The 144,179-nt window shown below is 40.8% G+C and overlaps 1 protein-coding gene across 3 annotated transcripts; it reads right to left on the reverse strand.

Moving 5' to 3' along the window:
- Nucleotides 1-15,460: 15,460 nt before the first annotated feature.
- LRRK1 (leucine rich repeat kinase 1) lies at nt 15,461-111,846 on the reverse strand. Of its 3 annotated transcripts, XM_063448820.1 has the most exons (34): nt 111,748-111,846; nt 89,076-89,211; nt 75,292-75,455; nt 73,942-74,113; nt 73,367-73,546; nt 68,629-68,777; nt 62,970-63,196; nt 59,487-59,611; nt 59,053-59,216; nt 57,475-57,612; nt 55,958-56,070; nt 55,207-55,283; nt 54,244-54,373; nt 51,972-52,084; nt 50,778-50,992; nt 41,533-41,697; nt 41,030-41,202; nt 39,515-39,635; nt 38,292-38,451; nt 36,399-36,675; nt 34,715-34,886; nt 31,062-31,225; nt 29,307-29,446; nt 28,403-28,649; nt 27,540-27,706; nt 26,629-26,826; nt 24,685-24,965; nt 22,848-23,042; nt 22,051-22,202; nt 21,560-21,677; nt 20,364-20,477; nt 18,725-19,569; nt 18,167-18,268; nt 15,461-16,373 (listed from the first exon to the last, which is right to left on the reverse strand). In XM_063448820.1, the coding sequence occupies exons 2-34, from the start codon at nt 89,140-89,142 to the stop codon at nt 16,196-16,198; spliced, it is 6,003 nt and encodes a 2,000-aa protein (XP_063304890.1). In that variant the 5' UTR covers nt 89,143-89,211; nt 111,748-111,846; the 3' UTR covers nt 15,461-16,195. The 3 variants fall into 3 exon arrangements, with proteins under 3 accessions (XP_063304890.1, XP_063304891.1, XP_063304892.1); XM_063448821.1 differs by lacking the exons at nt 89,076-89,211; nt 111,748-111,846 and adding an exon at nt 78,436-78,543; XM_063448822.1 differs by lacking the exons at nt 89,076-89,211; nt 111,748-111,846 and having other exon boundaries at nt 75,360-75,414.
- Nucleotides 111,847-144,179: the final 32,333 nt, after the last annotated feature.

Genomic DNA, 144,179 nt, shown 5'->3' on the forward strand with positions numbered 1-144,179 from the left:
GAGGTCAGGAACACAGAATGAAACACAGTTGCAAGGAGTAACCAAAAGTCAGTGATTCCCGAAATCAGGGAAGTCAGAATGAAGCCAAAGTCAAATACCAAAGAAACACGATCAGGAACACACTCTCGGATAACTAGCAAGGGAAAACCACGACAGGGCAATGATTAGAAGACATGAGTAAGTTTAAATATCCCTCTTGTGAATCCGATTGGATAGATCCGGTCTTTAACCCCAAAACGCACGTGCACGTGCAGAAAACAATATTTTGAACTCAGTGTAGTGCCTTGGTTACTTGGTACCCGGGGCAGAATTGTACTTTGCCACCCTCCCGAGGTGTAAATTGATTTGTATGTATCTCTGCAGCCCCAGCCATCTTTTATGTATCTCATGATCCCTTTGTGTGTGTTTTCTTTCCTAATCCTCCCTTACCACTATTGACCGCCTTATATTTCAAAAGGACAGATTACTTTTTCTTGGTTTAATTCTTTATTTTGGTAGTGCATGGGGTGTAGAAAATAAAGAGGAGATATTTGTACAGCAGTTAGCGAGGTATACATAGGTCATACATATCTTGCATTGTGCACTTTTTTAAAAACTAAATGTAAAGGGCAAACGTAATGGAGCAAACAAGCGTGTAGGCATCAGTCGATAGGAAGCCCTAAAATTAGTGGTGTCCGTATGTCAACAAGGGTTTCGATGGGGTTATTTTAGTGGGCTTAGTCATCATTGACACATGTTGGTGTGTGGGATCATGTTAGTGTGTGATGGGGGTGAGGGATAGGTATAGGCAGGCAGGCTAGATAGCCTAGTCAAATTGCCGGTAGGCAGACTACCCCAAAGTGGGAGAGTGTGGTGAGAAAAGATGCATGTAAATGCAGTGCCCCTAACCTAGGGGCAGCGGGGGGGTGGATTTCATGGATGTTACGCTCAGTATGTATTATAGATACAAAGCATATCATGCTATTGCCAGGTAATTAGTATAAGTGAGATACAGCTTAATGAAATGATAAAACATAATAAAATAAAACAATTAGAACGAGTGCGGTCAGTCGTGGAGTGTCATTGTTTTACAATGTCTCAGTTGAGTCACTGGATATTGGAGCCACCGTTGGCCATGGATGCGTTGGTGGGCAGGCTGTCTTCTGTCACCATCATGGAACTGGCGCTGGTGCAACTCTGGTGCGTGGAACAAAGGGGGTGACATTTGCTGGATCCCAGGAGGTTTTGGGTTGTCTCAGGGTTGCTGTTAGAGTGGGAAGTCCCAGTTTCTTCAAAAAAAGGTGTTGCATCGGTCATGGTGTAGAGAATGAGTGGTTCAGGCCTGTGTGACCTCTAGAGAGTTATCAGTCCCCCATCTGTATGGTAGTCCTGCAGATCTTAATTGGGTGGTAACTGGTCCGTAGGACTTTCTCCATATCAGTGTTGCTCTGGTTAAATCTTGAAAGAAGGTCAAGTTGGAGTCCTTAAAGACGAGAGGCATTTTACCTTTTAGGGCTTGCATTATTTGGATTTTGTCCTGGACTGTGAGGCAGTGTAGGATGACCCAACCTATTCAGGTTGGGTTTAGTATGGGCTGTATTGGGAATGCGGTATATTCCATCTATAGTCAGTTTGCCTGCCACTGTGGGAGGCAGGATTGTCGCTAGGAGGCGCCGTATGTAGTGAGGTAATTCCTTCGTGGACAATGCAGCAGGGACACCCCTAATTTTGAAATGGGTGCGGCGTTGTCGGTTTTATATGGCCATGATCTTGGCAGTCAGGAGTCTCTGGGTTAGTTGTAGTTGGTGTACTGAGTCCTGCACCACTGTCATGGTGGTTTGAGTGTCCACTATGTCTTCCTAGGTGACTCTTACCCTTTCGGTAACTGCTTGCAATTTCGTTTTGAGCATGGCTAAGTCCGCCGCCTGTAGCTTGCGGATGTCGACCAGGATGACCTTCAGGTCCCGTTTGGTGGTCAGAGCTGAGTCATCTGAGGAGTCCAAAGGTATGGAGAGTGTTGTCTGGGAATGAAGTGGTACCTCCAGCTCTTGGGTGTCTAGTTCAGGGTTTGTCTCCCACCGGCCTCCCACTGGAGTTTGTCTGGGCTGTACAGGCCTTTGCAGCATTGCCCCAATATCTCTGATTTTCAGCCCAGGTGGGTTTCTGTAATCTGCAACCCATGGCCAGCAGATAGGGTGGTGTAGGTGGTGAAGCGGCTCTCGGGTGGTCCACAAAGTCGGGAGTGCCTCAAAGTCGGTAGGCCCCAACTCTGCGTTGCCATTTTGCCTGCCTTTGGAGTTGGAAAAAATGCATCAATCAATGCAGCTCGGGCAGCAGATTTCGATTCTGCAGTTTATTTGGCTGGATTGGCCCCGAGATTGCTGATATCAAGCTGATTTTAAATTTGCCTGGAGAAGCTTACGAAAATGGCATCTGGTTAGGTCTGCATGCAGGCTCCGCCCCCCCCCTCAGATTACTTTTTTTTAATTAATAACTTACCCCTCCAAGATAAAAAACATTACCTTTGCTATGCTAAATTTAATAGAAATGCCAAGGAATGCTATAGATTTTTTAAAAACATATACATATAATCATATACGCACACATACTCACTTTTTTTTATTTTATTTATTTAATTTAAGGTTCACCCATCCTCCTTTCCTACCTTTGCCAGGGAGAGCCAGAGTGGAGCGTCATTCCTGATGGTTAGTGTGGAGCTCCTGGCAATACCAAGGGGTGCATGAGCTAGATGTGCAACTAGTTGTCACTCACACACACACCACTTGCTCACAGTTGCCACTCACACACACCACCTAACGATAAATACAACTCTGGCACTAGTGGTGTGTGACAGGCTCCCGTACTTCTGCCAAGTCAGCTGCCTAGCTGCCACAGGGGACTCTGGATCGCTTCAGCCCCAGTCGCCGAAGCTTGACTGAGGTCGCTGACAACTTCTCCCAGACTGGACAAGGCTGCTGCTCTCTCCTTCCAGACAGGTATTGTCCCCTCTGCATCTTTAGGTCCTTTCCCAGGCAGGCCTTTATAAAGTGCCTTTATAAAGGCACTTGTGGCTCTCAGGCCTAGCTCTTTTTAACTTGTCCCAGAATGCAACAACCAAGCAGCCAGCTAACAGGTAATACAATTCTGTTACTGGAATCCCCTAATAAACAAACCAGGACACACAATTCCAAATAGAACTAACACACTCAGCTTTATTTTTACTCAAGACTAGCCCAATCTAATACTAATAACCAAATCAAATGGGGAAACATACAGAAACTCATAATAACACATTAACATATTTATAAATGTTACCAGAACAAGAGGGGCAAAGGTTTAAAAAAAATATCAGGAAGTATTACTTTACTGAGAGGGTAGTGGATGCATAGAATAGTCTTCCAGCTGAAGTGGTAGAGGTTAACACAGTGAGGGAGTTTAAGCATGCGTGGGATAGGCATAATGCTATCCTAACTATAAGATAAGGCCATGGACTAATGAAAGTATTTAGAAAATTGGGCAGACTAGATGGGTTGAATGATTTTTATCTGCCGTCACATTCTATGTTTCTATAAAGGGGTAAGTAAGACAATAACTAACACAAAATATCTCCCCTGCCTGCAGAAATCATAATATTCAAATCTAACCTGAATATGCAAATTAGCGAGCCTTGCTATTCAGTCAGTGCATATTGCTATTTCAAGATCATCACAGCCAAAAGATGATACTGTACAGGCTCCACAGCCAAGTCCACCTTCAGGTGATACTCAAAAAATTAGAATATCGTGCAAAAGTTCATTTATTTCAGTAATGCAATGTAAAAGGGGAAACTAATATATGAGAAAGACGCATTACATGCAAAGCAAGATAGTTCAAGCCGTGATTTTTTCATAAGTGCGATGATTATGGCTTATAGCTCATGAAAACCCCAAATCCACAATCTCAGTAAATTAGAATATTACATGCAATCAATAAAACAAGGAGTGTACATAGAACAATATCGGACCTCTGAAAAGTATAAGCATGCATATGGACCCAGTACTTGGTTTGGGCCCCTTTTGCAGCAGTTACTGCCTCAATGGCATGGAAGCTATCAGCCGGTGGCAAAGCTGAGCTGTTATGGAAGACCAGGATGCTTCAATAGCTGCCTTCAGCTCTTCTGCATTGTTCGGTCTCATGTCTCTCATCTTTCTCTTGGCAGTGCCCCACAGATTCTCTATGGGGTTCAGGTCAGGCGAGTTTGTTGACCAATCAAGCACAGTAATCCCATGGTCATTGAACCAGGCTTCGGTGCTTTTGGCAGTGTGTCCTGCTGGAAAGTGAAGTCAGCATCCCCATAACGCTTGTCTGCGGAAGGAAGCATGAAGTGCTCCAAAATCTCCTGGTAGACGGCTGCGTTGACCCTGGACTTAATGAAGCACAGTGGACCAACACCAGCAGATTGCAATGCTCCCCAAATCAACACAGACTGTGGAAACTTCACACTGGACTTCAAGCATCTTGCAGTGTGTGCCTCTCCATTCTTCCTCCAGACTCTGGGTCCTTGGTTTCCAAATGAGATGCAAAAGTTGCTCTCATCAGAAAAGAGGACTTTGGACCACTGAGCAACAGACCAGGTCTGTTTTTCTTTAGCCCAGGTAAGACGCTTCTGACGTTGTTTGTTGTTCAGGAGCGACTTGACAAGAGGAATACGACATCTGAAGTCCATGTCCAGGATCCGTCTGTGTGTGGTGGCTCTTGATGCGCTGACTCCAGCCTCAGTCCACTCCTTGTGAAAGTCCCCAACACATTTGAGTGGCCTTTTCCTGACAATCCTCTCCCGGCTGCGGTCATCCCTGCTGCTTGTGCACCTTTTTCTTCCACACTTTTCCCTTCCACATAACTTTCTATTAATGTGCTTTGATACAGCACTTTGGGAACATCCAACTTCCTTCGCAATTACCTTTTGAGGCTTTCCCTCCTTATGGAGGGTGTCAGTGATGGTTTTCTGCACAACTGTCAGGTCAGCAGTCTTCCCCATGATTGTGATTCCTACTGAACCAGACTGAGAGACCCTTTAAAGGCTCAGGAACCCTTTGCAGGTGTTATGGCTTACTTAGCTGATAAGAGTGGGACACTGTGAGCCTAGAATATTGCACCTTTTCACAATATTCTAATTTACTAAGATTGTAGATTTGGGGTTTTCATGAACTGTAAGCCATAATCATCGCACTTATGACAAATCACGGCTTGAACTATCTTGCTTTGCATGTAATGCGTCTATCTCATATATTAGTTTCCCCTTTTACGTTGCATTACTGAAATAAATTAACGTTTGCACGATATTCTAATTTTTCGAGTACTTAGTAGAGAGCATCAGCAGGACAGGAGAGCCCACAAGACATTTAACAATAAATAATGGTTACCTGCAGACACTAGGAATATCGGATATGATGCATATAAAAGTTACAATAAATAATGGTTACCTGCAAAGAGCAGGAATATCGGATATGATGCATATAAAAGTTACCTGCAGACAGCAAGAATATTGAATACGATGTATGGAATGGTTACCTGCAGACAGCAGGAATATTGGATTTGATAAATTTAATGGTTATGTCAATGGGCTCATGCATTTGTCTAATATTAGTGTTATTGAGCCCAAATTGAGCAGGAATAAATTCTAAAGTACTTTGTATAATGGAAGCAGCATTCCCAAACTAGCATGAGAAATCAAAACTAGAACTACACGGAGAACGTAAGAAAAGGATGGCACAGAAATCATCGCTTGTGTTACACGGCAGAGCAAAAAGGTTTCACTAGACAAATGAAGTTGTTCTGAGTCTGAAAAGGCATTGAACTGTGCAAGTATGCTGAAAACCTGCAGTCGATAAATGGTGCAATGAAACAATTAACAATAAAATGTCCTTTGATAATAACTATTACAATTAACAGAATAATATAAAGTAAACTGGATCTATAGCTGTCACATTATATACATTTTACATATATTTTATATTCAAGAAACACTTTTTCCCAAACTTAGATACAAAACCATGACTTGAACATTGATGAGTCAGGAACCTTTTAAAGCAACAAGCGCTACCTGTCTCTGTACACCTTTAGCAACATTTAGAGGCCAGGAGCGCCCTGCTATACTGCTTACTGAAGAGCCGTTTACATGTCACTTTACAAAGAGGAAACATCCAAAACCAATATTACTCTCAATCACATTGTTTATTTAGATAAATATCAAACCTCTACACCCAGCCACACCTGCCTTCCCTACGCATTTCATCATCTTGCCTCTTACTTCCTCAGGGGAGAAAAAACATTATTTTATCCTTGGGGCGAGGCAATGTTTTTGTGACTTGAGATTGCATCATTGACGAGGCTAATGGCTGGTACAGTTGGTCCATGCCAGTATGGTCCATGTCAGTTAACGTAATTGGCTGGGACTTATACGGGTTGATGTTTGGTACCAAGTAAGGTAAAGTACAGAAGAAAGGTGCTAAAAGTGCTATTCATTTTTAACCATTTTATGTATTAATATCATTTGGCAACAGAAGAATGTGTTTTCTTTCCAAACTCTTAATTCCATAAACCTGGTTGCTGGGCTTCTGCCACTCTGGTGTAGAATTAAAGGAGCACTCCAGGTACTAAACCAAATACAGTTTTAAAAGTTTTACTTCTTACATGATGTGTGTGTGTCGGGCACCACTCACTGCCTCCATTACTGACTCAGGAGAGCCGGTAGTTCCTAAGCTGTAACATATCTCATTGGCTGAGAGTGTTTAAAGCACATGGAGAAAGTGTCCCTCACCAATCCTTCCAGAAGTGGTGAAGCTCATTCACTTGAGGGGAGTATGCTCCATCATAGCTTTGCACAGAAACCATTACTTACTGAACAAGTTGTGAGGCAATGAGTGGCTTCACGTTGGAAATAATATTATATAGGAAGCTAGGAAGATATAATATGTGAGGAAACATATCATACAAGAAGTCTAAGTCAACAGCTGTATTGAATGATTCTATAAATTCACTAGCGGCCCCCTTTCCATCCCCATTTAGTTTTTTTTTTTTTTTTTTTTTTTTATATAATCTACTTTCCCTTGTTTGCTTATTTGTTTTATTCCGTTTTTTGTTTGGTTTTCCTAATTACTGTATGTTGAGAAGTCCCAAATGTGGTTTTACTACCTGATCGCTCATACCGTATTCCTTGCTCATTTGTATTTTTGTGTGTTGTTTGTAATACGGATAATTATAAAAAATAAATGTAAAAATACACGTTATTGAAACTATTGAAAGCAATACATTGTCAATCACAATTGGTCTGTTCCTCCTGCCCCCAACTGCTTCTTACGTTACTTATTGTGGCCAAATAAAAGTTACTTTTACTTGACATTCTGACATAATTTCCCAGTGGCAGTAAATGGGATTATCAAACTAAACACCCTTTCAGCAGTCACCCTCCTTTTCCTAATTCAGGATGGATGCATCAACTAAGCTCCCCTGGGAAGACTTCCTGTTTGTTAAGATTGCACACGTGGCTTGCTTTTGTTCATATTAAACAGACTGTTGGTTTTACTTCTTATAACAATTCTACAAAAAGATCCGATGCACGCAAGCACATTAAATGTACCAAAAGTGTGTACGTTACAGTCACAGTAAGTGGCATGGAGCTCTTTCACACTGAACTATTAAGGGCTTCAAATGAGAGATATAGCAGCTGTTCTCATATGCACTGGATGAGAATACTTGGATGAATGGAATGAGGAGGGGGACAGTTGAAAAATGATTTTTATGGAGAACAATTTTACATGTTTCTATGCACAATTCTATCGATTTATTGGTTATTCATATTCCAATAGGGTGAATATATTCTAAAGGCTGCAGACAGCTATTTTTACATAAACACCAATGAAATAAAATGCAGCAGTAAATGCGAGTTTTGATTAAGGGTATAATTACTAAATTTTTGTCAAAAAATTAAACATTTTGTTCAAGTGCTCCTTTTATGCTTGCTACTAAATAGAAAATGGCTGAATATCAAAGCAGTGCTATGATTGGACCCAGGTACACAATAAACCATCATGGTCCTGGGTTGACGGTAACCAAAGGCTCTTTGCTCCATGACCCTTACAATGAGTTGTTTTGGTGATGGTGCTTAGAATGTCCCTGTAAAAACACGACTTATTAAAGTTGTTAGAGACACCAGGTTTTAATGGACACATCTCTGATATTGATGCTTAGTTCATGAAAAGTACTGTCCTGTTGCATGTTAAGTCACATGCTGCAGGTGGGAAATCAGTTCATTAAAGGGACAGTTTAGGTGCCAAAACAACTTCCTCTAAATTAAGTTGTTATGGTGGCAGGAGACCCCCGGGAGCACTTATCTTCACGGGTTAAGCCATTCTCAAATGAGTTAACCCCATTGTCAGGCTTGAAAAAGGTACTTTTCATTTCAGTGAATGGGAAAGCACTGATGGGTGTAGAGCAATCGCCGGTTCCTGGAACTGAAATTTCAGAAGCCGCTGCCATCCGGGGAGTTGAGATCAGCATCGGAGGCTCACATTGGGGTTAAACTGTTCGAGAATGGATAACTTCTTGAGGTAAGAGCATGCCCGGGGGCCACCTGGCACAAAACCCAACTTTATTTAGATGAAGTTGTTATGGTGCCTGGAGTGTTCCTTTGAGCAAAGAATTCTTGACTAGTTAACAGAATTCCCGCCTTCAGCATGTCAGCTTTGTAAAATACTGCGCAACCTCTATTCATGTCTATCAGTACATAGAAAACCATGTGACCAGGAAAGCATGGTGGATTTGGCAACACTATAGATTATTGGAGGAACACATTTAAACCTCACTGGGCCCAGACCAGAGGGAGACCAATATATTTACAATGAATACAGCATTAAGGATTTAATAGGAATACCCATACAAGACGACTGCTCTAGGGCTAACTGGACATGCTAGTCTGTCACTGTCCTCAGTGCAAAATTGAACAAGCAATAAAAAGCCTCAGACAGCTTTTCACAACTGGTAGCAAAGTTAGTGCCTGTGGCGAGAAAATGACACATAACTTTCTGTTTGCTTTGGAATGGAACACACTCTTAGAAAGACAGATAACCTATTGACTATGGAAATATTAGGCTGTAAGCGCCACCTACTGGCAATTTTATGACATAATGGCTGAATGATGAATCGTTTTTGACAGACTAGTAGTCAAATAGACTGCAGTAATAGTAGAAGTTTTGCCAATGAATGACATAAAACTTTCTAAAAAGACAATAACTGCTGAGCAAGTTTCACGCTTTGCTTTTTTTTTTTTTTTAAAGATGTTTTTTTTGTGTGAATCAACAAGTTGCTTTTTGGGCCTCCTGACTACGAACCAGAATCCACTTGAGGATAACATCATTTCCGGATGTGAAATAGTCTGCTATGTCCAGACACAGAAGCCTCCCTAAAAATCCAGCCCTGTAATCTCTCAGAAATGGTGGTTACATTCTTATCATAAAACAGAGACCTCCTCACCACTTGTTTCTGTTTATTTTCATTTGTCATCTGTCATTATATATATATATATTGTGTTATATAAATGATAATTATATTAAAGGGGCAATGTAAGCAAAATAAGCTCTAATTTACAGTGTAGCCATTGTGTTGCCAACTGTTTGGGGGGCTGTCCCTCAGAGTAGATTGACATAATCCAGGGCTTTCCATAGCATCTGCAGACTGCCAAACTACTAATGTACTAATTTTCCCTTCATCAGCATAATCAGTGTCAGTTTTGTACAGTGTGGATGGTCCCATTCCCAGTACTCTCAGCCAATCGCTGTTATCCAGGTAAAAAACACTGATAGTCCTGTACAGTTTGACTAAAATCTGGTGGGGGACCTCCTAGAGACAAGCAACAACATTGTCAACATTGCTCTGAACAGACATGTTCTGCCTGAGCTACATATGCAAGCGCGGTTTTCTCCAATTTATTTGTTTTTACCTACATTGTTGCCACACTATTACCTTGGGGAAACAAGCTAAAAACAATAAACCCACACTCAGTGGCCTCTCTCAAGCGGCACTCAAAATAGCGGCTCAGCTTAATGAGTACTCCTCTTCCGCAGAGGGGTAATCTTTCAACACGTTGTAGGTTATCCCCTGCAGGTGGGCCTGGCTTCCTCCATCATCTGATCCCATTGTACAGCGCTACGGAATCTGATGGCACTTTTTAAATAATACATTTATAATAATTTAATAATAATAATAATGAAAACACAAATATGTCTGCAATGAAGAGCGATATTACCTCTCTGTTGCGCAACATCCGTGCACTGTTTCAGGTGGATCTCTCTATTCTAGGAGCTACGCACCCGCTCTGAGAATTAGGGCCACAAAGGAAGACACGCTGGACCTCATGACGCAATAGGCTTCAGTAGGCTTCTAAGCAAGACCGTCTATCGCAAACACAAGTGGCATGCCAAAATATACTGCACAGAACAACCAGAGCTGCTGTAAAAACATCCAAATATGGGGCAAAATACTGGTTTATTACTGTTGCGAGCATTGCCTTATCTTTTTCTTTCTCCCTTCAATTGTCAGGCCTTGCCACTATCAGTTTTTCTGTTGCTTGTGCAATGTTTTTTCCCTAAACAGTTATGTCCATTTTCAGTGATATTATTTCCCCCTATTGTTTTTATTTTCATACCAAATATTATATTGTGCTATACTGGTACCTCTGTGTTCAAGCTGGTTCTTTCTCGAACCTAGATATTTTGTTCTCTTGAAATCTCATGTTTGTCTTGCTCCATGTAAAAATAAAGAATTCAAAAACTAAATAAATCTATTTGCATTGCTGCTGAATAAGCTTCAATGTGTAGGTGTGTTTTGACTATTGTTCTGTAGAGACTGAGCCTTACATTAAAGTTACACTACATTGCCCATGAATACAACCATTACGCAGAGGGTGAACCATTAATTTCAGGGACAAGCCTTCTATTATTATTACTCGTTTGTGAGCAACACTGCAAAAGTGGTCCAAAAGCATACCATGACGTACACATCTCTCTCACACTCTATTGTTACCTGAAGCACATCCAAATAACACATAGGAAGTGCACACACCTCCAACCAATTGGAAGACACCACCCACTCCTCTCAAATAAAAAACATTGAATCAATGCCAACGATGTGCCACTCACATTTCTTTGCTTCTTAGGGTTAAACTAATGAAATAATGTTTTTTTTTTGTACATTTTGACAGCTATTTTAATATTTCATGAGTCCAATATATTAAAAGGTAGAGAGAGGAGGTGGGATTAAATGCTGTAGTAGGAGTCTGGCACCCTACTATCTTAAAATGTAATTTTCATGCTACAGCCCAAAGAAAAAAAGAAAAACACTATATGTAAAATATATTACAATGAAAACATACATACATTTATTTTTTCTTTTCATTGTGAGTATATCTAAAAACAGCTTGCAAAAACTGCAGATCTTCTGTCTCTGCAAACCTTTCCTCCTAACCCCGATCAGATGTCAGTAGAAATGTGCACTTTATAAATTAACTTTGTTACACCTCTCCAGGCTGTCAATCAGACAACCAGTCCTGTTACTTCCTGGTAGTTGAGTTCAGTGGAGCTAAACTCAAGAGGCAGCAAATCCCCAGAGCAAAAAATGTCCCTTGTTATATTTAGTCACAGTATTTAGCTGCCCTTTAATTGAATATTGGATAATTAGTTAACATTGCTTGTACACGTCATCCAGTCAGGGGAGGTGACTGTGGTGTTCGTTCTGACCACACATTTGCATGCCTCCAAACATTGGAATGAGAACGGGTGGGTAGACCTTTTCGGTGGGCATCTTTAATAATGCAACTTGCACCACTGGTAACATCTATAATGGATGGGCCTGCCTGGAAAGCGGACAGGTCCACCCACTGAAGGTGGTGTATCAGGCACACCAGGATAATAGTTTCCTGGCCAACTCACAAGCTACAGGACTATGCGTAGAGAACTGCTTAAGGTGCCCATGATCCTAGTGCCCACCGCACAGCACAGGCGCACCAAAAGTGGGGCAGTTGGAAAGTTTGCCTTGTGGTATAGCTACACTGCTTTTATTCCTGGGGAAACTATATTAAGGGCATTAGTAAAAGAGTGTAGTTCAGTAATATTATATCTAGTTTATATTTCTATTTACTTAATAATAATTAAAAAATAGATACATTTGTTTGACATCAATGAAAGACTCATTATTAATATTTTAAAAGAAAGAAAATGGTTATTTTACACAAAGATGTTAAAAAAAAAAAGCTCTGCGTGTTTATTTTACTTCTATATCTGAGGCACCAGCCCAAACCGATGTCACTTGGAAATGATATATTCTCCCTTATTGGTGAATTCAATTCCATAAGCTGCTGGCTTTCCCATTCATGTTTTGGAACCAGAATATGTTTTCATTTTGAAGAATAAAATATTTCTGCAAAACATTATTTGGTGATTAATAAGCGGGAAAAAAAAATCCTAATTTGTACAAATATACCTTTATCCCAAAGATCGCAAGCTAACTGCTGCTTCTCCACTGGTCACAATATGTTCTATACGCAGGGTTAAATTCCCCCCAAGAGCTCACACTCTGTCACTATTGTCCAAACTAGGATGGAATAAAAACATCATCAAAACTTTTGACTTGAGAAACTTGTCTTAAGATGCTAAAATCTACACCTCAGCACCACAATACACATTATATACAAGTACTAGTTTACATAAATATATAGGGTAGACTGGATTATCTGTATTAGTCCAGTAGACAAGATGCCAAAATACTAGAGTACTGCATACGGCAATACTCTGGTATTTTGGCACCATAAATATATTTTTATAAATATATATATATATATATTATTCTTTACAAATAAAAATCAAAATGTTATAGTTTAAAACTTTCAATGCCTTTATTTTTTTAATGAAATGAATACTTTTTAGGGTGAAAGTATGACATTCAGGTTATACAGAAGTAATATTTTCATGGCACAGAATCCCCTAGGAGTTCTCCGGACTATTATCTTGGAAAGACCTTTCCTCGTTCCAGGAAACGATTATAAAGAAACACTTTTTCTAGGAAATGATTCATCGGCCTCAGTCCAGCTGGACAGTGGGAGGGGTATGCAGGGACTTGCAATTAGTGAATCAATGGACCTTTGATGCTGGTGAATCAGGGTCCATAAGCAAACAAACCACACAAGGTTTTATTGAGCAAACTGTGTCAAGACAGGAGAATTGGTTACAGATTTTCTTCTAATCGGGATTTTTTTTTTTTTTTCACGAGATCAAAGCCTTGAACATGATTGAGAACAGAGAAGATGTGGAACTTCTAATAATTTTTTGCAACACATGAAAGTGACATTTACTGCAAGAGGAAAGCATAAAACGGATATCCATAGAGATATTTTTGCGGGTCAGAAAGGGGGAACTTTGAACTGTGATCTCCTACTCTGAATGCCTAGTGTCACATTATACTTCTTTGTTGGCATTTTACTATTTTGCTGCATTTAATGGCAAAATTGAGTTTACAGGCTAAACCATGTCACATTCCCCCCCACACACCCCCTCCCCACACACATGGCATTCGCTTCAGATAATCCTAAAATGAGCCCAGTGACACATTCTTATGTTTCAATACAAGTTAATATAAATGCTGAAAACTCTTACTAGCCTCTAGACTGGAAGCCTGGTTTGGCAGGGTCCTCATCAACCTATTGTTCCTGTCATATTTTGTAATTGTCTCATTTATTGTTAAATTTACCCCTCTAAAATATTGTAAAGCGCTGTGGAGAAAGTTGGTGCAATAGAAATGCAAATAATAAAAACATTATCAATAATTAGAGTGTGTGTGGACAGCGTGGCTCTGCAAACACCAGGCCTGTATAGTAAACCTTTACCGTAGGCAGTTGTCCATGTAATAATGGATAGGATGGGTCCTTTACAACTAATGACAGCCAACTGACAATAACATGGAGATCCAGTTCTAGATTATGAACTATATACGCTGAGTATTAAGAATTAGGAAAGTCAGTAGATTTTCTTTTTCTGGTTTTTTAATGAAATTTTTTTTTTTTTTTTTAGTAACTGTGGCAAAATGTACTCGTTCCATCCTACAGCCTTCTCTCCCTCCTTCCATCTCATGTTTCCGCACTGAGGACAAAGTGGCTCAGATTCATTCTATTACTAAAGGAGGTGGGGGTGGAACATTGCCAGCAAACTGTGGGAATTCACAGGGGACAATGCATTAATGATGATGAATAATAGCACAAATTTCATTGCAAGAATTGTGGGTTTCTTCTGAAAGCTGTAATTTGAGTGTCTGATTACATTTAACATTCTCTTGTTTAAAGTAATCGTAAGTTGTATGTCAACAGAATCAGTCTGTGATGTAAAATTGTGATTACAAAGAAATTGCTCAATAAGAAGATGACAATGTAGTATTATATAGTATAGAATATTTATTTTAGTTTTTCCTCTTACGTCCATACATTTTGTAATATTGACTGTTCTGTATTACCTCTTTGCTTGGCTGCTGGGCTTTTTACATCATACATTTTCATAAAACATATTAAGTGCTTAATTTGTGATGTTAAGAAGTTTACATTTCTTATTTATGATATACTTTTATCAGCTGCATCCAAACCTTTTCTCTAACCCTATCCTGCACTGCAGATTAAGACTAAATGTATCCATGTTCATAATCACTAATAGCGTTGATTAATTAGCATTGTATTTACACAATTAAATAATTGGTAGTAGCATCAAATCACTTCTATGTGTATAAATATAAATATATACTCAGTATTCGCAAGATGTAAACCACAATTTACTTAAGCTTCTTCTTTAAACAGAGACCTTGCCTTAAAAAATAACCTTTAAAAAACCCACTAAGATAAATACGGAGTAGGTATAGAGAAGATTTATTTAATTTATTTGTCAGTCTTCGCAGATATATTGGAGAAATATAACCTAGTGATGACTTTACAGTACAGTTGCAAGAAAAAGTATGTGAACCCTTTGGAATGATATGGATTTCTGCACAAATTGGTCATAAAATGTGATCTGATCATCATCTAAGTCACAACAATAGACAATGACAGTCTGCTTAAACTAATAACACACAAAGAATGAAATGTTGCCATGTTTTTATTGAACACACCATGTAAACATTCACAGTGCAGGTGGAAAAAGTATGTGAACCCCTAGACTAATGACATCTCCAAGAGCTAATTGGAGTGAGATGTCAGCCAACTGGAGTCCAATCAATGAGATGAGATTGGAGGCGTTGGTTACAGCTGCCCTGTCCTATAAAAAACACACTAGTTCTGGGTTTGCTTTTTCTTCCAGTCTAAACGCATGGCCTCGTGTCCTATGTAAAGTCCGGTTTGTGAATAGATTTCCACACAATGGTTTGTATTGGCCCTGTACGCTTCGAAATAAACAGAACAGTCATTATTATACATTTATTTACATTTCCAATTGTACAAAGTGTATTTATACATTTACAAAATACCCTGTCCAATTAATTTACTAAGAAAAAAAACATTGCATCTTTGGTGTGTTTCAGGTGATTGTCACTGCTCCAACTCTTAGAAATTTACTTCCTATAGTGCCTGCAATACTGCTTGCGACCTTCCCGAGACAGACAAAGCTTTTCAACTTAGTTATCTCATAACATTGCACAGGACCAGTATGGAGAAGGGAATGGGTTAACTTCTCAGATATCAGATACAAACTTCATAATTAAAGGTATACAACCTGATGCCACTGACTAAACCGACTGTGGTTTGTCTTAGTAGTGTTCAATTTTACAATATTCACATTAGTGTCAATGCACATATGCAACTGTCCGGCCCTCAATGTGTCCAATATCACGGCTATATTTCCACGGAAGACAGTTTTTCCCATCCCTGTGTTCCATCTTGCAGGTTCGACAAATGTGATTTATCTGCAGTCTGTGTGGGACAGGTAAACACTGCCAGCAAGCTGTGGGGCCTGAATCAATTCGGAAATCAGTAGAGTTCTATAAAAAAACGACATTCTTTGTAGTATTATCTTTTCAACAGCTCCATTCAAGACTTGCTCAACGGCTGCAGAAAATCCCGGCTGCATCTCAATGATGAATGAAAGGCACAGCTGCGGACAAACTAAGCCTTAGTGTGATAGGAAGCTACATCAAACACAGGGATTGTGTCTGTGTGCTACCTCCGTTTTCTCATGCAGGTCTCCAGTCTTCTCAGTTCATCACATGAGTGATAGAAAATGTCAAACTCTGCAGCCCCCCAACTTCTCCAAACAGTCACGCACCACCCCATAGCCTCACTCTGCAAGCAGCACACGACCGAGTCCTTGGCAACTGCAGCAGCTTCAAGGCAAACCCTGAGAAATCAGACATGGAGACAGAGGGCACAGTCTGTGAGTTTAACACACAATGGTTACACTGGCAGAAGACAAAATACAATGTGCTCATGGGAGACTCACTATGCAGTTTAATTAAGGGCACCATATGGACACCGATATCCTGAAATTAAAAAAAAAACTCCAGATACGGATGTCAAATGTACAATTTTGTTTCCTTTTGTTGCTGTTAAACATTTTTTAAAGAAACTCTAAATATGCCTATTTACTTGCAAGTATCTTAAATATATTTCATATAATCGGCTACATCTTTGCACAAAAAATGTGTAGGGTAAACATTTTACTTTTTTTTCTAGGTTTTACAGACTTTAAAGCCAAAGTGCAAAAGGCATTGATGGACTTTATATACACAGTTGTAAATTCTGCATATCTCTTATAAAGTTGTCCTCTAGTCTAACAGTGCACACAATACCATTGCATTCAACTGAAAAATATTGAAGCCCTGATTTTTCCAAGATACTTTGGAACAGCAAATCTGTTGAGTGTTTTATTTTATAAAAAATTGTCAGGGTCAAAAATTAGCCCACAGGGTTTATGTAATAAGGAGTTTATTTCCCACTGGCAGTGTCAATCATCACATAGCAAAATTTTAATTATTACCAGATAGCAGTTTTGGGTTTAGCGAGCTGGGCTGTGTTTTATTATTGGCAGAGCCATGAATTGTGCATGCGCAGTGTGTGACTCTGTTCTGCTGTCTCCAGCATGGGAAGTGACAGCGTTTTTCATTGTATATGTGCACACAGCATGCACAATATGAACATATTTGTATATGAAACCTCCTAATACAACCTGGAATTAAGTGTTTAGGCCGCCTGATTTTCATCCCTGGAGGATGAAAAAACACTGCCACTATAAGACACTCTTAGAAGTGAGCGTCGACACAGGGAATTCTAAGCACTGTGCACTTCAAAGTAATGCAAAGTGGTTAAGGTGCCTAAACTGACTCTGAGCTAACTAGTAATTATAACTTTTCTAAAAAGATAAGTCAGGTATAGTCTATAGTCTTAAAGGGATACTATAATCACATAAACAATGTTAAGTTTATGAAGCAGAGTATGCCCCTGCAGTCTCACTGCTCAATTCTCTGCCATTTAGGAGTTTATAAACAAAGTGAATTAAGTCCTAGTCTCACCTTCCTGCATGTGACTTGGACAGCCTTCCTAAACACATGGACCTAGATTTTCTAGGTTCCTGTATTACACAGTGTATTTAATCTAGAATTTCTTATCTCCTGCTCTGTTACCAGCCTTCGAGAGCCTACATGAGCCTCCTGTGTGTGATTAAAGTTCAATTTACAGAGCAGGAGATAAAAACTTCTAATGCAACTTCACATCTTACCAATAATGAAACCAGTGATTTAACTCAGAAATGGCGAGTACTGAACAGAGAGACTGCAGGGGTATGATCTATACACCAGAACTGCTTAATTAAGCTAACAGTTTTGATGCCTATAGTATCCCTTTAAGGCTGACAAAACATCAAAGGAGTTGCAGTTCTACTGTTGAACATTTACTTTTTGCGCACTTTTTGTCCATAGTTTTACAATTATAAAATCATTAAAAATAAACAATACTTGGGTTTAAATTTTTCCTTAAAATACAAAGAAAAATAATTTTTAAAAAAGTCTTAAAAGCATATCAGTTGTTCAGTAAATGTCACATGGTACATGTATAGAGATTCGTTTACTATTTACCATGTATTAAATATAGAGAGATTACTTTACTATTTTCTATGTCATAAAGCTAAAATCATACCCATCAATCTCCAACCCCCCAGCCTGTAGCACTGCAAGGACACGACCTCTCTGGCCGCCCGACTCCTTTTCCAAACCTATGATGACAATGTCACCTCCACGCCTACAGAAAAAGAAAAAACAAACAAAAGAAAAATCCGGCTTTTCAATACAATAACTGACAAGGTTGAGCTACAAAATATGTTAAGTATCATAACAGAATAAGAATAGACATTCACAATGGAAAAAGGGAGTGTGACTGGACTATGTAGCAGAAGGGGTTTTAGAAGCAGTAATTATTTAAAGGAAAAATAAAATCCATGCCACGATCAGTTATAAGTAAACAAGCAAACATCATCAAGGAGTATTAAAGTGTCTTTGTTTTAAAAATCTAAAATGTTAACTACTTTATGAACACATTTTTAGTGCTTTTAGTTGTTGTATGTCAAGAAAACTATTTTGAATAATGGATTATTTTTGAAACCACTCTATTTTAGAAATTATTCATGGAGTGATGAACACACAGGACAATATTGGTTAATTGGTAAAGTTAGCATTTAACTGAAAAAGGTCTGCTCACCTTGGAACCCAAATTAAATCTTTGACAGCTAGTACGCAGACTGCCTGCACGCGGAACTTCTCCTCTTCCGATGGTGGTGCTTTGCTACCCCAACTCTCACTGGGAATTCTGGGTCTCAGCTCTTGGGACAGGTCAAGATCCTCACTGTCTGTGGTTCCAGGGAAACTGGTGCAGCTGACTGGTGTGCTTGGCAGGCTAGAGGATGACCTGGCCCCTTGGTGAATAGAGGAGCAGGATATGGAAGATACTGAACAATAGTCTGTAAGAGAATCTTGGTGGCTTATAAATTGTGTCCCTGTTTCTTCACTGTATATAATACTCATGTTAGCTGGGCACTGGTTATTACAGTTTGCCACTGGTAAGTTAACTGTTGCTAATTCAGAATAAGTCTTCACTGTGAACATGTCCCTCAAAGGACTGCAGTCTCCACAAAAATATCGGGCACACAGCTGGTAGCTTGCAGCATGAAACATAACCAAAGTGTTTGTCTTATCATCCAAACACCAAACAGTCTCTTCTTTGTTGCAGTCCAAGCTGGTGGTTATTGAAACAATGGAAGATGGGGCACTGTAGGGATCCAGTCTCTTTGATACCTCCAGAGATGTGCAGTCTACAACTAGAACACCTGGACCATTGCTGTACCAGACCTTGGAGCCACCATTTGACATTTCCATTGCCAATACTGGATAAGGGTTCTGCCTTGGATCTTCATCTGCTATCTTGAACATGGAGCGGTTGCTTGTTCGTGAACAGATATATGAGCAATCAAAACTAGGTATACCATCAGTCACTGTGAATACAGCAACCAGACTATCGGCCATACCAGCAAACACCAAGCAGAAGTCCTGTGTTGGGAAGAAGTAAAAGTATAATTAATTAAAAAATACACAGACCCATCTCATATTACCAAAATCCATAGTGTATATGTGCTCTAACTTTGCTGTGCAGTTTGTAGGGCAACATTTCATTGAACCCATGCATAAAATGGAAAGTATGGATTAAAAATAAATATAAAAAGATTATCTAAAAATAACCCATTACCCAAAGCACTCTCCATGACATCTTTCTTCAAGTCTATCTATACAGCATGATCCTTTTTTGCCATGTCTATTTTTTACCACACCAACTCTTGCCTATTACAGCAACATGATTCTCCATCACTGCCTACCCATCACTTCCCCCTCCCTCCCCCCCAGCAGTATGGCGTGTCTGAGAGTGGCCGTACCTCTCAAAATGTCAAGTGGCAAAATAGGCACACTTGTTTAATCAGTCATAGGGCTATACCAAGAAATATTATATGACGTCTTTATTGAATGAGGATATTTGTGTAACAGGATCATTATGACTAGATACTAATCTATGTGCACATTTACTGTAATTTTAAAACATACATTGCTGCGAGTACATAGTGAGTCTGTGAATGCTATGTGATAAAACATTCTAAAACTGTTGGACCTCGTGGAAGGAAGGAGGGACCCTTTGAATATACATATCTCTGTGGCATATTGATTTATCACTTTGTGGGAGGATGTGTAGGGACCTCTTCAATATATTCTTTGATATTCCAGAGCCAGGGGTATGACATACTGTGGCACATCAGGGGTATTTACATGTTTAATATACCAATTTATGCCCTCACCTTTGCCATGTTCACAGTCAGGAAGCAGGTCACAATGGCTGGTGTGTCGACAACCTTCTGTGGGGCACTGAGGGGGCACATGCCCTGCAGACTGTAAATAGATATTTTTTGGTCCTGCCAAGTAGAAAATAGATTTTAGATCTGTAAAGCAGTAGGCAAAGTAACATCTGAAGAAACCTAAGCTTCCTACAAAGTCAAATAAAAGCGCTCACAGCTAGGACGCAAACTACAAACGGCAGCTAAAACTGCCCTGTTTCTTTCACATACTAAATTACACTAACGACAGATCGTCCAAGTGAGAGCAAAAAGAAAAGTACAGCATCCTGCTACATGCAGTTCGTCAGGGAGCACTTAATCCTAGGCAGGTGTCTTAAATGATTTCAGGTGACTTATATGTCCTGGAATATTGCCAGACTAAAGACTGAAATGGCATGAATTATTCGAATTAGAGTCTCTAATACTGGCAATAACTTGTATTCCATGTACAAATTGTTTTACTCTGGGCTACCAGACAGTGCGGTTCATACGTTTTCTGTACAGTTTTACAGCTTCCTGAAGAATCATTTAGAAGCTATTATTTTCTGCGACCTTAAATGGCACCTGTCCTATATAGAACATTTTCATTTTATGATCTATCATATTTATCAGCTAAAAAGACACATATTTTTTAATTCAGGTTTTATAATTAATGTCTTGCGTGTATGCATGTATATCAAAGCTAAAATAAAATAGCACTATAATATATGTCTCAAAATAAGGGAACAAAAATAAATTAATTCATATACATTCAAATAAAAATTGCATAATAAGTCCAGATTAAGTTCATATGTACAGTGCCATATTTGAGAAAATTTAATTTTTTTTTATGTATTTTAAGTAAGTTATATAAGTCCAATAGTCCACAAAGTGAACAAGTGAAAAAAAAAAAGGAAAAAAATGCTTCTTAAAAATCCATAAGTCTTTAATGAAAATTCAGTGAAATAATTTCATTAAAGACTTTTAAGAAGCATTTTTTCCCTTTTCTTTTACCTATATGTGTGCATGCATTGACAGGTGTGCTGTTTGTATATGTACCATGCCAAATTAAATTTAGGTCAGCATGGGAACATGGCTCAGGAAGAAAGTGGCACATGTAGTCACTGGAAAATGTTCTTATATGAAGTGTCTAGACACCCACAAACATAATTTGTTCCCACCTCTGTCGAGATCCAGAGCGTATTCTGTATTTTAACCTGGCAGCACATTTTCATTCCTGGGCAGCTTAAGCCTCGAACTTCCACCGATCCTTTCTCAACATCCACCACCGAGTAATTTCTGCAATACCAGTGGAATAACAGAATTATTTACCATAGATTTGGTACTACAGGAATTGTTTAGTAAATCACTAGGAACAATGGTCACCTCAAAAATAGCTTTTCATCCAATAATCCTTTCATCGAGTATTAAAAGGAAATCATTTTTTTCTAAATGAAGTATATGTAATAAAGTGTAATAAAGTTTCCCTGCGGTAGGATCCTCAAGATATTTTGGGTCAGACATTGTTTTAAAACCAACTTTTATAAAAATGTATAGATTAAAAATATTTTTGAGGTGATGGCTGTCCTTTAAGAAAAAGCTTGAGGAGACTTTACAGGACAGCCATTATATTGCTGGTGTAAAAAGTGTAGAGATCCATAGAGAGTGGTACCTTGCCAAACCTGTTCCCATCCAGAACACAAGTGTGTTCTCTGGCTCTTTGGGTGAGCAGAACTTCTCCTGCATTCCTAAGAGGAGCTGGTACTTGAATACACTGAAACTGGGTTCATTCATGCGCCGTACAACTGATGCGGCCAGAGGACGCTGCAAGAGAGGCAGGTAGCATAGTTCACACCCTGCGCACAGTAACATTTGGAAAGAGCTAGTTTAACACAGTCAATTATGCAACACAAATGGGTTAGGACACTATCACTACACATATATACACATTTAGGGAAGAGAAGCTTATTCTCTAAATCTATGTATTATATCTGAATACAGTTAAGGTAACTGGAGGAATTATATGCATAGTTGAATGTTTTAGATACTGTGCTTTAACTGCTTTGCACTGAGTACCGAAGTAAAATATTATAAGTGAATATATGTATTGCACGTCTTTTTTATGTATCAATGACATTTTTAAAAAATAAAATATATATTAAAAAAAAGGAATTAAGCTATATAAAGTTAAAAAAAAAAAAAAAGGAACAGAAGCCCATTATTTTTCGATGTTAAAACATGGAGTACTGTATACCAGGAAGTATGTGTTGGAGAATTAGAATGCATATCTCCGCACCCTCCAGTTCTATCCCAACTAGTGCTGCTAGTAAACCCTGTAAACAGCAGTATATTGATTTACAAATAAAATATCTCAATGCTAAATGTTTTGCCATCACTGCGTGTGCCTTGAAGCATAACTTTGGCAATGTCTCTAAAGCCAATTAGTAAACAAGAATATGTCTTTCAAACCTTTTCTGGCTTTGTGTCCCAACATTCAATCATTAGCTCTTGCAGTCTGGTAAACTGAACCTCCTCTGGACGTCCAAGCACTGGCCGGATTCCCTTAGACAGCTTTTTGGAAATCTGAAGCTGGTGCTGTCCCAAGGATGGGCGCTGACCTGATAGAAGCTCATAGAGAACCATACCGTACGAGAACATGTCCACCTAGAGACAGATGTTCCATGGGGAAGTAATGATTAGTCAAACGAGTAACAGTGGGAACCAAGTCATTTAGACTATATTTCTCTATGTAGAAATGTTGCAGATAAGACATAAAAAATATTTTTTTCAGAGAAAGCAATAATACTGATAAGATAAGCGACTTCCTATTACTTGTTTGTATTCATGTTTTGTTAGGTAATCATCACATTAATTAACTGAAGTTTCTTGCAGAGTGGAATTGTGCAGAAGGAAATGTCTTAAGGACTTCTCAAATATACTAAATAAAATTATACTAGCAAGTATGAGCTAGTACAGGGGTAAGCAACCTTTTAGTAGTACTGTGCCAAAATAACCTTGGCGTGCCGGTCCTATTTTTTTTCTTTAAATGAGGTGTGTATATTGCCATATTGTGCTTGTGTTCTTCATGGATGCTGCAGTTGCTTTGTGATGCTGTATTGGTGCAAATGTAGGCAGTTATATTGTATATATTCATGAGTAGTTTTTGGTATTGTGCATGATACCTATGAATATGGGCTGTGTATGAGGGCTGTTTGCCAGAATTGTGTGTCTGGAAGATGTGTTGTATTGTGTGTCTGGAAGATATGTCGTATTGTGTGTCTGGTTGTGTGTGTATGTGTGGGGCTGCTTATAGAATTACATGTGAGAGGCTGCTTGTGGCATTGTGTGTGTGCATGTGGTTGCAAGTGGTGTTGTGGGGAGTGTGTGTGCGTTTGTGTGTGGGCTGTTTGTATTATTCGTATGAGGGTGATGCTGCTTCTGCGCTCTGTGTACATCTAACAGTCTGGTGGCTTCCCTGGAGTCTAGATGGGACGAGGTTGGTCAGGTACAGGTCAAGAGCTTGAGCTGCGATAGCTGCTGTGCTCTGCTCTACTCCAGTGCGGATTTGCTTTCACAAGTGCGGGGAGCAGTTCTGCAATGGATAAATTGAGGATTGCACCTCAACACATGTAATCACCAATCAGGTTGCACTAGCTGATATCTGAAGTCCCACTAGGACTCCTGATAGCTGCTTGAGTGCCATGCAAACGCACTTAGAGTGCCATGCATAGCACACGTGCCATACGTTGCTGACCCCTGAGCTAGTATATCGTGCTTTCCAGGAATACGTTGTAAAATGCTGGAAGTTAAAAAAAAAAACAAAAAAAAACAAACTTATTACTATATTAAAGCTAATTTAAAACACACACATATAAAATCTTTGGTAAATAGTTCAGTAAAACTATGTGAGTCAAATGTTTGACCTTTTAACTTGCAGCGCAATGCTATAATTACAACCATACAATATTTGAAAGTGAAATTTGATAAATCTCTCCGACAGACATTCATTTTATTAGAAAGAGATGACGAGGATGTGTCTGCAAATGAAATTGTACTGTGAGGAGATTTGTTATTTTTCAGACCATTCTTGAAAAACATCATCATGACCTTTTATGCAAATGAGAGTAAATCACACATTATATCAAGTTGATAATATCACAAAAGGAGCTTAGTCCCCACATTTAGACTTAAGTTATGCTAGAAATGTATAGTCCACAAAGAAAATATTCGAATATACTTTGCGATCAGTAATCATGTCCTATCCACAGGTTAATTTCAATGTGCATGCAAAGCATGTGTTTTTCACCTTCTCATCATAGACTACTCTTGGTCGAATTTCAGGAGCTTGGTACCCAGGAGTGCCCTCCACTCCCAGGGCACCCTCGTGGAAAGACAGTCGGGAGATTCCATAGTCCGACAACTTGATGTTCACAACTGCTCGGACATCCAAGGACCAAACTAAGATGTTATCAGACTTCAGATCACAGAAGATTATGTTTTTCTTGTGAAGGTAAGAGAGGCCAGAAGCAATTTGATAGCATACACGTTGTGTGAGCATGTGTCCCAGAGGCATGAATGTAGGAGGAACTGCAAGAGGAAAATGGCAAGAATCAGTTTACTGAATTGAAGTCAATACTCAAAATAGATAAAACACTTACAAAAAAAGTAAATGGTAAGAAATAACGCAATGACATAAGATCAATAAAAAGACATATACTATAAGGTTTTTTTTTTACTAAATGTACCGTATTTTATTACCATTTTTGTACTGGGGTCTCTTTTTTTTATCAGGACATTAACTTGCATTTTAATATACTGGATCTGTATTTTAAAAGCACACACACACACACACACACACACACAAAAAAAAACCCCATCAACAATCACTGCTCTCTAAAATATTTAGCTTTCCAAGCTGTGTCTGCTGTGTGTGATCATGGTTACATTTAGTGTCCAAAACTCACAGTCAAAAGCCAAAAGGAAGCTCATTAAATGGAAAACAGCAGGCTTGTGTATGAGAACAATGAAGTACACAATTGATTTCCTTTTTATACTAGATAAAGTTCAAATATTTCCAGCAGTTACAATGCTATAAATTTATTTTTTATTACAGTTTAGATGGATTGTAAATTTGTAATTTTAAATCAAAGTAAAAGAGCCGCTTTGACGCTTGTCCTACTAAATACAACAGGAGACTTCTCAAAAGGAGGACATTTAGCCTACAGTTTTACCTAGCCAGCCCTGTATCAAGCATTACGTTAGCAATGTAACCATAACTTAGAACAATAACAATTTGGAGTCAATTGTTTTTTTTTTTTTTATTTCCTAATAAACGCTCAGAAATGGATGCCAACCACAAGTTATCTCACAGACCCAACTTGATTCCAGATTGGCCTTGCTGTAATTCCTTAACTAACTGTGCATAGGATGGGAAATATAAATATAATATTATATAACGAGTCTTCATGGATGTCGAAGAATATGATATCATTGGGTTTCTTGTGTAAACTCTGACTGCCAGATGGCTGGGAATTCACTTACATAGCTATATACTGACAGTTCTTGTGACTGTAGTCCCTGTTTAATAGGCATGAAGTATTGGGCTGCCTGGAGTCCACATAATTGACATGTATCTAATTGCCCCACTACTGACACCTAACAGCTTAAAGCAAAACTACACTTGCAACAAATCTCTCCAAGTTAATTAATCTAATCAAACAAGAGCACTTCTCTTGTGCAAAACTAAAATTCAGTCTGTCCGAATGTTCACCTCGATTCAGAAAAAAAATTTTTTGTTATTAGACTAGTTTGTCCAAATTTCACTTAATACATTTGTTTAGAAATGAAATTAGAATAAACTTATTAATTATTAAAAATAGTAAAGGTTGCCACTGCCTCAATTCTAATTCCTTAGATAGTGATACCATAATCCATGCCCAATTCCATTGGGCTGTGATATTGTGGGGGATCGGGAACTTAATTATTACAATGTGGGGGGACCTGGAACAACCATAAACAACAGGAATTATATTTACCCAAATATTTAATGCTGCAGAGGGAGCAGCCTGAGTCACCAGTTGTATAAATGTGCAGATCACTGTAAACCATTTTATATTTTATAAAAAAACAAAACAAAAAAAAACACACATTGAATGAATAAACCAATGTGTACTGACATTAAGCACTTTTAAATTACCATGCAAAATTGCCATCCTTTCAAAGATGGTCATGTAATATGCCTAACAATCACCTTGTCTGTTTTCTGCTAGTACCGTATTGAGACTCCCTAGTGGCGCCAGTTCAAGGGCGAAGCACAGAGGGTGTATGCTAATTCCAATCAGTGAGACGATACAGGGGTGCTGCAGGGAGTGAAGCATGCTGGCCTCCTGGCGGAACTCCGAGAAGTTTCTCATGACATCCATAGCCTGTAAGTGCTTGAACATGGAATCTGGAGGAGGAACTGCAGGTCAGACACTGTGCACGTTCTTCATTATTGGCTGTACAGAAAGTTTACTAAATAAAAAGCCATCTTTTCTGAAACACAAGCTCAGATTTGATACAGGGAAAAAAAAATATGGTTTCATGTTTTCATAGAGGAGCATTGCTAGGCAGGAGACAAAGGCAGAATTCGCCATGATGCACTTCAAATGTTTCTCACAGAGATGCAATGAATCCCATCCCCAGCAGTGCCTTTATCTTTGTGGTAAAGCACATGGTCCAGCATGATGGTGTGTATGTGTACATCTGGTACACCCCTCACAATTGTATTATAAAACAGAATATCTATATCACATTTACATTCCAATACACTTTTTTTCCCCCAATTATTTAATTTAATAAAATAATGGAAGCTCCCATGCAAAGGAGGTGGAGGTGGGGAGCGGCGCCTGTCAGATACCAGTTATGAAATCAAACCATTCTAAAATGGTTTGACTACGAACAGTGGGGTGGAGGGGCACAAAGGCACTCCTGATACCATAACCACTACAGTGTGCTGTAGAACATATTTTAAAATGATTTGACTTCTAAGATTGGGTCTGCCGGGTGCTGCTCTCAATGTCTCTGCATCTACCATCTCTCTCCGGCTGATGAAAGCAATCCCTTTGTGTGTTGCAACTAAGAAGGTATAAGAGGAGCAGAATACGGAGCATATACGAGTACCTTTGGAACTCTCCACACTTGTCCTATACTTTTTAGTCTGAAACATCTTCACAGCCACAGGCTTCTGCTTGTACAAAGCACGGTAAATTATTGTACCGCTTCCACCTTGCCCCAGTATATTGGAACGCTCCTCTGAGTAATCCAAGTCGTCAATGTCAAGGAATAATCTGCAATCGAGAAAATAGAAGGGGAGGGAGAATATAATTCGGAATCATTAGTTATAATGTAAAACACAGCCTGATGTAATTTCTAAATATTCAATTATTGTCCAGTCTGCAATGTTTACTAAACTCATTAAGTCTGATTGCACCGTGCAAACTAAAAGCCGGTTTGTAATCAGAAACATCTTCAGAGACGTGCTGCACGGTATATTTGATATACCTCGTGACCGTGGGAGATCTACAGAAAAGGTCTGCAGAAGCAAAATACCATAATATGTAATGGTGGAAGGTAAAACATGCTGTATTATTCTGAAATTAATTCACAAAGATGCTGCTTGGCAAGGCATTGTTGTCCAGCTTCCATGTAAACCAGCATATAATAATTCAATATTTATTACCAGCTATCAATAAAGTATACTGAACTAATAAAAAGGTCAAAATTACTTTGCAGTTGTTATCCAGCCTCCAAATATTGCAAATATTCCTACTTGTAAGAGTATCTATCACCCAGCATTATGATGGCTATCCTTGGCTCTGTGAAAGTCTGTGAACTAAATTTCCCATGATGCTCAGCCAGCCTAAAATGGTGAGACATTGTCAGTGCAGTGATAAGCGATTATTGATTTAGAATGTATGTACAAACAGCGTGGAGGATCACCAAGAGGTGTCTAAACACTTTGCAGTGCCCTCTTTGCAAATTACCTCAATGGAAAATCAGTCATAAAAATCTCTGGAACGAGTTCCTGCAAGGGCACAGAAACATCTGGGTGATTAGGACACTCAAAATATTCTTTGTCAACTGCAGCCAGAACACAGTCCTCCATGTTGAAGTAATGAGGGTCTGTCTCGTGCTTCTCTCCCTCCAAGTCTTCTGTCAGCATTGAGCAGGAGTTGCAAGGAACATACTGTTCCATCAGTAGCGTACCATCACTCTCGGTGGCAGTCAGGGCTGCAGACATCAAAAAACACAAAGGTTTATTAAGTGAGGATACATATTGTGACTGATACCACATAAGTGTTTAAAGAAAGTTTCCTCAAGACATTGACAATATGGCACTGTAGATAGTTTCCAGCAACATTGTCAGACATTATCTTATATTCAAAAACAATTTAAAGGGACACTCCAGACTCCTAAATCCCTTTAGCTTGCTGAATTGCTTTTTGTGCGAAGAATGTGTCCTCTTTTTCATTTTTACTAAATGTGCAGATTTTAATATAAATTGGCACTTTTATAAATGAACCTTGTTACACACTCCTGGCAGTCAATCAAACCACTGGTCCTGTTACTTCCAGATTGTTTAGCTCAATCAAGCTAAATTTAAGAGGTAGACAACTACACAGAGCATGTGCCTTTCAAATAATTCATATTGAGCTGCTTTGGGAAGTCTGTAATAGGATATCAATGTTAAGGGGAGTCTTGCAAACGCTGCAGAGAAGAGATCTACAGCTTTTGCAAGCTGTTTTTAGATATAACTTTAAATGAAAATATTTTTTTAAAAAGCATTATTAAATGCATGCATTTTTGTATTGGGGTCTAGCTAGTAAACATTGATGTTTAGGCAGCGGAGTGTCCCTTTTATAGTCTTTGGATTGCAGTCTAATTTACCTGGGAACCACTGATCAATCAAGGAGTTTACATGGTCCGTGATGAAAGCCATTGCAGAAAAATCTCTGGTTTCTGATTGGCAAATTATTTTTATCCCACCACTTTTTTTCTTCTTCCAATTTACATCTGAAGACTCAACACTAACAAAGACAACATTGAGATTATTACAATTTCATTTAAAAAAAATAAATAAATCATTTAGCATCTGAAATAGGTGTTAATGAATCTTAAGTCTACCACAGACTTATTGTACATGCTGCAAATTGAGGGATATATCTTGGTTTACTCAAAAGTCATAGCACTTTCACCATAGTCAGTGAATCAAGAATGTTGTTTTCTTGTAATGCCATAATGTGCTCTTGTATAAAATGTTTGCAGGAGACCCAAACAGTTACATAGAATACGTGGTTTCCCTAATTTCCGGTTCTTGCAAGAGGTAGTCAGTGACAAACAGTGCATAAAATATATCAACAAAAACAGAGAATATGAGAACTCAGAGAATGAACAAAAGCTTAGAGAAATGTAATCGCTTGCCCTTCCATTAGATGGTGCTCAGGTCTCAAAATAGTTTTTACTAACTTGGGGAATTACAGAGTGAACCTACACCATTGCACATCAGATGATCCCACCCATGAGGGCACTTTAGAACCGAAAAAGTTATTTCTGCACAACAGATAAAGCAACCCCAAACAATTTTTTGGCTTGGTCAGTAAGGTGTAGCTGATACCCCTCTAGGCACAGTGAACATGAGGTCCCCCTCTAGATTCCAACTTTAACTTGGGGACAGCCAAGTCAATACACTGCAACAAAAACACACTTGCTAGTTTGTGACCGTGGAAGCATGCTAGTATGCTTCTATGGATCTTTGTTAGTGTATTCCATGTTTAATCACAACCCCCCCCCCCCCCTTTTTTTTTTGAAGAAAACAAACACAAAAAAAACCTTCCTTAAAGGGACACTATAGTCACCTGAACAACTTTAGCTTAATGAAGCAGTTTTGGTGTATAGAACATGCCCCTGCAGCCTCACTGCTCAATCCTCTGCCATTTAGGAGTTAAATCCCTTCGTTTATGAACCCTCGTCACACCTCCTTGCATGTGACTTGCACAGCCTTCCATAAACACTTCCTGTAAAGAGAGCCCTATTTAGGCTTTCTTTATTGCAAGTTCTGTCTAATTAAGATTTTCTTATCCTCTGCTATGTTAATAGCTTGCTAGACCCTGCAAGAGCCTCCTGTATGGGATTAAAGTTCAATTTAGAGATTGAGATACAATTATTTAAGGTAAATTACATCTGTTTGAAAGTGAAACCAGTTTTTTTTTTTTCATGCAGGCTCTGTCAATCATAGCCAGGGGAGGTGTGGCTAGGGCTGCATAAACAGAAACAAAGTGATTTAACTCCTACATGGCAGTGAATTAAGCAGTGAAATTGCAGGGGAATGATCTATACACTAAAATTGCTTTATTTAGCTAAAGTTATTTAGGTGACTATAGTGTTCCTTTAATATTCATGTATACATCCTTCAGATGTTTCACCTTGATAGTGAGTTGTGGTCTGTTGGCTTAGATTGCATATAATAAATAGGACAACAGTTATGGAAGAAGCAGAAGATGTTAAGTCACTTAAACTCAAACAGTATGGTATTAATAAAATAAATGTTGTCCGACACTACAAGAATGTAAATGTGTTTTATTCTTCAGGTTACATTGTGTTTAAGGGCACATGTGTCAGCGTGCTGTAATAATATGCATTCACCTGAGGTATCCTCCCTCAAAGGTAACCAGAAGGCCCTCTTGCCAGTAGATGGTTTGGTTCCTCTTCACACGGAAGGTGCTGCATCGATTTCTCTGACATCCGGTGAAGCTGTAAACTACAGACTTTCTGTTTCGGGGTTTTGTGTTTTTCTTGTTCTCAAACAACTAGTAAAAGGAAGGGAGATTAAAGTTAAAAAAAATAGTTGTACAAATGTTTACTGTGATAGAATATTATGCTCCAAGATCCTCACACGATCCGTAAGGGTTCAGTGGACATGCTGACAGCAGAGGGACAAGAGATGTGCACCTGCTTGGCCATTTAATGAGTCCACTTGGTAGGGATAAAAACAAGTAGATCTATATCCTCTCTAAATCTTTTCTAAGCAGGTGTCCATGCAAGATTTAGAGCTCTGGTGGACATTTTAGTGTATGTGTTCCCTCTGAGGCAGAACAAAAATTTTACATAAAGGTGACATGGAATTAATTAATATTTAAAGCAAGACAGTAGGTCAGATTTGAAGACAAATTCTATTCACCCTCCTTTTATAATAAGGGAAATCACTGTAGAACATCTGCAAACATTTATTCAGAAAATACAGCTATATGCAGACAATGCAATTACCAGATTGCCAGATGTTGTCTCTAAAAAAAATGAAAACTAACTTGATAAAAAACAGCACCTATCCCTTATGTAGAACAGACTTATCTGGACTTCCAGATAAAGCAAAATGAGGAAGTGATACAGGGGATGTGATTGAACAGGGAAAGGGCTAGCATACCTGTATTTAGTGGATAAGCATGCTGACCCAGAGGGCTTTTATTAATTATTCCAAGAGAACATTGTTCTTGGGATAATGGGGAATAGGTTATCATGTAGCAAATAGCAACCAATGAGCCTAGCATATGAATATAATGTTTTGTTGACACTGAAATCTAACTCCCAATTCAAACCCGTGTTATTTATTATAGGAACGAGTACAGATGATAATTAATCTGATTGTTTATTCATATTGAATGATAATAACCTTTCTGCCTGCAATACAGGCTCACAGCAAAGCCTATGTAGAAAGACACCATATGTTATTGTTAAAGATATAAAAAGATTAAAGGAACACTATAGTCACCTAAATTACTTATGCAATCTAAGCCAACAGACCACAACTCACTATCAAGGTGAAACATCTGAAGGATGTATAAATGAATATTAAAGGAACACTATAGTCACCTAAATCACTTTAGCTAAATAAAGCAGTTTTAGTGTATAGATCATTCCCCTGCAATTTCACTGCTCAATTCACTGTCATTTAGGAGTTAAATCGTTTTGTTTCTGTTTATGCAGCCCTAGCCACACCTCTCCTGGCTATGATTGACAGAGCCTGCATGAAAAAAAAAAACTGGTTTCACTTTCAAACAAATGTAATTTACCTTAAATAATTGTATCTCAATCTCTAAATTGAACTTTAATCACATACAGGAGGCTCTTGCAGGGTCTAGCAAGCTATTAACATAGCAGGGGATAAGAAAATCTTCATTAAACAGAACTTGCAATAAAGAAAGCCTAAATAGGGCTCTCTTTACAGGAAGTGTTTATGGAAGGCTGTGCAAGTCACATGCAGGGAGGTGTGACTAAGATTCATAAACGAGGGGATTTAACTCCTAAATGGCAGAGGATTGAGCAGTGAGGCTGCAGGGGCATTTTCTATACACCAAAACTGCTTCATTAAGCTAAAGTTGCTCAGGTGACTATAGTGTCCCGTTAACAGGTTCACAGGCTACTTGGGGAATTGTGTTCTCAAAACTTTAATTGGTTTAAATCATAGTCAAGTGATGAAACAAACTGTAAAACTATTAGAAACCTGAAATGATCTTCAATCATAAGGCAAAGAGAGGGGGTAACCCTAAATAGAGGATATTTAATAAAGAGATGTTTGCCTTACAAAATGTGATTATTTAAAACATAACATTTATTGTATTTATTAAAATGGTATATGTTAGTAATCCCAACTAGCATACAAGAATAGATAAAATAATAATGGTAAATCCAAAAAATATATATAAAAAAAAACGAAAACTACACCAGATTGTAACAATAAATATATATAGAGAAAGTAGACGTGTTTATGGAGAAAAATAGCAGGCTAGAGAGTCTTGATATTTCTAACGACCTATACAAGATCAATTAGTAATTATTACTTAGTGTATTGCTGGAGGGATATACTTAGCATACACAAATAGTGTTTCCACGGTAATGTCAGTGAAACAAAAACCGGCAATATAGGAGGCACTGTGTAGCGAGTGAAGTTTGTATAACAAAAATATATACAAATAGAGCAGTGAATACAATTGTTGATGTCCTTGAAGGACATCCTAAAATGGAACAGAAATCAGCCCGGTATGACTAACTCAAGCCAAAAAGCAAAATTGCTGAGTAAAAGCAAACAATCTATTCCCTAATTGGTGCTGTGGATAAAGAGAATACCATATATCTAAGCTGTGCCTTTGAGGGCACCTTTTCTATGTCGGGATACGGTCTCCTGATCTAAGTATAGCACCATATAGAGAACGACAATAATACAAAAGTGCCCTGCAAGTGTAATTCTAGGGAATCTTGTGTCCAAAGTATTGATTTCATCAAGAGTATCTTATGGATCACTTGACTAGAAGTAAATGAAGAGCAGAGCCCGGACGCGCGTTTCGCTGGTCAGGTGGCTCTTCGAGGGGAATGTATTAGAATGCATAATGCAATCTTCCAACTGGAAAGCTGCCACAATGTGATTTGTAAAAAATGAGCTTTCACTCAGAATAAAACTGCAGTAATTGCTTAAAATGGACCAGTTACTCATCAAGTGCGGTGTAAACAGTTACAGGATGCAAAAACAAGGTAGGAACAGGAACACAAAAATGTTTTCCTGACCCTATAGTGTAAAAAACACCATCTAGCCCCCTGTCCTCCCTTATAAAGTAAAATCTTATTTTTATTCCAGTCTGCTGCTGGCTCTGCCCCTGTTCGCCTTGGCTGACATCATCAGAAGTTTTGATCAAAGCCAATCACAAGGCTTTCCTATATGAAAGCATCAGATTGGCTGTGACTGTCAAAGAGGCAGATCGAGGCAGAGCCAGCACAAGCCAAACACAGCCCATGCCAAAAAAACATCCCCTCATAGAGATGTATTGAATCATTGCATTTCTAAGAAGAACGTTCAGTGTCTCTATGCAGAGGGTGGAGACATTGAATGGTCGTGCTGCATACTGTGCAGCACTGCCCCAGGAAGCACCTCTAGCAGCCATCTGAGTAGTGGCCAGTGGAGATATCCCTAGGCTGTAATGTAAACACTGCATTCTAAAAACACAGTGTTTACTGCAAAAAGCCTGAAGAAAATGATTACACTCACCAGAAGAAATAAAATAAGCTGTGGTTGCTCTGGTGACTATAGGATCCTTGTAAATGTGTTGGCCATATCACCAGCAGATTAAAGTACATAAGTATGAATTTTACTTTCTGATATGAACTGTAGGCTCTGTGAGCTCCTGCAAACTGCAACAGTGCCAGTTGTGGAGTCCTACGGTTTATGGCATGAAAATGCCTGGATCACGTAGATATAGGCTAAAAAGATATTGTAAAATAAATAAACAATAAAACGAGAAACACTTCACCTGAAGATCCATTTCTGCCAGACTGATTAACATCCGTGCTATAAACCTCTGCCAAAATCCCACAGGGACAAAGCTCATCTTAAATACCCGCTGCACCGTGTTGCCTGTAAATTGCTTCAGGCTATGGATATCTAGTCCTGGTTTGGATGGCAAGAGGTGGGGTAAGAGGTAGCTACGGTGGGGAAATGGAACAAGACACACATCATCAGACAGTATGGCAGATACGAAATACTAAATACTAATATATCGAATAGACAGAACATGAAACAACTGAAATCGGAAACAGGGAGATACAGGAGATTAACTATCACAGAACAGGTTGTGCAACATGAAGGATACTGGCATGATCCCACCCTCAAAGGTTCAACCTCCCATCACATACCTGAAAAATGAAAAACATGATTGGTCTAGCCCCCAGGTTTTTGCTATTACGATTGGAAGTGTTGGATAACAGTAAATTAAATAATGAATTTGCCATGTGAAAGGTGATACATGAATCATGCTAGACATAGTCAATGTTCCTTACTACATTATGGAACAAGGACAAAGCCATGTTCTGGTGTTACTGCTTACCCTAGCTGGACACACTAAGTATCTTGAAGACAGCTACATTAATACAAGAACCTAAACAAAAATAAGATGTAAAATACTAACCTTTTAAGTGGGGCTACTGACCTCTGTTATTGTAAACCTAATGCTAAAACGTGTTCAGAAAATGTAGAAGTACAACATATTCAATGGCTTATAATCAGTGCCACCATAGGTGGCATTAGCAGAAATTGGTGAGGCATAAGTAATTCTAGTAGTAACCTAGTATCTAATCATTATCACTCAACTCCTGCAGCGTGTTACAAAAATGGAGTTCCAGGCATTCAGTTTTACTTTAGTTATGTGCCTTTTCTAATAGGGAATAGGTTATCATGTAGCAAATAGCAACCAATGAGTCTACTAGTTGAATATAATGTTGTTTTGTTGTCACTAGAATCTCTAACTCTCAATTCAAACCCATCTTGTTTATTATAGGAACGAGGACAGATGAGAATGAATCTGAATGTTTATTTATACTGAATGATAATAATCTTTCTGCCTGCAATACAATCTTATCAGTGTGGGATATGGCGCTGCTTTTGAAAATATCACAGCACAGCTTATGTAGAAAGACACCATATGTTAGCCCTAAATATTTGTTCTAAATTACAGCAAGACATGTTTCTAAACAGAATACATTTCAGGATCTGCTTTGGCAAACATTTCCAAAAACAAACTTGTGTTCTATTATAAAATAGAACTTAATTGGTTGTGTATAAGAAAGTGGTAGAAATCTGTATCATTATCCACCTAAACAGGGTTTTTGAAATAAATTTTCAAGAACCACATAATGAACCAGATTGTATCACTGTCTTGAATTATGGACCATTGGTAGTCTGGGAGATCTGAGTTTAAAAGTATTTTTTTGTACTTATATAAAAATTATATAGAATTAATTTGTACCATCGGAAAGACTGAACCAGCTGCTGTACACAACTTTACAATCTGATTTCCGAGATACACCTAAATCTACAGTCTTATGGGAGCATAGCCACCATAGAAAGGTTGACGGTATACCCACCTAGTCAAAGCCTTAATGTTCTTGCTGCCAGAGTATCAACAAGCACTTAGGTGTATCCCCATATTATATTCTAACCTGTTATTGGCAACTGGAAGAGCAATCTCGAATTTCGCCAAGAACTGGAAGTACTGCTCTTCAGTCTGTTTGGTGAACCCAGTACCAACCAACAGCATCCGTAGGTCCTCCGCCTTTATCACTCCATTCCGGGCTACGGATTTGGAACTCTTTATGTTTATGATCCTCTCCAGGCACTCAGCGAGCCAGACTGGGTCCAGAAAGTACAGGTTGCGCAGGCCATGACTGGTGTCTGGGAAGTGTAGCAATGTGCCAGTCTCTATCAAGAAACCAATTGCTGTGGGAAAACACATAAAGCAAGCAAAATCAGTTAATCAGATGACTGACTTGTCACCTAGTTTTTAAGGTGCTGCATGAAAATTGGGATAAAGCGGCAATCAGTTAAAAAATGATAAACAATTTAAGAAAATATAAATATAGCACTTCCCCTCCATCCCTCAGCAAATAATCAAAAAGCGTGAGAAATTGTGTTAAAATAAATGTAAACAACTTAAATACACATAAAGGTAATACACAGCATACCATTAAATACTGGCACAATCATTTATACAGTCTTACCATGTACATATATTTCATTTCCACCCCTTGTGAAATGCAGACTTTTGTATTTTATTATATCAGCTAGTGCTAATGGTTACATTTTAACCATGGAGTTTTTGGTTCATTAATCAAACATTTAAATTCTACAAATTATTTTTTGAGGAAAATTTCAACTTGCTGTTGACAGTGTATAACCTCCCAGAGAGAAGTTCTAATACCCGGTATCCTGAACTCTTCCCAGGTATTTTGTGGCTTTTTTTGATTGGTACCAAAAACAAGAGTACCACTTTACACGCAGACCCTAAGCTTTCATTCTTCTGTGACATTGAAGGAAACATTAGACACCTCCATTTAGGCATATCCAGAAAACCCACTGTTTGTGAAAAGCATAGACAATACTTCTAATCTCCCATTTCTGCTACAGTCATTTACCATTTGCAGTACTTGAAAGGTAAATTAGTGCAGTCAGACTAATAATTTTTCAAAAATAATGCATTACTTTCTGTTAAATTTGTAACATCATGTGGTTTGATCATGCCCAGGTGTTTCTTCAATTAAAGTTAAGAAACTTACTTTAAGGAAACTTACCATCTCAAAAATATATACACAACAATGTTTAATTATTGACATAACCAAATCATTAAGGAACACACTATGTCCATAACCCAGAATCTCCACGGGAGGCCAGAAAAAGCAATCCTTAGGGTCATATTACTATCCGCATAGAAGTAACTAACACAGTGAACAGGTTGAAGAATGCTTGTGACAGACACTCGTCCAGAATAAAGCCTGTGCTTTTAGATAGGAAATAGTAAGTGAGCTGGCTTTTACCTGCCGTTAAATTAGATGTTTCAAATTTCCAAGAAGCGTTTTAAGGGTGCCTCATTTTATGAGTGAATTCCATTAATTTTTGGCATTCTATCTGCTACACATCTCCAGTTAATAATCATCTGTTCCCCTCTGTATTTGGGAAGGGAATGCTACACTCAGTAGACTCCCGATCTGTACCCGGGTTCTGTGTTAACAACACAATATATGCTACTTTTTTCAAAGAGAATACTGTGATTACAGTGTTGCTGACATGGAAACATCTCATTCCCTCAATTTCTCTACAATCATTTCAGCATCCAACTAGTATTCATTTACCAAGAGCAACTGCTCTTTATTTAACCCTTTGTGAGTGGGGGGAGGGGGTGGGGGAGTGGGGGGGGGGAAGCACTTAAGTATGGGAGTGGGATGCATGCATGGCTAAAGTTCAACTTCTGAATAAGATTTTAGCATCAGAACCATCGCTACTAACTGAACTACTGCATTGAGAAAAATCTAGTTAGTACTTCCAGCTGGCTTCCATACCTGCCTGCATGTCCTCATAATCTCGGATATCATTTTCTGGGTTCTGTGCAATATTCTGCTCTATCTGTTCGTCAGTCAGATACTGCACTTGGTCCTCCTGAGCTCGCCTCGTCTGCTCTCCCAGCACCGCTTCCTGCAGGTTAAGGTAGCTTCTCGGAACCTGTGTGTAGAAGGACATAATACAACATACTGTGGTCATTTTGGAAGAGTATAGACTGTGCGTACCAGTTTTTTTCCCCTGACACATGCAAGCATCTTTAAGTGGTTCCTAGAAGTTTGAGAAAGTTCTTTGCGATTTACGTTAGAAGCAGCGTTCCAGTTTACTGGAAACTCACATGTGGCAAACATCAATGAATCAGCTGTGGGCCAGGCTGGAGTGAAAGACACCATGTATTTCTCGCAATACTAATGGGTTCTTTAACTAAAATAATGCATTTTTATTAGTTTTAAAAAACAAAACCGGTACTTTAAAGAATTAGTTGTTTTTTAAGGAAAGTGTCAAGTTTGACCAGGTTTATATTACCCCAGGTAGCACTGCAGCTGCTTTGGAACGGTATTTGGAAACAGCTGATATGACACATGTCACGAACACACCCTACTTCAAGAGTGTGGGTGACGTAGCTGTGGTGGTGAAAGGGTTAAAGTTCACTATTTGTCTACACTAGATCGGAAATAATGATACAATCCCACTCAACACCACCCACACTTAAAATAGTAATAGTTATATTATTATGCTTAACGCTGCCACCACCAAGACAGTTTACAAGATGTATTCCTAACACTAAAGTATTCCTTTAAATCACTTGTGTTTCTGTTTATGCAGCCCTAGCCCCACCTCCCTTGGCTGTGACTCACACAGCCTGCATGAAAGAAACGGTATCATTTTCAATCAGATATGACAGCACAGTAATTTCTTCAGAAGTGGTTATCTCCTGCTCTAATTGAACTTCAATCACACGCACGTTGCTTCTGTAGGATCTAGCAGGCTATTAACAGAGCAGGAGATGAGAGATCTAGTTTTTAAACTTCCTTTATTGCACAGACTCTTAATTTAATTTCAGCTACTGTGGCCTTATGTTTGTCATTCTCCTTGAATTCACACTGAATTCTCACTTTAGTGAATAACCCTGATAGTGTCACTTTAAAAGTGCATAATCTTGCATGTTGCACGTAATGAAGAAGTAAAAGAAAATACTAAGATAATGATAGAAACAGTAACTTACCAGTCTTCCCACCAGTTTTTGGGACCCAATAGTGCTTCCTACATCTTTCATATTGCATGCAGCTTGGAAAATCAGCTGGCGCAGACCATCCAGTCCCTCAAGGGTCTTGCAAGAGAGTTCACTGAAAAAAGAAAAGAAACATAAGATCAACAACAAATGTCGGGAATGAGCAACAACACTCTTGGTTCTGAAGGGAGGCACTCTGAAAATAACTTTTAACCATTAACAGCTCTCCTTGAAGAGGGCAGGGTTTGACTGTCAGGCGATTTACTGGCAGTTTGACTGGCAGGCGATTTACTGCCATAACACGTAGCTTAGCTGCCTCCAGAGTACATTGTCTGTGCATGGACAGGGCTTCACGGAATTCGAATTGTGATTTCTGTACTTTTAGGATCATGGCCTACTCGCTCACACGAGACGGGGGAGGCAGCCGATCCCTCACTTCAGTACAGCTGCTGTGTTCCTTGAATCCCTGCTTCCGCCTCCTCTGGACCAGTTATCCTGGCCTACACTCGCCTACTCTGCAGCTTATCTGACTCACTGTGAAATTTACCAGCTATTTTGTATTTAGAAAATACCACACTCATTCTGCTACCCCAAAATGGCAGCCGTCTCTACCCTGATTGAATTGAAGCAACTTAAGTACCCTGGAAAAGCTCTTACAGGACCCTCTGGAGGTTTTTGACCGAATCTGCCTAACATTTAGGCAAAGGTTGAAAGAAGGACCAGATTTACCTGTCAATATGATCACCTTACCTAGGCTAACAGATAGGAGGGAGTCTCAGCCCTACCTGGATGCAAGCACACTGTCTGATGGTGCTCAGTGAGAGCTGCTAACCGTCGGCTGCAAACACCAAGGAGCTTTAAAACTTTTCATAGTTTATGTTGCCGGAGAACCCAAAATGGAATACAAAATACTGCTAAACAGGCCTGTCAGGCAGACAACTGCCTACCATTGGATCCAGCTCTGGGACTCACTGCCTGGAGCATCCTGACTGGGAAGCATAGTGCTCAAGTCTGCAAGAGGTCCTGAAGGCTAGTTTCTATCTTGGTTAGTTCAGGGCCTGGTGTTTAAGGGACTACAAGTCAAATATGTCCTCCCGGCTTCATCTTGAGTTGGGAAGCTTTCTGGGACAATACCCTTATATGCAGCATAGTGGTTTTTTTTTTCGTTTTTTTCTGAGTCTTTGTTATAGCTGAACACTTTTAGAAGTGTTCAGTTCCATATAGTTTAGTGAGTTGTATGTAGCAGCGGAGCATTATGGTAAATGTAGTTCCATACATTTGCAGAACATTTAGATATCATACTCTGGCTAGATGTATCTGATTTGTCATCTTTTAAATATATCTAGTGAAAAAACAAGCATGCACATCACATGTGTATTTATCTATTTATATATGTGTTTGTGTACACATATATATATATACACACACACCAGTCTAAACACTTAGCTAAACACACATAATACCTACCACCACTCACTGAACAATAAAATTAAACAGAGTAAAACTCACTGTAAGTGTTTGATTGTGATATCGGGGAATCCGGTTGCTCTGGACCCGGATGGAGAGCGGCACACAGCCAGGACATAGGCACGGAGTGTGGCAATTCTCTCCAGTCTGAACTTGGTCTCTATGAAGTCCAGGTGTGTCCCCACAACCAAGACCACAGCATTGGGAGCCTTAGCCTGTAAAACACCATTATAGCAGTCACTCTGTTTCAGTAAATATAAAGAAGCCGTTTGATTACCTTAAGGCTCAGAAATCTTGATTTAAAGCAGTGAAATATCAGCCTATGGACAACAGATACAGTTGGACCACAGAATGAGAGAATAGACCCTAGTACCGCATATTTCATCTTGAATGATTGATATTCCTCAACCCACCAACTTTGTTCAATAATATCCCCCAAACGCTGTCACTGTATACTTAGTTTACCAATCTTCTCAATTCTGGAACCTCTGTCATTAACATTACTCCATCTATCATCTCTGTTTGTTAATAAAATCTCCCATTACCTCAATATTCAACAGCCAGAACTGGAGGTTGGATACGGCCTCTTCTCCCAGAGCCAGGTTCCAAACAACCACATATAGGGCCTTGTCAGTGAAGAAGCACTGGTTGACAGCGGACATTGCAGTGGAGCCACCAATATCCCACACGTGGAATTGCACAGAGTCAACCTACTTAAACAAGAGAGGAGATAAAAAGGAACAGGCAGCATGAAGGAGCAGCAATGACCAATACTGGCACTCAGCAGATAAAAAGGAACGTGGAACCTTAAATAGACATTTTATTCTAGAGAGAGTACTGAAAGGTCTACAAATGTTAATATGGCTTGAAACAGTGTAGCTCACATTTCCTGCCCCTTATACTTACCATACATTATTTTCCAGCATGCACCTGACCCCTTTCATATTGGCCACTACATTGTAATCTGTTTGATGACTGATAAAATGTAGTGTTGCTGGTTGTAGTAAAAACAATTTGGAGCAATTGGGAAGTTAGGCAAAAACTAAATGATACATAAAAAACTAAATGATAAATACATATAAGAAATTGTTAAATGTAAAAAAAAAACAAAAAAAACACCACATATATAACAAGCCGTCTAATGGCTGAGGATCATAGGAATTGTATGTCGGTCTTTTGCATATTCCATTATTCAGCATTCACTGAATTGAGTAACTGAACAGCAAGTAGAGAACCAACATAGGAAATGTGAGCTAATATTGCAGATTGGAAAAATGTACTTGGCCAATTACGTAGTCGATTTTTCCAACTTTACTATTTTGGTTTAAATTTTCCCAAGTGGATTGCCAATGTCTGCTGAATAAACCCCAACGATTAGGAATACTGTGTGTAGGTTTTACACATAATAATCATCTTAAAATATGGAACTATATTGTTTAGCTGCCAAAATTATGGTTATGGCACTTATACTTTGATACTTTGATTATTTTTGTTATCAGAGTATCTACATTTTTCACATATACCCATGATTATAGTATTACAATTGGCGATCTAATGTTTCAAAAGAAAAAACTTTATGTGATACATTTAAAACACTTTTAATGGTCTTGCTCCACTTCGTTTGAAAGAGCTTACTTTGAAAACCAGCAAATCATTGTTGTCTGATTTGCTAATGACCATCATACAGCTGGCAGTTGGAAAAAATATAAAATCCTGAAGGCGCTTACAAAGATCTGTGCAATAGCCAGACAGGAAATTGGAAGTAACTGGCAGTGATCTATAATGCAGCTCAGCTCCCTAACTGGTAAAACTGAAACCATTACCACTGAATTAGGAAAATCAGGGGTCTCTTTTTATAGGTTAAAAGGGTTATAAAAAGCAGAGACTTGGATGGGCTCCTAAAACTGAGGTCACTCGTCCCACAAATCTCTGAGCTCTGACTGATCTTACAGAGGTAAAACACAGCAGGTAACATTAATATGTTATTTTACAAAAAAATAATAATACTCCCATTAAGAGATAAATAAGCCCAGAAAGAGGGTGACAGTGCTTAAGACAGTGACAGAATCAGCATTTTACACAAAACCCATTTTTTTTTTTACATTAAATATAAAAATGTAGATGTAATTTTATCCTTTTCTGGTTTTATTGGCATCTGTGCATGTAAGCATTGCTCTCGTAACTACAATAATCCCACCACTGTAATATTGACTTTCAGGTTCTGTGTATGCCAAAGAGAAGGATATTGGGGTTAGAGGAGTACTAAACACTCTAAAGACCAATCATATCCTCTGACAGTTTTTATTTTGACAAATGGATTTCAGCCCCACTGCTGCCACTCCGATAATGTAGAAGTTTAACTAAGACACCCAATCCTGGATGGCTGTGAGTGATGGGGTCGTAAATTGGCATTTTTTAGAAATGGACACAAAAATAGGGCAGGGTTAATACTTCAACGCCAATCACTGCATGATGGTACAGATCAAACTGTATTTAATCCCATTTCTCATGCATTTGAAATTGAGTTTATTAAAAAAAATATTCCACACCAATAAAATAAAATTAAAAAAAAGTTAACTATATTTGAAATTACTGCATTGGCTGCAAATACCCAGGCTTTTCAGCACCTGCAGTAATTTCTTACCAAACCACAAGGGCCTCCACCAATCATGCTCACTGCTAAGCCTATCGGCAGGGGTTCCTACCAGTTGCAGTTCACTTTGTCAGTTGGAGAAAACTAAACTACTGAAATACAACTCCCAGAATCACAAGTTATAACATCACGTATAGAAGAATACCGGTATTTTGGGATTGGGGAGGAGAGACAGAAAGGTGGGCATTTTCCAATATACCTTTTCACTCTTCACCTTACTTAATTTGGGATACTGTATGACGTATTTGCTTGAAGGTTTAGGCCAAGGTTTGGTTGATATTGGAAATGTATGGGTGAACATATGTCTGTTATAAAAAGCTGTATTGGAACAACTTTGTATTATTGATGACTGTAACTACACACATCTTTCTTTTATATTTATCTGTGGTAACCCTTACAAAAAAATACAATATAAAGATTTGCAAAAAAAAAAAGAAAAAGTAGGTTTGCACTTGGGTCAAAACTAAGCTTATTTTTTTTAAACTAAAAAAATATTAGATTAGAATTACCCAACATAGACACCTGCATTCTAAAGCATTGATTCTAACGTACGTAGAGAGGGTCAATTTAAAGAGGCAGCAATGATAGATTAATTAACAGCGTCAGGGCAGGGATAGCTATTGTGGCCCTCCTCCTGTTTTGCAACAATTCCTATCATCCTCTGCGAGCTTCAGAAGCTTACCCAGAACTATGGAATTTACAATTATCAACTAGAAAGCTGCAAATGGACCACCATAATACACGTTGAAAAAATATGGCGAACTAGAAAAGCTACAATTTCTGGGGAAATTGTGTGAAGTGTTCTTGCCTCCACCAGTAGTCTACAACTGGAGTGGGCGGAGTAACTGTTATTATTTATTTATATAACACATTTAATTGCAACGTTGTTGCCCAAAGTTCTTCACAGTTACATTAAAACATACAGTTATAAAAACATTAGCAGGTGCAAATGGCCCTGTCTATGACATCACTTGCTGCTGCAGCCTTGCACAGGTCAGAGTATTTTTGCGGTTGCCATCTTCAAACGGTCGTATTTTAAAAACTATGAATCCTACAGCGAAGAGCTTTATATTGTGAGAATCACAAGACCCAGACCTACATTTTGATGTATAGTATGTCTCTGCAATATTAACAATGAAGGCACAGTCGCAGTTTAGAAATTGCCCTTCAAATGTGAGCTTTGCAGAGTGGAGTTTCAATGAATGTCAATGGACTGCGTGAGTTGCAAACAAATGGTCATATTGTGAAAACAATCAGGACTATGGCTTAGCCGTGGACATTTTTAGTGGCAGCAGGGATAGCTGAACGTTTTGATATAAGATTTGTGTAGGTGGGCCTGAAAATGAGGGAGTGGTGGCAGTTTAGAAATCATGTCCTGATTTTTCAGCTTTTGCCAGCTCCCACTCTAGCTTTGCCATTCATTCCTATGGGACAAATTTCGCCACAAGAACGACGATATTCCATGAACCATTCGGCGAAACGTTCCACAAAGTAATAGCAATCCGATCGGGAACAATCTGCACGTTTTGGTATATTTTTGTCTATGTGGTGTAAAAACTGTGGGAGGAGTTAGGGTGGCAAATTTGGCTATAATAAGAATAATAATAACTAGAAAAGCTACAATTTCTGGGGAAATTGTGTGAAGTGTTCTTGCCTCCACCAATAGTCTACAACTGGAGTGGGCGGAGTAACTGTTATTATTTATTTATATAGCACATTTAATTGCAACGTTGTTGCCCAAAGTGGTTCACAGTTACATTTAAACATACATTTATAAAAACATTAGCAGGTGTACAAAAGGCCCTGTCTATGACATCACTTGCTGCTACAGCCTGGCACAGGTCAGAGTATTTTGGCGGTTGCCATCTTCAAACAGTCATATTTTAAAAACTATACATCCTACGGCGAAGAGCTTTATATTGTGAGAATCACAAGACCCCGACCTATATTCTCAAATTTGAGCTAGCTAGAGTGGACTTTCAATGAATGTCAATGGACGGGGTGAGTTGCAAACAAATGGTCATATTGTCAAAATGATCAGGACTATGGCTTAGCTGTGGACATGTTTAGTGGCAGCAGGGATAGCTGAACGTTTTGATATAAGATTTGTGTAGGTGGGCTTGAAAATGAGGGAATGGTGGCAGTTTAGAAATTATGTCCTGATTTTTCAGCTTTTGCCAGCTCCCACTCTAGTTTTGAACATTTTGCCATTCATTCCTATGGGACCAATTTCGTCATAAGAACGACGATATTCCGTGAACCATTCGGCGAAATGTTCCACAAAGTAATAGCAATCCAATCGGGAACAATCCGCACGTTTTGGTATAATTCTGTCTAAGTAGTGTAAAAACTGTGGGAGGAGTTAGGGTGGTAAATTTGGCTATAATAAGAATAAGAATAACTAGAAAAGCTACAATTTCTGGGGAAATTGTGAAGTGTTCTTGCCTCCACCAGTAGTCTACAACTGGAGTGGGCGGAGTAACTGTTATTATTTATTTATATAGCACATTTAATTGCAACGTTGTTGCCCAAAGTGCTTCACAGTTACATTAAAACATACAGTTATAGAAACCATTAGCAGGTGCAAAAGGCCCTGTCTATGACATCACTTGCTGCTGCAGCCTTGCACAGGTCAGAGTATTTTTGCGGTTCCCATCTTCAAACGGTCGTATTTTAAAAACTATAAATCCTACAGTGAAGAGCTTTATATTGTGAGAATCACAAGACCCAGACCTACATTTTGATGTATAGTATGTCTCTGAGATATTAACAAGGAAGGCACAGTCGCAGTTTAGAAATTGCCCTTCAACTGTGAGCTTTGCAGAGTGGCGTTTCAATGAATGTCAATGGACTGCGTGAGTTGCAAACAAATGGTCATATTGCGAAAACAATCAGGACTATGGCTTAGCCGTGGACATTTTTAGTGGCAGCAGGGATAGCTGAACGTTTTGATATAAGATTTGTGTAGGTGGGCTTGAAAATGAGGGAGTAGTGGCAGTTTAGAAATCATGTCCTGATTTTTCAGCTTTTGCCAGCTCCCACTCTAGCTTTGCCATTCATTCCTATGGGACAAATTTCGCCACAAGAACGACGATATTCCGAGAACCATTCAGCGAAACGTTCCACAAAGTAATAGCAACGCGATCGGGAACAATCTGCACGTTTTGGTAAATTTTTGTCTATGTAGTGTAAAAACTATGGGAGGAGTTAGGGTGGCAAATTTGGCTATAATAAGAATAATAATAATAATATATATGTGAGATAACATTAAGTGGTCTTGCTATGCAAGAACACTTAATAACTAGAAAAGCTACAATTTCTGGGGAAATTGTGAAGTGTTCTTGCCTCCACCAGTAGTATACAACTGGAGTGGGCGGAGTAACTGTTATTATTTATTTATATAGCACATTTAATTGCAACGTTGTTGCACAGTTACATTAAAACATACAGTTATAAAAACATTAGCAGGTGCAAATGGCCCTGTCTATGACATCACTTGCTGCTGCAGCCTTGCACAGGTCAGAGTATTTTTGCGGTTGCCATCTTCAAACGGTCGTATTTTAAAAACTATGAATCCTACAGCGAAGAGCTTTATATTGTGAGAATCACAAGACCCAGACCTACATTTTGATGTATAGTATGTCTCTGCAATATTAACAATGAAGGCACAGTCGCAGTTTAGAAATTGCCCTTCAAATGTGAGCTTTGCAGAGTGGAGTTTCAATGAATGTCAATGGACTGCGTGAGTTGCAAACAAATGGTCATATTGTGAAAACAATCAGGACTATGGCTTAGCCGTGGACATTTTTAGTGGCAGCAGGGATAGCTGAACGTTTTGATATAAGATTTGTGTAGGTGGGCCTGAAAATGAGGGAGTGGTGGCAGTTTAGAAATCATGTCCTGATTTTTCAGCTTTTGCCAGCTCCCACTCTAGCTTTGCCATTCATTCCTATGGGACAAATTTCGCCACAAGAACGACGATATTCCATGAACCATTCGGCGAAACGTTCCACAAAGTAATAGCAATCCGATCGGGAACAATCTGCACGTTTTGGTATATTTTTGTCTATGTGGTGTAAAAACTGTGGGAGGAGTTAGGGTGGCAAATTTGGCTATAATAAGAATAATAATAACTAGAAAAGCTACAATTTCTGGGGAAATTGTGTGAAGTGTTCTTGCCTCCACCAATAGTCTACAACTGGAGTGGGCGGAGTAACTGTTATTATTTATTTATATAGCACATTTAATTGCAACGTTGTTGCCCAAAGTGGTTCACAGTTACATTTAAACATACATTTATAAAAACATTAGCAGGTGTACAAAAGGCCCTGTCTATGACATCACTTGCTGCTACAGCCTGGCACAGGTCAGAGTATTTTGGCGGTTGCCATCTTCAAACAGTCATATTTTAAAAACTATACATCCTACGGCGAAGAGCTTTATATTGTGAGAATCACAAGACCCCGACCTATATTCTCAAATTTGAGCTAGCTAGAGTGGACTTTCAATGAATGTCAATGGACGGGGTGAGTTGCAAACAAATGGTCATATTGTCAAAATGATCAGGACTATGGCTTAGCTGTGGACATGTTTAGTGGCAGCAGGGATAGCTGAACGTTTTGATATAAGATTTGTGTAGGTGGGCTTGAAAATGAGGGAATGGTGGCAGTTTAGAAATTATGTCCTGATTTTTCAGCTTTTGCCAGCTCCCACTCTAGTTTTGAACATTTTGCCATTCATTCCTATGGGACCAATTTCGTCATAAGAACGACGATATTCCGTGAACCATTCGGCGAAATGTTCCACAAAGTAATAGCAATCCAATCGGGAACAATCCGCACGTTTTGGTATAATTCTGTCTAAGTAGTGTAAAAACTGTGGGAGGAGTTAGGGTGGTAAATTTGGCTATAATAAGAATAAGAATAACTAGAAAAGCTACAATTTCTGGGGAAATTGTGAAGTGTTCTTGCCTCCACCAGTAGTCTACAACTGGAGTGGGCGGAGTAACTGTTATTATTTATTTATATAGCACATTTAATTGCAACGTTGTTGCCCAAAGTGCTTCACAGTTACATTAAAACATACAGTTATAGAAACCATTAGCAGGTGCAAAAGGCCCTGTCTATGACATCACTTGCTGCTGCAGCCTTGCACAGGTCAGAGTATTTTTGCGGTTCCCATCTTCAAACGGTCGTATTTTAAAAACTATAAATCCTACAGTGAAGAGCTTTATATTGTGAGAATCACAAGACCCAGACCTACATTTTGATGTATAGTATGTCTCTGAGATATTAACAAGGAAGGCACAGTCGCAGTTTAGAAATTGCCCTTCAACTGTGAGCTTTGCAGAGTGGCGTTTCAATGAATGTCAATGGACTGCGTGAGTTGCAAACAAATGGTCATATTGCGAAAACAATCAGGACTATGGCTTAGCCGTGGACATTTTTAGTGGCAGCAGGGATAGCTGAACGTTTTGATATAAGATTTGTGTAGGTGGGCTTGAAAATGAGGGAGTAGTGGCAGTTTAGAAATCATGTCCTGATTTTTCAGCTTTTGCCAGCTCCCACTCTAGCTTTGCCATTCATTCCTATGGGACAAATTTCGCCACAAGAACGACGATATTCCGAGAACCATTCAGCGAAACGTTCCACAAAGTAATAGCAACGCGATCGGGAACAATCTGCACGTTTTGGTAAATTTTTGTCTATGTAGTGTAAAAACTATGGGAGGAGTTAGGGTGGCAAATTTGGCTATAATAAGAATAATAATAATAATATATATGTGAGATAACATTAAGTGGTCTTGCTATGCAAGAACACTTAATAACTAGAAAAGCTACAATTTCTGGGGAAATTGTGAAGTGTTCTTGCCTCCACCAGTAGTATACAACTGGAGTGGGCGGAGTAACTGTTATTATTTATTTATATAGCACATTTAATTGCAACGTTGTTGCACAGTTACATTAAAACATACAGTTATAAAAACATTAGCAGGTGCAAATGGCCCTGTCTATGACATCACTTGCTGCTGCAGCCTTGCACAGGTCAGAGTATTTTTGCGGTTGCCATCTTCAAACGGTCGTATTTTAAAAACTATAAATCCTACAGTGAAGAGCTTTATATTGTGAGAATCACAAGACCCAGACCTACATTTTGATGTATAGTATGTCTCTGAGATATTAACAAGGAAGGCACAGTCGCAGTTTAGAAATTGCCCTTCAAATGTGAGCTTTGCAGAGTGGCGTTTCAATGAATGTCAATGGACTGCGTGAGTTGCAAACAAATGGTCATATTGCGAAAACAATCAGGACTATGGCTTAGCCGTGGACATTTTTAGTGGCAGCAGGGATAGCTGAACGTTTTGATATAAGATTTGTGTAGGTGGGCTTGAAAATGAGGGAGTAGTGGCAGTTTAGAAATCATGTCCTGATTTTTCAGCTTTTGCCAGCTCCCACTCTAGCTTTGCCATTCATTCCTATGGGACAAATTTCGCCACAAGAACGACGATATTCCGAGAACCATTCAGCGAAACGTTCCACAAAGTAATAGCAACGCGATCGGGAACAATCTGCACGTTTTGGTAAATTTTTGTCTATGTAGTGTAAAAACTGTGGGAGGAGTTAGGGTGGCAAATTTGGCTATAATAAGAATAATAATAATAATATATATGTGAGATAACATTAAGTGGTCTTGCTATGCAAGAACACTTAATAATATATATGTGAGATAACATTAAGTGGTCTTGCTATGCAAGAACACTTAATTAGAAAACGGCATTAACCTTAGTAATCACTGACAGAAACAGAGCATGTGAATATACATCTATTATGTGTCCATGAGGCAGACTGATATATCACTACCAGTGACTGGACTGGTGTTGATCATCACACCAATCTTATTTACTAAAGCCTAGATTCCTGTGAGATGGTTTCTATTGGATGGAGAAACATGTACAGCATGTTTAGTTAGTAATTGAATATGGTACCATTAACTCATTGTTGACCTTCACCAATAGTAAGCCTCACAATCTCAAAATTTGTTAAGTTTTGTTTGTGGATAAAAACACGTCTTCTATAAAAAAAAAGGTTATTTGTTTAGTCCAGTATACCACAATGCACTGTTTTTAAATGTTGGTCACCTTAGCTCTGATCCCCATGGGTCTCTGCAGCTCCCATCGAGTAGTTCGGATTGTATGATCACCCTGCATTTGTTGTGATGCCTTTCCGGTCTGTAGAACTTCAAACAGTGTGGATTTCCCCTGACGTGGAGGTCCCACGATGATCATCTTCACAAGCCGGCATCGTTCTGCTTTTCTCAGCTGGGCACGTAGGAAAGCAAGAATGGTAACTGGACCTGGAGAAATCAGCCAATACATTTGTGTCAGGGTTATACTGGACAGAATGCAGACAATCGACTTCTGAAATAAATTGATTGGTGGTTCGGGGACAGACACTAAATGTTGATTGAATTCACAGATCAAGTGAGAAGTGACCAACAGAAGGAAAGAAAGAGGGAGCAGTAAAAAATAAATAAATTGATATTTATATATAATATATTTAAAAAAAAATATATCTTTTTTTTTTTTTACTACTCTTCCTTTTCCACCCACTCTGTTGGTCACTTCTCACTTGATCTGTGGCTACTTCTTCACACTTGATTTGTGAACCTAATTGCACAAAAATGTTCAGATCAGTGTACTGCAAAGTATATTATATAAAAGTTATATTTTGCAGTACATTGATTGTCCAATTTCTATGACACTTAAGTTCACGTAAACAGTTTTTCCCCAAAAAAATGCATGGACAAAATTCACTGAAACCGAAACACCACATGGGCAAAATCCCAATCGACCTGATTTTTTCTCAACTAATCGATTCGGACCAAGCACATTTTTTTCTCTCCGTGCACAAGTCCAGAGATATGAATTTCTCTTGCTTGCATGCCCCCTTCATTACTTTATTCTAAATAAGATGTAGGTTTTATTCGTAGAGCACGTCTTTGTATTAGTTCTGGCAGTTTCTGTGTAATGAACACACAATCCTTTTACACCTGGAGGGATCTGCATTGTCACTGATCAGAAAAGCAGCAACAGTCATCAATATCAAAGTTTAACAATTCATGGAGAAATATTTTATTTGGAGAAAACAATGAGAATTTTTTTTTTATTATTATTATTATTATTTACTTGTTCCCCCTCCTAATTGTTCCACTTTTGCCTGGACAAATACATGATAAATAAAAAGAACCATTTTCCAAAATCAATCTAGTTTTGTAAATGAACCCCATAAAGCAATAGCCTTATTCCAAGTTAATGGAAAATCTCATCACTAACCTTCTTTCCGGATTTCTACTGGCAAGTTAGTGATGTTCAGATCCTCCAGGTCCAGTTGCCAAAGAGACATCAACTGCCCAAGTTCTGCAGGTAGTTCCCTAATCCCAGCATTACTAGACACAAGAAAACCAAAAAGCTGGTTTAACCATCAGTATGAAGAGAATTGTCAGACAGGTGTCTGGAACATCAATAGGGTGTTTCTGGCTTTACAACAAGGAAAAAAGTCTGAAACTACTGTCCAAGAGAGATCTTGCTTGGTTAAAGCGAATTAGTCAAAAACGCAAAAACAGTCATTTCAAAGCACACCAGTAGGTGGAAGTCAACCAGTAATGCACGTAAATTTTATGTTTAAATAAAGAATTCTGGAATACTTCAAAATATAGAATGCATGGGGTGGAGTTTGACAGTCACTCGGACCTTTTTGCATACCAGTTTTCAATTTCAAAGAGACATTCAAAGAGATATTTTCAAATGTAATATACTACAAAGATTGTCCCAGGACCATTTTAACCCAGATACCGACAGCAACATAAGCCTACTTGTTTCATCCTTATAGTATATAGGCCACTGGGCTTACAAGTGTTCATACAGTCTGTTCCTTACATTGGGATATGTTGCCATTAAGTTTGATATTTATTTTTGATTTAATAGAGTGAAAGAAGCTTCTATCTGGCTGGGAGTGATCTCTCTTTAGATCCACTTGCAGTGGAGACAGACTGATTTTTATCTTACTTTTGTGCATTGACCTATTCAATTTTATTTGACATGCAGTATTACACTATTTAGTGTATTTATCTTCTTTATATATTGCAGGGTCTCTGCATATATATCAAGATCTCTATGGACTGAAGATATTGTCTTCTGTAAAGAAGTCTGCATACTATTTCTTATATGCAAGATTAGACTATTGTGGTTTTCTTTCTCTCCTAGATTGTTTTCTCTAGGTGCAGATTGTATCAATTATATTTGCAGGTTGGATTCTATGTTTTTAGATTTGAATGGTTCACAACACTATTTTGTGTGTTCTGTTTAACACTCAGGGTTCTCCTCATTTGTATATACTTCACATACATGATTTGTGTGTTCATACATTTCATAGTGTCTGAGGTTGTGGGCGAGTTGCTAAATTGTGATTGTAAGAAATCTGTAAAGTGACACTTGTGATACATACGCTATAGTTCATGTAGCTTAAAAGTAATTCTTTCAATTTAGAAATAACCCAGTGTTAAGACTTGTATAGATGGGTGTAAAGGATTCACATTTTAAAAAGGAGTTTATATATAACATACAATATTATTATCAAAGGGTTATGACCGAAAAGAAGATATTCTGCTGACAAAAATGTTGTTATATATTCCCCCCCCCCCCCCCCCCCCCCCCAGGATTTATTAAGGAAAGGAAAATGTATACCATTAATTGACAGCATAATTATAGAAATGAGATTTATTATATTCATAATAATAGTTAAGCAGCAGTGACCTTTCATTTCCCAAGCAAACACAGACTGTGATGCAATAGTGTACCTATTCAGGAATGAAGCACTTCTAGAGTTATAAATGTTTAATGGGCTGGTCAAATAGGGACAAAGCAAGCCAGAATATGTATGTCTTGAAACAAGCTTACACTTAATGGAACATAAAAATTACACATGGATATTTATTTAAAGAAATCTCAAAGCTTTACAAGGCATATAATTATTTCATGCTCCGCACCTATAAAGCAAACTTGAGAAACAGGCACTTTTTAAAATAAAATATGAACACCTCTCTGGCTGTCAGACAGCCACTAAGATTTTCTTCCTCCTCCTCTTTTTTAGCTCCAATAAATTTGTCGAAGTGGCAGGCATGCTCTCTACTAGAGTGCCCGCTATTACCGCCCCCAAATCAGAGAGCCTGTGAGCATGCGCGTCCACAGGGCTCTTTTTATCTCATTGTTCCTGGCTCCTGCGCCCTCTTCCAGGTAGCAGTGTCCTCCAGAGCTCTTGCCTTGCCGCGCTCATTCACCCGGAAGAGCTTGCGGTCACTACTGAGATTCAGAGGCTTCTCAATGGTTATTTGCTGGGAAACAAAAATACCCCCGATGCGAACAACATGCATGAAATAAATGCATGTTTGCTTTCATTTGAGGTATATCTACTAAATGGTGATATACCTCATAAATGTAAATTTCCCTTTAATTTTTTTTTTGTTTGGATGTAGGAGCACACTGCTTGAACATACATGGCTGCAATACATAAATGTAGATTTATAGATTTACTCCTGCCACCACCTACCTCCCCAGGTACAGTTCTGTAAGGCTCTTCAGGTGAAACACAGAATGCGGAACAGATTCCAACTGGTTGTCATTTAAGAAAAGCACCTCCAGAGACTCGCTCAGACACAAGGGGAATTCCACGCAGACACCTGAGACATACAAAACAGCAATTAAAGAGGCATTGGATTTCCATCTGTGAACACAGCAGTTCTTTGACTGTCTTCCAGCATCTGTAACGGAGATGTTAAACATGTGCCTTTCCTTTATTACAAATTAGATTATACCAAGAGCTTGAATAGAATAAAAAAATGTTATCCTTTAAAGGAACACTATAGTCACCTAAATTACTTTAGCTAAACAAAGCAGTTTTAGTGTATAGATCATTCCCCTGCAATTTCACTGCTCAATTCACTGTCATTTAGGAGTTAAATCACTTTGTTTCTGTTTATGCAGCCCTAGCCAAACCTAGCTATGATTGACAGAGCCTGCATGAAAAAAAAACTGTTTTCACTTTCAAACAGATGTAATTTACCTTAAATAATTGTATCTCAAGCTCTAAATTGAACCTTAATCACATACAGGAGGCTCTTGCAGGGTCTAGTAAGCTATTGACATAGCAGGGGATAAGAAAATCTTAATTAAACAGAACTTGCAATAAAGAAAGCCTAAATAGGGCTCTCTTTACAGGAAGTGTTTATGGAAGGCTGTGCAAGTCACATGCAGGGAGGTGTGACTAGGGTTCATAAACAAAGGGATTTAACTCCTAAATGGCAGAGGATTGAGCAGTGAGGCTGCAGGGGCATGTTCTATACACCAAAACTGCTTCATTAAGCTAAAGTTGTTCAGGTGACTATAGTGTCCCTTTAAATTCAAAAATAGGGGTGGATCTGCTAGGAAAAAAATAGAAAAAGGGCACAAAACAGTGCTTTATCCTTTAACTTGCATAGTTCAGTTACATAGACTGCTAAATCACTAGGTTTACCAGAGTCAATCCCTGTTCTTGTTCGGTTCTTAGTAGAAAAAAATGGCATCCGTCTAGTTTTCACACCGTCCTCATTTCTGTAAAAGAGAAAGGTGTTAATTGGTGAGCCATCTCTCAGAGCATGTTCCAGTGTTATGATTGAAGAGTGCATCTATTCAAAACTCGTCACAGATCTTTGATAACTTCATGTAGGAATATAATAAAGAGGTATAAATGTTAAATAAATACTTTTGCTAAATTTACAGATGTAGTTTATTAACTAAATCAAATTTCACATGTAGTTTGTGATCAACAAATTGTATAACCTTAATACACCTGTTGCCACCCTAAAAAGCAGAGCATTCATTTAGTTTATATATCCATTATATGATTTAAATCTGTACATGGGTTTCTGTAGCTATGGAACAGTGATCTTCAGTGATTTAAAAAACAAAAACATTTTACTCATACACAGTACAGCGTTTTAGATGTCAAAGAGTTATGAATAAAGATTAATTTTGGGTCATTCTTCTAACTATAGAGCAATCACCATGGTAACCAATGGAATGCTTCTGTGAACTGCACCATTTCTAGAACCCTGCCCCAGTAATGCATCACTTGCTGGAAAATATCTACCTGCATGTAAGAGAACAGAAAAAAATGGCATCCTGAAAATCCCTAAACATTCATTTGATAGTCATAATATTTTATTCTTCCAATAAACCACATATCATGGACTTGTAACTTCAACCCTCTCTTGCAAAGCACAGACCTGCCCAGTTGGTTCTTGGACAAGTCCAGAAGCTTCAGATGTGAGCATGTCCAGCAGTCTGCGGGAGGTAGTGCGATCAGCTGGTTTCCTGAGAGTTTCAAATTTTGCAAGGTCTGTAAAGATGCAAATTAAGAGGTCCACATACGTTTAAAACACATGATGCATTTATACACATAAGCATGCATGGATGTCCTACATAACTGGCCTAGCAATGACAGAGCATATGACAGAGCATAAAATATATATTTTTTTTAATATGGCTTACAGTACTAACACGGTTTGGTTTTATAGTGTTTCAGTGCAAATAATATTGCTTTCATCTTCAGGTCCAAGAAGACATGTGCAATACAATGTTACTCATTTAAAAAGAGACGTACTCAATACAGTTACATAGTCACAATAACTGCAGCTATTTTCTGATTTAGGACACAGTGAAGCAGATTCATCTGAGACATTAAAGTGATGGAAGGTGACAGAATGTGAGAAAAACGAATATTATGCCCGAGACCACGATCTCCACACTCTTTCCCAGTCGCAGCCCTATCCTTATTTCTCATTGTAGGGAGCAATAGTTGCAAGTTTGCACCATCTAGTGGTAAGATATAGAAGCTACAATAGAAATAGGGTAAACCACAGATTGTTAATGGCAAGAAAACTCTATAGCTGTAGGTCATTCATTGATATATTGATATATTTTCTTTCCTGCATGGCTTGTGAGCCTTTTCTATATAAACACAGTATTGGCAATATGTTAATCAATTTGTTGCAGAACTACAACTTCAAAGACATTCTGCTGGATTGCAAAAGCCTTCTTGACACCGATATACACAGGGTCCTCAGGGTACAACAGTAGTCCAGGTTTTATCAACATTCCCATGTGTCATTCCCATGACAAAAAACAAACACCTGGGGTATGGCTAAATCATGGACGGTTTGCATGCCTTAAAGGGATCCTATAGTGCCAGGAAAACAAAGCTGTTTTCCTGGCACTATAGGCTCCTGGAGTGCCTCCCTCCCCTTCAGCCACTTACCTGAATCCAGTGCCGATGTCCCTCGGTGCATTAGACCTTATAGGAAAGCAATGGCCGCGCACACATTAGACCTCCCCATAGGAAAGCATTATTCAATAGAAAATCTGACACTGGAGGTCCTCATGCAGAGCGTGAGGACGTCCAGCGTCAGATAATGGACCAAAAGTCTGTTTGGATTTCTGAAGCCCTCTAGTGGCTATCTAGTAGATAGCCACAGAGGGGAGTCTTGGAACTGCAATGTTTTACACTGCAGCACTAAGTGCAAAAGGGACACAGCACCCAGACCACTTTAATTAGCTGAAGTGGTCTGGGTGTCTACAGTGTCCCTTTAAAGACTGGTTTGAAATCCACAGTTTCAGGATATGCATTGTGTAGTGTTTTGTACTATTTTAGAAGGCCAGATTTTCAGGAAAAAAATTACTTGCCATCTGTCAAAGCAGTGCAAAATACAAGGTTACCCAGATGTCATGTCACTGTTTACATTACCTCTAGCTGGAAGAGAGACTTGGGAACTTCCTTCAGGGCATTGTTTGAAAAATCTACATCAAGCAGGTGGTTTTTCCAGAAAAGAGACAGGTTTTCAGGGAGAACATCGATGACATTATGAGAAGCCTTGCAATATTTCTGTTGTGAAACATTTTAGGAAGAGCCAATTACTTCTACAATGTGCAAAAAATATAACATAAAAAAATAAATCCCAACAAGCAAAATTAGATTAAGACACAAGTGTCAGAAATGGTTATTACATATTTAGCTCTAATGTGTGTGGTTAAAATAGTTTACTCAATAAATATTAATAGTAACTCTTAGTGATTTGGCGATTTAAAGTATCCCTGGATAAACCCTGTTTTTTCAAACATGGGGTTTCCAACTCAAATTCCTTGGTGGGGAATGTACCACCTATACATTTCGGATTCAGCAACATCATTCTTTTGCTCTATATCAGTGCATGCTGAATTAGAGTGAGCACTATATATTTTATTTCTGTTTTATCCATATATCACCTAGGGATTTTAGTAATCAGTTTATTCAATATCAGTCCCTGCTATTCACTAAGAGCTATTAGAAGGCTCCTTGTGAGGGTAAAAGTATTTATTTACTTACCCAACTTGTATTGTCAGACATACTACACTGTATTGGTGACTATTCCGTTTGTTCTTTCATACCTTCCCGATCAACTTTCACTGGACAAAGAGATACACCACACATTCGCAGGCAGGGATTATACCACCACAGCGCACAGAAGTAGAGCAAACGGATAGCTCTGTACACTGTATGTGTGTCTCTTTTCATATTTATTATGAGTACCTGATGATATATTCCTCCACTGCCCCTTCCTCTCTTTGTATGTTGCCTACACCTGAAGATATCCCAAGATGCTATTCCCTTCTCCACATGTGTATATCCTACTTTTGACTGGAAAAGAGAGACTCCGATTTTGATAGATCAAGCAGACTTTATCACGCCACTAACACATCTCAAGCACTAGAAACCTACCATTTACCATTGTATCCTAATAGTGAAGTTTAGTTTTTATTTGGAACATGTGGTGTAGTGCTAGCATATGCAATATATGATAAAACAGTAATTCTGTTTATAGATTGCTGTTCAGACAAATTAATATTACGCTAATTAATGCCATTTATTCATTCATCCCTTATAACAATATTGGGGGGAATGAAACGTTTAGTGAGTATACACTATCCCTTATTGTGCAATATTTCACACAGGGTCTGAAATATTACCATTAAAAACAAAAAACACAATTTGCTCACATAAAGTAGGTGTGACGAAAATAAATAAAAATGTGCTCTCTACAAGCTGACAATCATTATTGGAGTATAAATTAAGGTAAATGTGGCTTATAAACAAAATTTTGCTCTAGGAAGCAAACGAAGATTAAAAGAAAACAAAACAATAACATTTTTTTTTTTTAATTCTGTATTTACAAATTTGGCTATGAAGAGGTTAATAAATAGACAAAGAAACTAGACATTAGTAATATTTATGGCTATATCCTCTAAACCAGGTCTGTGTGTGTGTGTGTCTTAATTTGAAACTTACAAGGGGGCAAGACCAGGGCTCCGGCAACACCTTAAGCTTGTTTCCGGACACATTTAAGCTCTTCAGGGATTTGAAACAGTGGATAATAGAGATGGGGAGCTCAGATATTCTGTTATCAGAAATGTCCAACTCTAGTAACTTCCGCAATCCAATCCAGTTGGTGCCTGGGAGCAAATGAGAATTAATAGTTTATGGTACAATCAGGTATAAAAATAAAAAAAATTAAAAAACAATAAAATTGATTGCCGCATAATCTATACACCAAAACTGCTTCAACTTTAAACTAAAGTTGTTTTGGTGCATATTGAATCCCTTTAAATCAATCAATGGACTCTAATTAAATGTTGCAAAGAAAACACTAGGATACATCTCCTGCATTAAAGTAGGATGTAGAAAGAAGCATTCATCGAATGTTGTAGAATCGAAAGGCTCACCATCTTCTTTAAAGAGATTAACTATGTAGTTTTTTGACGCACAGAGTCGCTGAAGCCTGCTCAGATGGAGGAACCCTGATGGGAGACATGTCAGCTTGTTGTTCGAAACATCAACCTCCAGCAGCCTAGAACAAATCATTTCCAACATTAAAATACAAACATGGGGATGGAGATACATTGTACACAGATGTTTAATTTATATGAATTTTTATATATGTAAAGTCACGGAACAACAAAAACAAAATGTAACTACATGTGCAATATCGATTTACTGCAGCATGTGTCACCACACCCCTTGCTCATGTTTTTTCCCCCAGAGATTTGAGCACTTCCAGAAGGCAGTATTTACAACATAGTTTTTTCGTTATGTAATTTTTTCAGGATTAATTTATTTTATTATCATCATTCGGCTTCACTTTTTTTGTTTATCAGCTCTACGATTAAAAATAGACTTATGTAATACCAAACTATGGTCTTGGTTTAATAAGGTTCCCACTTAATTCACTGCAAGAATATTTTTCCAAATGATTGATATACAGAATTCACTGCAGAGGTCTGTGGGAATTGTTGTTGATAAATAATTTGGAAAGTGTTTCTAATAGTGTGTAAATTGTACAACAGGGCTCTCAAAGGGGTTAATTCACACATTTGTTGGTTGCTGTGTATAAAAAAAAAAAAAAAAAAGGTGCAAAAATGCACCCAACAACATTTCCCACCACTGTCAGGGCGGCGGTTTTCTGAGAAAGATAAGCAGTTTTCATGATGTTCTTTTTTGTTAAATGAATACAAAAAATATTCAAATAGCAAATGCATCTTTTTTCCTTAGTAATATCATTAGTCTTGTTTTGAGAATGTAATAAAATCGAAAAATAGAAAAACAAAACCCAAAAGAGGGATAAAAAGTGGCAGAAATACGTATTATTGTGGCACATTACAGAAAACGGGTTGTTTTTTTTGCTCAAGCTCAGCTTTAGATTGCAGACCCTACTTCCAAATATGTGCTATAAACTGTCTACTGCCAAAAAGCCAAAGCTTGACATCCGCATTTTTCCACCTCAATTAAATCATTTCATAAATGGAGGACAAAATGGAAGCCATGAATAGAGAAGTTTCTGGATATAAGAAAAAGAAAAGTATATTCAGCCAAGAAATTGGAACAAAGAATAGAGCTACTGAATGTTGTTGTAAAATTGCTTAGTGTGTAGCAAGAAAATGGAAGCCTTTCACAGATGGCGAATATATAAGAGAAGCCTTTATAAACAGTGCTGAAGTAATGTGGTGATTTGCTTAATAAATATACAATATTATCTTGGATAAAAGATATACAAGTAACTGCAAGAATAGAAAGACGAGCGATCGAAATGACAGTCAATATACAAGACAGAAGAATTTAAAAGATGCTCTTGTCTTTGGTGTCGTTGTGGATGAAAGTGGCATGGCTGGCTTTGCAGTAGTTGCTCGCTACTGTGCAAATGGTCACATTTATGAAGAATTGTGTTGCCTTAAATCACTCGAAGGAACAAAAGGAGAGGGCATTTGTAGATTATCTTAAAACACAGAGCATAGATATCAATAAAATATTCTGTATTGCTACATGCACTGTCCCTGCTATGGTTGGAAAAAGGATTTGTCCAGTACTTTCACTGCCTAATTCATCGAGAAAATTTGTCTGCAAAAATCGTACCTTCATCCTTCAACTTTGTGATGGAAACAGTTTTAGAAATTGTGAATTTTATAGTTAGCCACTCTGCATTAACCCACAAGCAGTTCAGGTTCTTACTGTAAGAACTGGAGAGATCATGTTCTGATCTTCCTCTGTATAATAATGTTCTTTGGTTCAGTCCCGGCAAGGTATTGAACAGGTTCGTAGCATGCTTGGAGGAGTTCAAGAGTTTCACCAGTGAAAAATGTCATCATTGTCCAGGATTAAGTGATATCAACTGCCTTGGCAATCTTATGTTCCTGGCTGATATTGCCGCACACCTGAAGGACCTGAATTTGCATTTACAGGGAGAAGGACACATTGTTCTTCATCTTTATAAATGGAAAGGATTCATGGAAAAACTAAATGTCTATTGTTGTGATATCACTACAGAGACATAAGTATTTTCCCAGTGTGATAACACAGAAGAATTAGAGAAGTACATTAAGGCGCTCTGAAAAGAGTTCACAGAATGATGTCAAGATTTTCAGCCCCATGTGCCAACATTTTCTTTCCTTATCAAGCCAGACTTAACTGAATCCACCTCTTTGGTCTTACTCTTTTTGAATGGCTGAATGTTGATGATTTTGGAATCCAGCATATTGAATTTAAGACAGTTATGGAGAACAAAATTCGCAGAACTGTGGAAAACTCTGGAGGGATTGCACAGATAGATCAGCTGCCATCTTGCAGTTTTGGACAAGTCTACTTGAAAAATGTATTTGCTTTAAGAAAATTGCATTTGTATTGCTTTTATCCTCTGGGTCAACGTATATCTGTGAGCAAATATTTTCACACATGAAGATCATTTTGAATCCGTATCGAAGCCATCTCAGAACTACTCACTCAGAAGCCTGTGTGAAATGTAAGTTACGCAGTTCTGACAGAGGAACTAATCAAGGAAAAGCAAGGACAAGGATCTAAGATTGACCAGTACAAAAAAAAAGTTTGTTGTAGTGTGTTCTTTGTTATTATGTTTTTAAAATCCTTTCAGCAAGTGTACATGTAGTAATAAATTACATTATAAAGGAAAAGACAAGTCTATATGATTCGATATTAATTGGCTTTAAAACGGATCTTCTTTCAAAATACATGGAACTTGTTTGTACTTGTTGTTATCATTGATAAAATAATAACTTTCTTAAAGGACCACTTTAGGCACCCAGACCACTTCAGCTCAATGAAGTGGTCTGGGTGCCAGGTCCATCTAGGTTTAACCCTGCCTGCTGTAAACATAGCAGTTTCAGAGAAACTGCTATGTTTACATATGGGTTAATCCAGCCTCTAGTGGCTGTCTCATTGACAGCCGCAAGAGGTGTTTCCGCGCTTCTCACTGTGATTTTCTAAGTGAGAAGACGCTGCCGTCCATAGGAAAGCATTGAGAATGCTTTTCTATGGACTGACTGAATGTGCCGCGCATGCGCATTTGGCGGAAGAGTTTGTTTTCCTGGCACTATAGTGGTCCTTTAATCATTCGTTCCTCTTTGAAGTCCTTTTTTTGTGTGCCAGCATTACTTAAAACATTTTACTTTGGCACAGCATTACCAAAATGTTGCCTAACCCTGCCTTAAAGGTATATATGTGAATCTTGTAAATGCTTTTATAACCCATTCAGTCATAGAAGTGGGTTTGGATTTGTAGACATAAGCTTAAGCTACCCTTGCAACAGGCCCCTTCTGTCCTTGTTTTGGGGGGCAATTAGATTGATGTTTTATCACCCTTTTACACACCTTATAACAGCACCCTTTGCATTTTTTTTTTTTATCGTATAGAGCACTCACCTTGAACAGATGATTTCCTCTGAGCTCTGCACACTGGGCAGCTCACACAGCTGGTTTTCACTTAAGTTTAGCTTCTGCAAGTTGAGGAGACCCCAAGGAATCACGGAAGGAAGGGAAGCCAAACAGTTGGAAGAGATATCCAACTCTCGTATCTTGAAGCAAATGTCTATGAACCAGTCCAAGTCCACCCAGGGTAACCGGAGGCTGGACCACTTCACACAGACAGGCTAGGTATAAAGGAAGTAGAGTCTACAGTTAAAACATATACAACTTATCGGATATAAAAAGAAAAAAAAAATAAGATCAAAGGAAAGTGAGCTTAAGCCTTTATAACATTACACAAAAAATATACATTCAGTACTTGGGTGGAAATTAGGGGTGAAATACAGGGAGGGGATAAAATATTTGATCCCCTGCTGATATTGGACGTTTGCCCACTGACAAAGAATTGATCAGTCTATAATTTTAATGGTAGGTGTATTCTAACAGTGAGAGACAGAATAAAAAAAGTGATAAATTGATTTGCATGTCAATGAGTGAAATAAGTATTTGACCCCTTCGACTTAGTACTTGGTGGCAAAACCCTTGTAGGCAACAACAGGTCAGATGTTTCTTGTAGTTGGCCACGAGGCTTGCACACATCTCAGAAGGGATTTTGTCCCACTCTTCTTTGCAGATCCTCTCCAAATCATTAAGGTTTTGATGCTGTTTTGGCAACCTTCAGCTCCCTCCACAGATTTTCTATGGGATTAAGATCTGGAGACTGGTTAGGCCACTCCAGGACCTTAATGTGCTTCTTCTTGAGCCACTTCTTTGTTTCCTTGGCTGTGTGTTTTGTGTCATTGTCATGCTGGAATACCCAACTACGACACATTTTTAATACCCTGGCTGAGGAAAGGTGGTTCTCACCCAAGATCTGATGATACATGGCCCTGTCCATCGTCCCTTTGATGCAGTGTAGTTGTCCTGTCCCCTTAGACTGAAACCCCTCCCCAAAGCATAATGTTTCTACCTCCATGTTTGACGGTGGTGTTCTTGGGGTCATAGGCAGCATTCCTCCTCCTCCAAACACGACAAGTTTGGTTAATGCCAAAGAGCTTGATTTTGGTCTCATCTGACCACAACATTTTCATCCAGTTCTCCTCTGAATCATTCAGATGTGCATTGGCAAACTTCAAACGGGCCTGTATATGTGCTTTCTTGAGCAGGGGGACCTTGGGGGCACTGTAGGATTTCAGTTCTTCATGGCGTAGTGCGTTATTAATTGTTTTCTTGGTTACTATGTTCCCAGCTGCATTGAGATCATTAGCAAGATCCTCCTGAGTAGTTTTGGGCTGATTCATCACTGTTCTCATGATCAACTCCACGAGGTGAGATCTTGCATGGAGCACCATACCGAGGGAGACGGACAGTTATTTTGTGTTTCTTCTATTTGCAAATAAGCGCACCAACTGTTGTCACCTTCTCACCAAGCTGCTTGGCGATAGTCTTCTAACCCATTCCAGCTTTGTGTAGGTCTACAATCTGGTCCCTGACATCCTTGAGCTCTTTGGTCTTGGTCATGGTGGAGAGTTTGGAATCTGATTGATTGATTGCTTCTGTGGACAGGTGTCTTTTATACAGATAACGAGCTGAGATTAGGAGCACTCCCTTTAAGAGAGTGCTCCTAATCTCAGCTCGTTACCTGTTTAAAGGACACCTGGGAGCCAGAAATCTTGCTGATTGATAGAGGATCAAATACTTACTTATTTCCCTCATTGACATGTAAATCAATTTATAACTTTTTCTGGATATTTTTTTGTTGTTATTCTGTCTCTCACTGCTAAAATACAACTACCATTAAAATTATAGATTGATAATTTGTTTGTCAGTGGGCAAACGTTCAAAATCAGCAGGGGATCAAATACTTTTTTCCCTTACTTTACGTAAGCAGGGATTCTGAAAAACAACTGTTAAATCCCATCATAATTTTGATCATATTTAAATATGAAGTGATCTAAAATACTTTTACATAGCTCCCTATGTATGAATCACTTTTTGTATCTGAATGCCTTGGTTTTCAGAAAGTACATAAAGAAAAGTAGGGATTACTGTTCCTTACGTATAGCAGTCAAGTTGACGAAACTTGACAATGGGCAGAACTTAAGCAAGGTTCTATTTCAGTTATCAATCAGATTTGCCATTCTGTGGAATTTATTTTTACTGATGGGTTGTGGGTAAAAAAAAGTCACGTGGACAGAGGAGAACAAAATGGCAGTACCTGGATACTGGCACGAAGAAGAAAAGATAAATATAAAAAAGTCAAGTGTCAAGGCGGTGATAATCTTTCAAATACAGGGGCATAAAAAAGTAAACTGAAAGAAAAAACTAAAACAAACCCCCTCTCCCCAAAAAAACCTATGCACACTTTTTTTGTCTAGGGTACATACAAGCTTTTACACATTAGTGAATGCTGCTATGTCATGTTACCATGGTTTGTATGGTAGGAGGACATCAATAAAACAATAAAAAAAGAGAAGCAATGTTTTAGTTCACTATGTTAAAGAATGTACATTATGGTGTGATTTCCAGACTGCGAAGATGCATTTTGCTATAAATATAGCTCACACATCTAGCAATTAAGGAAGTTATAAAACGTATCAATATTGCCAAGATGTCTGGTACTTTCCTGTTTCCAAACCAGTCGTACTTCCTTTGTTCTCTTCAGAAGACTAAAAGTCTCTACAGTTTTAGTCTCTAAACTTTCCTTATCACAAATGATTTTAAAACTATAACCAGAACAGTTTCACTGCCAACTAAGCAGGCTATACAGTGTTTAGCAGTAACGCTCATTTACCATTTGAAAGTCCGACATCGCGTGGAGGTGGCCATCTTAGAATTGCATCAGTGAATGTTACAGATTAAAAAAAAACACAAAAAAACACAAAACTGCAGAAACCATGTGATATCAGCATATTTGCCAAGACCTATGTCTGCCAATGTGCAGCTCAAATGCACTTTTATGGGGACTTTTCTTTGGTGTCCTCAGAAATGAAAACCAGAGGGGGGGAAAAAAAAGCCAAACATGGCAGGATATAGACTAAAATCATAGTAGCCCTGCTAGATCTCGGACAGTTGGCAGGTATGTCAGCAGTGCAAATCAAGACCTAAGATTTGCAGACAAGCTCCCATAATTCTATTGTGCAAGAGAGAGGTGAAAAGTTGTCTGAACTGAACTTTCTGATGATACTGTAGTGTGTCAAAGGATACCTGGGATTTGTTTTTTTCCTAAAGCTAAACAAAATGCTGATCAGAATGCAAAATCCACTCGGTATACCACCCAAGAAAAAAAAAAAAAGAAGGTAGCTAATTACGATGCACAAAAACTGCAATATACTATATATGTACTGTGCATTTGAAAAAAAACTACCAAAAAAAAGAAGACGTTAGAAGGAACACTACGTGGGATGTGTCAAAAGATAGCAAATAGTAGAATAATTTAACGTTTAATAATAATTCATGGCACACAAAAAGAGGACAGCACAAGCTCAAATGTGCAAAAGCATAAGATCTGCCCAACAGATTTGGTGGCAGCTACATTTAGACCTATGCAGCAGAAGGCATGTATGTTCTAGTCAAGCTCCTGCCACGTCTATTAGCTCAGTAGAGCTAACTGAAGTAGAAGAAAACTCCTCCATCTGTCTACTATTATCACAACATTCATATAGAAAATTATAAAAATATTAAATAGATTTTACAAACAGACACACATTCTACACATGTGCAACGTTGTAAGTGTACTAAAGAAACACTACAAACACACTCCAAGGCTTTTGTTAGAACATATCTTCTTGGGAGCAAAGAAACAAAATAATCAGTGTTAAAGTAATTATTATATTTTAGACCATACTAAAGGAAGTTCAAGCCACAATGTAGAAGTGTATTGTAGAATTCATCCAAAATGCAGGGTATTCCCACTGCGTGTGGTGCTTAAGTCAATAGATATTTTGTTTTAGGCATGTATAGAAAATATTCTTCGTGACTTATCCCACGTATGGCTTTTAACCACAGATGCCCAAAGCAATGAACAATTGTCTGCACCTTTGCTCTAAATACGCTTTCGATAAGCTATGTAATGCATTTCAGCTATCTTAATTTGAGGTTATGAACTTTGCATATTTCCTGATCTCAATGATGCATCCTGCTAGGTATTTAGTAGATATGCCCTTATGGAAGCATGCATGCATTTAATTATGCATTGAGGGTTGAGGGTATAAAACAGATTGCAAAAGCTTCAGATCCCTTGTTTGCTGCCTTTGCAAGCCGTCTAGTTTTCTCTCAGCCCAGACTTTCTCTGACTGTCCAATCACAGACTTTATGCAGTTCAATGAGAAATCTATGAAGGGCAGACTCCGAAATAATCAGAACTTTATGGGATTTACCCACTATACCATGGGTTGCAGAAAATTTGCAAGGAGATTTCAGGCCAAAACAGCACATTTGTCCATTTTGCAATTCCCATACCAGTTCTCTATAATTCCAATTTAGTCTATAAACACAGAAGTGTTTTATCTGCTTTCCACTGACCAGTAGTGTGTCTTATTTAACATTACAGAGTCATTCATTTATGGAAAAAGTTGCACTCCAGTTCCTTTTAAGCTTCGCAGGACACTAGATACTGTTAATGCAGCGTCATTGAGTTAGCAAGTCAGTTTGTCCAGTGAGTCACCTACTATAAACCCTTCACATTTACAGTGTGCACTTCCATTATTTCAGAGGAAAATCTAATATAAAATATACATATACACACACACATATATATATATATATATGAATCGTCAACAAATTCCATAGTACTTTACAACGGGTGGACTAATAAACATGTAATTGTAACCAGACACGTACATGCTAGAGGGAGTGGGGTAAAGTGACAAAAGGTAAGGATAGTAATAGAGAAGTAGATTGGTAGAATAGTATTCACTGAAGACTTAGTGTGGTGTTTTTTGTTTTTTTTTAAATGACAGTTGGGAGCCATTAACAGTTTAATCGATACACTTTTGTGACAAATTAGTTTTTAATGGTTTTTTGCAGGAGTGGAGACTGTTTAACGGAAAAGGGAAGGGAGTTCCACAGAAGCGGTGCAGCCCTGGTATATTATATTTATTATTACATTGCTAAACACAGATCTGCAAGCACCGACAAGCCATACAACTTGCTTTTCCCACACAAATCTCAGTGCTGTTACTGCTGCAAGGGATTGTGGATGGGCATATGCAAATGAGTTAAGCAAAGAACCACCTTTTGCCTCATTTATCCAATTTTACACATGGATTACTTGGAGTTTGTGTTTGCTGTATACAACAGCTTATAAACACCACTCAGGAAGAGATACAAAGCCAGACAGCTTTTTTTGTTGTGAATGCAACTCATCAGCATGAGGTTGGTTACTTGTATATATGCACAAATATACACCAAATTGACTTTCTTATTCTTTGGATAACTATTGCATTTAAAACACATTTTGGTATATGGTCAAATAACCTGCAACAAGGAAAATGTTAAAACAAGGCCGACCAAATGTGGTCATCTCTTGCATCATCACACAGGAAATTTGTAAAAGCTCTCATTAGAGAAGCGCAAGAATAAGAAATACAGCTCTAAAGACACAGCTTTTTCCTACCGATTCCTGAGCGGCATGCTGTTTTAGGTCTGAGAATTCCACAATGCTCTTTCTCAACAGCTGTTTTGTCAGCTCTGGACTGTCCATCAAGATGTAGGAACACAAGCCAGCTCCGTTCTGAAGAAGAAACTCTGCGACGTCTTCATATCCTGACAGAAGGACCAAAGAATTAGGTGCTGAAACTCCCTTTTTACAGCTGTGCAAAATATATATATATATATTTTTAAAAAAAGGAACATACTGTTACATCTTAAATAAGCAAACATAGGTTGTAAGGCAGGAAGCAGACTTTACTAAACTTCCCAATACACACACCTTACACAAATTACTCAGCACGTACAGTATGTGAAAAATGCCATCGTATTTCTAGAGTTTACAGGACTGACAGTCATTTATTTTTGGACAAATGCTGTACTGAAATGTATCTGTCTCTCAAACTGTTCCATTTGACCTATTTCAGCTTTTGGTACAAATGCTGCTTTTTCAGCATCGTCACATCATACAATATTGAAAAATAAAAATGTCACCAGTTAGACAAAATGCACCTACAAGGATTTTTTCTTATGATTTTGTAAAGAGGACAATGCACAGCCTATTTTTGTTTTGAGGTGGATTGAACAATTTTCAAAAAGGAACCCAGGATATAGCAGGAAAGAGGATCACTACTCAGACATAATACAGTTAACAGTTAAGAATATCAAAAGACAAACATAAATATCTGCCTATACATGGTATAAGATCTCAAAGGCCATCATACATTTCAGTGCATCACGTTATTTTGCCCAATTTTCATATTTTAGTGGGATGCATTAATTACTGACTAGTTTATTTTTTCTACTGTGTTTCATCCATGTTATTTTCATGGATCACTTCCCCATTGTATATCAGCATGTTGTTTAATTGTGGTCATAATGACACAGTGTGTGTTATCAATCTGTATATATATGTATAGTGCAATACAGCTCAAATACATATACACACTGATAACACACACTTGCAAAAGGATCTACACACCGACAGATATTGTCTAAACCAGTGGTTCCCAAACTGTGTGCCACGACGTGTACACACGGGTGCTGCAGAATGTTTCACCGGTGCTATGATTATAGCACCGGGGAAACATTACGGCTGAACAGAGGCCCGGTGAGACTGCGACCAGGCCCCTGTAATGTCGGCCGACTGGGAGGAAGTGACAGTCTTTCACTTCCTCCAAGAATCCTGCAGGGAGACAGCGCGGGAGGAGGCAGCCGCAGCGTGAGGGGAGAGGAGCACGAAGAGCTCCAGATCCCTCACTCCCACCAGCAGCAGTACTCCAAGCCACCCTCCTGGCACATAAGGTAAAAAAACAGGAGGGTGGCTGGAGATATTTTTAAAAAATCACTTGTATATGTGTGAGTGTGTGTATGTGTATGAGTGCATGAGTGTTTGTGAGTATGAGTGTGTGTGTATATGAGTGTGTGTATATATATGTCAGTGTGCTTCTGTGTCTGCGCACACATCTGTGTATGTGCATCCGTGTGTCAGGATGCGTGTTTTTATGTCAGTGTCATGGTGTGGGCATGTATCAATGTTTGTGTGCGTCAGGGTGCATGTGTGTATATGTCGGTGTGTGTATGTGTCGGTGTCTATATGAATTTGTGTGTATGTGTCAGTGTATTTATATGCATTTGTCTGCTAATGTGCATGAATATCTGTGTAAGTATGTATGCATGTGTGTGCATACATCCAAGCAGTCAAACACCAGCACAACATACAAGCACAGTCCTGCAATCTAACACAAATATTACATACAAACACCACTGCATTCAAACTAAAAAACAAAATAAAAATACAAACACACACCACCATTACTCAAACACAAATACTTCACACAAATGTACATTCGCATTTAAAAGTGAACATTACATTCAGAAGCACCCCTTCAAACACCAACACTATACATTACACTATAGTGACAGTAAATGCCGCAGCGCTGTACAGATATGAAACCTAGAAATTTTGACTTGGGGTGCCTTGGAAAAATACTGAAATATTAAGGCGCCTTGAACCTAAAAAGTTTGGGAACCACTGGTCTAAACAGAGGTACTGGGAATACCGGATCTGATATAGTCAAGAGACAAGAGGGAATACACTCAACAGGGTCTTTGTTCTTTAACCCCTTAAGGGCCAAACTTCTGGAATAAAAGGGAATCATGACATGTCACACATGTCATGTGTCCTTAAGGGGTTAAGCACAGAAAATCTGCCTAGGACAATGGAACAAGACATACTCAAAGAGTATTATATAGTCAGGCAAAGGTGAAATTCAGGTCCTTGTACAATAGCACCATCTATAGGCTGATCTATGCTTAGAATGAAATAAATATTAAAAGTGCTTACACATTACTCTCTCTTACCATTACCAAAAAGGTTATAATATAGAGAGAGGCACAGTAAGATTTCTTACAGGTGAAAACATTATGCATTATATCAGATCCAATCACGCACAATACAAGTAATTGCTGTATCTTATGCAACTTTCTCACTATTCACACAAGAAACTATCTAATGTTAGTGAACGCTTATTAGACAGAATTAAAAAGCAAACCAAACATTTTAGGGGGCAGTGAAGAAGGTGGAAAGCAATAGATAAAGTATGATTGCTTGCCCAGTCCTGTAAAAACCTTGTTTGCAGAAAATATTCTGAACTTTTAGAGAAAAGGGATCCGTAGGTAGAAGGTAACTAGTGGACCTGATATACAATAAACGAATAATTCGGATTTAATACTATTGTCACTTAAGGTTATTTAAGAAAAAATAAAGAGAAGAAAAAAAAGCCCCCAATAAAATAATCTACTGTGCACTGATCTATGTGTTCATTAAACAAATAAAGACTTTTTTCCCCAGCACACACCTAACCATATGTTTTACGCGCAGTCATATATTTGTATCCATATTGTTTATGTTTATTGGTTCTTCCTTTGTACAATTTTCATTTTCTTTATGAATATGTGAGGTTATGCTGTAACAAAAAAATATCTGTCTTCACACCCCAAAACCTTGCTATTTTTAGTTCCATATTTATTCTGCAGATTCCTTATATAAATAGCCTCCAGCATTAAGAAAATGCTGTCACGCAGTCACAAACCTTTCATTTGTAAATGGGACAATTTTGTTTTATTGCTTGTACGGGCTGACTTGGAGGCTGACTTGGAGCTGTGTCAGAATCTGGGAAGCAGCTCTGTAAAATGAAAAATAACTGCACCCTTATTTCTCTGTGCAAGACTGAGTGACAAGTCATTATCAGTAGAATGTGCTCAACCCTCGGAACTTGCAGTTGCAAATCCCATCAGGATTGACTTAAAGGGACTCTCCAGGCAGCCCTTTTTACTCACCTGGTTCCAGCGCCGGGAGCCTTGTGAAGCTGCGCCCCCTATTACGTCAAAATGACGAAATAGGCGGGCACGAGCAGGGAGCAATCAGACACTTCCATTCGCCACACATGCACGCATACTTCAGAGGGCGGCATTCATGCCGCCCTCTGAAGTCCTGAGCGCACTACCCACATGCGCGCGGTGTGCGTGGCCGCGAGCTGAGCTGACAGCTCAGCTTGTGGTCTTTGCCCGCCCCCTCCTCTGCTGACAGGCTGGAGAGAGAAGGTGCGCACACAGTGCCTTCTCTCTCCTGCACACGTCAGACATATTTTAATACGTCTGACGTGAACAGGGCCTTTTTGGCCCTGCATGATAGGAAGTCCCTCTGGTGGCTGTTCCTATCAATCAATGTAAACACTGTATTTTCTCTGAAAATACAGTGTTTACATTAGATTGCCTGCAGGGAGCTATAGATCTCACCTGAACAACTACATTAAGCTGTAGTTGTTCAGGTGACTATAGTGTCCCTTTAAAGGACCACTATAGTGCCAGAAAAAAAACAAAAAAAACAAAACTTGTTTTCCTAGCAGTATAGGGTCTTTATGTCCCCGCCCTCAGGGTCCCACTCCCGCTGGGCTGAAGGGGGCTGAAGGGGTTAAAACCTTTCTCCAGTGCCAGGCTCCCTCAGCACTGGGGAACTCTCCTCCCTCTGCCGACGTCAGTGCCGGATGCGCATGCGCGGGAAGAGCTGCGTGAGTATTCAAGCCGCCCATAGGAAAGCATTTCTCAATGCTTTCCTATGAACATCCAGTGTCTTCTCACTGTGATTTTCACAGTGAGAATCGCGGAAGCGCCTCTAGTGGCTGACAGGGAGACAGCCACTAAAGGTTGTATTAACCCTCAGTGAAACATAGCAGTTTCTCTGAAACTGCTTTGTTTTTCAGCTGCAGGGTTAACACTAGCTGGACCTGGCACCCAGACCACTTCATTGAGCTGAAGTGGTCTCGGTGCCTATAGTGGTCCTTTAACCTTGCATCCTTCCAAAATAATAAGTAGCATTAAAATTGGGTAATAGTAACATCCCCAAGATTTACTTGGAAACCAGAGTAATCTGAATGTACCTTCCCTGGTTAAATACTTTGTTATTTTTATTCAATACAATATTATAGTATTTAGCTTGACAGAAATGATGGTGGATGCCAAAAACAGCCTTTCAGTAAAAACAGAAAATGTCACTAAAGATTTGGATCTTTAACAGAACCTGAAGAGCAGACAAGAGATTTCAAAGGGGTCAATTTGTTTCTCACATAAGAAAAAATACACACACACACACACACACAATAATAATAAATAACAAGTTAAAAAAACAAACAAATGTGCTGTACCTGCCATAATGGTTGCATAGAGGGGTAGCCTCTTCAGTACTGGAAATTCGTTATTTCTCACGGCGTAACTGTCTGGATCCGCATGGTAGGTAAGAATAAGGAGTTTGACCAGGCTCAGGTGGCCTTGTTCACAGGCAGTGACTAGCATCCAGCTCAGGAGCGTCTTGTGGCTAGATGCATCTGCAACAGACCGGCAAGCACTCAAATAAAGGGAATCTTTACTGATTCAACTTGCTGTGCAATCATAACATAGTATTATCGCTATTAATATGGACATGCAATAAGCCAACAAATCGACATTGGTACATTCATTTACAAGAAGGAATAACTCCTTGCTCTGTCAACAATGTAAAGGAAGAATTATCTTCTCTCAAATAGGGGTTTATTTGCAAAGCACCAAATTGTAGACTGGAAAAGTTTGCAATACATATCAAACTCTTTTATTGTAATAGTATGGCTACTTTAACCTAAATTTTCCTACGTGTATTTGCTTAGGTACCATGCATTGTCCAGTTAATAATCCCCATTAAGCATGACATAGGAGAAGATTCTCAGTGTTCCACCATGTCACATACCTGGCAGAGAATCTAGCAACATGGCTACAGTTTCTGTGTGGCCAAAATGAGCTGCCATTACAGCCGGATTGTCATCGGTTGGTTCAGTTGGCAAAGCCACCTTGGCACTCTGCAGTAGGTACCGCACAGAGGGCAGATCTCCATAGGCAGCCGTGATCCTCAAAAGCTGATACTGTTCAAAGGAGAGATTCAAATTTTAGAATGTGAAATATTGCTAAATGAGCGATCTACTGTCAAAATGAGCAGAACAGGCAAATGTCTAGCATATCAGAGTAAATGGCTGATACACAAGGTAAATGGGCATTTATTTCAGGGTTATTAAGCTAATCAGCAAACTCACACGGGAACAAAATGCACTTTATCAGAATGAATGACCACGTTCACTCCCTGTGATTGATCAAATTATTAGGGTCTCTACTTTAACGGGCAGATTCAAAGGGCCTTGATGTGAATGCATGAAATATCAAGGTGAATGACCAGATTTCCTCAGTTAATGGACATAATCAGAGGATTTTTGACTAAACAGTCAAAAAGTGAACTGAAAATGTAATTATTCAACTCTATTGTAGTCACAGTTTGGCTATTCAAATCTGATTTTTTTTTTTTTTTAAATCGGTTTTAAATTCACTATTTTGTAAATAAACCTTAAAAAGGACTACTAAATTCTCCCAGGCCACCTCCTTTCAATAAAGTGGTCTGAGTGCAGTGGTCCTTTAGTTTTAACCCAGCAATGTTAAACGTTGCTGTTTAGTAGATATGGCAATGTTTGTTTGGAGTTATTATGCAAATAATGTATTGCCTTATACTTCCTGTTTCCAGTTTACCCCTGATCTGGATGTAGTTCTAAAGTCTAACATGGATCCTCACACTAAAAGCTTGTATTGTCTTTATTGCCCTATTTGAAACAATGTTTACATTACTGAGTTAAATATGCCTCTAGTGGCTGTTTAACTGAGAGAAACTAGAGGCCCTTCCGCTGTGAGAACCAAGTCAAACCCTGTTCTCACCGGTAACCTCCATTAAAATGGAGGAGCACAGTGCTACTCACACACTCCTCATTGGATAAAACATTTAGAAGCATCTGTGTGACACCACAGGATGGGGATCGAGCGGCTATCAGGACTGAAAAATAAGGTATTACCCTTTATTGTACTTTTTATTTAGATTTTGGGGAGGTTGGGTGCATAAATCTAAAAAAAAGGTTTATATTCCTAATGCTATAGTGTTCACAAATGTAATCATAAAAATTCACCAAATCATATTTCACCAAGACCTCCTAGAAGCCGTAGTCCTTAATGTACTTTATTTTAGATAAAGGGAATTAGATATCTCACTATAAAACATCTTTACCTTTTCGTGCTTCTGAATGTTTTCCTCACAAGCTTTCTTCACTAGATCCTTTGCTTTATCAGCCTCACCCTCCTGGTAGGCAGACTGGATCTCCGCTATCACTGGCGTCTGGTTGATTGTAAGCTCTCCAGGCAGGACCTGCTTGTTTCCCATAACTGTGGTGCCTGTGTACAAGAAAAATGTATTTCTTTCATAAAGTAATTAAACATTTGACAAATAGGTTGAAGCCAGCAAAATCTATAAACTTTACTGTAACCAATAACATGATAAATATTCAGAGCATGTGCCTCGAGTTCATATTTTGTTTCAGAAACATTTTGGCTGTTTTTAGCTCCTCAATGGAGAGTTAAATGTAATGCCATCATCGCAATCTGCTAGTTCAGCTCATATGCGATGTTAGATTATAAAGCAATGTTACTTTAATCATAAGCATGACTTAGCACTGTTTCTTGTTCTTCTGAGCCCTGCAGCCTATGTAGGTACAGAATAACATGTTTATCACTAGGCTAGCCAAGCAGGTCCTATACAAGTAAGACTCACGATCACTCTATTGTCACAGAAAACTAGACATGCAAGAGTCATTATGCTTTGTTTATACCATAACCCGGTTCATTCCTATATTACTTGTAAACTTGCTATGTTACAATCTCACACATGCTAATCGATATTGTCAGCATTTCAATATAGGAATTGGGAAAATTATTTTTGGTTTCAGCTGCTGTCACCTAGAGGGTACCTATTTCTACTGATTTAGTTAGATCATATATTAGCGATCACGTAGGTTTTTTATTCATTAAATGCATTCTCTTTTTTATCTAGTCTACAATCTTACACATGTCTTAGCTACTCGTAATAGAATTGACCTTGCATATTTATATAAAAAGGTGCAAGTATTCCCATGTCCCCCATTGTTACAACTGTAGTTGAAACGTATGTGGAATGCCGTTGGGGTACCATATGCGCGTTGTTATATCTTTTTGCACTACAAAAATAAAGAATAAAAAAAAAAAAAAAAGATACTGGCGGTTAATAGTGACAGGTATTTACAAACAATTTTGACAAACTTTAGGAACCTATGGGTTTTTTAATGCATTTTGTTCCAGACTTCAAAATTTTACTTTGCTACTATTCTACTTGCTCATTGCCTGGGAGATTAAAATATTTTGAGATTATTTTCTCTTTTTCAAGGGTGGCTCTCATAAAAATGAAGCTTGTTGTTTTGCATCAATTCCTACAATCTAAATATGATCGATTAAAGCCTTTTTAGCCAACTATGGCTCCGATTTAATATTTTAGGATATGTTTCAAATTTAATATTTTTGATTATTTATTTTTTAATAATATTAAAATATCAAAAAACATACCATATATAAAAAAAATATATAAATATATATAAAAATGCAATATTAAAATACTTTTCAAAATATTAAATCATTTGAAAAGTTTATCCAAATATCATCATTCATTTGGAAAAACACGTCCAACTATATTTTTACACAAATAATGCTTATGATTCAATCATTGATCTTTTTTACTATGTATAACACAATGTATACAAGACAACACAAGGGAACCCCAACCCAGATTCAGTTACAATAGTTTAGGGCTTTATTGAGGATCACAACCTTGGAGGAATCTATAGAAAGAATAAACAAAATACTAAAATTATGAAATATTCTGGATTTATACCATAGCGTTAGTCCAAAACCAAAGCGGGAAACGCATATATACATATGGGGCTGGAAAAAGCTATATAATAACGAACACTATACTTATCTATGTTGACATCCTATGAAACAAAAAAATATATAGAAAGTAATCGGAAAAATACCAAGAGCAATTAAAACATCAAAAAATAAATAGTAATAGGAATTGTTAAAATGTCCTAAATTCCCTACCTGTACATAGAATATAATTACCAATAAAGCTTGTTACTAGATTTGAGAGATGTATTGTAGATTACCTAACATGCCCTTCTCAGGGAATACAAAATTAAAATATGAGAAGTGGTTTCTACACTTACATAATGCAGACAGATACAGACTGCCGCTGCTTGTTAATTATTCAGCAAATCTCAAGTCACACAGACATTTGAGAGGGCTCCTGAGATTCAGCCCATTAGAGCAGCAGCTTCTAAGCATCTGCCTAAATTTTTGAAGGGCAAATATAAAGTTTAACACTTGTGCCGCCAGGAAAGGCCTGAAACACATTATTATCAAGTTTGTTTGTCCAGGCATAAGAGGGAAACAAATATTAACATGCTTGTTTTCACTAAATATTATGCTACAATGAGTAATAATAATAATAAAAAAATATATATTTAATAAAAAAAAAAAAAAAATTAAAGCCAAGCAGAAAACAAAAAATTCTTAGTTTCAGCTGCATTTAAATCTTGGCTGATGTGGCTCATAGTTTGCATAGTTTGCAAACCACCTGAATTCACTGGTCAGCAAAAATTATCATTTTTGCTTACTAGAGAGAAATCACAAAATTATATACATTATATTTATAAGACATCATTATATATATATATATATATATATGTTTTGTGATTTACATACACACAATTGATTTACTGTAAATAACCTAGACTTTACATATACTATCAAAGTCACTGTTTGATATGCAAGTGCTTTAGTATACCATCTCCATTTACTATACGATACATAATATTCAATTTTAAATAATATAAATAGAGAACACATGCAACAGGTAATAAGGAATCTCTTGATTAGAGCCCATGCTTTCTAATAGTATATTATCACTCACAGCCAGGCATACAACAAGCACTAACAATGCCAAAAAGGTCTGCATGAGAACATTTTCCAACACACCGTGTTACTCAACAGGGAATTTAAATTTTATGCCAAAATAGCTGAGCTGGTAAAATAGCTAAGATTCCACTTCAGCTATTTTGGCCAACAATGTGCAATACTATTGTGAATATTCCTCAGTTCCTCCTTTAATGAATAGCCCACACGCCAAATTTAGAATACTGTTGCACTCTCGGAGGCCAACCATAGACAGACCACCAGTCTTTAGGTTACCCATTGAGCCACTCCCAGGGAACTATTTGCGGATGCCCAGCATTATGATAGTTAACACACAAAATTCTATGAAATAACATAGAAGAGAAGAACTGACCTTTTCATCATATGTGCACGTACATTTCTCCTGTTCCTTGTTAAAGAATAATCTAGACGCAATGGTCACAGATTTGGGCATACATTTATCGGTCACTTAGGCATCGTTATTTGTTATCCCAATGACCTTCGTACAAAAACATAGCATCTCTGGATAGGAGGACCCTTCTGTCTCACTTCACACAGGCGGAGATAAGAGAGTGGGAGGGAAGATACGTCTTTGTCTGAAGCCTTGCTGGCAATTTTCAATTCCCTATCCCATTAGTGGAGTGTAACACAAGCTTCTGATACTTTCATGAGGTTTAAGCAATCAGAAGGAGTGATGGGATTTGTTGGCCTGCTATTACATGAGATAAGTGTTCAAAAAAAGAATTTAACTCTTAAATCTTTCCCTGCTTAGGAGTCGAAGGATGGAATAGTGCACAGTCAAGGTTTTTTTCCTTCGTTGTACTGAGATGTTTACATATCTGAAGGGGTAGAGAGATGTGGAGACTATATCTGTATCACACAGTGGTAAATGGACCAAAGCACAGGCTACGTAGTAATCTTCACGTTATTTCAAACCAAAGACAGAAGACAATATGGGCTCTTTGTTTTGACTAACCAACTACTGATTAAACCAAAATAAAGAACACAAAAATAACTCAACAAATGCAAGGTTGACAACATATATTATTCTATGTAGATGCCACAAGTTCCTCGAGCAAACACGAAAATAAACTTGAAGAAATGTATGCAGTTTTTAACCAGAAAAAAAGAAAGATCTAGTTCTCTGATGGCAACACAGTAGAAGAATCAACTTTCATGTTGTGGGTTTTGTAAAGTAACATCCCTGATATGAAGCCACAGAAGCTATGACATTGTAAATTTATATTACATCAGTACATTGAATGTGACAATGGATCAGTTCTAGACAGTGGCAGAACTAATACAGAGGGGGCCATGGTGCAAGGAAATTTCAAAGCCCCCTTTACCACAAGGGTGGCCAAAACGTAAATTCTTAACGGTCTTCAACTCCCACATTGCTTTGCCAGCTGGGAATCTACCATTTGTGAACATTGTTTGTGTGCTTGAATGTAAGCATGTGTTTGTAGTGCTGGCGTTTGAATATAGGGATGTGTTGAATGTATGTGTTGGATGTATTAGTGTATTTTTGTTTAGTGTTGGAGTTTCCATGCAGTTGTATGTTTGTATGCAGTTTTTTCATTTCAATGTAGGTGTTGGTTTGTGTGTGTATTTGTATGTAGTGTTGGTGTTTCAATGCAGAGGTGTGCATGTGTGTGCAATTGCCATTTGATTAGAGAAGTGTTTGTTTTTGAATGCAGGGCTGTTTATGGTGGTGCCGTTAGACTGCAGTGGTGTATTTGTATGTAGAGTTAATGTTTAGAATGCAGGAGTGCATAGGTGTGTAGTTGTATTTTTATCTTCTTACTCATAAAATGAGGCAAACAGGGTATTTGCCTGGGCATTTGGAGATTGGAAAATGCCCATTTGGAAATTGCCGCCCAAGGCAAATGCCTTGTGTGCCTCACGGTACACACATCCCTGATTGTCGCAACACGGTGTTTGCTATGCATGCACACTAGCCTCCCAATGTAACCTATTCCAGCATTGATGATCTGAGCCAAAGAGGGGGAGTGACAGCGAGTAGAGCATGGAGGCAATGGTGGAAAGGTAAGGAACACTCACCTTTCAAACCCTTACAAAAGAGGGCGTGTGGGGGACAGATTGAAAGGTCTCAAGACACTATAGAGCTAGGAATACATATTTATATTCCTAACACTATAATGTTACTTTAAATATGTATGACCCTGACAAAGCTGGAATTTATTGTGGGAAAATATCCGCTATTCCTAATGAATTGTCTTGCACACACACACACACACACACACCTTTTTGAGGGAGCACACACAGAAAAATGTGTAGCGCATACAAATTTGTATTCCTTTTTTAAAAAGATTTTTTTTAATTTATTTTTTTGAGCACCAGTACTGGAGTCACCGCAAAAACTCTACCCTTGTAGTGAATGCCGCAGGGGTAGCAAGGGATCGCTGACGTATTTTCAATTCCTCTCTGCTCCATCACACATCCTTTGTGGTGACAGCTGGAATATGACATCACTCCAGCCCCAGCATCACTACAGAGGGTGCGTGAGGGAGTAGAGAGGAAATGGAAGATCCATTAGAGAATCCATTCTCCACTGGACCACAGGGCAAGGATCGTCAATGGACCCATCCCTCCTAAAGGTAGAGAGGCTTGATGGGCCTAAAAATAAAACAACAAGAAATAAAATGTGTGTGCGCGCGCGCAAGATTGTATAAATGCCTGTCAGTGTGGGTGTCAAATCAGTGATATTGTGTGTCTGCCATTGAGAGTGTGTGTATCTGCCAATATGTGCGTGTGTCAGTCAGTGAGCGTGTGTCAGTCAGTGAGCGTGTCTGTGTGTGTGTGTCTGTCAGTGAGTTTTTCAAATCAGATTGTGAGTCTGTCATTTAGAGTGTGTCAGTGCGTCAGTAAGTGAGTGTTTCTGTCAGTGTGCGTGTGTATATATATGTCAGTCACTGTTTCAAATCAGATTGTGTGTCTGTCATTGAGAGTTGGTGTCCGTGTGTCTGACAGCGTGTTTGCTATTGGTGTCTGCTCAACTGGATTGTTTGTTTCTCCTGTGTGCTTTGAAACATAATCCCATCATATCAAGAGTAAGTTTTAGTTTTTAAGAATTACTGCTGCTGGCCAGATGAAAGAGAAAGATTTCTTGGGGTAGGGGAAAACGCCAAGGCCTGGAGCATCACATATATACAGTGATTTATTTTTTTTAGGGGGAAAAAAAAAAAATGTTTAGGAATGCAGTCCCTTTTTTTGGACATTCATGCAAATAACCCTGTAAGATGACTGTTGTAAAGGAAAGTGACAACAAAGTCAAGTTATTTCCTGATCTCATGCTCCACCCCATATAACTAGCAATTTGTGTAATGAAAGAGTAATAATGGCCAAGATTTGTCTATCACCAAAGATGTGGTTGGAATACCACCATCCAAAAAATAGTCTGACATATCCTGTATCTCTGGAAATGGTAAAGTCCCTAAAAAATTAAGTAATTGTATTAAAGGAAAGAAACGTAAACCACAAAGGAATACTAGTTCCAAAATTAAAAATTTGCCCAAAAAATATATTTGTTGTACTGCCTCGTTTTAGACTTTTCATTTACATTACACAAACTGTGGATTTGTCAATATATACTTAATGCAGAGAAAAGCCATAAAAGGTTATGTATACTCTTGAGGATTGGCGTAGAGCAACCTTCTATGAAGGACATTGTTACTATCATCAAGATCAGCTCAAATAAATATGTAGGCATCTCCAAAATAAACAAAACACAAAATAAAACACGAGAATATACCAATTATAACCAATAAATACCCTTTTAAAGTTCCCTAGAGTCTCCTCTAAATATCACACAAAAATCTAGGAACTAAAATTAGAACAAAATTTGAGAAAACAATAACAAAATGTCAGAGTAGTAGATCTGTAGTCACACAATAAAATATTGCATATAGTGCACAATATTTAGGAGCTTTAAAGAACAGATTACAGTGTCTACAAAGATCATGATTGGTCCTTAAAGCGGCACTGTCACCATCTAGGAACATTACAGATTTTGCAAAGACCCCCGACAGTGACATCGCCGCTGGGCATCTTGTGGCCGAGAGGGGCAGGGAAAGGTGAGTTCTACTTACCTGAGCCCATCCCTTGTGAGCATCGCCCTCTTCTTCCTGCGGTTCAGCACCTAGTGTTTTAGCGCCAAAAGTCGATATTTGCGAAAGTGCACCACTGGGATTTATGGTGACAGCTGGGGGTATTGACACTTCTAGATATTAGGAAGAGCTACCGCCGATTAGAAGTGTCAGGTGTAGGAATTATACAGAGGCAGAGTAGTCCTTACTTTGTCTCAGTATATCTCTTGACTGGGTTGGAATTTCCGTGAAATTACAACACAGCCCGCATAAGTATTTTATAAAGATTCTATCTTCATTAAATACTCATTTATCAGGGGGAGAGGAGGGGCGTGACAGTGCCGCTTTAAGATGTTAAAATGATAATACCGCTGAAGATGCTGGCCCTTTAGACGTAAACCGTAGGTAGGATATAATATCAAATGTCACAATCCAACTGCTATTTGGTAAATAATTTATATTAAAAAATAAATAATTCTGTGAAATTGAAGAAAATACTATAAATATGAACACTTTTACTACATACACTAATATGATTCCAATCAATTGGTCATGAACACTGAATGGGTTAAAATATAAAGAAAAAGAAATTAAGAGGATGTGATTTATTCTTCCCGTCACTGAGTTCAAGATACTAAACTCATGCTTGACAGACAAATCGATATTTACAGTCTATGTTCCTGTAGCCAGGCCAGAAATGGTCATCTGCCCAGAAGGCAGGTTAACCCAGAGAGAAAGGTTCTTACAATTAGATTATAGCCCACGGTAATAAAAATACCAGAAAGGTACTCTGCCTTACATTCACATCTTCCAGAATATAGAGTTATAAATGCATATCATGGCTTTTACCATTAAAAACAAGGGGAAATTGTTAAGTTAATGAGAAACAGAGATATATGCATGAAGTGGCATCTGGTGAAGTGTTAAGATGGTGGGGTGCGGACCATCCTCATTTGTCAGGCTCTGTTCAATTAACCTCAGGTCGTGCTCTATTTAAAACCATAAACCTATAGATTACACTATATAGACAAAAGTATTGGGACACACCTCTTAATTATTGAATTCAGATGTTTCAATCAGACCCATTGCCACAGGTGCATAAAATCAAGCACCTAGTAATGCAGTCTGCATTTGCAAATATTTGGAGGGGGGGAGGGCGGGGTTTGTTCTGAAGAGCTCAGGGAATTCAAGCTTGGCACTGTGATAGGATGCCATCTTTGCAATTTCATCCCTGCTAGATATTCCACGGTCAAATGTAAGTGGAATTATTGGAAAGTGGAAGCTTTTAAGACCAGCAGCAACTCAGCCACAAAACGGGTGACCATGTAAAGTCACAGAGCAGGGTCACTGAATGCTGAGGCGCATAGTGTGTAAAATTCGCCAACGCTGTGCTGATTCCCAAGCTGAAGAGTTCCAAACTTCCATTGGCATTAATATAACCACAAAAAGTGTGCAGCAGAAGCTTCATGAAATGGGTTTCCATGGCTGAGCAGCTACATGCAAGGCATCACCAAGTACAATGCCAAGCATTAGACCGATCAGTAAAAAAATTCTGTGGCAAGCTAAATCATGCTTCTCTGTTTGGCAGGCTGATGGGAAAGTCTGAGTTTGGCATATAATTGTTGAGCATACCAAGACATGTTGGATAATGCTATTCTTCCAACTTTGTGGGAACAGTTTGGGGAAGGCCCTTTTCTGTTCTAGGATCACTGCGCCCCCTTGCACAAAACAAGGTTTTTAAAAACATAGTTGGATGAGTTTGGTGTGGAAGAACCTGACTGGCCCACACAGACCACTGATCTCAAACATCTTTGGGATGAACTGGAAAGGAGATTGCGGGCCTTCTCATCCAACTCCTCTCACCGTGTCCCCCAAGGTTCAGTCCTTGGTCCCCTACTGTTCTCCATCTATACTGCCTCCCTTGGTAAACTCATTAGCTCCTTTGGCTTCCAATATAATTTCTATGCAGATGACATGCAAATTTACCTGTCCTCTCCTGATCTCTTCCCGTCCCCTCTTGACTAGTGTCTCTGACTGCCTCACTGCTGTTTCTGACTGGATGGCTGCCCACTTCCTTAACCCCTTGTGTGACATGTCATGATTCCCTTTTATTGCAGAAGTTTGGTCCTTAAGGGGTTAAACTAAACTTGACCAAAACTGAAATTCTGGTCTTTCCTCCCTCAAGTGTTGTTACTCCTGTGTCTGTCTCCCTCCAAGTCAACGGTGCTACCATCAGCTCCACCACGCAGGCTCGCTGCTTAGGTGTTCTCTTTCACTCCGACCTCTCCTTCAAGCCTCATGTTCAATCTATCGCCAAATCCTGTCATTTCCATCTCAAAAAAACATTGCGCACAACCGCCCCTACTTAACGCTAGATGCGACTAAGGTGTTTGTCCATTCCACTGTCCTTTCTCGCCTTGACTACTGTAATCTGCTTCTCAGTGGTCTTACGTGCTCCCAACTTGTGCCGTTACAGTCCATAATGAATGCGGCGGCGAGGTTCATCTTCTTGTCCGCCCGCACCTCCCATGCCTGACCCTTCTGTCAGTCCCTACATTGGCTTCCTATAAAATATAGAGCTCAATTTAAAATTCTGGTTCTTGCTTTTAAATCTCTACATAATGCTGCTCCCACCGATCTATCCTCCCTTATACACAAGTATGTCCCATCTAGGCCCTTACGATCTGCTGAAGACTTACGTCCATCTTCTGTCCGTACTCCCACCTCTGATGCTCGCCTTCAAGATTTCTCGAGGGCTGCACCGTTCCTGTGGAACTCGCTTCCCTCCTCCGTTAGATGCTCACCCAGTCTCCACTCCTTCAAAAAATTGTTAAAAACCCACTTCTTCATAAAAGCGTATCAATTAAACTGTTAATAGCTCCCAACTGATTCCTCTTCTGCAACTGTCACTAGTCTAATACTATCCTTACCTTTTGTGTCATTTTACCCCACTCCCTCTAGCATGTAAGCTCTCTGTTCCTGTGTGTCCAACTTGTCTGGTTACAACTACATGTCTGTTCGTCCACCCATTGTAAAGCGCTGCGGAATTTGACGGCGCTCTATAAATATCATAATAATAATAATAATAATAATAACAACAACATCAGTGCCTGACCTCACAAATGCTCTAATGGTTGAATGGGCAATAATTCCCAAGATCTTGTGGGTATCCTTCCCAGAATAGTGGATAGTGGAAGTGGTTATAGCTGAAAAGGGAGGGGGGGGGGGCAACTACATATTAATATTTGGCATGCAATGTCATAAAAGTCTCTGGTGGTGTAATGGTCAGGTGCCAGAATACTTTTGTCCTTATAGGGTTTATGCATATGGGCGGGAATATCATTCTATGTATGTTCATTGGTTCTTTAATTTAATTTCTATTTTCTTCATGAATATGCAAAGTTATACTTCTATATAAAAAGTTCTATCTTTACACCCTAGATCTTATTATGGACCAACATTATGCTGCACATTACTTACATAAATAACCCCAAGCATTACAAAATGCCGTCACACAGTAATAAAGAAACACACTTTTATTGGCTGCACAGGCTGACTTGGGGGCATTATCCCCTAGACATAGATGTCAGTCTCGTCAGTATCTGGAATGGGGTTTTGTAAAATGAAAAATAAGTGCTTTCACTCCCTGTCTGTATCATTACAACAGGAGTGTCATCAACAAGAGGGGGGCAAATGAGCTCTTGAAAAGCCCCGGGTCTTCTTTTAAGTGATATAAATTGCTAGACCAGCGTGCCTTGCCATTCACAGATCTGTTAGTAGGATGTGGTAGTGCATGAAATCACATTGCAGAGTGGAGGACAATTAATGATTTAATGCATTCCACAGTGAAGGCTAAACTATTCCATGGGCTCGGGAGGCTGGTTGGGGAACATATAGTTGCTATTCTCAGGGCTGCCCCAAGATAATGTCTTTATTGAAGTTCCGGCTAAAGAGTACAGCAGTGATGCCGGCTTCTGGCGCTAAAGAACTAGAAGCTGAAGAGAACCAGCCAGAAGAAGATGGCCTCGTGAGGGATAGGTTCAGGTAAGAAGAACGCACCTTTCCCTACCACTCCCCCAGCGGCGATGTCACTGTTGGAGGTCTTTGCTAAATCTGTAGTCCCCAGATGGTGACAGTGACACTTAAAGGAAACTGTGGAGGGGTGTGTGTAAGGAAGCTGTGGAGGTGTTAAGTATATGTTAACTGGAAGGTAAATGTGTATGGGACTGTGGTATGGAGCTGTGCCCATGTAGGAGGTATTGGAAGCCGTGGCGGGGGTATGTGCAGGTATGTGGGTTGTGGAGGATTAATATGCATTGGGCTGGGAAAAAGGATGACTTTGGGGACAATAGTGGGGAATGTGTATGGAAATGTGGAGGTGGAATGTGTATGGGAGCATGTGAAGCTAGGGGGTATGTCGAGGGTGACTTGTTAGCCACCATCCTCAAGATCTCCAAAACAATGTGTGATACTCTGTAGACTAACAACATGTCTAAGGCAAGGAGAAGGAAACTGATATATGTTTTTATGGGAAGAGATGATATAGTTATTTTCTTTTCATTCTACATGTAGCTGTGTATCTGCTTTTGTACATGTGTATATCTGCATATTACTGTCGTACATTAGTAATTTTTTTCCTGATTTGCTTCGTATTTGTAAAACTGCCAACACACTGTTCAATTTTAGCTTTTATTATTTTCACATCAATATACTGGATAAAACACACTACTTATATCCTGTTCAAGCACAATAGTACTCAATGCAATACTCTTGGGAGACAGGAGTAATTTCCTGGAGTTTAATATGATCATAAGGCACAGGATATTTGTGAAAGAACAAATGTATACAATAGATCACACGCACAAAATGCAGACAAAGTTTGTAATTTTAAAACTATATCTTAAAATATACTAGACTATACAAGTCTGAAAATATACTAGAAAACAAGCAAAATGTGCTATTAGCAAAAAAATGTTTAGATAATAATCTAAAAGCGGTCATATTTAGAAATAGTTTTTATTACACCAACAGCGCTTCTTCAAATGTTAGAGGAAATATTTTGTCAATATACCAGTCATGTAAAACACTATCAGGATCCTTAACACGTCCACTGCAAGAGTTATACGTTTTCCTTTGATAACCTTAGCCCAGTCAAAATCATTCATTTTATATAATGAGTATGTTTGGCTTACTGGGCAGTAGGTGGAGCTGTAGCAAATGTGCATAGTTATAAAGTAAAGTACAGTTCGTGACCATTCCCTGCATTTGTCTATAATTAATTGGCTCTCTGGTTCATAAATTTGTCGTTTGACTCTGGTCTAATCTCGGTTTCTTGGTAACCCCAATGTTTAAATGCATTCTTTTGAAGACTACTCAGGTTCTTTCAGCTAGCATAAACAAATAAAAAAAAAAAGAATAACAAGGTTGCACCAAATGACAGACCAATAGGAAAATCAGCTAGCATAACCAAGAATTCTCATATTTACCTGAATAAATAATACTCATGTAAACAGTCACCACCCAGATCCTGTTAGACTACAACTTCGCATTTTTGTACTTTTATGTAAATGTGGCCACCCACAGCATATACGTTTGATACAGTATATGTTATATGAAAAGCTCCTTCCCAGCTCTAGCGCTGTGAATTTAATTTTGGCCTACCAGTACTGTGGATAAGGACCTGGCAGTGCCTAGTTTTTATTTAGAAAGGGTCAACATGTTCTGCAGGTCAGTGGAATGTTCAGAAACAGTGAGAAAGGAAAATCTCCTAATGAGGAGTAAAAGCAGAGAGAATATCTTATCTAATAGTGGGTAAACTTTATTTAATTTGTAGTACAGTCAGGTGCAAATTGATACACAAATCTCACCAATTAAAAATTAAGGTAAGATAGGCAGAAATAAAAAAAAAAGCAAAGATAAAGAACCCCTTCGACAACTAAAAACTCATACTCATCTTAGAGAGATTCCTTTATTAAAGGATCACTATAGAGTTAGGAAAACAAACTCGTTTTCCTGACACTATACAACCCTTAGGTTCCCCCCCCCCCCCCCCCCCCCCCTCCCTAAAGTGATCTGGGTGACTATAGTGTCCCGTTAAAGAGACACAAACTCGTTTTCCTGACACTATACAACCCTTAGGTTCCTCCCCCCCCTCCCTCCCTCCCTCCCCCTCCCCCCCCCCTCCCCCTCCCCCCCTCCCCCCTCCCTAAAGTGATCTGGGTGACTATAGTGTCCCGTTAAAGAGAAATAGTAGGAATACCTCAACTACATAGTTGAGCTGGTAAGTGTGAATCACCCTAAATCTGAATACAGCAAGAGTCTAGTAATTACCTCATAGAAAGTAGCTGCTAAAACATACAGAAACGCAAGCCTAGAGTAGGAGATCACAGTAGACAATGTATCTTTTAGTCTTAAGTGGAAAATAGAGACAACACAATAGATCGCAAAATAACAAGTATAACTGCTAACCATGTGGTCAAGTTCTAAAGATCCAATAAAATTCCAGAATAACAGACAAAACTAAGTGCCTTGATACATTCAGATTGCTGGTGTGAACCTCACTTATATAGTAAGGGTGCCTAGACCCAAGAAAATATAAAGCCCTCTAAAAGCTACAGCTAGAGTACTATCACGTCTATGGATGATTCACAATATGTACAACTGCTATCAGTCCTATACCTGCACTAGGATCCCAGTGGTCACCTGTTTAGGACCTAAGCGTTATAAGCTAAATAGTCTCCAGGTTGCAGTCTGTGTACCACCAGCAATGGTCACATAAGCGATGGCCACAAATATATAAAGAAAATTAAACTTTTGCTAGGAATTGTTGATCATTTCGTACTGGTGAAGTAAGTAAAGCAATTTCACATATTTTTTCGAACATGTTTTGGACATGATGTATACGCACCATTGTGTGAATCCATGCTTCCTCCACGGCTTCCAGCACATGCTTCAGCCCCAACACACCAGTACATCCTCGGGAGCTTCTTTTAGAGCCAGAGCTGTGTTCCCACAATTAATAAACAATAAAATGGTGTTCAAGCCTGAAAAAGACAAAATGATGTCATTGTAATTGGAACTCCAAGTAGAATAACACACATTCAATGGAAAAAAAATCGGAAACTGTCAGACGACAAAAAACACGGAGAACTTTATTAGTACAAAGCTAATAGGCACTTAATGTATGTATGTATGTATGTATATACCAACAGAGTTGGCTTTCTTGTAAACTACATATTTGTGTTTAGCAATGTATTAACTATCCACTTACTTCAGGTGGAAGGGGTTTTCATCCACACTTTTTTCCCCATCAAAACTCTGTTGGTATGTACTTTACAAGTAACGCCCGGCCTCCATACCAAGCCAGTAACCAACCTCAACTAAACAGTTGTCCATGAGTGGTTCACTGGCTTTGCTCCTCTTCCTGAGTGGTGTTTCAAAGCTGTTGTATACAGCAGGCACATACTCTAAGGAATCCATGTATGAAGTGGAATTATGAGGCAAAAATGTGGTTCTTAGTTGAGCTCATTTGCATACGCCTACCCAGAATCCCTTGCGGTGGTGAGAGCACTGTTAAAGTGAGATTACTGTGGGAAAAGCAAGTCTTATGGCTTGATTGGTTTTTGTATTTAGCAACACTCACAGAATTTAAAAGTTCCAATCTTTATTTATTCATATTAAAAATCACGATCAACGTTTCAGTCCTCTGTATGGGACTTTCCTCAGGATCAATAAAATATATATATATATATATAGTTTGTTTTTGTTTGTTTTAAATTTTGGCTGACTGAACATTATGATCAAACATTCCAAACACAGCTGTAAGGACTGGATGATGGATATAGGTTTGAATATTTTATCTGATAGTGACATCCATCTACCACCCCCTATAGTTATAGAGCAGGGGTCAGAGGCCTGGCATACAGTTCCTTGTGAAAGCAAAGAGGAGGCAGGCAGAAGATTGTACATTTGGTGTGGATTGGGAAACTCTCTCTACCTTGCTCCTTGTCAAAGTGCTGCTCAGTTACCCAGAAGATTTTCCACAATATCATGCCATTTGCTGGCTAATTCCAGAAAGCCTGGTTCAGCGAGTGCTGTGTCTTGTATACAAAATGTTAGTCTCCCAATTCTGCTTACCTCCTACATTCTACAAACATTAATCAACACTCTGTTTATTGCCCAGCAATGCACTTACTCCTTGACTTTTGCACTTGTTAATGTTATTAGCTTCTCTTCCAGCTGACATTATAGACAGTACTCATTTCCTAAGACTTGCTTGGAGCCCAGTCACAACTTAAGTGAGAATGGTCAGGAATGAAAAGTAAATTTGACATTTTGAGGCCAGAACAGCCAAACTGGAAACATAAAGGACACACATCTTGCTTTCCATTTGACTACTTTGGCCTTGAAATGGAATTCCTCACTTTAGATTAAATGTCATGCATTTGCTTGAAATTTACATATTTTGCAGCCTTAGCAAAGAATTCTGCCGAGACGAGAAAGTAACTCCGTCTGTCCTGATGTTTACGAGAGAGGTATTATGATCCTACAGGGACCTAGGCAGGTTTGGCCCAACCCCATTTCAATAAATCCTCACATAACAATGTTTAATGTGGCCATGCAAATTAATTGTCCTGGGGCACCTGTCTTATTCCTGGGTCCTAGATAGCCCCCTAGGATCATTTTATGATTTATCCTGCTCTGATGTTTCCCTAACCATGTGTGGCCCAGCAAAGACTGGATTACTAATAGGAGAGTGGGGGGAAGCAGTCCACCTTGGGTGCCATGCATAAGGGGGGTGCCATCAGTCACGTTCTGACATGACAATGTGCTCCGCCTTCACAGTGTTTTAAAACAGGTGCAGGGGTTTAGAAGAGGGGGGGCTGGTTTTTAGTAGAGGGGGGCTGGTGTGTAGTAGGGGTGCTGGGGTTAAGGAGAGGGGTCGCTAAGGTTTCGGAGACAGGGCGCTAAACTTAAAGAGAGGGGGGGGCGCTAAAGTTAAAGAGGGGGTGCTGGGGTTTAGCAGAGGGGGTCCTGGGGTTTAGAAGAGGGAGGTGCTGGGGTTTAGAAGAGGGAGGGTCAGTTTTGAAAGTGATCACTGCAAACAAGAGGAAAGATAGTATCAGAGAAGAGATTCCAAGTGTCATGAAGAAAACATGAATTTTATTGTTGTTCTTGTTCTTTTTTTATACTGTAGTTTTCAAAATAAACCCACGTTTCTATGAAAATAGAGGTTTTTATTTTTTGCAGCCCACAAACTTAAACCTTGTTTATTTGGCCAGTGTTAGCCTTTGAGTTTGACATGCTTGCCATGAAGGATAGCGTTAAATTACAGTGGAGCAAACACATAGCAAAAAAAGTTTTCCATCAGCAAAGAAAAAACACAAAAATAACTTAGATATTCCACAGCTATTGCCTTCTGTAACCCACTCTCTGTGTTAACCATACTGGCCTTACTCACACGTTGTATGACATGCCATCTCTTACTATTATGTTAAATCAGGTTTTTAAATATGCTTAAAGAGACAATGTAGGCACCAGACCACTTCATCTCATTGAAGTGGTCTGAGTGCAGAGTCCCAGTTCTCAACCCTGCAATATTACAGCTTTAGAGCAACTGCAATGTTTATATTGCAGGGTTAAGACATCCTCTAGAGGTGGTCATTCAGGCAGCCACTAGAAGCACTTCCTTGAGTCACTTCTAGAAACAATGCTTGACGTCCCCACACTTAGCAAGGGAGCATGCAGCGTCTTGAAAATCCCTATAGGAAAGCATTAATTTGAATACTTTCCAATGGGGTAAGAGACATTTTTGTGATGTCGCAGGAAAAGATAAGTAAATGAAAGTTTGTTTTAACCCTTTCATGACCGGCCGTGGAGGCAGAGGGACACTGTATTGTTAGGAATACTTATCTTTGATTTATTAGCAGTCGAGGTAAGGTAGTTTGATAGATACCTTCTAACAAATAGTAGAAAAACACGTTAGCTAAAGCAGAATTATCCGGCACGGCCTCGCTGCATAAAGGGAACTGAAAATGAATTCAAAGCATGTTCTAAGAAATACACGATTAGAACTATTTTTGGAACAGGAACAAAATGAAATTATTTCAGGGTGATACCTCTGATGAGTCTAATGGCTATTGATTAAGTATTCCAGGACCACACAGATAAATCATTTATGTCAGCAGGATTCAATGATTGACGTATTCAGCACGTTCAAGGATAATGGATTTATTTCATAGGACTTGCTTTACTAGATGGTAACAAGTCATTTATTATAGGAACATGGACTGCATGTTGGATTTCACGTCTGTGTAACAGGTGTATTAGTGAGTTGTGAAAATGTAAAAAAAAAGTTAACAAGTTATAGGTGATTTTCTATGTTATATTACATGGTTTAATTTCTAAGGGCTGTCAGTTAACTTTTCAGTAAAACCAAAAAGTCTTCTGCTGCAGAACGGTCAATATACCTTGTCTGCACATAGAAACATAGAATGTGACGGCAGATAAGAACCATTCGGCCCATCTAGTCTGCCCAGTTTTCTAAATACTTTCATTAGTCCCTGGCCTTATCTTATAGTTAGGATAGCCTTATGCCTATCCCACATGCTTAAACTCCTTTACTGTGTTAACCTCTGCCACTTCAGCTGAAAGGCTATTCCATGCATCCACTACCCTCTCAGTAAAGTAATACTTCCTGATATTATTTTTAAACCTTTGCCCCTCTAATTTAAGACTATGTCCTCTTGATGTGGTAGTTTTTCCTTCTTTTAAATATAGTTTCCTCCTTTACTGTGTGTATCCCCTTTATGTATTTAAATGTTCCTATCTTATCCCCCGTCTCGTCTTTCCTCCAAGCTATACATGTTAAGATCATTTAACATGTCCCCCATTTTCTGGCCGAAAAAAATCTACAAATAAGTCTAGTTCCTTATACTCATAAACAAATTCCACAATGAACCCCCTAATTCTCAGTACAAACAGTAACTCACTCCTCCACACGCTGTTACCTTCTCATTCTAGTGCTAAAACCTTTTACTGTAAGAACAAAATGACTATTCCCAAACTCCCACAAAATCACCTATTGACAAATATCCTTATCCCCCACTCCTTGACCTCCAAACCACCTTGATTGTTTAGTAACTGATGCAATAATATATACAGAGCCACCTGCAAAAGAGCAATAGAAAAAATGTCAAATAAGCAGAACATGGCTACAATACTCATAGTAGTTCCTCTTTCCATTCCAAAATAGTCAGCCAGTCGTAGAACAGGGCTAAAGTACTCCCTTCGGCTGCGACAGGTCCCCCAATATAAAGAAAAATGACTGAACGCTCTAACAGGTATTAGTGAGCAGTCTTTATTGACTTAAAACCACATTTCAGCTCCCTACAGGAGCCTTTATCCAATAGCGAGACGAGACGTTGCTTTAAGTCAATAAAGACTGCTCCCTTATACCACTTAGAGTGCTCAGTTATTATTCTGTATAGTGACGCTCTGCTTTTGGGTCCAGCCTTGATGCTCATTAGGTGGTATTATATTTTAATGTGTGTGTGTGTCCCTTCTTGGTTTGGATACTACAGAACTACAATCCCCATGATCCTATATTAGTTTGTGTTTTTTCCTCTCGACATCGAGATGTAAATGAAGGGAAAGTTTTTTTCTCAGTCTGAGAATACAAGCATATCTCAAACACAACAGACATGCCTTTTGCTTTATTTTGTGTCAAATTATATAAGGGGAGAAAATGCACTGAACCAGATTTGCATTTATTGTGTAGTCCTTATGCAAAGTTTCAAAAGTTGTAGCCAAACAGAAAACACCCAGCCAGTATTTGCAACAATTATTGTTGACAAAGACCTCATGGTGAGATCAATTCTTGTTTGATTTGCAGTTTGTTACAGTAAAAGCTGCTACTTATTCAGCCACTGTGTGCCCAGACATTTCTGGAGTAAATTTCAGATTTAAGGCCAAAGTAGCTGAACTGAAAAGCATAGCTGACAGAGAATGTGACCAGTTTGGCTATTTTGGCCTTAAATTTGGAATTCACTTTGAATTCTCACTTTAGAGATTAGCCCTTTAAATAAAGTTTACATAACGGAGAGCAAGAATTGTCAGAAAAGCTGACGTTAGAAAACAATAACTTCAATATGCAGCAAAACGCATTCTTGGGTAACAAGAACCACAACCAGATAAGGAAACAAGGACAACCAGGACATATTTGTGCCCTTTACTGGGTTGTGATTAGATATGGGATGTAGTCAAGTCTTAAGAGTGTGCCAACAACCACACATAAAAAAATAATAATAATAATTACAGAAATGGATATTATGCATCATAAACTACGTCACTTCCAGGATTGCCTGGCACAGCAGACAGACAGGTATCACTACACTGTGCAGAAAGACATACAAACAATGTTTTAGGAACACTCCTCATTCAAAAAAACTGCATCCCAATAAACTTGGGATGGACACCATCTTAAGTTAAACTGTTAAACCTGCTGGAATGCACAGTGTCATTTGTATCAGTTGTTGCCTGACAACGGCACAAGGCAAAAACATTCTCTTAATATAAGACGGTACCCAAGGAATCCAGACCCTAAAATAACTTCATTGCAACAGTCCATAATGGGTAGAAAGAATAGTAAGAAGGTGAGATACACAGGATCAATAAACATTGGCTTTTTAGAAAATGGAAAATTAAAGCATAAACCCTGTCTTCAGCATTGAGGTATAAACTCGAACACACAACTCCAAGCAAAAAAAAAAAAAGGTTACATGACTCAGTTCCGTAATGCAAAGTCTGTGGCATCTGCTCATCATATTTCCACTTTTACAAAAGTTTTTTAAAAAGCACTGCAATAACAGTATGGCTTAACACTGAGCAACCTAAACACTACAACTCACTGTAGTACATTGAACTGGTGAACAGTTTTATATATACCATGGGTCTTCCTGGAGCCTATAGCAATAGTGTTAATTCCATACAATTAATGCACCTGGGAGAGGTTGGCATTTTAGGGGTGTTGCTGGTTTCCAACACCTGGGTGTTGATCCGAAAGGAAAATATGCCCCTTCTTCTCAACCCATGAATAGCATGCTACTGATAATCTTAGGGATACCAATGAAATCATAGCCAGACCCAAGCACATGCTTTTCAATGCAGTCATGCCATGCTTCCTAACAAACAAAGAGGTGTGCAGCAACGTTGTACTCTTCAGTACCCCTTCCTTACAGCCACCTGCCAAGCACCACCATTTTTACTTAAGTAGGATGGCAGAGTGCTGTACTATTGATCTTTCTTTTTATAGTAGGAGAAATAGCTGTAAAATTAATTCAAAAATAAATTTTTAGAAAAAATGAATATCTTCCTGCACCAACTGCAAAGATCTTGGGCTAAACAGCCCCACATCCAGTACTTTAGCCCCTAAAGCCTCCCTTCAACTAGCAGTGCCTTTAGTGCTAGGGGACGCTAGGCAAGCTCAACACTACAATAAGCTGTGGAGCCAAGTATCTTAATGTGTGATTTTTAAGACATTGATTGGATCTGCTATATGAGCTTCACACCTATAATCCCACATTCAATTTTCTGTGATATTTCTGTCTATCTGCAAAAGAACAAAGCACATATAAATGGCTTCACAATGTGCCAGTATGTGTTGTGTGCTATATTTGTCTACCACCAACAAATAAACAGCCTTCAGCCCGTCAGAACCAATGATGAGAGTCTAATCTTGTTTTACCATTCAGTTGGAACTCATGCTCAAATACATGTAGAAAATATCATCTCAACTCAACAGGTTGGTTCCTCCTTAATAAGGTACCAATTTAATTCATTTCAAGATAATACTTGTAGATTGAATTCTAGATTTATTTTTAAGTGGGACTATACACATATCTGTAATAAAAGCTGGACAAAATATTTCCAAGGAAACTAGAGTTCCTGAACACACTCTAATCATCAGGAAATTTAAATATTCTATTGTGATTGATTTTTTAAAATATTCGGCATAATGTAGCTTTAAAAAGACCACTCCACACCCCAAAAGCACTTCAACTTTCTGAAGTGCTTTATGGGTGAGAAGTACCCTAGTTTAACCCCAGTTTATAAGAGCGCTGATTTATATGAGAAATAGCCAGTGAGGATTCCTTCCTACTTCTGTTAGGTCCCCTGAGCTAACAGAAGTGGCAGGCATGTTCTACTTGAGCGTGCCTGTCTCCCCTCCTTCAAAGACCTCAGACCAGTTCCTAAGCTGCAGGCGTGTGCATGCATCCACGAGCTGGGGCATGTGCACGCAATGTTGTGCGACCATTTGCACACACATGCACGTGGGCACCTAGTCATAGGCTTCTCAATACGAAGCCTCAAACTGGTTATTTCCCTGTGAAGAAACTGGAAGTCTCTTCTGGGGAAAGGGGGAAGGGCTTTCTAAGACTGCAGTTCATAAGAACTGCAGCCTTTGCAAGATATTTTAAGATATACCCCATGCAAGTATTCACTGGAGGTATATCTACTAAATAGTGATTTTTCTTTTTGTTACTATGTGGGGGGTGGAGTGCTCTTTTAAAGGGGAAATATAACTTCACTGGAAATTATGCTGCGTGTCTATGGCCACATTCCCCAGGTCTCCTGTCAAACCGTTTTGGGGCAGTTTGTCAATTCAGGCTCTCCCATGCACCCACTTCAAACCCTTAATCGTTGGACCATGACAGCACTCAGTAACCCAGCAAAGCTGTGGTCAGCCTTTAACCCCTTAAGGACCAAACTTCTGGAATAAAAGGGAATCATGACATGTCACACATGTCATGTGTCCTTAAGGGGTTAAAGTTAGAACTATTACCATAGCGAGAGGGTTTTGTTTTAACGAGAAACTAAAACAGGAGACGAGCTAGGGTGCCCTTCACTGACTCCATAACAAAAACACTAAATGAGTCACTCACTGCAGGCTTCACACATTGAGGTGGGGACAGTCTAAGTGCTTCAAATTAAAGCATGGAGAGGCACAGTTTATTTGTAAGTTTTACAAAGTTTACAGAAACGAAAAGAAAAACAGAAAACATGCGAATGAGTAGATCAAATCACAGGGATCAGAGTTGCGAAAACTAAGCCAAAAAAAACATGCAATTCTTATGCAGTGGAGGTTACAAGGCAAGTCCTGATATATACACATACACACACAGACACACACACCAGTCCCCTTCTCTAACATCAGTTGTTTTAAAGGACCACTATAGTGCCAGGAAAACACTTTTTCCTGGCACTATAGTGCCCTAAAGGTGCCCCCACCCTCAGGATCCCATTCCCGTGGCGCTGAAGGGGGAGGAAGGGGTTAATCCCTTACCTTTTTTCCAGCGCCGGGCTCCCTCGGCGCTGGGACTCTCCTCCCTCTTCTTCCGTCATCGGCTGAATGCGTATGCGCATTCAGTCTTATAGGAAAGCATTCTCAATGATTTCCTATGGACGCTGGTGTCTTCTCACTGTGAAAATCACAGTGAGAAGCGTGGAAGCGCCTCTAGCAGCTGTCAATGAGACAGCCACTAGAGGCTGGATTAACCCTAATGTAAACATAGCAGTTTCTCTGAAACTGCTATGTTTATAGCAAAAAGAGTTAAACCTAGCTGGACCTGGCACCCAGACCACTTCATTAAGCTGAAGTGGTCTGTGTGCCTATAGTGGTCCTTTAAGTGTTAAACTCTATCAGATCGATCAGTATTGCTTCAGACCTGAGGAAGAGAGGAAAATTATCGAAAGCTTGTCTTTGAAATATTGTTAGTCTAATAAAAAAGGTATCATTGCATACTGCAATACTCTGGTATATATATCACATGGTATGCATAAAATGACAACTTATCATATTAGGTGCTTTTTCTTTTTTTAAGAATTTTTACCTCTCCTGCACTAAAAACTGTTTGTTATAGTAACTCACTCCAATTGTGGAATCATTGTAATGCAAATCATTGTTTCTTCATCTCATTTCTTTTCAAGAGCAAATGAAAGCTAATGTACTACAAACTTGCGTAGACTGTGACATTTTATAGAAATATAATTTAAACTGATGTACAAGTTTGCAGGAGTGAGGTAGCAGGGCCGTTGCTTGCCCAGCATTGTGTGAGTTTGAACTTTTGATGGTGACCTGCAAGCTCTCCAGTACTAGACTGGTCCTCTTGGATTTTTCACAGCCTGAGATCTTTGAGATTCAGAGGGGGGGAATGAAAAGTCCAATCCTTTTGTACTTGCCCCAACAGCCAAAAGTTGCCAATGCTCACCTGTAGGTAGGGCAACTACATTTTAAAACCATAATCTCATAAGCAAGTTAAAATATATATATTTATTTTTTTCTAACATTTGCTTTTAATAATTCATACCAAATAAATAATATGATTTGGCTGCAAAGTTGTCCTGAATTATTTTTTTTAAATAAAATTTTAAAGTAAGGCTAATTAAACCGATCTTGCGGCAGCTATGTGAATTGTGTTTCTTTGCACACAAAACAGACAGAAAACATTCTGGAGTTCCTCAATTTAATTATTAAAAGAGGGGAAATATGCCATAGCTTGCCAGGTTTTGCAGTCACTTCTTATTTATAGACAAGAGACTTTCAAGGTTTACCCTCTATTGTCCTGTTTCTCAGGGGCATGGTCAAAGAATAGACTGAATGGCCAGTGTCACCTGCACTTGCACGTTACTTAACTTGTCCTGCACCACCATTTCAAACCCAATTTCAGTTTTTGTTTTGCCATAAAACTACCCAATTAAAAACCCATTTTCAACTATTGACATACAGATTTGGCACTGGACTGTTCCTATGTTGTTTTACTATCATAGAGCCCTTTTGTTTGTGAAAGCCTTGATCCAATTAAGAAGCACACAGACACAGGCACAATATATCAAAGGTAACTCAAGTAAACTAAGCATTGCCGCATGCTAGTTTGAGTGGCATACACATTTTGAGATTCCTTCGTGTAAGTGCTGAAAACCTTTGCCATTTTATAAGATATATTCTCCTGAAGCCATCATTAATGTTTATTAAAGGACCACTATAGGCACCTAGACCACTTCAGCTTAATGAAGTGGTCTGGGTGCCTGATCCAGCTAGGGTTAACCCTTTTTTCTGATAAACATAGCAGTTTTAGAGAAACTGCTATGTTTACACTGAGGGTTAATCCAGCCTCTAGAGCCTCTAATGGCTGTCTCATTGACAGCCGCTAGAAGCGCTTGCGTGCTTCTCACTGTGAAAATCACAGTGAGAAGACGCCAGCGCCCATAGGAAATCATTGAGAATGCTTTCCTATGAACTGGCTGAATGCGCGCGCGGCTCCTGCTGCGCATGCGCATTCAGCCGATGACGTCGCTAGGAAGGAGGAGAGGAGGAGGAAAGCTCCCCGCCCGGCGCTGGAGAAAGGTAAGATTTTAACCCCTTCCTCTCTCCAGAGCCCGGTGGGAGGGGGACCCTGAGGGTGGGGGCACCCTCAGGGTACTATAGTGCCAGGAAAACGAGTATGTTTTCCTGGCACTATAGTGGTCCTTTAACCCCTTAAGGACACATGACGTGTGGGACATGTCATGATTCCATTTTATTCCAGAAGTTTGGTCCTTAAGGGGTTAAGAAACAGAGCATATAGTTACATAGTTACATAGCTGAAGAGAGATTGCGTCCATCAAGTTCAGCCTTTCTCACTTATGCTTTTGCTGTTGTTTCAAAAGAAGGCAAAAAAACCAGTCTGAAGTGCTTCCAATTTTGTAACAAACTAGGAAAAAATTCCTTCTTGACCCCAAAATAGCAGTCAGATGTCTTCTTGGATCAAGCAGCTATTACCCCCACTAATTAGAAATTATATCTCTGTATGTTATGTTTTTGCAAGTATTTATCCAATTGCAGTTTAAACATCTGTATAGACTCTGATAAAACCACCTCTTCAGGCAGAGAATTCCATATCCTTATTGCGCTTACTGTATAAAAACCTTTTCTTTGCCTTAGATGAAATCTCCTTTCTTCCATCCTAAATGTGTGACCTTGTGTCCTATGTATAGCCCTGTTAATGAATAGATTTCCAGATAATGGTTTGTACTGGCCCCGAATATATTTGTATAATGTTATCATATCCCCTCTCAGGCGCCGTTTTTCCAAACTAAAGAGATTGACATTTTTTAACCTTTCTTCATAACTAAAATGCTTAATTAACTGTTAATCGACCTTAGGTTGCCCAAGGCCCTGGGACTATTAATTTGTGTTGCCCAATTCTAAATAAATATTTGTTAAATGAGGACGGGGGAAATATGTAAAATACCTAGGGCCCTGTGGGATCTTAACCCTCCTCTGTTCAGAAATGTCATCCATGGTTAAGAGAGACAATAAAAATTTTTATGAAAAATAAAAACACAAGAGGAAATTCTAGTTTGCAGAGAAAGCAACTTATTTTTACAGTAGCATCAAATTCAACAGATGGTCAGCTATTTGACAGGACCTTGCTATAATACATTTAAAGACATACCAGCCAGCTAAATTAAATTTTTTTCATTGTGTATGTACAATCTCCCTGGTAGAGAAAGATTCCGATAAAGCAGAGAATGAATACTCATTGGTCCATAACTGCAGGGCTATGCCTGTCATGCAGCATGTATAGTTACATATGACAGGTCTTAGATTTATGGAATTGTGAATAATGTTGTGGGGTAACAGGGTCAAAAAAGCGGGCAGCCAGGTAAGCGGCAGAACAGGTCTCCCACAATTTGGATGGTATGTTTCTGTCATGACTGTGGGGTGCTGACCAACTCAATCTACCAGTTGAAAAGAAGCCAAACTTTGGGTGGGGACAAGGGAGACAAGACTTGTGATGGAAGATTTTAGCCACAAACAAGCTGTTTTTTTTTTTGTTTGTTTGTTTTTAAATTCTTTATTTGTTCCAGTGCAAGACATCACAAGCAGTTTACATACATCAACCTTGCGATCAGCATAAACAAGTATATACACTGAGATTAAAGCACTTTACTTTCACAAGAAGAAGTAATATATAAGGTCCGCTATCAGAGATCGCTAAGCATCAGCATGTCTCTGTTCTCCTGAGTAAACAGCTGTCCCAAGGAGGCTTGGACATCCCGCCTGGGTTTTTTCCATATATAAAACATTAAAACTGACAATAAACATTAAAGAAAGATCGCGTTCATAAGGCAAGAAGAATAATAGGGATATTACACCCAGTCGCCGTGTATAAAGCATAACGTTTCCCCACAACATTTCGGTGTTCCCTGTGTATTGTCCGCGCGTGCGATCTTGACCAAAAATTAAAAAAGTTAGAGGTAAAGAAGAAAGGAATAGTGTAAGAGGTGCCTCGGAGATCCGAGGTCTTAGAGAAGGAGGACATAAGGGTAGGGAGTGGGGGGGGGGGGGGGAGAGTGGGGAGGGGTAGGCCGAGGAACAGTGCCCAGGAGATAGGTGTCTGAAAATGTATCCCTATTGACTCCCTGCTTCCTCTCACTTGAGGTCACGCGAGTTTTTCCTGTGGCCAAATCAAAACACTGTATCCTGCCGCCCTCCATGTACATGTGCAAGTGGGATCCTTAAGTCTCCCGCCCCAACTCAAGCGTTTACTATGCTATTGATCCAGGGGTCCCATATTTTATCAAATTTCTTCTGGGTCCCCCTGACCTGAGCCGTCAGTTTATCCATCAGGAAAGTATCTCTGATCTTCTGCTTGACCATCGCAATAGTAGGTGCTCTCCCCTGCAGCCACACCTGCGCCAGCGCTCTCCTAGCAGCTAAGTTTATTTTATGGACGAGAGCTTGTTCCGCTCTTGTCCAACCATCCATGGATCTGGACAGCAGGTATTCCCATGGGTCTAGCTTTACCTCTCTACCACAAACTTCTCTCTGCAGAGCCGCAATCCGTTTCCAATAGGCTTGTGCCTCCACACAGTCCCACCACATGTGTATATAGGTGCCCTTAAGACCGCAGCCCCTCCAGCATAGGTCCGTTGGGTTTACACCCATACGGCACAGTTTCACTGGGGTGGTGTACCACTGAAACATCGTCTTGTAAGATTGTTCCTGCGAAGAGACGCACACCGAGGACTTTGCAACCGTTTCCCAAATATCCTGCCATTCTACACCCTCCAATATCTCCTTAAGGTCTGCCTCCCACTGGGCCGTATACCCAAGATCCCCCCATTCCAGAGTGCGCAAGCTTAAATGCGAGTACAAACAAGATATGATGCCGGTCGGGAACTGTTCCCCTTTACACATCTTTTCGATGAAAGTCAACGGAGCCAGCGCTGCCGTTTTGATCCGGGGATCTCTGGCAAAATCACGTATCTGGAGATACCGAAAATAGTCAAAGGGGCGCAGCGGAGCCCTGCTCCGCAACGCATCAAATGTAATAAATGAGCCATTTTCGAATAATTCACATAACCTTTGCAGCCCCGCGTTCTCAATTCCCCTGAAATCTCGGGGGCACAATCCTGGAGAAAATGCCTTGTTCCTCAAAAAGGGGGACATGGGCGATAGGGCAGAGGTCAGGCCGTATTTGACGGCGGCAGCGTCCCAAATCTTAAGCGAACTGTGTATCGCCGGGCACACCACTTGATCAATCGGTCTATGTTCTTTAGGGGTCCACATAAGGAATTGAGGCAGGTCCTGGCCCATCATAGAGGACTCCAAGTCCACCCACCTTCTTTCCCCCGGGGGCGAGTGCCACAAAGCTATTTGAGCTAACTGGGCCGCTGCGTAATAATAGTAAAGGTTCGGAAGGCCAAGGCCTCCCCTATCCTTTGCTCTATACAGGACATTGCGAGAGATTCTATGAAGTCTGTTTTGCCAAACAAACCTGCCTATGGCCTGTTGAAGCGGCCCCAAGTTAGATTTTGTCACGTGGACCGGAAGAGCCTGGAACAAGAAAAGTATCCTGGGCAGCACATTCATTTTCACTGAGTGTATTCTTCCGATCCACGAGATCGGCTTATCAATCCAATTTTCCATATCATTGATCAGCCGCCTAATCAGCGGAGTGTAATTTTGCTGGTACAGGAGGGAGGGGTCTGCCGTCAACCAAATGCCTAAGTATTTGATCTGATGTCTCTCCATACGAATATGGTAGGTCTCCGCTATAAACGAAGCCTCGGCTTCCGAGATACCCAGAGGAATCGCACTCGACTTCCCTAGATTGACTTTATAGCCAGCAACTTCGCCGTATGCCGTGAGAATCTCAGTAAGAGCCGCCATAGAGGCCTTCGGGTCAGTGAGTGTCAGCAGTACATCATCCGCGAATCCCGAGACCACATAAGTCGTACTCCCTACAGTAACACCCTTGATACCCGGAGCCCCCCGTATAGCGTGTAGAAGGGGTTCCAGCGATAGGACAAACAACAGCGGTGAAAGTGGGCATCCCTGTCTCGTGCCGTTGCCCAAGCTAAACGGGGCGATTCGCGCACCCGAGATCTGTATCTGCGCCTTAACATTGGAATACATAGCCTGAACAGCCGTCACAAATCTGGCCGGCAAGCCGAAGTGGTGTAAGACTTCGAATAAGTAATCCCACTTGACCCTATCGAACGCCTTTTCAGCGTCTAGTGACAACATCAGTGTCGGGGTGCCCCTTGCAACCTGTCTCCCTATAAGGTCAATATTACGCCTCGTGTTTTCGAAAAGCTGCCGACCTGGAACAAAGCCAACCTGGTCCGGATGTATCATCCCTGTAAGGATCGGGTTTAATCTGCCTGCCAAGACTTTAGCTAAGATTTTAGAGAGTCGTGGTTAATTAGAGATATCGGGCGAAAATTCTCTGGGGTCGAGTCATCCTTCCCTGGTTTAGGCAACAGAACTATATTCGCCAAAGACATCTCCCTATCCGGCATCCCCCCTTCAAACAATTCGTTGAGCCAGGGTTCCAGGTGGGGCAAAAGCTCCTCACGGAAGGTTTTATAGTAGCTCCCATCAAAACCGTCAGGGCCCGGCGCTTTGTTGCTTTTCAAGGCGGAAATTGCCACATCAATTTCATCTGCTGTAATAGGGTTATCTAAGGCTGCCGAGGCGACCATATCCAGCTTCGGAAGATGCGAACGAGAAAGGAAAGCCCATATCTTATCCAGATCCCTGTCACGACAGTGACCCCTTCACGCAGAGTGCAACCTAACTATAGAACGTATACCGGACCTTAGAATGGCCGGGCTCACGTTAGAGTAGTCAAATGGGATAGCCAGAGGTCAAGGGATAACAGAAGACGGAATAACGATTAACAAGCCAAAGTACAGGGAACCAGAGAGTAGAATAGTCAAATAGAGTAGCCAGAAGTCAAATACCAGGAGAGAATACCAATAAACATAAAGAGCACTATGGGAACTAGCAAGAACCACACTAGGGCGTCTTACTGCTGTCAAGACAGCCCTTTTATAGTGTGGTGTGTTTTGCTTTAAAACCACGCCCCCAAAAGGTCCGGGTGCGTGGTTGCGTCATGATTCTGTCGGCTTCCAGCCGACGGCAGTGGCGCGCATGCGCCGAAGTTAGAAATTCCGCTCTGAGTGAGCGGCCGGCGTCAGAGGTGCCGTGCCGCTCAGTGAAGGAGGATGCTGTACTGCGTGGGTCCGAGGATGACAGGTAAGGTATCGTGACAGTACCCCCCCCACAAGGACCGCCCCCAGGGCGGTTAGAACGCCTCCTTTCAAATAAACGAATCAGGCGGGGGGCGTGCACATCAGAAGCGTCCACCCACGAACGATCCTCAGGTCCATAACCCTTCCAGTCTAAAAGGTATTGAAGTTTACCCCTAGAAAAACGAGAATCCAAAATAGACCTCACCTCATATTCGTTTTGTCCCTCCACAACTTCAGGAAGAGGAGGAGGGGTATTACGAGTAAACCGATTACAAATTAATGGTTTGAGAAGTGAGACATGGAACGAATTCGGTATTTTCATATTAGAGGGCAAACGAAGACTGTAACAAACAGGGTTGATACGCTTGAGAACCTGAAATGGACCAATGAATCTGGGAGCGAATTTCATAGATGGGACCTTAAGTCTAATGTTACGGGTACTTAACCACACTTTATCCCCGATCATGAACGTGGGAGCAGGTTTCCGATGCCTATCCGCATTGGCTTTGTACACACTAGCCCTTTGAGTCAATATTTGTTTAACCCCTAACCAAGTCTCCCTCATGTTCCTAACGGTGTCATCTACACTTGGCACTCCGGTAGAATGAATGGAACTCGGTAAAGTTGTAGGATTAAACCCATAATTAATAAAAAACGGGCTGTGTAAAGTGGATTCATGGATATGATGATTGTGAGCAAATTCTGCCCATGGTAACAGGTCCGCCCAGTCATCTTGATGAACCGAAGTGAAACAACGGATGTATTGTTCCAGGCATTGGTTCATCCTTTCTGTAACCCCATTAGATTGGGGATGATAAGAAGAGGAAAGGTTAAGGTTGATACCTAACTGTCCACAAAATGATTTCCAGAAACGAGAAATAAATTGAGGCCCTCTATCAGAGACAATATCTTGGGATACCCCATGTAAACGGACCACTTCTTTTATAAATATATACGCCAGTTCAGATGATGTAGGTAATTTATAAAGAGGAACCAAATGAGACATCTTGGAGAATCTGTCAATTATCGTTAATACGACAGTGTAGTTCTTAGAAGGGGGTAGGTCTACTACGAAATCCATAGCAATACTTGACCATGGAGTCTCTGGAACAGGTAAGGGCATAAGGAGTCCTATAGGACGACCCTTAGGTGATTTTGTAGTGGAACAAATATTACAAGCAAGGACAAACTCACGCACATCCTTTTTGTAGGAAGGCCACCAGAATCGTTCTGCCAGCAATGATGTGGTTTTATGTATCCCTTGATGCCCTGCCATTTTGGAGTCATGCATGAGGGATAATACTTTATTCCGATAGGTTAATGGCACATATAGTTTTCCTTGAGGAACAGTCAAGGTAGTACGATCTTGGAATGTAGAGATCTCCTCTATTAATCCCGATGAGACTTTAGCAAAGACAGTTGCTACAATACGATTATGAGGGATTAAAGAGGACATAACTTCATTGGAGGAAGTAACAGGTTCATATTGGCGGGATAGAGCATCCGCCTTAGTATTTTTTGACCCTGGCCTGTATGTAACAACATAATTGAAACGATTGAGGTATAAAGACCAACGTACTTGTCTGTCAGACATTTTCTTGGCTTCACTGAAGTAAGAGAGGTTTTTATGATCTGTAAAAATGGTAACAGGGATGGGTGACCCTTCAAGCAAGTATCGCCATTCTTTAAGGGCAGAAATAATTGCCAACAACTCTCTCTCCCCTATATCGTATCTCTTCTCAGTTTCCGTTAATTTTTTTGAAAAAAACCCACAAGGATGCAATGGTTGATCATCCGAAGGTCTTTGAGATAGTATTGCTCCTATCCCTGACTCGGATGCATCTACTTCCAGTATGAAAGGGCGAGAAGGATCAGGGTGTCTTAATACTGGTGCTGAGGAAAAGGCTTCTTTCAATAAATCAAAAGCTCTTTTAGCTTCAGTACACCATTCCCTGTGATTTCTTCCCTTCTTAGTCATAGCAGTAATAGGGGCTGTTATTGAAGAGAATCCTTTTATGAATTTTCTATAGTAATTGGCAAACCCCAGGAAGCGTTGGATTGCTTTGAGTCCAACTGGTAAGGGCCATTGCTGAATGGCTTCTAACTTTTTCGGCTCCATTTAGAAACCCGTACTAGAAATGATATATCCCAGGAAATGCACTTCTTCCTTGTGGAACAAACATTTCTCCAATTTACAATAGAGACCATTCTCTAATAACCTTGAAAGAACCAATCTGACATGTTCATAGTGTTCGTTTATGTTTTTAGAATAAATCAGGATATCATCCAAATATACGATCACAAACATTTGTAAAAAGTCTCGCAACACATCATTGATGAAGTCCTGAAAGACTGCTGGAGCGTTGCATAAGCCGAAGGGCATAACTCGATACTCATAATGACCATAACGAGTATTAAAAGCAGTCTTCCATTCATGCCCTTCTTTTATTCTGATTAAATTATATGCTCCCCGCAAATCTAGTTTAGAAAAGACAGTAGCTCCTTTTAACCTGTCAAATAGTTCAGTCACTAAGGGAATAGGATAAGCATTACGGATAGTAATCTTATTCAACCCTCTGTAATCAATACAGGGTCTTAAATCCCCTTCTTTCTTAGATACAAAGAAAAACCCCGCACCCGCGGGCGATGAGGATTTAGTGATAAACCCTTTCTTTAAATTCTCGGCAATGTACTCCTCTAATACTTTATTCTCGGCTATCGACAGGGGATAAACCGTGCCTCTTGGAGGCATAGTACCAGGCAACAATTCAATAGGACAATCATAGGGACGATGGGGAGGTAACTTTTCTGCCTCTTTAGGTTCAAAGACATCTTTAAGGTCAATATATTGGTTGGGTATTTGGGTAGTCAATGGTTCCATAGTAGGTATATTGATTAAGCCTACTGGTTTAATCGGAGTAATGCATTTACTGTGACAAGAATCTCCCCACTTAATGATCTCCTTCTTTTCCCAGTCAATCGACGGATTATGCTGGACTAACCAAGGAAACCCAAGTATTACAGGAAAAATAGGAGATGTTATCTGTTGCAGAATGATAACCTCCCTATGAAGAAGACCTGTAGATAATACTAGAGGAATGGTCTCCTGGGTAATAAGAGGTATCGATAATGGTCTACCATCTATGGCCTCAACGGCCAAGGGTGCCGATCTTTTTTGGAATGGAAGGGTATTTTTCTGCCCGAATGAGAGATCTACAAAATTCTCAGCAGCCCCAGAATCAATTAAAGCAAGGGTGGATATTTTCTTTCCCTCCCATTCTAAAGTAATAGGTAGAAGAAGCCGGAGATCTTTTTTATCATTGAAGGAGGACATACACATAACACCCAAGGCCTGTCCCCCTTGTGAACTTAGGTGCGAGAGTTTTCCGGCCGGTTAGGACAATTCACTCGTGTATGTCCCTTCCTGCCACAATACAAACATAAACCTTCCCTCCTACGGTATTGTCTCTCTGTCTCAGACAATCTTGTAGCCCCTAATTGCATGGGTTCTGGAGGGGTTTCGGACGAGGGATAGGTTAGAGCAAGACGTTCCGGTACTCTCCTAGGTCTCTCTCTGGTGTTCTGCCTGTACCTAAGACGTTCATCAATATGAGCTAAATATGTTATTAGCTCCTCTAGAGTATCTGGTAAATCTCTTGTGGCCACTTCATCTAGGATTCTATCAGATACTCCATTCAGGAACACATCTACGAATGCTTGTTCGTTCCATCTGACTTCTGCAGCTAAAGTACGGAATTCCAAGGCATAATCTACTAGAGAACGGGCATTTTGTCTTAAACGCAATAAGGATTTGGCAGCGTTAGTCTTTCTGCCTGGGGTATCAAAAGTTCTCCTGAAAGCTGCAACAAAGTTAGTGTAATTAAAGACTATGGGGTTGTCATTCTCCCACAAGGGATTAGCCCAGGTTAAAGCCTTATCTACTAACAGGGTTATAATATACCCAATCTTAGCTCTATCGGTAGGGTAAGCTCTAGGATGGAGTTCAAAATATATGCTTATCTGATTTAGGAACCCCCTGCATCCGTTAGGATCACCCCCATACCTGAGAGGTGCTGTAGCCTGATTGGAAGTACCTGTAGGTAGTACTTCCATGGGATGTTCTTGGGGTCTCAGACTAGGAGTCTGCTCCTCCGGCTGGAGATAAGCAGTGCGGTTAATTAAGGTCTGTACGGCGAGGGCGATCTGGTCCATACGATGGTCCAGCTCCTCAAACCTATTGTCCGCACCAAGCCCAAGAGGGTTAACACCTGCAGGGTCCATGGCCCTAGTGTAATGTCACGACAGTGACCCCTTCACGCAGAGTGCAACCTAACTATAGAACGTATACCGGACCTTAGAATGGCCGGGCTCACGTTAGAGTAGTCAAATGGGATAGCCAGAGGTCAAGGGATAACAGAAGACGGAATAACGATTAACAAGCCAAAGTACAGGGAACCAGAGAGTAGAATAGTCAAATAGAGTAGCCAGAAGTCAAATACCAGGAGAGAATACCAATAAACATAAAGAGCACTATGGGAACTAGCAAGAACCACACTAGGGCGTCTTACTGCTGTCAAGACAGCCCTTTTATAGTGTGGTGTGTTTTGCATTAAAACCACGCCCCCAAAAGGTCCGGGTGCGTGGTTGCGTCATGATTCTGTCGGCTTCCAGCCGACGGCAGTGGCGCGCATGCGCCGAAGTTAGAAATTCCGCTCTGAGTGAGCGGCCGGCGTCAGAGGTGCCGTGCCGCTCAGTGAAGGAGGATGCTGTACTGCGTGGGTCCGAGGATGACAGGTAAGGTATCGTGACAATCCCGACCCGAGTCTGCGGTGTCGTCTGCAGAATGATTATAAAGCTTAGTAAAAAAAAATCCGTAAACACTTTGGCTATCTCCGTGGGGTTCGTCTGGTACTCTCCCGCAGCATTTTTGATCCGTGTGATATGAGTACCCAAGCTGGTTTTTTTTAATAAAAGAAAAAAAAAGGAAAATCTGAAGCATAATCGGAAGTGAAAAAAAAAAAAAGACATATGAAAAATGTATTTACATCCAATAAATGGAATACAATGCTGGGTGTGCAAACAGTGTATGTGCCCCCTGATTGGAAACCAGATGGTATGTGGTAATATAAATAGTTTACCAGTTCACAGGAAGACCTGTTTTCTGTTGTGTTGCTCGGAGGAAAGATTTGCCAAAATGGGAAATCTTTAATCCTCCTTGCACTTTTGTGAAAAAAATAAATAAATAAATAAGTGTAGTAACTTGGAAAAGTTAATGCATTGGAAATTGTATTACACTCAGGTTTTTATAAGGGTCAAGATAATACTTTGGTGAAAAGAATGTTGGCTGATGGATAAAGGTAATTTTAGATGTGGTAAACACAGTATACAGAACAGCAATAGGAAACAAGAAAAGAATCCTAGAGTAAGCAAACATTTGATTGGTTGTCATACCAGAGACAGTTCCTCCTTTTATTATTAGAATATTATATTATATATTATAGATAGGGCCATGTCCCCTTTAAGAAGGAGAGAGCTCAAATTTTGTTTAGGGGGGGGAGAATGATTGTTAACATTTGATACAAAAGAGAGCGTGCATCGATATGTTGTAACATTGGATTAAAATTCTGCTCCTGTGCGTCCAACTTGTCTTGTTACAAATACTTCTCTGTTAATTCACCCATTGTACAGCTCGGCGGAAATTGTTGGCGCTATATAAATATCGACATCTACTAGCTGCATAAGTACATGCACAATTTTATAAACTCTGGTGTGGGGAACATCACCTAAATGTTTACTGCTCTACTTTTTATATATTTCGTTTTAGAAGTTAAAATAATAATGTCATAACATTGGATGCAAAAAAGCGCGTGTCGATAGGTTGTAACATTTAGTGCAACTGCTTAGCTGGGACAGCTTGAATGATGATATAAGGGACCAATCTTTTTTTTCTTCCTTTGTAAAGTTACAGATTGTATAATTTTAGGCTTAATTAGAAGGGGTGAACATATTTACAAATAAAGTGAGTATCTGGTAGTGGGAGTTATACATACACGTGTTCATTGATTGATTAATTACTACTTAAGTGGCTTGATACTGCTACAAAATGGTCATTGTCAGATTTCTCTCTTTTTCGAAATTATGTATATTTTAGAGAACCAAGGGGTTAAATAAAAGGTATATAGTTGATTTTAAGTGATTCACTGCATACTGCATCTATACACTATAAAGTATTGCAATATATACCAGCCATTGTACAGCGCTATGGAATATGATGGCGCTATATAAATAATAAAATAATAATATACACTTTGTAGCATCGCCATATACTATAAACACTGTGTAGCATTGTAATATAACCTATACATTAGCATTGCTATAATATGCACTGACATAAGTCATTTATACAATATGAAGCACTGCCATATAATATATACAATAACGATCAATACCATACAATACATACACTATCAGGATTATACATTATTATTGTCAGGATTTCAAAGTGAATTTCAAGTTTAGGGCCAAAATAGCTGAACTGGAAAGGTTTTTCAAGTTTGTTATACTTCCAGTTCAGATTAACCCTGTTAGTAGCATTGTCATTTAATATATTCACAACATAGCATAGACATGTAAATATATAGCACTGTCATATAATAAACTCCATAGAGCATTGCCATACATTATATGGAAGATGTCCTAGTAAAATTATATTATCACTTTCATGAGTAACCCTTGTCCTCTGAAGTTTCCCCATAATGCTCAGTCTGCCAAATGCCTGCAGAGATTGCAGTTGTGAACTACACGTCTCACACACTCTGCCAGACACTCGCAGTGTTTATAGATAGATACATTGCTTCCCACATCACCCGTTATTATGCACGGACTCCTTAATAAAGTGTCATAGCGCTGCCATCTGTTGGCGATCTGCCCCAACCCGCGCGAACAGCTCGGGCACCGCACGCACCCCAAGACTGATTGGCATAATGGGCACTTACCGCACATCAGCCAGCTCCCTGAGGGTCTCACACTGGGGTCTGAACTGTCCCCCCCAGTCAGCGATGTCTCTTATTGTTACCCTCCTCGCATCCCCTGGCTGTCTGTCTCAACTTCCTCAAATATGAAAGGGGAGGAGTGAGGCGAGACTTCCTAGAACTGGAGGCACAGAGAGAGAGAGAGAGAACGAGAAAAGGAAAGAAAAATAGACAATGGTGGAATGTGGAATGCAGCGAATCACATTGAAAGGAATGATTTATACAGAGAAGAGGCAGCCAGGCTCACACTTACTCATTAAAAGGCTAACACTCCATGCTGCCACCATTGTCTCCCAGGAGAGCCATTAACTGCACCTCTGATACTTTACAGAACTAACAGAGAGTCCTGCTAAGGACTGCTACACTTATGACACAAAGCCAACCAAATCTTGTCACTGTCAGCTAAGCATGCCAAAAAATGCATTACTGCCAGTCATTAAGGGGTTAAGTGTATGTGTCTTGCTTATTGTTTTAATATGATATTTGATAATGTTCGTACTTAGAACTCGGTGACAAATGAAACATGTTGGAAATTGTAATAAGCATCCTGTATTTAATATCTTCAGTGCAGTATTTTAAAAAGGTTATTATTGGGCCTTTGATTAGGCTTTGCATTTTGTTGGTTACAAATGTAGAATGCTGCCAGTAAAATGTGTACAATTGTTGTGCTCATGGTGTGAAATGAATTAGCTAATTGCTGCAGTTAATTGTTTTCAAAATTATTATTATTATTACTGGCATTTATAAAGCGCCAACAAATTCCACAGCGCTGTACAATTGGGAAAAAGACAAACATAATAAGAACGGACGGATACAACAGGTAGAGGGCCCTGCCCGTGAGCTTACAGTCTAAAGGCTGAAATGGGGGTATGAGACAAGAGGTAGCAGAGGAATTTGTATGTGATAGCAGAGAGAGTTAATGGTATAACTGCAGCAGCTGATAATATGTGAAGGTAATAGGGAGGTGATTGGTGTGGTTCCAAACAGCTGGAGGTGCATGCTATATAGTTAGAAGGAACCAGGGTGGGTGGGTAGAGCCGAGTAAAATTAAATGGCTTTCATGTTGCAGGAATGGATGGTGTCACGAGCGTGGGCTATAGGCCCAGCCGAGACAGGGTTAATGACACCAGACCCCTAGTTACCTGTTGCTAGTCGCAGCAACCACTCAATTAACCCCTGCAATCCCTTCTACACTAACCCCCTTGTACACACTTTACTGCCACCACCAAGACTTTAAACCCGGGCGTCTTAGGTTACCCCACACACAGGAGAATTATAGAATCACAGTTCTACTTTTACTGATCAAACACATATAATTAACCCTTTTTGGTAACGTGTTTACCTGAGCTTTCCTCTGGAGAGTGAAGCTCATAGAGAACAGAGACACAAGCTGATTAAGTAAACATTTAATCTGACAAAAAAGATTCACAGTGCTGAGTACAAAATACAGAAATAAATGACATACAGAGAACAAATTGCAAAACAGTACATAAAATAAAATAGGAGAAAACACAAGAAATTCCTTACATATATTTACCCCAGATAGAATTCTTGTGGGAGTTTTAGATGGTATAGGTCTCCTAGAAGTTGCTGGCAAAAGAAAAATGAATAATTGAACTCCCTGGATAATCCAGCACCCTCATTATATATCTAAACTAGTTGTTTCTCAGTGGGCAGACCCCTGGGGGGGGGGGGGGGGGGGGGGGGAGGAGGGAGGGGGGGGTCAGAGGGTCTTGGTCTGGCAGTTTATTACCCACTCTGGTGCAAGATCAAAGACCACAATAAATGTCATCGCAAGGTTTACAAAAAAACAACTCTTAACATATCTCAACACACATCAAACATCAACTCATGCTTTTGGCATGACAGATGGTTTGGGTCTAAGGAAGAGCGATAAGAGAGTTACTTTACTTTAACCGCTTAAGGACCGCGGACATACCAGGTACGTCCAACAAAAAACGGCCCTTAAGGACCTCGGACGTACCTGGTACGTCCGCAGCTATTTTGAGTGCTGGAAGCGATCGTGATAGCTTCCAGCCGCTCTTAGGGTATTACACGATGCCTCGATCCAAGTGATCGCCCCCCCTCCCGGAGCGATCACTTCCGGGTTTGCCGCACGTGGCGCCCGGCAGTGTAGGGAAGAGAATCTGAAGCCATCCGCTGGGTTCAGATTCTCTTACCATTACTGAGTGCTTCGAGGGGTTGAGGTACTCAGTAATAGTTATAAGAAAACTATAATTCGAAAAAAAAAAAAAAAATTATCCTACCCTCCCTCCCCTTCCCCATGTACTTACCGATCACCGTGTTCCCCCTGCCGGCGATCGGTCTTCTTCTGTGGGGGGACTCTCTGGACTGAGCCCAGAGAGTCCCCTCTCTCCAATTTTGGACCTCCAGGGGCCATGTGACCACTCTAAAAGAGCATAGTGTCCATTGTGCTGCCAGCAGGGGGACTGTCTGAACTGACAGACAGTCCCCCTGCTGGTGGAAAAGTTAAAATAAAGTTAATACAAGTTTTAAAAATGTGTGTGTGTGTGTGTGTATATATATATATATATATATATATATATATATATATATAACGTTATATTAATATAAAAATACACAGTAAAATTACATATGTGTGTGTGTATATATATATATATATATATATATATATAATGTAATATATAATTTTATATATTATGGTCTAAATTATTTTATTTTTTTTTTAAATCTTTATTTTGGGTGTGCACAGAATAAACAGATAGCCGGTATGCGCCACAACAGCGACATCCAGTAAAATAAGTAAACATTGGTATGACATGTCATGGCATACGTTATACAGGCACATTTTTATAATATTACAATAGTTTAGATTTACGTTTAGTTTTCAATATGTTAGCACAATGCACATGCCATGGGGAAATAGGTAGAGGAGGGACAAAGGAGGAAAAACATGGCTCGTGCAGAGAATGTACATACAAGAGCATTCTAATAATTGACTTGTTAGTGTTGAATCTCACTTGTTTGCCTATGCAGTGAGAGAATGGAAATTCGCACATTTTTTATAATGTTAACTAGCTTAGACAATTATATTGTTAGAGTAAAAGTAAACAAAACAAGTGAGAACACTTAATGGATAACAGTTGTAGATTAGACATTACCTGACATATAAGGCTGCACTTTTTTATAATAAACTAGATAATGCTTATGATCGACTAAGATTATATTAATAGGAGAGGTGGTTGCTATCTGGTCAGGTCTGACTGCTATTCAAGACATGAGCTGAGTAATTAAACAATGTAACTCTATAAGATGTAAAATACTAAATACTTTAAAATTATTTTAGATCATTATAAACCTACAGACTTATCAGTAGTATAGTGTATTGGGTTGGAATCAATTTAATCACCAGCCTTCCAGTTTTACACCATTTAGATGCAAGTTGTTTATAAGGCTAGTGACAATAGCATTCCATTTTACAAGCAGTTAACGTTTTATTTCTACCCAGAACTAAACAAAAAGAGGAAAGCAGTGTGTAACTTCCATTATTTCAGACAATCCCCTTCACCAAAATAAAGTGTAACACAAAACTGGGTCGTGGGATTTAAAGGCATGCTGTAAACTGCAGCTGGTAGGATAAACATAACAATGAGTTCAGCTCTGTGTAATTCCACGGCTAGAAGTCCAGTCCATGTCAGCCAATGCCTAATCTTGGCAGAGTGGCTGAGGGATCCTTCAGGCCATGGGGGGTGGCAAAGCGCTGCACGCGGATCGGAGCCTTCTTCCGGCCCCAGGCCTTTGTGGAAGGCTGCATCAGTGAACCACAGGCTCGGTGGCTTCGTGAGTCCGTGGCTTCGTGAGTCCGAGGCTTTCCCGTATCGGTTCAGTGAGAGACCCAGTTGGACATCCGCCGCCAGCGGCGGGCGGTCTTCCTGCAAGGTGGGCGATGCTTTAGAGACTTTCTCCTTTGGGCCCTCAGCCTGGGTAGGTAAGTAGGAGCGATAGGGTTAGTTGTGCCCGGGAGCAGTCGCTCCGTCTCCAGCCCAGCTCCTGTCTTCTCCCTCTCTACTTGGACCGGTTTCATGGCCATGCGCTTTTCCAGTGATGACCAGAAGCGTCGGAAGCTTTTTTTTGATTCGGGTGAGTATACACTCCACCGCAGTGTTGTTGTCTCCACCGTGTGTTACGGATGTAGGGGGCGACGTAGGCCCCACCGCCATCTTGTTAGGGACGCTTGAAGTGGAGGAGCTGTGTTGAGCTACCGTAGGCCATGAAGGTGTTCGTGTGAGGCCATCGGGGACCGGGATAACCCCCACCGGTCCAGAGGGGGGGGGGGGGGTGACAGGGCCAGTGAGACAATCCATCCGGGAGCTGCACCAGACACTCTGCGATCGAGCAAGACGGCGGCCGTCTGCCTCGCCCCTCGCTTCAGTAGGCCGCAAGCCTCGGGCGTATAATCTCCCCGCTGGGGTGCACATCATTCAGATCTGGGGTCTGCAGATTAGGCAGTGGATCGTCGTGTGTCAACTGGCAGGTTTTCCAGTGAAGTTAGGCAGGTTTTCCGCTTAGTTATAGCTGGTTAGGTGAGAATAGGCAGGAGCTCATCAGACTTGCGACCGACCAGCATGGCGGTCCGGCCCCGCCCCCCCAATTTTATATATTATGTATATATGTTTTGACAAATAAATATTAAAAATAAATAAACTGTAAAAATTATTTTAAAAAAAATTATGCATATAAATGTCATTCTATTCTCACTGTATTTTGATATAAATATATATATGTATATATATAATTAAATCAAAATACACTTAGAATTCAATTATATATATATGTATAATTTCCCCTTAACGACCGAGGACAAACTAAGCACGTCCAACAAAAAATGGTCGTTAAGGATGTCCGCGATAGGAGCCCAGGACCGACGATCTGCGTCGATCACGGTCAGGGAGGACTGCCAGAGACCCCAGCAGTCCCCCTACAGCAGCTCCAGCCACCCCAGCCCTCCATGGCCATGTGATCACCATGATCACATCACCTCAATAGGACTCTAGGAGCTGCCAGCAGGGGGACTGTCTGAGCTGTCATTCAGTCCCCGAGGCTGCTAAAAAAATAATAAAATAAATATATTATACATATACAGCTGGTCCTCATTTAGCGACCTACCTGTTTTACCACGGCTCGCACTTACGACCAGGCGTTAGTGCAAGCCGTCATGGGGATTCCCTGCTCTGGTGCGTATGTATATGTTCTGGAAAACATCCCTGAACATAGACGAACGCACCAGAGCAGGGAATCCCTCAAATCTATGTTGGGGAAATTTCCCCAAACATAGATTAGAGGGATTCCCTGCTCTGGTGCGTACATCTATGTTCGGGGAAGTTTACCCGAACATAGACAAATGCACCAGAGCAGGGAATCCCTTAACTCCTCACTTACTGACCGATTTGTTCTACGACCAGCTCATAGGAAGGGAACCTGGTCGATAAGTGAGGAGTGTCTATATTATATATGTGTAATATATTATAAAATAATTAAATCATTTTATAATATATTATACATATATAATGTATCTATATGATTTCATTATAAGTGTACTTTGATATATATCTCAAAATACACTTATGATGAAATCATAGATGCATTATATATGTATAATATATTGTAAAATTATTTAATTATAATATATTAGGAAATGTGTGTGTGTGTGTGTATATATATATATATATATAAATATATATATATACGCGCATGTTATATATATATATATATATATATATATATACATATATATATATATATATATATATATATATATATATATTTGTGCTCAGAATTTATCTAATACATAATGAAAAGTAAAGGGGAAGCAAAAGTTGGTTGAGGTGTGCCGAAACCAACGTACGAGTAGGCCTGTAAAAAGAGGGCCCACAAAGGTGAGTGTTAATATAGATGGGGGTAGGTGGGTGGGGACAAACGGCTTGCAAGACCAAATGGCCTTCCAACTTGTGCTCGGAATTTATCTAATACGTTTATCTAATACGTAATGAAATGTAAAGGGGAAGCAAAAGTTGGTTGAGGTGTGCCGAAACCAATGTACGAGTAGGCCTGTAAAAAGAGGGCAAAAGAGGATTCAAAGATACCACACTTTATTGCAAGTTAATACAGCATGAGTAACGAAAGCTTGTAAGGTGCTTCACTCTGATTGAAGAATGTAAGTACCTGAGCTGAAGCTTTTTTGATGACCTCATTGTTTATGATGTAGATTGGGGTGAAGTGTTTGAGGCTGCTGGTGTAGTGCCTTTGAAGACGTAACCGCTGAATGGCAGCATAGAAGGTTTTGAGTAAGAAGCTTGGTTGTGAGTTTTAGAAAAAGGCAAAACATTTACCATGATTATAACAGCGAGGTTCTCTAATTAAAGCCAGCTCCTGACTGTGTCTTGGTGCAATATAGTAAGCCCTGGCGTATGTTAAGGGAAAGTCGTGACCCTGCGTGAAGCGTGCGTACTTGTGCGAGGTGCAATTGAGTGCTTAGTCCCAGGCTAGGTCGTGGAAAGGTGGTATCCTAGATGGAAAGTGGTGGGCCGTGGGGAGTGCCTGGAAGAAGGTATCAAATTGGGAGCGTGACAGAGCGTCAGCTGCTGTGTTGTGGACACCAGGAATGTGGATACAGACTAGAAAAAACTGAGAGGTATCTGCCAACCACGTCAGCCTGCGAATCAGCCTCATAATTGTTAGGGAGGAGGACCGACCTTTGTTAATGATGTCGCAGGCTGCGGAGTTGTCGTAGAAGCATCTAACTGCCTTGCCGGTCCAAAGGTGACCCCACGTGTGCGCGGCCGTTACGATGGGGTAGATCTCGAATAAAGTAGATGTTTCTCTAAAGGCCGTCAAGGCATCCGTCTCAGGGGGCCAGTTGTCCCTAAACCAGTGGTTGCCGTAGATGGCTGTGAACCCTGTGTGTGCCGCTGCGTCTGTGTGAATTGAAGGTGAATGCTCTGAAAGTGGGGGAATAAACAAAGAGATACCATTCCAGTCAGCCAGAAAACTACTCCACATGAGTAAATCTGCCCTAGCCGGATCGTCCAACATGATTGGGCATGAGTTGGGCACACCGTGGAGCAAGTTGAGAAGCCTGGAGACAAAAGATCTACCCTGTGGAATGATGCGCATAGCAAAGTTAAGGGATCCCAATAAGGACTGGAGGCTCCTCCTAGTGCACGCAACACTCCGCAGGAACAGGACAATCTCGTTCTTAATGTGGGGCAGCTTGTCTGGTGGTAAACTGGCTTGGAAGGTAGTGGTGTCAAGTACTATGCCCAAGAAAACGACCTTGGTGGAGGGGCCGAGTGTTTTGCTAGGTGACAAGCGGACCCCGAGTGTCGTGAAAAAAGCTGTGGTGAAGTGTATGAAGTGTGGGGATTTTGAACCTGGTTCTATCAATAGAAAATTGTCTAGGTAGTGGATGACAGAGGGGCACCTGAGTATATTTAGGAGCAGCCAGCAGAGGGTTTCTGCACAGATATTGAATAACCTGGGGCTGCTCCTAGAGCCAAAAGTGAGCCGGGTGGCGAAATAATACCTGTTTCTCCATTTAACACCATGTAAGTGCCATAGTGAGGGGTGAATAGGTAGTAGTTTGAAGGCGTTAGTTATATCAGTTTTGCTCAACCAAGCTCCACTACCAGCTAATAAGATGGCCTCCATGGCATCATCAATTTTAGCGTATGACAGTGAGAACTCCATGGCGGGAATGAGGGAGTTGATACTAGGAGTGGAGGAGGAGTGAGGTGCGGAGAGATCAATAATTAAACATTTTTTTGTTGGAGTATTTGTGAATGGCTATACCGATGGGATTGGTACGCCAAGATGAGAAAGGGGAAGATAGAAACGGGCCGATCATAAAGCCGGCTGTGATTTCTGTAGACAGAAGGTGGTCCACCGTGAGTGGGTCAGTGGAAGCAGATAAAAGGTTAGGGCATTCAAGTGTACCTGTGGGGATGGCGATAAGGCCCGTGTGAAACCCCTGTGAAAAACCCGTCACCAGATAATCTACCAGGTGCCTAGGTGGATGTGACTGGAGATAGTATTCCAGTATGTCAATGTTTACTTCGGTCAGACGTTTCTTAGGAGACAGAAGGGCTGGGCAAATGGACTTGGAGTGGGTTCTGAAGCAAATAGAGCAGATGTGCAGTGCCCCGCATGTCGTTAGATTACATACTCCGGCGTTAAAGTCACTGCACATCCGAACCCTGCCTAGAAATGTGATGTGACTGTCTGGCGTGTCACTCCAACCAGCAACCTGATTAGTGTGTGGGGTGGGTGGGTGGTGAGCCGTGGAAGTGACTGTCATATTAGTGAGCATGGTTTGGGAGGTCAGCAGTAGGGCCATGGAGTTGACATTATTACCCTTGGAAATGCCCTTACTGATGAAGTCAGGAACAGGGTGAGCCAGGGAAACGTAAGAAGTGGGTTTGGCTGAGTGACCCAGAAAATAAAAAGAGTTTAAATGGCCAACTGTTTCTTTAAGAGGGTAACTCTTTTGTGAAAACCACAGAGTGCTGGGAATAAGTTCATAATTAAATGTAACGGTGGGACGGGAAATGGTGGATGATGATAAATACAGGGGGAAAAACAGAGTATAAACTTTAAATATAACAAGGAAATAGACATGTATAGTTTCACACTGGAGTATATACAAAACATATAGGAATACCTGTTTATCCCTTCCGCGTTCGGCTAAGCGAACAAGAGAGGGATTTAACCTATAAAACAACTTCAGACTGTATGATTAAATGGAAACGGCTGTATAAAAGCTGTACGTAAGTGTGTTTGGCTGTATGAACGTGTGAAACTGCCGAATGTAGGGTAAGTATTAGCGATCGGTATGCAATATTTAAACGAATGAAAGAAAGGTGAGTATGAAGTTCTGCGTTCGGCTATTAGACACGTGAACGCAGAAGTAACCGAACGGCGTAAGGAACGAAATGGTAATTAATACTAATAATAATAGGGAGCCTATCTCGCGTTTTTAGGCCCGAATGTGGGAAATAGCCGAACGCCATTTCCTACGTTTGTGCTTACATGTAGGTGCCGGTCTCATGACCGGAAGCCGGAAACGAGTAATGAAGGCGGTTTGGAAGCTGGTGAAGGAGCTCGGAGGTCGGTGACAGGAGCTGAAAGAGGGACTGGATACTCGAGGCAGAATTTGGCGGCAACCTCGACTGGAAGTACAGGTAACCAAGGAGACAAACGGCTTGCAAGACAAAGGTAAGTAGGGGGGTAGGGTTTAAATAGGATCATTACTCCTCCCACAAATTCAGGCCAAATGGCCTTCCAACAATACCCGAAAACCGCGAAAGGACAGAGTCACAGAGACCGAGTGATTGAAGAGTTTGAAGGAGGAGAGCATGATCAACAATGTCAAAGGCAGCAGAGAGGTCAAGAAGAATTAGTATGGAGTAGTGGCCATATATGTATACACACACCTGAAGGATATGGGTGAAGGATCCTGTCATATGCTAAATGGTAAGTTTTTTTTCTATTTTGTTAAATATATGCTATTAAAAAAATATATATTTATTTTCAATACTTGGTAAAAGGATTATTATACTAAAAAAATGCTTTTAGGTGACCGTTGTGCTTTAAAGTACCACTCCACACCCATAACATACTTCAGCTGGTGTATCCCATTAAAAAGGCACTCTATTAAAGTGTTGATTTTTCTACGAATTCAGAACTTTTATATTAATTAGTCAACCTTCCTCCTGGCTGTCAGTGAAACAGGTTTCTTACTGCTTCTGTTAGCTCCCCTGAGCAAATTGAAGTGTCAGGCACACTCTACTTTAGCGTGCCTGCCTCCTCCCCTCCTCCCACGCATACCTCCTCCCAGAACTCAGATCAGACTAGTGGTCTTTCTGAATGCTGTGTAGTGTGGGCACATGTGGACTTACTAAAGCAAAATAATTTTTCAGAAAAAAGATACATACTAGAGTTTTAACACTCTGAATAAATACAAGGTATAAAAGTGTGTACAGGTCTTTATTAAATAGGTTCATTATTTTATGTTGCTGTATCTTTAAGTGCTCTATCCATTGGTAAATTCAAAGAAAAAAAGTGCTGGCATGTAGAAGCAAAAAAAAAAAATTAAATGAGAAAGGAGATTACAAAGTGCATTTGTGTTTATTGTGTACTTGCTCTACTGAAATAATTCTACTCTAAATGGATTGCCCCTGGACTAAATCAGTGTTATGCAGTACTGCTGCTATGCATAACCAAGGCAAGCCTTCTGAAACAGTGCAACAACTGCAGAGCAAACAGTCACCTACCTTTCTGTCTATAATATTTCGAAGGAGCTGAGGTCATTTCTGGTCTGCTACCCTCAGTAACACCTCAGACCATATTGTCAATCAATATGTTGGACGGCACTCAAAACATATATAAATTACAATTAAGGGGTACTTACTGTAACTACACTGTTGTCCTTAAGTGCATAATCCATGCAATATGATATAATATTATTGTGCCAGGGCCTTTTGGAGAGACTTGAAGGCCAGCCTCTTGCCCACAGACTATGGACCTGTGACAGCAGCTATCAATGTACAGACTATACATTGTTACTTTAATAACTCTGCAGCACCCTCTGCTGACTGACTAGAAGAGTGCACATATGCATGGTGGTATGCAAATTATGGCAACCACCATAGGTAGAAATGTATAAATTGTTGCTTTTTGTTCTATTTGGAAATCTTACTTTTATTATATAGTTTATGTAATGAATTATAATTGTTTGTTCACCAATGTTATAAATATTTGCATTTTTTTATGGTTGTCACCTCATGTTTAAGGACTAATCCCAAAAGGCTAGTCCTAGTTCAAAAATAAAGTATTATATGTTAGTTCCTTTTGAAACTGTGTGGATTTTTAAGGATCACAGTAACAGAATCTTTGGACCTGCTTGCTGGATTCACAATCCCTCTAGCCCCGGGGAAAATCAAGAGAGCTATGCCTCAGAACCGCAAGAGTCTTTATAAAGGCAGAGGTGGATACCGGCCCAGAAGGAGGACTGCAGAGGAATAGGCAGAATACCTGCCTGAAAGAAGGGAGCTACAACTCTAGTCCCTGTCACAGCCCCTCCACCCCCCTCTAGCCTCTGTCGCAGCCACCCCTCATCCCCTGTCACAGCCCCTCTACCTCCTTTCACAGCCCCTCCACCCTTCTCTACCCCCTGTCACAGCTTCTCAACCAACCCCTCTACCCTCTCTATCCCCTGTCACAGTCCTTCTACCACCTGACACATCGCCTCCACTCTCTCTACCCCCTGTCACAGCCCCTCTACCCCTTGTCACAGCCCCTCCACCCCGCTCTTTCCCATGTCACAGCCACTCCATACCCCCACCCTGTCACAGCCACTTTACCCCCCACCCTGTTACAGCCCCTCAAGCCCCCCTACCCCCTTTCACAGCCACTTCACCCCCCACCCTGTCACAAGCAGTTAAGCCCCCTACCATGTCACAGCCCCCATCCTGTTACAGCCCCCCTACCACGTCACAGCCCCCACACATCTTGTCACAGCCCACCCTTCCCTGTCACAGCTCCCCCACCCTTTTACAGCCTCCCTATCCTCTCACAGCCCCCACCCTATTACTGCCCCTCACCCGACCACCCCCCAACCTGTCACAGCCCTGCCAACCTATCACAGCCTTCCTACCCTGTCATCCAACAGCCACCGACACATGCTGTCACTCCTCCACACACACTCTGTCACAGCCCCCACACACACCATGTCACGCACACCCACACCCTATCATCTCTACGCACACACACTGTCACCCCCACACGCACACACTGTAACCCCCACCAATACACATTGTCACCCCATAAACATACACCATCACCATTCCCAAACACTTTCAGCCCCCACACACTGTCACCCCATTCACCCAGCCACACTCACATTAGACCCTCCTAATCCTGTCACTCTCACGCCCTCCAACCATACCAAACCTGCCCTTGCTTTACCACACTCACCCTACAACATAAACCCCTCCAATTTGTTTCTCCAACTGGGCTACACTCACCCCAAATCCTGTAGCACTCTTCCCCCCAACCCTGCCACACTCACGCTTTCACATTAATCTAATCCTGCCACATTAATCCCTTTAATCTCGTCACAGTCACCTCCCCTCATTCCATTACACTGCTTCCTCCAAACATCACATTCACCCCAACCATGTGATACACCCCCAACTACGCCACACGCAGCCTGTCACATTAACCACCTCCAATTCTGTCACACTTACTTCCCCATGCCCTATCACACTCCCTCCTCCAACCATGTCACAATTGCCCCCCTATCCTTCTCACCCTCCTTCATCTGTCACACTCAGCCCCCTAACCCTGTCACGCTCACCTTGCCACAGTTACCCCTTTACTCACCTTGTTACAGTCACAAACTGAAGACATTCATCATACACACATGCACAGGCAGCCCCCATAAAAGCAACACACCACAAGCAGCTATCCCACACACATACGGTCCCAGACACATGCTCATAAAGACATACATTCACACACAAGGATACTCTCTTTCAGGCACACACTTTCAGGCACATACACCGGTAGACAATGTCAGACACACTCAGAAATACACACACCGGCGCTAATGTATACACGATTGCCAGGCTATGTAACCATACCCTGCAGCAGTGTATAAATGATTAGTATAATTGGCAATTAAATTTTAAATTGCAAATTAATTTAGTTTGCAATTATGCCATACCTACAGTAGGAGAGCTCACAACGCAGTGGCACAGGGAGCCGCAACACTGCAAGCCTCTGAACAATGAATACAGAGACTAGCTCTCTGTATCCAGCTCTGCAAGCTTGTCCTTCAATACAACTACAGCATATTATACACACAATGCAACCCCCATTCCCCCCCCCCCCCCCCCACTTTCATGTTTGAGTTTCACCTAAGGCCTCACAAAGTCTAGAGCCACCACTGCTCTCAGGTGGCTCCGTATTTATGAGTAATAGACATTATTTTGGGCCCAAATCCTTCTGTCTATCTCTGCTCTTTGCAAAAAGCTCTATATTTTTGTGAAACCACTTGTATAACAGCTAGCCAACAATAAAACTCTCAGAAAAGTGCCTCTAAACTATGATAAAAGTGTTTAGAAATCAGTCTGTGTAATACTTTGGTTTTGTGCCAATTTAAAGATTTGCTTCATTTCATAGAAATGGCTAACAGTATATCACCTTATATATTCTAGAAGAGATCCAGCCTATAAACACATTCCCAGTTACGAGGAAGCGTGTGTGGTGTGTGTCAATGTTTGTGTGTGTCAGTGTATTAAATTAGCCTAACTATCTGCCTAGTTTTAAAGTGTAGGACATTGGCTGTATAGCAACAGGCAGTGTTTGTTGCATATAATCTTAGGTAGAGTCAGAGGTAGTACCAGTGTTAAGCCTTAATTACACTGGCAGGATGGTCTCAGGATGGCCTTAAGATGGTCTCAGGATGCTGGCTGGAAAATGTTAACTCAGCGAACCACTATGGGGGCAGTAGAGATGCTTACCTAGCACTTTGTGCAGTGAAAAGGGCAGCTGCCTGATTCTTAAAGTGAATCTATAGTGTTAGGAATAAAAAAGTTGTACTCCTAACACTATACTGCCCTCTGGCCCCCATCCCTTGCAGAATACCCTCCCCCCATCATGTAAAGGGTTAAAAAAAACTTTATTTACTCGCCCGATTCCCTCAGCATTCGGCCTTCTCCTATGTCATCTGACAGGGGGTTTGTTAACTTTCCTATGGGGTTTTCACTGATGCTGGATGTCCTCATGCAGAGTGTGAGGATGTCCAGTGTCATTTTGGTGACCTGGAAACCTTTAACATCCAAGAAGTGCCTCTAGTGGCTTTCTGATTGACAGTCACTAGAGGCAGTCTTAGTCCTGTGTGGTATTCATTGGAGTTTCTCTAAAAGTGTAATGACTTACAGTGAAGGACTAAGGGGGACAGGGACACTGCACCCAGACCACTTCCATGAGATGAAGAGGTCTGAATGCCTATAGTGTCCCTTTAAGAAGAAAAAAAAATATCATTATTTTAAAAAACAAAACACAAAGATCGTTTGCTTGCAAAGTGCAAGTGCAGGGCTATAATGATATTTTGGGACTTACCCCTCAAGTAAGTACAGTTTTTGATGAAGATATACAAAAAAGGGAAAAATAAAATACTTGTGTAACTGTGATACAAGTATTAATATATATGTGTGTGTGGGGGTGAAAATAGACTCACATATGTGAGTCTAAACTCTGAGACTTTTGTGCCTTAAAGGTGGCATACACAACCTATTGTCCAGTAGATATATGGATCAGCAGCTTCCAATGTGGTACAATGTGAGAAACAAGAAGATAAACAGAGCTTCTAAGTGCAGTATTGTGCATCCGCAGGTAGTTCACACACTAATAGTGAAACTGCTCACCTGGTTAGGAGCCTTTGAAACTGGCTCCAAGTTAAACAGCTTGATGTCCTATTGTAGGGGAGACCTAAACCCTTTCTTGAACCTAGATGAAAATAGCAGATGAGGGCAGGTAAGTATAAAAGTGGTTACCGTTTATCACCATAAAATTTAAAATACAAATTAAAAAATAAAAAGTCATAAAATATAACATAAAGGTAATGTCTCTCTTATTGCTGCTTCCGAGACGCGTTTCGCCTATTTGGTAAGCTTTTTCAACCTGTAGTCTTTTGTATCTGGGTTATTGTTTTTTTACAGCTCCCTCTGGTCCCGCCTCCTCCTAGTACTATCCAGTCCCGTTTATCAACGTCATCTATGGCGTGGTCCGAAGTGGTCCCGACTTGTGTATTCATTCTCGCTATGCTACCGGAAGTGATGTGCGGTTTCCCGTGTGTCACGTCACTTCTGGAATTAGTTTGTAACTAAATTTCCCATGACAAATTTCATCGCTCAACCGCGGCATTTCAAAGTGATGTCCAAAGTGCATAAAATATGGTCCATAAAGAGTAAATAGACGTGGATAGTAGCATATATAAAAATATACCAAAAAGAGATAAAATGAGGATTACAATGTATACATGTTCAAAAATTGCAGTTTTATAAATAAGAGTTAAAAGAACATTTGCAATAGAGATTACTGGCCATGGACCACTAAATGATGTGTGTGGTGTATATATATATATATATATATATATATATATATATGTGTGTGTGTGTGTGTATATCCACACTACACCATCCCGTGGTCACACCTAAAAACATCTTAAAACATTAATGTCTTCTAAAAATTATTTAATTGGACAATTATATTAGTTAAAGATATAGTTATAAAAAATGGCATAACTCAAAATTTACATTTAAACCAAAAGGACTTAAAGTGTTCAAATTAAATATCCACTTAATTTCCCTAATTTTTTTAAATAATGTCTTCTCCTCTCCAATTCACATCAACTTTCTGTATTGCTAAAAAAATTTAAACACCGAGGATCACAATTATGGACCTGTTTAAAATGCAACGATACATTATGTTGCTCAAACCCCTTTCTTATATTTCTCACATGTTCATTTATTCTTATGTGGAGGGGTTCTTTTGTTCTGCCTATATAATGCAGATTACAGGTGCATGTCTTAGTAAAGCATATTACATTTTTTATTTTGTAATCCTTGTTTGTTTGTGGGTTTTTAAATGATGTGATGTCTCTTTATATTTCCTGTATTTGTACATGCTGGACATAAACCACATTCAAAGGAACCTTCTTTGTGTAAAAAGGTTTTTGGTTACCTTTCTCTGAAGTGGTTGCGCCCAAGCTTTTGACTTAAATTTGGCGCACCTCTAAAGATAATTTGTGTTTTTTCAGGTAAAATATTATACAGTGTAGGATCCCCTCTTAGCCTTGGCCATGATTTATTTATAATGTTCACTATCTTCTTATTGTCCCCATTAAAATTACAGATAAAATGTATTTGTGTTGTTTGTTCATCTTTCTTAGGTTTTTTTTTTTCATTTTTTACAATTTATTATTTATTGCATTTTCATTATACAAAAAACGGAAATTACATTGACATGACGTAACAGTACGATAATCGACATCAATGTTACAGATGTAATCTTATTATCTTAATATCCAAATCACATATTGGATTTAGATACTCTAACTTAATAACACCTACAAACATAATCAAACAAAGCAGACATAGGTCACTGGTCAGCTGAGGAAGATGTTTTTGGAATAAGAGAGATACAATAGTTAGAATTTAATGTGTAGAACTAGTTCCTTCATTGTTACATCTTATCTTAGAGCCAGACTATGTAGCTTTACTTTGTGTATTTAGACAGTCAATCAAATGAAAGCCAAATATGGACAGTCAATTTGTAATTAAGGTACCCAACCAAGGTTGCCCTCTTTTTTAATACCATTCGTACTTCTCATAATATATTTCCTTCTCCATTGTGTATTGATATTTAAGTTGATTTAAAATATAGGACCAGGAAGGGATTTCTTGTTTTTGCCAAAATCTAGAAATTGTGACTTTGGCAGCCATTGTCAAATTAATTAATAGATGTATTTTTGAGTAGGTATACCTGTGAGATTAAAATAAAACATAACAACTTGAAAAGCAATCCCCAATTCATGACCCACTAGCTTAACTAATTAGTTTATTATCCTACTTCATATCGTATTCAACACATGACAGTCCCACCAAATATGCTTCAAGCTACCCGTACAATGCACCTTTAACAAAGTGGGTAGTCTGCCGGCTTTATTTTATTCATAATTTTAGGGACAAAATGCCACTGATGTAGTATTTTGTATTGAAGTTCGATAAGGTTCAAACAATTTAGTTTTTTTTTTGTTTTTTTTTTACTGATGATATGGACTTATACCATTAATCGATATGTACAGGGGTTTGAAAATCTTTATCCCAATTATTCCAAGCTTTCGGTTTTTTGATCTTTATCATCTATTCTCAAAATTCCATAACAGAAGGAAATGGTCTTAGGTTTGAAATCCTTCTCAAAGAGTTTGTTCATTTTTTTTATTTAAAATATTGTGGTCATCATTTACAATATGATTTCCTGTGTGTCAGGATCCAAAAATCTAAAATGTGAACTTTATTAATTTTTCTTAAATTTGTTCCTTCAGAAACTAATATTTGCCTCTAGTGGCCTCCCTAACCACTAGCACAGAGATTTCCATCTAATCCTCACCTGCTTGGACTAATTCATATCCTATAAAAGGTTACACCCAACTCATCTCATGACCTTGACATTGACATTGATGATTGCCTGAAAGACTTCAAATCCTGGCTCCTGTGTTATGAACTGTGGACTTACCGTATTGGCTTCAAAACCTGCTTTACTCACCAACTTGCTCCAGACTTGCCTGAACAACTCTACGTTCCTGCTTTATTTACAAACCTGCTCCAAACCAGCCTGAACAACCCTACGTGCCTGCTTGACTTCCAACTTGCTTAATTCTATACTGGACTTTAATTTATTACTTTGTGGCTACCTACATTTCTGTCTAGTTCTGTTTAGTTGTTATTTGTTTTCCTGTAACTTATTATTTCATTAATAGGTTTTCATTATCTAGCTTTACCTATCTCTCTTATAGGTTTCCCTGTTTCTTTATATCCCTTTCTGGGGCATATCCTGTATCCCTCAAGATTCGTAACCTATAATTTCTCTTATAGGTTTATCTTCAATCTCCTACATATAACTTAATTTATAGGTTTACCTAATTTCCACTTTGGGCTTATTGTCTAAACCAGGGGTAGGCAACCTTTTAGCAGCACTGTGCCGATATAGGATTGTGATGTCCCGTAGCGTGCCGATCCTCAGGCTCGTCGCTACCAGGCAAGCTAACCAAGCAATTGCTTTGGGTCCTGAGCTGGCCTGGGCCCCCAAGCAGGGCCGGTGCTTCCTATAAGGCTGCAGCCACCTGAGCGCTCTATAGAGAGCCTCAGGCGGCTGCAGCACTGCCTCTCTCGTCACCTCCCCTTCCCTGTAGCGTGGCCGAGCTCCTCTTCCTCCTGTCAGTCCGGCCGGGTACCATGTGGTACAGGAGATTCAGTTTCCTGTTCCCGGCCGGACTGACAGGAAGTGCACCCTGAGCTCGGCCACGCTACAGGGAAGGGGAGGTGAGAAGAACGGAGGGGGGGAGTAAAAAGAACATAGGCGGGGGAGTAAGAAGGACACGGGGGATGGGAGTAAGAAGGACACGGGGAGGGGAGTAAAAAGGACACAGGGGGAGGGGAATAAGAAGGACACAGGGGGAGGGGAATAAGAAGATAAGAAGGACACAGGGAGGGTGGGAGGGGAGTAAGTAAGAAGTAGTAAGAAGAACATGGGGGAGTAGTAAGAAGAACATGGGGGGAGTAGTAAGAAGAACATGGGGGGAGTAGTAAGAAGAACATAGGGAGGGGGGAGGAGTAAGAAGAACATGGGGGCAGAAAGAAGAACATAGGGGGGGAGGAGTAAGAAGAACACGGGGGTGAGGAGATAAGGAGAACACAGGGAGGGGGAGGTGAGGAGAAGGGGAGATTAGGAGAACACAGGGAGGGGGATGGTGAGGAGAAGGGGAGATTAAGAGAACACAGGGAGGGGGTGAGGAGAAGGGGAGATGAGGAGAACACGGGGGGTGGGGAGAAGGGGAGATGAGGAGAACACAGGGAGGGGGGTGAGGAGAAGGGGAGATTAGGAGAACACAGGGAGGAGGGGTGAGGAGAACAGGGGGGGTGAGGAGAAGGGGAGATTAGGAGAACACAGGGGGGGTGAGGAGAAGGGGAGATGAGGAGAACACGGGGGGTGAGAAGAAGGGGAGATGAGGAGAACACAGGGAGGCCACCATGTCCATTTTGCTTGGGGCCCCCATATTCCTTCAAACGGCCCTGCCGATCCTATTTTTTTAAATTGAGGTGTGTGTGCTGCCGTATTCTGCTTTTGTTATTTATACTGTAATTGCTTTGTATCGTTGTATTTGTGCGTATATGAGCTATTATATTGGATATGTTCATTAGTAGTTTATGGTATTGTGTATGATACATATGAATGTGGGCTGTGTATGAGGGCTGCTTGTGGAATTTGTGTAGATGGATATGTCACATTGTGTGTTAGGTAGTGTATGGGGGCTGTTTGGGGGTTTGCATGTGAGAGGCTGCATGTGGGATTGTGTGCATGTATGTAGATTGTTAGTGGTGTTGCGTTTGTGGGGATTGTGTGTATGTTTGTGTGTGGGCTGTTCGTATTATTTGTATGAGGGGAGGCTTATTCTGCAGGTCTGTGTATATCTAGCAGTGTGGGTGGCTTCCCTGGGTTCCAGTGGGGACCAGCCTGGGCAGGTACAGGTCAAGGACAGGAGCTGCAACATCAGTGTGGGCTGCTCTACTACAGTGTGGATTCCTATTCACAAGTGCTGGGAGGAACTGATCTGAGATCACTACCTCTATGTGCTGCAATGCATAAATTGAGGATTGTCCTTCACTACCTCTTTGTATTAGCAGATATCTGAAGTTTCACTGAGACTCCTGATAGGCCAGACCCTGTTTGGCTCTAGCAGCCTTGAGTGCCGTGGAAAGACACCTCGAGTGCCGTGCATGGCACTAGTGCCGTAGGTTGCCTACCCCTGGACTCTAAACCCTTTACTTCATAGCCTACTTACTTCCCTGTAATTTTCAGTTATTCAGTTCTGTTTTCCATGTCTCTTTCCTATAACTTAATTATAGGATATCCTGGTTATACTATAATGTCTAAGATCACAAATGAAGACCCTGAAGTTAACCACAGTTTCAGTCTCACCCCTGACCTGCACAAGCTCATGACACTATGTAATTCTTAACTCTAAGATAAGCAAAAAATCTCTTTGGGAGATATATTATAAATTTGCTGCAATTGTGCAAAGGCTTTTATCTTGTTATCAAGTGTAATATCCAAAATAGACATAGTACCAGCTCCAATCCAGTGTTTTAAGTTTAAATCTGGTATATTATTACCTTGTATATTAGTGATGGGGCTACCTTTAGCAATTTTGTTCAATATCCTATTCTTATTTCTATACTTAAACCAATCATAATAAAATCAAGAGAGAGAGTAAGCGCTGAATAACAATAAGGCTGCAACCCTTTAAGGGGATCCCTCAAAAACCCTTCAAATACAATAAGGATAGAAAACAAGGATAGGGGGGCGTGGCTTGCCGTGCATGGAGTGAGTCGCACATCGCCGGAGCTCCGCGAACCCGGACCACAAAGCCCCTTATAAATGCCACATTTCACGCCTAATATGGGGAGAACGAAACGCCAGGGCAACCCCAGGACCCTCAAGCACTAGCCCACCGAGGAAAAATACCCGACCGCTGGATGATTTCCTTGCCTACCCGGACAGCCCCCGAGCCGCGAAACACGCGGACAAAATGGCGGCCGTGTCCCCGGACCTGGACAACAACGCAGGTCTGGAACCGGGCCCGGTGGGGAGTGACCAGTTAACGCACATTACCGCTGAACTGGCCTCTATATCTGCCAACATGCTCTCCAAAAGCAATAAAACTGCGCTTGTAACGGAACTGAGGGCGGCGATCAGAGAGGAAATCCACAGAGACCTCACTGCCCTGGAGGAAAGAGTCACGGAGCTGGAGGGGGAGAATATCAGGGCCATCCAGCACTCCCAAACCGCTGATCATGCCACTGCTAGACAGGGCTCGGTTCTGCTCGAGCTCCGTAGACAGGTGGAAGACTTGGATAATAGGGGGCGACGAAACAACATAAGAATCAGAGGCCTACCGGAGGCTGAGCATGAAAACCTGGACACTGCTCTCAAGCAGCTCTTTACCCATATCTTGGGTGTGGATGCCCCGGATGACTACCAGATTGAACGAGCCCACAGGGCCCTTCGCCCCCCCAGAAGAGATGGCCTTCCACGCGACGTCATTTGCTGCCTCCTGTCCTTCCAACTCAAAGACGCCATCATGAGGGCCGCACGTGCTCAGACTGTCGTCTTCCAAGATGCCGCAGTCTTGCTTTACCAGGATCTATCGGCCCTTACCCTGGATGCAAGGAGGGCGTTGCGGCCACTCACGCACATCCTTCAGGAGAAACGCATACCCTACAAGTGGGGTTTCCCCTTCAGCCTCCAAGCCAAGCGGGGGAACACATGGTGCTCCCTGAGATGGCCCAACGACGTACCCAGCTTCCTGAGATCGATGGACCTACCGCCGGTCACCATCCGCAATTGGATACTGGACCAACCTCCACCACGCCCGGAGCACCCGGAGGTACCTGCACAGCTCCGCAACCAGGCACGTAGAGACACACAGCCTCTCCGATGGGGAGGCCCTAACGGGCCCGAAGAATAATCGAACTCGTATCAACCCCGGCCCCGGTGTCCCCTGGCCCACTGTGATTGCTCCTGTAAGCGGACGTACCTGCCTAACGGCCTCGATGACAGCTAAGTACTTATATAATACTGCACATGGGGTACACTGTTGTTTTCTCTCCCACGCAGACCATGGGGGCCCGGGGTCGGAAACTTGGGGACACTCAAGGCAACTGGGGGGGACTCGATTTCCCACGTTTTCTATAGCTTTTGGGTGGGGTACGGGTGTGGACCCTTATAATATTGCCCCAGGACGGCCGCTAACGGACCTCCTCACGCCCGGGAAACCGGAGCACACCGTTTCCCTTGACACCTGCTACCACCAAAGCCGGGACTCTGGACGCTACCCAAGGCCCAGCCGACCGCCCGCCCGACTGCCCATGTCGAATTGCAAGCCTCCCCAATAATGTTTAGAGCCCCCGGGAACCATTTCCCTTCTCAACTGTTAGATAGGGGGGACCCAGTGCCAGGTTGGGGCTGGGCGTTGGCGGGAGGGGGGACTTGGATTGGTTTTGTATGTTATATTGCATATTAACTGTTCTATTACCCGTTGTGTATGATACCAGTAGACTCGCTCTCCCCGAAACCTACTGCCCATGCAGCCGCTAAATATGCCACTAAGCTGTTGTTGACCCGGCCCGATCCCGACACGCTCCCCAGATTAGAACTGGGGCGGCCGCTCCGTTCCTGGGTTGGGGGGTGGGGGGGGGTGAGGGGCCTGTGGGTGGCTTAGCCTTCGCCTGAACATCTCATGTGGCACGTGGCGAGACATGTAAGCTAGCGCACTCACCGCCCACGCCCTACCGGGCGCCACGCAGTCCCGGGCCAGCCTCTACTCCCGCTACCGGACTGCCGATGCCCTTAATGCCCAAGGGACATGGCGGACCCCTCCTCTGCCCAGTGGCTAGGATGGGGATACCGCGTGTACACGGGGAGCCTGACCAAGCTTCATTTGCTGTATATTATGTATATTATGTGAAATGTTGTTTGCCTTGCACGCTGTTTGCATAGCTGCTTTCCTCTTACCAGACTGTGCGCTGATTTTCTAACCCACCAACAACCCCGCACGTCTTTCTTACCCGAAAGAACCTGCAAACCCTTCCTTGCCCAGCAGCTAAGACATAGGGCCTAATGAGCTAACGGGGAAATTGGCTAAGGTTCAACTGTTGTAATAATTGCGAACTGTTGTTTGAATTGTATGCTCCCTGCAAACTGATGTACCCCTCGTCAGTATGTATGCTTTCTCTCTGCCCCGCCAGCTGCCCCTTGCACCTCTCTCTCCCCTCCCCTCCCCCCCGCCCCTGCCCAGCCGATCGCTGTTACCATACGGCCCGGACGAGAAAAGCACCATGGCCACCTCACCCTCCCCGCAATACCTGGGTCATCCAGGAGAGTACCCCCCCCCCCCCCCCAGGGAAACGTACTTGACGCGACTAGGCCCCCCTCCGGCCCCCGCTGTCCCGTAGCCCTGACTGCTGACCCGCACCTAACAAGCCCTCACGGACGCCTTCTTGCCCCTCAAACAGACCGCTAACTCCACAAGTGTTGCCCCCCCTCTTGCACTGACCAGAATGACCCCTGAACGACATTCTACCCACCCTAATGTGGTCCGGGGGAACGTGAAACCCGGTGCCACCGGACGGTTCTCACACACTCGACTTCCAGACCTCCCAGCAACTGACCCACCTGTATATAAGGTCATCCTCACTTGACCTAGGGCCACGGTTGCCTATAACCCCTGACCCCCTACTAGTTGCCCACCTCCTCCTATCTTCCCCTCCTCATCCCCCCCTTACCTCTCCTTCCTCTACCATCCCCCTTACCTCTCCTTCTCCTACCACCCCCCCGTCGGAACCCCACGGTCCGACCCCCCCCCGCATCTCGCGCCAGTGCTCAGCCATGGCATCGGGCTATCGGCCCGCACCTTTAATCCTGAGGACGCATAATGTCCGAGGCCTCAACACCCCCAAAAAACGGAGACATTTACTACGCTCCCTCTGGGCTCAGAAGACCTCGGTGGCATTCATTCAGGAAACACACCTGAAGGGGGGGGACGCCCCCCTGATCAGGGATAAACGATTCCCCCTAGGCTATTATGCCAATCATCCCGACGCCAAAAGAGCGGGGGTAGCCATCATCTTCTCCCACAGCACCCCTTTTACCAGCTCCGCCTCACAGGCAGACCCCCTGGGCAGATACATATTTGTTAAAGGCGATATTGCTGACCATAAGTACACCTTCGCCACGATATACTGCCCTAACAAAGGACAGCACCGGTTCTTGACTAAAACCCTCACACTGTTAGAAAAATTCCGAGAGGGCACGCTGATCCTGGCCAGAGACCTCAACATTCCACTGGACCCACGGATGGACTCGTCTGTGGGTACCAGCGCCATTCCCCTACATTGTATACGTCAGGCTAAACAATCCTTAGCTAAATCAGGCCTGATTGACTGCTGGAGGGTGGTGCACCCCGAGGACAGGGATTACACTTGCTACTCGGCAGCCCACACCAGATACAGTAGAATAGATTATATTTTCCTTGCGCAAGAATATCTCCCCTTCCTGATAGATTCCTCCATTGGCATACAACACGACTCAGACCACGCACCGGTCCAGGTTACACTCAAATCACCGCTCTTTAAACCCAGTGAACGCCACTGGAGACTTAACGAGAACATTCTGACGGACAATGAAACTACCACACGCGTAGCCCAAATACTGACCCAATACTTTGATGACAATGACACACCGGACGTCGTCCCCCTCACTATATGGGAGGCACATAAATGCGTCATACGGGGACACCTGATCAGTCTATGCACCCAACGGAAGAGGGAACATACCGCTAAGATACAGGACCTGACACGCGAAATAGCTACCCTAGAGACACGACACAAGACTGACCAAACAGACGATATCTACCGCCACCTCACAGACGCGCGACGACAGCTCAAAGACCTCCTATCCCAGAACCTATTACTCACCATTCGCAAATCCAACAGACATTTCTACGAGTTTTCAGACAAATGCGGTAGGACACTAGCACGCACCCTGAAACAGAGACAGAGACAACACCACATACACCAGGTCAAGGGACGGGACGGGACTATGAAAAGGACACCGACTGATATACTACAGACTTTCAGGCTCTTCTATGAAGAGCTCTATAACATAGATAATACCACCCGACGTACTGATGCGCCCCAACACTTGCGCAACATAGAGAACTTCCTTACGGAACACGTAGGCCGCACACTCCCAGAAGGCCTGGCTGAGGAACTAGAACAGCCACTCACAGTGGAAGAGTTGGCCGCTGCGCTCAAACGATCTAAAACCCACAGGGCCCCGGGCCCGGATGGTCTGCCCGTCTCGTACCTACGCAGGTTCGGGGACGTGCTGCTCCCACGCCTTGTACTAGGCTTCAACTCTTTGCTGGAACAGGGTCGGTTCCCAACAGATACTCTACGCGCCACCGTGACGGTCATTCCAAAGGAGGGCAAAGATCCCGCGGAATGCGGGAGCTACAGACCGATCTCCCTCCTTAACGCAGACCTCAAGCTTTTCGCCAAAGCCATAGCCATGAGACTTTCCCGAGCACTCCCTACCCTTGTCCACCCGGATCAGGTAGGATTCATCCCGGGACGTGAGGCGCGTGATAACACTATCCGGGCCCTACACATGATCCATTCTGCCCAGTCGATGAAGAAGAACCTAATTCTGGTCTCCACTGATGCAGAGAAGGCCTTCGACCGGGTAGATTGGCTGTACCTCGAAGCCACCCTTCGCCATATGCAATTTGGCCCCCATATCCGCTCATGGATCCTCTCCCTATATACAGACCCTAAGTCCCGCATTCGGGTGAACGGCGCTCTCTCGGCCCCCTTTTCCATCCGTAACGGAACTAGACAAGGGTGTCCTCTGTCCCCCCTCCTGTTTGCCCTCACTCTGGAACCTTTTCTAGAGGTGGTCAGACGGGATGGGGGCATCAGCGGATACCGACTCCACCATACGGAACATAAAGTAGCGGCTTACGCGGACGATATGTTATTCTTTTTAGACAACCCCGCGATCTCTTTCCCCAACCTCCTCCATGCCTTCAGGACCTTTGGCGACATATCCAACCTAAAACTCAACATGAGCAAATCGGAAGCTCTACCGATATCCCTCGCAGCTGAGAGGGTCGCTCACTTAAAATCCCAGTTCCGCTTCTCGTGGTGTGACTCCAAACTTAAATATCTTGGCGTATGGCTGCCCAGCGACCTATCATCCCTATTTCGACTGAACTTCCTCACCATACTCGCGGTAATACAAACGGACCTGCAACGCTGGAGGAATCTTTACGTTTCCTGGTTCGGACGAATCAACGTGGTAAAAATGAATATACTCCCGCGTCTCCTGTACCTGTTCCAGGCTATCCCCATCACTATCCCCAGGACATACTTTCAATCACTGAACACAGCCATACGGCAATTTGTATGGAATGGGAAGGCAAGCAGGATTAGCAGGGCACTATTAGAATGCCCCAAACGCAAAGGGGGCGCAGGCCTCCCATCCCCTTAAGGGTACTACCACGCGACACATCTGCTAAGGGTGATAGACTGGCACGTCCACCCCACGGCCAAGCAGTGGGTCCCCATTGAACAGGCGCAGGCGAGGGGCGCTCTTCCCTCCCGCCTGTGGCTCAGCTCTCTCACTTTAACATCGCTACAAACGGGCAACCCTCTGATCGACGCTACATTACGGGTCTGGTGCTCACTACGGTATACACGCCAGCTCACCACCACCGACAGCCCCCTTACACCCATTACCCACAACCCGGGGGTGGGTGGGGGTCTCACGCCAGCAGACCTGCGCTCCTTCACCGACTCCGACTGGCTTAGCTTCCGACAGCTCCTACAGGAACACCAACTTATACCCCTTGCGGCCATCCTGGGTGACAAGGCCCCCACAGGACTAGACCACTTCCACTATGCTCAGATAAGGGCCTACTATAACGCCTTTTCGAACAAACAGTGCCTACACAGACCCCCCACACAGTTTGAGTCACTGTGCACCTCCCGAACCCACCCGGACAAGGGAATATCACTGCTTTATGCGACACTGCTTGATAGCGAACATCGGACACACCCTAGATATATAGCTAAATGGGAAGAAGAGACAGGGACTACACTCACGGACCAGGAATGGGACAAGATTTTTGCGCTAACACACAAAACCTCCATCAGCTCTAAGGTTCAGGAAACAGGCTTTAAGATCCTCACGCGCTGGTATAGAACCCCTGACGTGGTACACCGTATAGACCCGGGATCCCCTAAGGAATGCTGGAGATGCGGTGGCACGGACGGTTCCTTCCTCCACATCTGGTGGATGTGCCCTGATATTGTGCCTTTCTGGACGCAAATCAGAGAAGCCATCCGTCTCATAACAGACATCACCCTCCCCTTTCACCCTCTCACCATGCTATTGCACCATACAGACATGTCTATCTCGGCCTACAAAAAATCCCTGGTCAGACACCTCCTGACTGCAGCCATAGCGTTGATTCCCGCCCAGTGGAGACAAAAGGGTGCACCCACCTTCCAGCGGTGGCTAGACAGAGTAGGGGAGATACACCACATGGAATCACTCACGGCAGCCCTACAGGGCAGATTGGAGAGGTGCGATCGTACCTGGATGCCATGGCTGTGGTACCTCATGATGGACGGGGCCGGGAACCGTGGATCCCTCTCCCCCCCCCCCTCGTCCCCACCCCCTCTCCCCTCCCCTCCTCTCCCTGCTCACCTACATTGAAATACCGTCCATATACCGCCCAGACCTTGCCCTACCCTGGACACCTGTCATTCATAACCAGACCTCGGACACAGAGTCATTGACCCCTCACATCTTGGACTATACTGCCCCACTCACATTAGCTGACCGGCCTGACGGACTCTGACTTATCCAGATCCCTAGACCGCTGTGACGGACGACCCCTACCCATACCCGCCAGACTACCCCGTAGCCATTTCTCGACCAGGTATCGCGAAACAGGCGCATACCTCTATCCCATCATTTTGTACCCCATACCCCGTTTGCTGATTGTCACAGTCTACGCTCATGTAAAAGGGGATCACGACCCATATTACGACTAAGCTGAGTTGCCCCACATGTGATACTTACCTGATTTTATTGTTGTAAGTTACTAGCCCTAACAGAAACTCCCTAACGTTGGCATCTTCCCGCCCTAGACCCTATTTGTATTTTACACCCCACTCTTGATTTACCTATGTACGCACCAATGATTCGAAGTCACCCACATCTGTCTACCATTGCGTACTCCGGACCACAAGCAGGTTACCGTGGCTCCTTGCAGATGTACTAACAAGCTTGTTAACCAGTTGCTTTCTATGTTTTATCTGGAGGGCTCTGTCTGGGGCTCATTTTTGCTATAACTATGCTATGATGTAAATTCCTATGCCACATACCGGAGTTTTTCTTTTGGGTCTATGATGATTGATGTGCCCTACAGCTCATCTTGTTCACATGTACTGTACACGTTTGAATTTGGAAAATAAAGATTGTCAAAAAAAAAAAAAAAAAAAAAAAAAAAGAAAACAAGGATAAAGGTTGCGCCAAAATAGACAAATAAAATATAATAAAATGAAATTTAAGGGGCGGGGCAAAGCCAGCGAGCCAAACAGTCGCATGTAAGCTGGGCTCCAGTCTAACGGGCCCTAATATTGCTGATTATTGCCAAACCCGAGCCGAAAACCAAACCGGGAAACGCTGACCGTAATAAGCGAGACTTGGTGACAAGCTTGATACCCGTCCTAAGAACCTCGGAGACCGGGAGGCTATGCTGGCCAGACGCGGCCTAGAGGTGAGGGGACTGGGGGGAGGCGGCCGCTCTCCCCGACCCTGCATCGGAAGGGCAGTTGACAAAACACCCTGTTCCCCCCCCCGGACCGGTGGGGGTTATCCCGGTCAAAGCGTGACAGACCAACTACCTGCTAAAACTCCACACAGGGAGCTCCATCAACGGCGGGAAGAGGCGAACTCCGGCAAAATGGCCGCCTTCGCACATGCTCGACCTATGGAGGGGACTGACTTCCTTGCCAAACTTGATGCGCTATTTGCCAAATTCTGGGACTCAGAGAGCAGCAAGCCCAGGCACACAACTCTCATACTTGCACTCTCACAGCGGAGCAAGCAGGCATCCAACAAGAACGCAAACCCCCCCTGGCAACCAAGGCCCTGAAATGGCGCAGAAGGCGACAGCCTGCCAGAGGAAAACACATACGCACTAAGAAGCGACCCGGGCAGCCTCCTAAAAGCCGACACTCACCCCGAGACAACACGACAATCTTTAAGCGACGAAAGCCGCGGAGACTACCTCACCAGCTGAATAAGCGTGCAGCAGACAGTCACCTCGCCCAAAAGAACTCCCAAAAGCATACCTACCTAAAGCATCTCGTCCAGCTGCAACCCGCTACACAAATCCCCGCATCAGCGCTGACAACGAAGAGTCCTGCTGAATACTGCCAGCTCAGCCACGCCGGGCAACACAGAGCACGAGCACTGAGAAGACCCAGAGACCACGGTCCGGTAACTGGACTATGCCGATATGCAGCCAGAGCAGGGCGGGAGCACAAAGGCACTAGGGACTGGTGGCTCCCTTCCCTACAAAGAGGTGAACTTGTGGGTTCTAGCCTTAGCAGCGTGCCATTAACGGGCATAGGGTGATCAGCCCCATACAGATCCATCAACATACAGCTTGTTTTCACTGATCACCTTGCCTTATACCTGATCCAAGCCTTGATAAGACAGTGCAGTGGTAAAACACTGACCCAAAAAAAAAATGTTTTTCTCTTGTTTCTTTGTTTTATATTACTTCTCGTTTGTATGCCAGTTAAATTAATGCTATCTTTCTCATGCACATAGTCATCTCATGGCAAGCATAAAATTTTACCAGTATGAGCCTGATCAGTTAGCAATTTGGTGTTCAGTCGTTCACTCTGACAATGTTAATGTCTGCCTACCTAATATGCCTTGATAACACTGTCTCAGATGCCCATAGCAATCTGTAATGTGCCCCCTGTACCTAACAGCAGAGTCTAAGCTAACGTATTAGTCTTATCATTTAAAGGAGATCTACGCTAACATTTCGTGTTACTCATCATTACTTTGTACCTAACGGGACTTTTCGCAACTAAATGGTTAAAGCTTGTTTAAACATTATTATAAAAATGTACATGTTCCTCAAATGTCATTCACAGTTCTAAAAGTATAGTACTGAAACTTGTTTACAATGCTGTGACATACTGAACGCTTATGTGATTTTCATAAATGCACAACCAAAATAAAGAATTAAAAAAAAAAAAAAAATGTAGAAAGCCCACACCTCTTCATCCTGCAACTGAGAGCTTAAAAAAAAAAAAAAAATGAAATTTAAATATAAAAGTCTTAGCTGGGGGGGCGGGACCGGACCGCTGAGCTGGATGGTCGCAACCGAGATCAGCTCCTACATTTCACAAACTTCATAAGCTTATAAACATGAAAAAAGACCCAAATACTGACTGACAGCAATGGTCTTCGGTGCTGAGGGGACACTGGATCCAGGGCGAGGCCGGCTCCTCGAGTTTCAGTCCCCTGGAGGTGAGGTCTTTGACGTCCCAGTTGAGGCCTTCGCTGGCGGTGAGCGGGGCGGACGGCTGCTGCCCCACTATCCTGCCTGACAGTGCACAACCTGAGGCCCGGTCCGGGGCGGATCCGGCCCCGTTCCCCCCCTATGGACCGGCGGGGGTGATCCCGGTCCTCACCCGGAGGCTATACAATCCAGGCCTACCGATACCACCACCCCGACTGGGGACCCGGGCGCAGCACACAAGATGGCGGATACCATGTGCGCCGATGTTGGAGAGAAGGGCTGCTCTCGCAAACTGCCCACAGCAATCGAGGAGACTCCCAGCCGGAGACCCTTAGGACCCGTGCTGTCCCAACAACGATCCAAGACGACGGCCGGCAGTGATGGGGACATGGCTGAGCCGTTAATAGCTGCAGCACCAGAGTGTAACGTGACACGGCGACTACCCCCGCCAGAGAACACCGATATTGCCGCCAAGAAAGGTACTCCCACAGCGGGGCCGATCACACACCCACAGAACGCACATCAAGCAGCGCAACGGCCCCAGAGCGGGGTTACGCGTGGCACCCAAGCTCACAAGAATTGCGCTCAGCTACCTACCCCGATGGCTTCTCCCCTCCAGCTGCCCGGACACGGCGGCCCTGGTCCTTCACGGCTACGGCCCGCAGGAAAACAGCAAATGGACTCTGCTCGGATCCCTGCCCTGGCGGACAATCATACCCTGCAATACTGACACGACCGTTTGAGTATCGGCTAACCGCTAGTCTGCTCATACCGGCGAGGTCTCACGCCCGCCATGTGGACGACTCCCAGAGCCTGTATCAGACCATGCATGTTAGACCAACCAGGGTGATTCATTACAAGCAGCTTACTCTTCAAGCCCAGCACGCTTACACCTCAAGCCTAGTGACCCCACACCAGCATAACCCTTTACTACACACACTAGGCATATTTACATTTACTGCAAATAACTTACTAGGACACCAGCTTGATAAGCAACCACTTAGTCTACTCATACAATGCACCAACACCATTCTTCCTAACAGTTTCTTAAGTATACACATGTGAAAAATGTCAGCTATAACTGGAGGCTTGCCGAGCCTGGCTCTAAATGTGTCTCAATTCATTACTTGCATCTTACTCTGAGAAAAAAACAAAGAAAAAATGTGCAATGTTTTTCAATGCCATATCACTATTATCGTATGTTTTTATATACCGTATTTATTCGAGTATAACGCGCACACGTGTATAACGCGCACCCCTAATTTTCGATTAAAAATCGGTATAAAATTTTATACCGATTTTTTATCTAAAATTAGGGGTGCTTGTTATACTCGAATAAATATGCTCCGATAATACCGACCGCCGGGCTCATTACAAGCTGGGGGGGCGGGCAGCAAGCGTTTACTCACCTCCGTGCAGCTCCTCCAGCTTCCCAGTGTAAATCTCGCGAGACCCGCGGCCAGCTCTGACGGGAGGTATAATCGGAGCACCCACTCGAATATTTATTCGAGTATAACGCGCACCCCTAATTTTAAATTAAAAATCGGTACAAAATTTTGCGCGTTATACTCGAATAAATACGGTATATATGCTTGCACCTGTTGTTGTGGCAGTGCAGACACGATTGTTCCACTCATGCACAAATAAAATAAAGAATTTAAAAAGTCTTAGCTGAACAGATCTTTTTTAGATCAAATAGTCTATAAAGTGCTTGTTCAGGAAGGACAGCGAGGACATTGTTCCTGAACAAGCACTTTATAGACTATTTGATCTAAAGAAGATCTGTTCAGGTAAGACTTTTATATTTAAATGTAATTTTATTATATTTTATTTGTCTATTTTGGCGCAACCTTTATCCTTGTTTTCTATCCTTAAACCAATCATAATATAATTCCTTTAAATAAGTACTTTTAATTGATAACATGAACTTAGTACTTGCTCCCTCATCGAGCCAAATCAAGGCAGGGAGAGCCCTTGGCTAAAAGTGACCTTCTCTCTATTCTTTTAACTTCCTCTATAGTATTGTTTAAGGTTATTTCTTGATATCCTTTTTCCATAAATTGTTTCTTGATTCTACAAGCTTGGCATTCATAAGTATTGACATCTGTGCAGTTGTGCCTTGGGGATATTTTTTAGCCAAGGCGGAAAATGACAACTATTAGGGTGGATATAGTTGTTAGAGGGTAGATCCAATGCTCACCACTGTTGTCCAAGCCTTGTTGTGTACTTTAATAATAGTATGATTATGGGACACCCACTAAACAAATATTTACGCTCATTGTGTTTTTAGTTACTTTTGACTCCGGTTTTACCTTTTCTCCTCACATCCAGTCAGTCTCCAAATCCTGTAACCTTACAAATCTTGCCTGTATTCGCCCTTTTCTAACCCAACACG

This window comes from Pelobates fuscus, chromosome 3, assembly GCF_036172605.1.
Source record: "Pelobates fuscus isolate aPelFus1 chromosome 3, aPelFus1.pri, whole genome shotgun sequence".
Taxonomy (NCBI): Eukaryota; Metazoa; Chordata; class Amphibia; order Anura; family Pelobatidae; genus Pelobates; species Pelobates fuscus.

Bases quoted from the DNA above. Each gene is read 5' to 3' on its own strand.
- LRRK1 (XM_063448820.1), bottom strand. From the start codon at position 89,142: ATGTACTGGTGTGTTGGGGCTGAAGCATGTGCTGGAAGCCGTGGAGGA. The intron at 57,613-59,052 runs GTAAGTTTCAAA...GTTTCACAACAG, and splicing joins AGCCCTGGTCTTGCCCCCTT to AAATATTGCAAGGCTTCTCA. The intron at 31,226-34,714 runs GTGAAGTGTTTC...TCCTTTTACTAG, and splicing joins TGGCAGAAATGGATCTTCAG to TTGTTTGAGAACAAGAAAAA.